This window comes from Carassius gibelio, chromosome B16 (assembly GCF_023724105.1).
Source record: "Carassius gibelio isolate Cgi1373 ecotype wild population from Czech Republic chromosome B16, carGib1.2-hapl.c, whole genome shotgun sequence".
In the NCBI taxonomy this organism is placed as follows: Eukaryota; Metazoa; Chordata; class Actinopteri; order Cypriniformes; family Cyprinidae; genus Carassius; species Carassius gibelio.
Genome location: NC_068411.1, coordinates 3525826 through 3665525, shown reverse-complemented (window position 1 = coordinate 3665525; position 139700 = coordinate 3525826). Strand labels below are relative to the sequence as shown.

Below are 139700 nucleotides of genomic sequence, written 5' to 3'. Positions count from 1 at the left end.
TGTAATAAACCAATTAACTATGTACGTTTCAAAGACAAAACAGTACAGATCAAAGACCCCCCATTATGGGACTCGCAGCTAAAAGTGCTCTACCTAACTAATAATTGTATGTTTCCTACTTCAGTGTGTTACACACATCATTTTGGTGTCTTTGGAAAGAAGACCCTTTGGGCAACCAGATTTGATAATGCTCAGAAATATTAAAAGTTATAGACACTGAAGTGCCTTGATTTTTTTTTTTTTTTTTTTACCACACTTAAATATTTTTTATTTGATATAAAAATACATGAAATCAGTCCTGGAGCAATCTAGAAAAGTAATGGGTTGAAAGTCACGTCTCATGAGTTTCTATTTCAAATCTGAATAAGATATCATGAAAAATGAGACTCCTGCAAATATTTTTAGGAGACTATGTCTACACCCCCCACCCCCCAAATAAAATGTAAATATTTTTAATATTAAATAAAATATTTACCAACTGTATTGAAGGCTTCTACAAACTATTTATTCAGTAAACGTAACACTGCATCGTTTTTTTTATTTTTTATAAAACACTGGACAGAAACTTAGACATCATATAAGTGATTTATTTGAGCACTAGAAAAATACAATAAAACAAAAAGTAAAAAAAAAAAATAACTTTGCATATTACAGAAAATCCTGAGATTGCTAGAAATGCAGCATTTACAATGAATTTACGATACAAATAAGTGCTGATGTGCTGATGGCCACTTATACAGATGGTAATAACACAAATGCGCTATAAAATAAATAATCCACTCTCTCTATTCATATAGACACGTTCACTTTGATAGCCGTGATCATGCAGTAATAGCGAGCTGATTTGGGCTGATTTGCACTCAAACAGATGGTAATCATGCAGATGCATTCACATTCAACATAAAATACACTCTCACATAAATAAAAACTGTTGAAAAAGAAAAAAGAAAAAGGCGATCGCTATAAGTTCCGCCTCCATCAGCTGACAGGTGCGTCAGAGTGCACCGCGTGTCTTCACAAGAGAGCGCCAGAATTCAAATATACTATCTTTCGTCTATCTTTCATTCATTCTTTTTTACAGTTGATTGTCTCATTCTGTTTGTGACACTGTACACTGCAAAACCTTCTCAAAAGCAGGAAGTGAAAACAAAGAGTAAACCAGAGGAGTGCTTCCATGGCCTATAGGTTGGGGTAGAGATCGACCGATATGGGTTTTTCTATAGCCGATGCCGAAGTTTATAGGTCAGGGTCAGCCGATATGTGCTACCGATTTTTAGGGCTGCTATATTTAAGTTTTCCCCTTCATTTGCATGCTAAAATGTCACACTAATAATAAGTGGATGCAATAACATGGGGCTGCCCGCTGATATGCCTGACTTTAAATCAGTGCTACTAAAGAAGGATATCGGCCGATGCCGATATATTAAAATATGACAAATATCGGCCTGATATATCAGCCGACCGATATATCGGTCGACCTCTAGGTTGGGGCCTGCCTTTTTTCTCCCAATGATGATGCTGTGAGTTGAAGAGACACTCAAGGAGTGTCAAGGAGAAGGATAAAGCTTTCCTCCCTGATGCACCACTGTTACCCTCTGGCCTCTTTGGTGATACTATTAGATTGGTTGTGGAGAGTTTTCAGGAGGCAAAACATCAATCAGCAGTGTTTTAGAGGCACTTGCCTATCCAGGTCTCATGGGGCTGCTGGTCTACAGCCTACGGTTTAGCAGGCCTTCCATCCTCCACCACAAGTATCTGCTGAATATGAGAGGACACATTTAATGTGACCTAGAGGCCTATGTACAAAGGTTCTCAATGGAGGAAGATGGACCAGCTATTATCTATCAGTTATTTGTCTTGAGGCAAACGATCTGGAGTCTTCCTTCAGGAAGTTTGCAATGTTGCAGTCCCACTTGCACCCCACACACATTTTTTTTCTGGTTTTAAAACCTGGCCCTTTCGTCCTGAGGTGTGCCTGGACAAGCATCACACCAGAAAAGGCACTAGTAAGCGTGGCTTACCTTCGTAGCTCCCATGTATGCCATCACATGTTAGGTCACTATGCAACACCAATCAAGATTGTACTAGTTCTAAACATGCTCCAGATTCTGTCATGCTCAAGGCATTTCAAAAAGTGTCTTCAACAATGTACCATTCTGTCTGTTCCCCTCTCTGGGAACAAGGTTACCTATATAACCAGAAACGTTTATGTGCACTGTTTCCTTCGATTTATACTACCTCAAATACTACCTCATAAAATGTTTATAAAAGGTACACAATTTTTCTTGGCTTGGTCCTGTATGTTGCATGATGTATGAACAAGATTCATGGAGCCTCCTTTTATAGTGCCATGAGTGCATTGCGCCCCATTACATGACAATTTACTTTGACTGGGTTAAAGTTCAAAGTCATTATGTGATTTATTTTCTTCCTTGAAGTCTTTAAATATATTTAATCTACACTTAAAAGGGGCTCTTAATCTGTGTGTGTACCACACCCTTAAACTTTGACCTTTAATCCACAATGGGGCAGCAAAATGTATGATTTCACTCCTCTGGCATGTTAAAGTTTTAATGTAGAGGAGAGGAGAGAAGGGACAGAAGGAGTGCTTAATAATTACAGACTATGAAGGCAAGGGTCTAGCCACACTCACACTGGGTTGCTGGGTTAAGTTTCACAGCAGGCAGGCTGGTCATTCATCTTTCTGCTCCCTCCCTAACACTGAGTGCTGCTTCAACTTTCCCCTACATAGTGCTCAGAGCAGAAAATACAATGTGCTCCAGGTCGTTGTAATGTACATATGCACATGCAATCACACGTTCAGGAAAAAAAAAAGAGGCTTCGACATGTGTCATAATGGAATGTAGGCTGAGGTGGGTAGTAACAGAGTACATTTACTCCGTTACATTTACTTGAGTATATATTTTGAAAAATGTTACTTTTAGGAGTAGATTTAAAGATGGCTACTTTTAATTTAACCTGAGTACACTGTTAGGGAAAAAAAAAGTACCTTTACTTCGCCACAGTGGGCGGCGTTCCTCTTGTTACTTTTTTTATTTTTTTATTTGTATGCTATACATGTTAAGACACACATAGTTTATTCCAAGCACGCAGTCTCTTTTATTTGGGGCATGAATGATGCCCCATTTGCAAATTAATCCCTCTTCTGAGTCAACTTGAACAAACAAATCTGGAAAACGGTCTGAATTGGTTCTCAAATCACTTTGAAAGATTTGTTTATTCCATGCACTCACTGAATCGTCTGAGGCGGTTTCTCTTTCATTTTGGGTCATTTGAGAACATGGAGAAGATATGCTGGTTGCTGGTTGACCATGTGTGCCAGATAAGGAAGACAAACAAAGCTTGCAGAGCAGGGGGTCCCTAAGTATGTTTTGAAGAAAGGCTGTTGGTTTGAGCTAAGTTGGTTGTGAGTTTAAGTTGGTCCTTAGCTGGTCATGTACTGGTCTTATCCTGGTCCTAAGCAACTAGCTCCTACTCAGGACCAGCTTAGGGCCAGCACATGACCAGCACTTGACCATCCTAAGCCAACTCATGACCAGCTAAGGACCAGCTTAAACAGCTTGAACCAGATCAATCTACAGGTGCATCTCAAAACGTATGGATATCATGGAAAAAATCTTTATTTTTTTGTAATTTAAAGGGGGGGGGGTGAAATGCTCGTTTTCACTCAATATCCTGTTAATCTTGAGTACCTATAGAGTAGTACTGCATCCTTCATAACTCCAAAAAGTCTTTAGTTTTATTATATTCATAAGAGAAAGATAGTCTGTACCGATTTTTCCCGGAAAAACACGAACGGCTGGAGGCGTGACGTGTGGGTGGAGCTAAAGAATCACGAGTGCCAGTAGGCTTTTGCGTTGAGGAAGCTGTGACATTACCGTGAGGGAAAAACCATCATCCAAAACAAACCGTGGCTTACAGTCAGATTCAGCCATTTATTTATGATCCAGAATCAGATCCTGAGGCTGAAACTGAACGAGAGCAGCAGCAGCAACGACTCGCTCCGAGCGGGGCTCGAACCCGGGTCTCCAGCATGGGAGGGGACTCACTAACAAGGAGGCAGAAATATTTTAAGCAGTTTTACTCACCGCCTGCGGTTCCAACACACAATCGTGACCCTTTTTCGTTGGGATTGCATGATCCTTAAGAAATAAATGATACGCAAATCCGTCGTCAAACTGGGCCTTGTTTGTAAAACAAGCATCTTCGAAATGCAGGGAACAAACAAAAACACTTGCAAAACTCTGTTGATGGTCTGTAAAAATAAACTCCATCCACTGGTCCCTTAATTCTGTTTTTTTTTTTTTTTTTTGGTAATCTGTGCAGGGTTGTCTTGCCCTGTCAACCAAAAACACACTTCTTTTGTGACTTTTTCGCGACGCTCTCGCTCTGATCAGTGACTCGCTCTGATCAGTGAAATTTCTGTGCTCAGCCTCGCTGTACGGGAGCGCCCGCTCTTCCGGCAGAAGTGCCCTTAGGACCCATATAAGGAAATTCCGTTCTATCTAACGTCACACAGAGCCATACTCAAAAAAAAAACTTTCCGAAACTTGTGACAAACCGGAAGGAGTATTTTGGGAACAAAAATACTCCTTCAAACGTACAACTTAATTTTTTGAACTTTGTCCCCCCTTAATAATAATAATAATAATAATAAAATTCTTATATTCTAGATTCATTGTACACAAACTGAAATATTTTAATAGTTTTTTTCTTTCTTTTCTTTTTTGATGGTTACGACTTACAGCTTAGAAAATTACAAATTCAGTATCTCAAAAAAATTGAATATTCCATTTTGAGCTTGATTAGTTTTATTCATTTTAAGTATAAATATTGGGTACCTCTTAGGCTAGTTTAGAACATGCAAACACAATTATGGGAAAGACTACTGACTGACAGTTATCCAAAAGACAATAATCAACACCCTTCTTGTGAAGAGGAAGATAAATAGCATCTGACAAACAATACAGAAGAACTGAAGGCTTCTATCAAAGCAACCTGGGCTTCAATAACGCCTCAGCAGTGCCACAGGCTGATTACCTCCATGCCACACAGCATTGATGCAGTAATTCATGCAAAAGGAGCCCCAACTAAGTATTGAGTGCATAATTAAACATGCTTTGGAGATTTTCTAATATTCCATTTTTTTTTTTGAGAAACTGAATTGTTTATTTTCCTAATGCTGGGTACACACCGAAAGATAATAGGGTTGATTTTGGGCAGATTTCCCCCATTCCAACAATCCTAGCTATGTCCCAATTATCTTGATGGTTCTACAGATTATCTTATCAGTTATCAGATTTTCCTTTGGTGTGAGGTGTGTTAATAGTTTCCGAACCCAATAGGAAGAATGTCGGAGCCGCCCTTATCATGAATCATAAATATTCAACAGATATTTAGATGATCAAGCATAACACACTGCATTGAGCAACATCATGAATATAGAGTAAGGTTCAAAGGAATACATCATACTGTTATCACACCACAATGTCCTTTATCACAAGATGTGTTCACGTGTACGAGCAGAATCTCACATTTAATATTTACGATCAGAAATCCTGATGTGTGGGGCGAACACAGAGGACAAACGCACGCACGCTCTGTAGATTATCACGTGGAAAGCAACAATATCCAATCAGAAAGTGAATGATCACGCTCTTAAGATATAAGATCTGATAACAATTATTTAAGGTTTATTTAATAAGGCAATTTTTTTTATTTGTTCATTAACATATTTTCCGGACTATAAGTCGCACTTTTTGTCATAGTTTGGCTGGTCCTGCGACTTATAGTCAGGTGCAACTTATTTTTAAAAATTAATTTGACATGAACCAAGAGAAATGAACTAAGAGACATGAATCAAGAGAAAACATTACCGTCTACAGCCGCGAGATGGTAATGTTTTCTCTTGGTTTTTGGTTCTAAATAAATGCGACTTATAGTCCAGTGCGACTTATTTATGTTTTTTTCCTCATCATGGCGTATTTCTGGACTGATGCGACTTATACTCAGGTGCGACTTATAGTCCGAAAAATACAGTAATTATTTCTAAAGAAACACGAAAATGTATAAAAGGCTCCATTACCTTGTATCTTACGTTATGGTCCCTTAGAAGCAGTTTTTGTAAAAATAGGCTAACGATTGCGTCATAACCTTCGACTCTGTCGCACAGTAGAGAAATGACCGTATGGACAGGAGGAGAAGCTTGCAGGCAATCTTTTACTGTTTTTGAGGCAATCGGGGGATGTGAAGGCATAAAGTCAAGGGAGATAATTAATCAGAATACTTACCAAAATTTGCTCCTGTTCACGCTCGTTTTTTCTGCAAGATTCGGTGGGTGATTCAGATTTCTCTCGGTACAGCGATTAGAAGACTTACAATTGTCAGACAGGTTGCTTACATGACCTTTACGTCATCAAGCTCAGTTTGAGTCTGTGCAGTACGCTCGACCCCCAGGAAGTACATGCTTCTAATTGACTTCATTTTTCTCCTTTGAATCCAATGGGGTAGCTGTGTCCATTTCTTTTACTGTCTATGTGACCAATCAGCAGTCTGTCGTGTTTTCACGTCACATTTTAGTACCGCCTCAGTTCGCTCAGAACCTCGCCGGACGTGGTATGAAAAAAAGTACCTGGAACAACTTATATACACAGTGGAAAACCAAACAAAGGCGAGTCGAGTTGAGGCGAGATGGTACTGTGTAGTGGAAAAACGCCATTAGTAAGATAGCAGGCTAACCTGTTAGCTTGCTAAGTTAAGGTTACACAGAGAAGAGTTGTTGTTTAATTGGACAGTTTAAAGCCTCTGTGTTACCATGTTTTATGTATACAACCATTCAGATACAACTAGGGTCAGTGAGATCTTTATTATATTTAAAAGAAATCTCTTGCTGCATTTATTTGATGGAATTCACAGTAAAGTAGTAATATTGTTTGTTATTGCGAATCTAAATTTTCAGCAGTAATTACTCCTGTCTTTAAAGTCACATGATATATTTATGATTATTATAATTGAATTTTTTGTGAATATATATATTTTCAGGATCCTTCAATGAACAGGAACTTTAAAATAACAGCATTTATTTGGTTTTATTAGATTACATAATTCCTGAATTTTTAAACAGTGATGTAATTTAAAAGGCATCAACAAATGTATTTATAAGACCTAGATATAATTTAGATCATTACTGAATAGAGCACCGAACAGAACCCCACCAAAATAAAATTGACCCTAACCCATAACCTTATACAGCAAGGTAAATTTACTTTAATTTGGCTTGATTCTAATTTTATTCCAAATATTCCTGAGATGATTTTCCAGACAGTTTCCAGGGTCAAACTGTGGCACCTCACTCTGTTTGTCTTCTGTAATCTCAGTTTTCACCTTTCCACAGCCTCTAAGATGCAGATGTTAATTATTAAGATATATAAGGAGATATATCAAACCCCAGGTCCCTCCCCTCTTAATCCTGAGGAATGCTGAGCCTGTGATGAATTCTGAGAGGTCAATCACTGAACCCTGACCTATTTAATTACTTTGCCCTGTACCCTGGTCATGAACTGGACATTCAATTTAACCTGTCTTTATAGTGGGACAGCACACAGTTGTCCACTTGTTTGTTTGTTTTTAGCATCTGATCCGGTGGCACCGCAAAATGGCAGCCAGGATGATGAGCTCCACAATTCTTCTGATGTTTTTGTTTGTTTGTTCTGTTTTTTGTCATTCTTCTTCTATATTCACAAGAGACAAACCCTTAACATTAAGCAACGTATACCAGACAATGTTTTTCTAGTTTTTAAATATTCTGACATTTTGTTGAACATTCTAGTCAGAGGTACAGATGTGTTGTTTAAACGCGCGTACAGATGCAGAAGAGGGAAACACGCCGGTGCCCTGGTGAAGCTCTGAGTACGTGGCTTTCAGACTGCGCTTCCAAGCACTCATCTCGCAAATGTCTGTTCCCTTTCTAACAAAACGGATTAACTTTTTCTCTTCACCGGCACCAATAAGGACTTTTCAAACTCTGCTGCACTGTGATTCACTGAAACCTTGCTGAGTGAAGCCTAAGTGAAGCCATTCCAGACAACGCGCCTCATCTGCCGGGCTATCAGTTGTTCAGAGCAGATCGCATCGCAGAATTAATGGGGAAAACAAGAGGTGGTGGATTGGTTTCTACATCAACGAAAGTTGGTGTTCAGATGTAACAACACTGAAAAGGGTATGCTGTCTTAACTTAGAGGCACTCATCATAAACTGTAAACCTTTCTACTCGCCGCAGGAGTTTTCCTCTTTCATTCTCGTGAATGTGAACGTGCCTCCGGACACGTGCGTGAACGCCGCGATGCGACAGAAATGGAGCAATGGCACCCAGACTCCTTTTTAATCATTCTTGGAGATTTGAACAAATACAATGTCTCCCGGGAACTGCCAAAATACAAGCAGCACATTATGTGTCCCACCAGAGACAGTAATATATTTGATCACTGTTACACAGCAATAAAAGATACATATCACTCTGTCTAACGGGCAGCTTTGGGGCTCTCCGATCACTGCTCTTATACCGACCTATAGGCAGAAACTGAAATCAGCTAAACCTGTATCAAGGACTGTTAAAAGATGGACTAATGAAGCAGAGAGTGATTTACAAGCTTGCTTTGACCTCACTCACTGGAGTGTTTTTGAAGCTGGAGCCACTGATCTGGACTGTAACTTCATATACAAGTTTCTGTGAGGATATGTGCATCCCCACCAGGACATTCTTATCATTTAATAATGATAAACCGTGGTTTACTAGGAAACTCAAACAGCTTTGTCACGCCAAAGAGGATGTTTACAGAAGTGGGAATAAAATATTGTATAACCAGGCCAGGAACAGAATAACAAAGGAGATCAGAGTGGCTAAAAAAACTACTCAGAAAAGCTTAGAAAGCTGTAAGCTGACAATCTGAAATCAGTATGGACTGGTCTGAGGAACATCACCATGTACATAACACCACCCCCACAGTCTGTGGAGAATCAACAACTGGCTGACGATCTGAATGTGTTTTACTGTAGATTTGGAAGGGATTGTCTACAACCCCCATCTGCTCTGATCTGCATTTCACACATCCACTTTGCACCCCTACAACCCCACTCCCTCCCTCCCTCCCTCCCTCCCTCCCTCACCCCCTCACCATTCAACCTGTGCTTAAGGTCTGTGTAGAAGACGTAAACCGGGTCTTCAGGAAGCAGAAATCTAGAAAAGCTTCAGGACCAGATGGTGTTTCACCTACCTGTTTAAAAGTCTGTGCCGATCAACTAGCCCCCATCTTCATACAGATAGATTTTCAACAGATTATTGGAGCTGTGTGAAGTTCCCTTCTGCTTCAAATGCTCCACCATCATTCCGGTTCCCAAAAACCCCAGAATCACTGGACTTAACGACTACAGACCTGTCGCTCTCATGTCTGTGGTCATGAAATCACTTGAGAGACTGGTCCTGGCCTATCTAAAGGACATCACTGGACCCATGCTGGATCCTCTTCAGTTTGTCTACAGAGCAAATATATTTACGGACTTCAGTTCGGCATTTAATACCATCATGCCTGACCTTCTCTCTGACAAACTCACACAGCTCTCTGTGCCCACTTCCATCTGTCAATGGATCACCAGTTTCCTGACAGACAGGTAGCAGCTAGTGAGGCTGGGCAAACTCACATCCAGGACTATCACCATCAGCACTAGCACCCCCAGGCATGTGTTCTCTCCCTACTGCTCTTCTCTCTCTACACGAATGACTGCACTTCAAAGGACCCCTGTCCAGCTCCTGAAGTTCAACACAGATGACACTACAGTCACCGGCCTCATTAAGGATGGAGACGAGTCTGCTTACAGACAGGAGGTTAAGCAGCTGGCTGTCTGGTGCAGTCTTAGCAACCTGGAGCTCAACACGCTCAAAACTGCGTAGATGATAGTGGACTTCAGCAGAAACCCCCTGCATTCCCCCAACTCACCATCATGATCAGCACTGTGACTGCAGTGGAGTCATTCAGGTTCCTGGGCACCACCATCTCTCAGGACCTGAAGTGGGACACTCACCTCGACTCCATTACAAAAAAGGCCCAGCAGAGGTTGAACTTCCCTCACCAGATGAGGAAATTCAACTTGCCACAGGAGCTGCTGAAACAGTTCTATTCTGCCATCATTGAGTCCTGTTTTCATCCATAACTTTCTGATTTGGTTCAGCTACCAAATCAAACATCAAGAGACAACTACAGACAGTCAGGACTGCTGAAATGATCACTGGTGCCCCTCTCCCAGCCTCCAAGATCTTTATAACTCCAGAGTGAGGAAAAGGGCTAAAAAAATTGCCTTGGACCCCTCACAACTAGCCCAATATCTCTTCCACCTGTTGCCTTCGGGTCAGTGCTACAGAGCACTGCCGACCAAAACACCCTTGCACAAAAACAGTTTTTTCCCGCAGGCTTTATTCAACCTGAACAATTAATCTTACAACATCAATCACAGCTAACATAGTTGTCTGACATATTTATATTAAACTGCACAATTAGTAAAAAAACAACAAAACACATATCTGTGCACTAATAACATGTCTGTACATTTATGTAAACAATTATCTCTTTTTTCCCCCTGTACTTCTATTTCTACATATATAGTACGTTATTTAATTTTTTATTCCTTTTTTATATCAGTGTTCTATTACATCCCTACTGTGTTAATCCTATGTATGTCTGCAATATTTTGTACTTTCTTCTACACTGGAAGCTCCTGTCATCAAGTCAAATCCCTTGTGTGTGTTATCATACTTGGTAATAAAGCTCTTCTGATTCTGATTGTTTTATGCTATAACTACTAAAGACGAAGAAATTATCGGTTTATGTGCCACTTGAAACTAGGCGATCTGTCACAACATATTAAAGAGCCACAAAACAATTGTCAGCTTTCTCTTTGCTCAACAGTGTATTTTTCACTGCGTGAGAACATGATTTGTTGCGTGAGAGTTGCAGGAGGCTCTTTGCAAAGGATCGGTTATAGCTTAATGCATGTTACCTTGCTTTGATTGTAATTCATAATGCATTTTGTCATGTACATCTTAAGTAAAAATATTTTTCTAGAAAGACTCTATATTCTAATAAGTGGATGAATGTATATTGTTATCAGAACAACGTGAACTAGGAGGCACTGGACTATAAGCAGTGGATGAATAGATTTTATAAATTGAATAGAGGCTGAAATGTTCTTTCTCTGTTTCTGAACAGAGTAAATGAAAACAATGACTTTAAAGCAATGTTTAACAACCTTATGTTTGTTCTAATACACTACAAAAGTTACAATCATCTAATTATTACAACACCTAAAACACATTGCTTGTAAAAATTGCTTTCTTCAGCCAGCTGAAAGCCCAGTTCAAGTACATGTGTGCACATGATCAAAACACCTCCACCTCATTTTGAGCCATGAAATACTCTGGATATTAAGCTAACTATTTGTCAGAATTTTAATTAATCAAGGTGTTCATATTATTTTTTACAATACTTACATTTTAATTTTAATATAAATCAACAAAAACATTGTAATTATTTTTGTAATACAAATAAGAAAGGACAAGAAGAGAAGTATTCTTTCATTAAACACGCACTCAATTCTCAAAATAAACCTAAGCAAAGATCCATAAAGAGATTTGCTTCGGCAAAGGAGGTAATTTACACAAAACACAATGTCTCCCTCCTTAAGAACATGGAGCAAAAGTGTTGTGCAGTAAACAGTGTGGTCTTGCGTCAGTACCACTCTTCTTTGTTGTGACCGTTTTATTTTTATCGTCCCCTTCCAGGTCACATTTAGAACTTCACAGTGTTGCCTAATCAGTCATAAATCCAGCCACCTCTGAGAAAAGCCCAGAAAACACATCTAAGAGACCAGCATGTCACTCAACATTGCTGGGGCATGGAGTCAGATCGGTTTGGGAAGGAGGAGGGGTGTGGGAGAAAGAAACCACTTTGTGGCCTTTCTAGTTTTTCCATTGTGTAACAGTTACATACAATAGTCTTTGCAAAAGAGGCCAAAGGTTATGCAAATAGTCAGAAGGTATCGGTGATCAGTGATTGCCATCATCTTTAATATACATTTATAATTTGTATATTTTTTTGTGTTTATTGGATGTAATGATTAACTGCGAGCCGGTTGAAAATCTATTCAAATATGTGATGATTCAAATAGCTTGAAATGTAAAAAAACAAAATACAAAACCTGATTCAACTAGGGGTAGGAGTTTAGATGGTATTTAGAAAAGTTTAGATGGAACTTTATTTTCATTTTGCCTCTGTATAATGCATATTTAAGTTCATAAGTGCAGCGCTGCTCTGTTTACAGCAGAAACCAAGGAAACGTTTTAAGCGCAACCGAGTGAATCTGCATCTCATCTGTTGTTTCATGCAGCTATTTTTTATGTATAGTTTCACAAAACTGAAGTCAATCCATTCTGTTTTTGCTAAATAAATTAGAAATAAAACAATCTAATTTAGATTAAAATCTGCTCATATTCAGGTGGTAGGGTCAGAATATGGTGTAAAGAACATGAAGGCTGTTGGTGGTGCAATGGTGTGGGAGATATTTTCATGGGACACATTGGGCCTCTTAGAGAAGGGAAGTTGTGGCCTAATGGTTAGAGAGTCGGACTCCCAATCGAAAGGTTGTGAGTTCGAGTCCCGGGCCGGCAGGAATTGTGGGTGGGGGGAGTGCATGTACAGTTCTCTCTCCACCTTCAATACCACGACTTAGGTGCTCTTTAGCAAGGCATCGAACCCCCAACTGCTCCCCGGGTGCCGCAGCAGAAATATCTGCCCACTGCTCCGGGTGTGTGTGCTCACAGTGTGTGTGTGTGTGTGTTCACTGCTCTGTGTGTGTGCACTTTAGATGGGTTAAATGCAGAGCACAAATTCTGAGTATGGGTCACCATACTTTCACTTTCAGAGTGTTGTTGCTGACCATATATATATATATCCAAACACAACTTTTGCCTACAGCACAATTGTGACAATGGCGAATTTGCAAAATAAATAAATAAATAAATATTTGTTAAAAATTGAAGTAATTCTGTTATGAAGTAATGAAGTAATACGTCGGCAATTTATTTTGGTTGAATCCTCTGTTGACCTGTTATGATTAAATATACAATACAATACACTCTATTTGAGTTCTACTTGTTGAGTATAAAAATAGAATAGATATGTGATGAGTGGGGCGGGGCCGAGAGCCGTGGGAACGGAGCGAGGCCGGTGGAGTGATTGGGAAATGAGTGACACCTGCTTCACTCGCCGGTCTCGCATCCCTCAGAGCAGGATACAAAAGAGAAGCGACAACAGTAAAGGACGAGAGAGGACCAGGCCTGGACTTTATTTTGTGTTTGGTTTTGGTTTGTGCATGACAGTCGTCCGCGAGGGGCCGTCGCGCTGTTTTGTGTTTATTTTGTTATTAAAGTTTCATTTAAATGTTCGCCGGTTCACGCCTCCTTCTTCCCTATGATTGTGAAGTTTGTATATTGCTACAAGATAAAAATAAGTGTTTTGAGTTAAAATAATTACAATAAAAATCCATGATGCAGTACAATTATTTAACATTACTTCAAATAGTGCTTTTCACAATTCTGCGTGGTTGTAAAGCGGCTTTGCATGCACATGTGACCCTCGACCAAAAAAAATAAATAAAAAATAGTCTTGAGTAGCACTGGTATACTTGCTAGAGCTGAAGATCTTTGCCCGAACCCGACGGGTTCGGTCGGGTTCGGGCTTAATTTCTATCATCTTACGCGGGCTCGGGCCGGGCTCGGGCTTGCGCTCCAGTTTGCGAGGTAAACGAGCGGTCATGTGATGTTTCGATTAGCGCGAGAGGGATGCGAAAATGAATGCTGAGCAGGATTAACGGAGGCTTGCCTCTGGTGATTACGTTTTGGTTGCACCAGCAACTAAAGCAAAGTCTGAGGTGTGGAAAAGTTTTGACCATGCTTATAATGAGAATAATAAGTGAATAATGACGCACCATCAGTGAGTGCAGGAGCGCGCTGAAGACAGCTACAGTGGATTCAATCATTTTCCTCCACAAAAACATGTAGACCTAGCCTAATCTCTGTGAGTAAAGGTTTTTCGAATGATAACTAAATATTCATTGAGTCTTAAATGCATAATGTTGACAGAGTATTTACGCTAATGTTGGCATTATTCTTTTATTAAATAAAGCAAATCTGGCGGAGGCCCGATTACAGCTCTAATACTTGCATTAACCAAAAATACATTGTATGTAAAGATCATGTTCCATGAAGATATTTTGTAAATTTTGTACTGTAAATGTATATATATATATATATATATATATATATATATATATATATATATATACACACACACATACAGGTGCTGGTTATATAATTTGAATATCATCAAAAAGTAGATTTATTTCACAAATTCCATTCAAAAAGTGAAACTTGCATATTATATTCATTCATTGCACACCGAGTAATATATTTCAAATGTTTATTTCTTTTAATTTTGATGATTATAACTGACAACTAAAGAAAATCCCAAATTCAGTATCTCAGAAGATTATTATTTAAGACCAATACAAAGAAAGGATTTTTAGAAAATCTTGGCCAACTGAAAAGTATGAGCATCTACAGCACTCAAAACTTGGTTGTTAGTTTAACTGAATTACTGCAGCAATGCGGTGTGGCATAGAGTCGATCAGTCTGTGGCACTGCTCTGGTGTTATGAGAGCCCAGGTTGCTCTGATATTGGCCTTCAACTCTTATGCATTCTTGGGTCTGGCATATCGCATCTTCCTCTTCACAATACCCCATAGATTTTCTATGGGGCTGAGGTCAGGCGAGTTTGCTGGCCAATTAAGAACAGGGATAGCATGGTCCTTAAACCAGGTACTCGTAGCTTTGGCATTGTGTGCAGGTGCCAAGTCCTGTTGGAAAATGAAATCTGCATCTCTATAAAGTTGGTCAGCAGCAGGAAGCATGAAGTGCTCTAACACGTATATACGGCTGTGTTGACCTTGGACCTCAGAAAACACAGTGGACCAACACCAGCAGATGACATGGCACCCCAAACCATCACTGACTGTGGAAACTTTACACTGGACCTCAAGCAACGTGGATTGTGTGCCACTCCTCTTTTCCTCCAGACTCTAGGACCCTGATTTCCAAAGGAAATATAAAATTTACTTTCATCAGAAAACATAACTCAGCAACAGTCCAGTGCTTTTTGTCTTATCCCATGCGAGACGCTTCTGACGCTGTCTGTTGTTCAAGAGTGGCTTGACACCAGAGATGTATAGTAACGAAGTAGAACTACCTCACTACTGTACTTAAGTACTAAAAGGCGGTATCTGTACTTTACTAGAGTATTATTTTTTTTCTCCTACTTCCACTTTTACTTCAGTACATATTTTCGCTGAGTTTAATACTTTTACTCCGATATTTTTTTTTTATGTGCTGCATCGTTACTCGTTACAATGTTACAAATCATTCCATTACAAACCACTGCCAGAACTGTAGATGGCAGGTTTGATGAAGCTGGCACATCATTGAGCGAATCAAGCGATTAAGAAGACTGCGCATGCTGGCTGAACTGCTGTGAAGAGAGAAATGAACACCGAGCCGAGACAGATAATGACTCGTTCACGAGTCAAGAACCGGTTGCATCGGTTCTCGGATGACCAGTAACGTTAGTTCTTTCTGACAGTTCGATTCAATAAACCAGTTGAAGAAAACAGTTCACAGATTCTTTTGCGCTCGACGCAATGGCGTCATTGGCGTTGACTACACCTGGACTCATAACATTAACACAGAATCAGTTCAGAATCAATCACCAAAAGAATCAGTTCGGTTCAGACGCTCTGTGTATCGGTTTGCTTCACGCTAAATCACACATGCGCAGCATCATCAGCTCCTCGGTTCACGAATCGGACGCGTCTGACAGAAACGGTTCTTGACTCGTGAACGAGTCATTATCTGGCTCGGCTCGGAGTTCATCTTCAGTTCTCCCTTCACAGCAGTTCAGTCAGAGTACTGTTTGAGTCAATGAATTACTCCGGGACATTGGTTTGTTTTAACTCAGAGGGAGTGTCAGACACATTAAACAAGTTAACAGCTTAATTCATCTGTAGATTAATGCATATTGGAGACGCGAACCGTTTAAAACTATTCAGTTCGATTTGGTGAACTGGTTCAAAAAGATCCGGTTACATTCGTTCGCGAACCGGATATCACAAACTGCTTTGTTTTTAACGGTCTTACAACAGCCAGGGAAGAGAAGACCATGCTGAATAAAGTGGTAGTTTTTGCTATTTTTGGACCAAAATGTATTTTCGATGCTTCAAAAAATTCGAAATGACCCTCTGATGTCTCACAGGTTTGAAACAACATGAGGGTAACTTATTAATGACATAATTTTGCAAATTGGGCTAACTAACCCTAGTAACCGTTTTTTGTTACAGTCAAAGGAATTGTAATTGTCCTTTAGGTTAATCATTTGAAATAGTAAAAACATTATGTTCAAACTTTTGACTACTTTCTTTAATAGCTACATAACACAATACTTCTACTTTTACTTTCAGTACTTGAGTAGTAAATTTTAAAATAGACTACTTGCAATACTTAAGTACAAAAAATGTTGAATACTTTAATACTTCTACTTAAGTGTGGTGCTTAAAGAGCACTTCAACTTCTACTCAAGTCACTTTTTTGATAGAGCACTTGTACTTTTACTCAAGTATGGGTCTCTAGTACATCTCTGCTTGACACAAGGATTGCGACAGCTGAATCCCCTGTCTTGCATACATCTGTCCGTAGTAGTTCTTGAAGCACTGACTCCAGCTGCAGTCCACTCTTTGTGAATCTCCCCCACATTTTTAATAGGGTTTGTTTCACAGTCCTCTACAGGGTGCGGTTATCCCTATTGCTTGTACACTTTTTTCTACCACATATTTTCCTTCCCTTTGCCTCTCTATTAATGTGCCTGGACACAGAGCTCTCTGAACAGCCAGCCTCTTTTGCAATGACCTTTTGTGCCTTGCCCTCCTTGTTTAAGGTGTCAATAGTCATCTTTTGGACAACTGTTAAGTCAGCAGTCTTCCTCATGATTGTGTAGCCTACATAACTAGACTGAGAGACCATTTAAAGGCCTTTCCAGGTGTTTTCAGTTAATTAGCTGATAAGAGTGTGGCACCAGGTGTCTTAAATATTGAATCTTTTCACAATATTCACATTTTCTGAGATACTGAATTTGGGACTTTGCTTAGTTGTCAGTTATAATCATCAAAATTAAAAGAAATAAACATTTGAAATATATGAATAAATGTAACATACAAGTTTAACTTTTTGAATGGAATTAGTGAAATAAATATACTAACACCTGTATAAACTTAGTAATTTGTACAACTTTAATTTGGACAACTTTAAAAACTAAATTTTTTTATTTATTTTTTTTGTACCCTCAGATTCCAGATTTTCAAATAGATGTACTTGTTCAAATATTGTCCTATTCTAACAAACCATATGTTGATGGAAAGCTTATTTATTCAGCTTTCAGTTGATAAATAAATCTCAATTTCAAAAACTTGACCTTTATGACTGGTTTTGTGGTCCATGGTCACATATAGAAAGTATGTAAGGTATAAAGGTACATATAGTAAGGTATAAATTTTTTTTAAAAACATTACAACATCCCATTGATATTCTTAAACATATGAAAAAAAAATTCTCACATTCCTACACATTACAGTTTTAGTGAATGTGAAGTGAGTTCTTCTACATAGTTGGTCTCCCTACACTCTAAAACTACTTATTTATACAAATTTGAATGTTTTGCTTACTTGTACTTCATAACTAAAGGTCAGAATGTAGATGCAATCAGTGGCTTAAAATTAGTTATTCCAATGAAATTGTGTGTGAGTATTAGCCAATGATCATAATGGTATGTGTGTGTTTGTGTGTGTGTGTGTGTGTGTGCTCATACCTGTGATGTCAGTGGTAAAGTCTGTGTGGGAGCTGTTGGCGGTGCTGGAGCTCTGCGTTTCTTTAATTCCACTTTTGGGGACATCTTGGAGATGTTCATCACAGACTGAGACTGTCCCAGAGTGCTAGGACGGGTTTCCACACATGGACCGCTTGCCACAGACATACCCTGAGCAAAAAAGAGAGACACTTTAGTAGATATACAGATACAAATTTAAGGACAAGCTCAAAAGGCATATGTGAATGAGTGTGTTTAAATGCACATTTATTAACCAGAAGTGCAAACAACAATATGTATGGCACAGCTCAGTGCAATTGTCAAGGTTTTCAAATATAGAATGTGAATTTTGAATTGTACAAAAAAATTAAATATTGTTGTATACACTTTCATTTTCAGACTGTTAAATAGAATGAAATAGAACAGAATATAACATAACAGAATTAAAGCTATTAATTTTAAATTCAAAAGAATAAAATGTTTATTAGCCTTTCTCAGGAAATGACACCCTTTACTATTCTCAGTATTTGCTATTCTCCATTCACTTCGTAATGCAAAATAACTATATATAAAATTTTTCATTTATTCTTTAAAGCATCCCATTTTTTCATGAATTAATAATTTTTTCAATTTATTATTCAGTTAAATCGTGGGTTATTTAAGGAACAACATTAATGAAACATGAAGAATTGCCACAAATTAATAAATCGTAGGGAATGAATTCACAATTTCTAGCAATGAATAGACTGTCCTGTGTCCCGCAGCCCTGCAATGCACAGTTATGAAATAATTATCTGGTGAAACATCCCCAATTGACATACTATTTTCCTATTAAACACTGTAAAATGATTTGACACTATCTGTATTGTTAAAGCAGTATAAGACTTGCCTTGATAGCATACTTACAAATCCTGTATTTGTGTATAACAGTAACGCTAAGTGTAAAAAGTAGTACTATAGTACTGTAGATTCTGAATACAGCTTCTTAGGGGAAGAAGGTAAGGCAGACAGTGATTTTTAGTTCAATGCCATTTAAAGGGCAGCAGGTATAACAGAGGACAGAAAATCAATAACATTTGGGCTGGAAATGTCATGACCTGCTCCTGGAGAGTGGCTGATTCTGAGGGCTTTACACCCAGCCTTGACCCCACGTTAACACTCCATAAAACATCTGCCCTGAGCAGACGGTTAACAAGGAGGGACTTGAGACAAATACTAAACCACAACAATTTTTCATCTGATATCTTCTGATTCTCCTGCTATGTAAATCTATGAGCTTAAGGATGTCTTAAAGAAATTATTCAAAAGATAGCACAATGTGTAGTTAGACTTTTAGCAAATACTGAGAAGCAGAAGTGAGTATTTAAAAATAAAGAATAGAGATATTAGAACAAAAATTAAGAGGTGTTAATACTTTATTAATTTGTCTACAATATTATTCTTACACCAATGATTAATTTCTGGAAGCAAATACGTATATACACCTGACATTAAAAGTGTAATTTTGTTAGATATTGAAATACATTCTCCTACTTCATTACATAGCGGGACAAAAGCTGTTTGCTTAATCACCAGCAACACTGTTAACTTAATTACACAGATACTATTTGAACTGAATTGAGCTGGAAGATGTCATCACTAGATACTATTTACACTATTTTGCTGTTTAATATTGTAAAGGTGCTTTGACAAAATCTGCATAGCAGAAAGTGCTATATAAAGAAAGGTCACTTGACTTGCTGAACTCAGAATCAATTTAATTTCCAGATGAATTGAACTGAGGTAACAGAATGCAGAACTGTAATTTGAAGTATAACATAATGAATTGAATTTCAAAGAAAGTCATAACCCTGTTGCAAACATGTGTTTTGATGTACTATGATATTTTCAGATTGCCCATTTTACCATTATACTTTTTTTTCTGTAGCTCCGTTATCAAATTTTGATATCATTATTTTTGTTGTTTGATTTTTTAAAAACATCTGAAAACATTGCAGACAACAGAATTAAAAATGTCTGATATTTAGAGAAATATGTGTGATCATTTGAGGTCATCAGGAAATTAATTCAAAATTAAATATAGCTGCAAGCAGCAATTAAAAGCAATAAGAAATTTGCAATTTGGCTGACTATGGCAAAATTGGCCTCAGGTCATGGTCATCATAACAAACACCAAGTTTGGTCTCAATATGGTAAACCATTGCTGAGATATAGGCTTACATCTATTTTTGCATTCTCTATGTTAAATTTGTTTACAAGTTATTCAAGAAAGGTTTGACTAATCAACTTCAATTCCATAACCTTTTGTCGGAATGGTCTGAAGATGATCTGGTTTGTGTAAATCAGAACAACGGCCTGGGAGGAGTTTGAAAAAGTAGGTTTTTGAGAAATTCAAAATGGAAATTCATCTTGAGCCAAGGAATACATTTTTCCCCATAATTTTTAATCCGAAAGTCTTTTCTGGTGAAATAATATACTTCTCTTTAGTGATGTATGCCACACTTTTCCAATTATGCAAGCTTGCATTAATCTGCATCTACAGTATTTGTGAACTCAACGGCAACATTTCAAAATCGAATCTTCAATCGATGGATGCAACCATGTCCCTGTCCCATGTGTTTTTTTTTTCCTTCAATAATCCATTACACTAATCACAATATTACTGCACAATACAGAACAAACGATCTGTTGCTACTTCGGTTTCATTATGACTTTAAATTCTGAATTTCGGGCAACCGTGGCAGAGACAGCTACAAGTATTTATCTACTCCTAACAGAGGTTAACACAATGGATTATTATTATTATTATTATTATTATTATTATTATTATTATTATTATGTTTGTTTGGCAAGACATTGAGGTTTGACTACCCGTTTAGTCAAACAGTTTTAGACAGGAAGGGATGGTAAAAATGTCTGAGAAATTTGTTGGAAAACTAAAATTATATTTGCAATTTAAATTTGTGGCCACAAATGTCACACAAATTACACACTTCACTTTACAAACAAAAGCTGAGAAGTAGGGATATGCATTTACATAACACACAGAGGTGTGGAAAGGACAGAGAGGATATTCCTTTAAGAGACAGCAGAGAGATCTGTCAAACACTGACAGGAACGACACCGGATCTTCCAGAACCTTGCAAGAGTGTTTGAGTGAGAGCTCAGCTGTCGGTTGGAACGAGAGAGAGAGAAAGTATGCAGTCTTGCAGCTTGACTTGAGAAGAAAGCAGAGTAACGAACAGACATATGATCCAAACCAGACATAAAAAACTTAGAGACACAAACACGCACACGCACACCTATACAAACAAACACACTGACACCTGGAAGAGAACTAAGACAAAATAATCACAGCTCTCCTATCATAGCCACTGCTGTGATCGCTTTCATTAGACAACCTTGCTGCTAGAGTTCAACCTTTTTCTCTCACCCCTCTTTGCCCTTAGAACGGAATGTTCAAAGTGGGAATGGCTATTAGCGGGTTACATAATTGGAAATCAGTTACTGAGACATGTTGAAAACGGCTCTTGGCTCGGTTTGTGATGATATTGTAAACAGCGTGTACCTGAACTTGTATATTTACAGGCAGGGACCACGTAGAGCAGGGCCCTGAACAGAGCCCTTCATAAAAAGGCTGTTTGTTAGGCCGATCAGAGACAGGTAGATAAATTACATAAAATAACATCCATAATAAATTATGGACAACCAAGTTGTACAGCACATCTGTCTTCAAGAACAGTGTGTGCTTTGAAAAGAGGAAAATGGACATAGCAACATGGGTATTGAAATAAAGATATCTGAAGGATCAAGTGTGTGTGAATGCAGCTTTTTAACCATATAATGGAGCCAAGTTTGTACCATGAAGTAAGCTAAATTTAATATGGCATGTGTCACATATTACTACACAGCTCTGTGTAAAACATGTTCGAGCACTCCTGAGGACAAGTAATTACTGACACCTAGAGGTGAAACCCGGAAAAAATACATTCAATGGAGTATGGAGTTTTTGTAAAACTTTCATTAGTAGTTTTAAGTAGTTTAGTTTTATACAAACATTAAAAACACACACACAAAAAAAAAACATTATATTCTTTAAAGAAGGACCTTTTTTATTATTATTATTATTATTATTTAAATGTATTATTCTATTAAACGTTAAACATACTAGATTATTTATAGTTTTTTTTTTTTTTATAATTGAGTTCTGGTTCAGAAGTACCGGTTTTCTTTTTTGATATAATTAAAAGAAGAGTTTGCTCATTGACACAATAAATAACAATGAATCACAAAAGAGTATGGAACTATTTGTTACAGATTTTGTGAAAAGTACAAAAAGTAGAAGAATCAACTTGCAGGCAGTATGATTGTGTTAAAGACTGAAAACTGTGACAGATGGAAAGATGCAAGTGTATTAGTAGTTACATGGGTTAGTACTTACATTAATGTTAGTGTCTGCATTGTCAACAACACTATCATCATCAAGACTCTCCATGTCCTCAGAGGACTGATCTTCAGTCTGAAATGGGAATGTAACACTAGCATGGCAGGCAGACTCATAACATCAATGAAACCCATGCAATGTGGGGTTCAAACACTAAAATATCAACAAAATTTTTTTTCATTACGTTATTTTGCAATGTGCATTAGTTTCCCCCAGCATATCCATGTTTTCTAGTGTTTATTGCTCTATGTCTATATATTTTTGGACATGCAGCATTCTAACATTCAGCACTATAAAGGTTTAAACAGACAAAAATACGAATGAACGCTTGTGTGTGTCCAATCATGCACACGTGAGCCTGTGTTCTACCTTTGATTTCCTGCGATTAAACTTGAGGAAACCCAGCAGACCCTTTTTCTCTGATCCACTCAGACTGTTGGAGTGAAGAGATTCAGCTGTAAGAGAAACACATTCGTTCAGCATCTTACACAAACACGGATGAGCAACTATTATAATGCAGAATTGAGTCAAGCAATGTCACTTTAGTTGAAGTGATTCATTTTGAGGTCATCTCATCCAATGAGAACAATGGATTATAGATGATATAAGATTAGCATATGCAGAATAAAGCTTGCATGCCAGCAAACCAGTAGTGTCAAAGTTTTTTTGTGAGTTTAGGACATAGGCTTGGTCTCAAAAAATGTTTTTACATAAAAATTTCTATGTTTTGATTATCTATTAATCAAAAAACCTTGAAAAAAGTATCATGTTCAACAAAACATATAAAAAAGCTCAAATAAATTAGGCTACATTCAAATATATATATTTTTTAATTGTAATAATATTTCACATCAATGTTGTTTTACTGTTATTTTGATTGATAAATGTGGCTTTGTTAAGCATAAGACAGTTTAACATAAAAAAAAGTTACAAACATCATATTTTTGAATGTAAGTATAAGCCAAAAAATAAATAGCACACAATGCACAACAAGCAATACAAGATTCTGGCAATAGATGGCGCTCTAAGTCAACAAAATGAGATGAAAAACACTAAAGCCACTACAAAACCTGAATAATCACCAAGAAGAGTGACAGGTTTCTCTGAAGACATGTATTGAGAATGAAAGCATCACAGTAACAATAAGCATGAAAGATGAATACATAAATATAGGCACTGCACATCTTGTTTAATTTCTATTGACCAGGCCATCTCAATTCAAAAAAGCTCCAGCATATACTATGACAGGAAGCAGACTCTCAGCACATTCAAGACAGTTTAACTACACATACTGTAAAGCCTATACATACTGTAAAAACTATTCAGCCAAAGTCATGCACATGGCATCAGTACCTGAGTAGTTCAGGGCAGGTGTTGAAGCCATTTTAGGCTGGAGAACTGGAAACAATCAAACCAGTGTAAAATTTGAAGGCAAATAAAAGTGAAAAGAAATCTTATCACATTTGGCTAGACAGTGAAGGACAGTGAAATGTCACAGGCTTAGTGCATGCTGTGTTTGAGTATGTTACGTAATAATAGCACTAGCTAAACAAAGATACTATAAATGGATAAATCTAAGAGTGTGTCTGAACAGGAAGTACTGGACCTGCCAATGAAATCTCTAAAATCAAACTTAATCTAAACCTGTGTTTTTTTTTAGCTGGTCTTTACATCAAAGGTTTCCACTTGACATATAATTGCTTCACAGCACGCCACCAAAAGTGTTTATTATGACAAATCTCTCCGTATTTTGAACTTTCTATGCATCAAAGATTATTGGGGAAGGAACAACGGTATCACAGTTTCCACAACTACCCTCACTTTTTATCCCATACCTAGTGTTTGATCCAGGACATAGAGTTCCCTGATACCCAGCTCGCTCAGGCACTTATCCAAGTCCAGCTGTTGGTGGCTGATATTGTCTTTGAACAGCAAGACATGAGCCGGGTCAAACTCGCACTTCTGACAGATCACAGGCACCAGGGTATGCAGTGGGACTGATGGATTTACTCGAACAACGGCCTTCTGACTGCGGTGATAGTTCACCACCAAACGTACCGTTTTCTGTGAGAGGAAAGAAAGAGAAACAGATGTGTTTACAACTTTACAACTTTCATTTTGGTGAAACATCATTTTTAAGAGATTATATTATAAAAAGAACAATAAGATAAAGGCTTGCTTTGAAATGAATATTAAAGGAGTTAAATACAACTTTAGCTTTATGGTGTCAACTTCCTTTAGTATTTAAACTAAATTGTTATGTATCTCTATTTTTTTAAAGGAAATAGAAACTGATTCTTAAAAAAAAAAAAAAAGCCCAGGGGGCAGTGATGTTCACAACAGCTGTATTTAATCTGGATTTTTTTTAATGGAGAAAATAATAAAATCAAGAGTAAACCGACCGGATTGTACCTAACATTCAAATGATCTCTTCCTGTATATGACAGCAGTACAGCAAACTCTATACTTTGTGGCCATTATCATCTGCATGATCAAGATAAGATAAGATGCAACCCCGATCTCTAAAGTTTCATATGAGAAGTGGGCAATGTTTGACTTTATATGCATGTTTGCAGTGTCTTGTAAAGGAAGTATCACACCAACCACAACACACTGCTTAGAGAAAAGCTTCTCTAGAACAGAAATTACTGTAAGTTTCCATTGAACACCAATAAATCACATTACCGAATGCAGTTACTCATATGCAAATACTAATATTGCTTATGAAACATTCAAAAAAAATCTTTACTTAGGCAGCTAAATGTCATACTAGCTACATAATAGCAAATAACCTACTGTCAAAGTAGACATTTCCTGTATATTACTATGCAGAGACAAACAAAAACACACGAGAAAAAACTGAGGCGTCACAAAATTGTACACAACACTTCTTCAGCTTTGTTCCACATTTTAGTTCAAGTGTAATCCAACTTGAAGAAAAACTGTTACTCTACTGTCACACATTCTCATACTTATATGGATATGAAACTACAGACACTGCACACTCAGAAGAAACTGAAAAAGAAAAAAAAAAGTGCTAATCGAAATTAAATACTATCTTTGTATCAGTTTAGTAGGAGGAAAGGCAGATTAAACAGGTATTGCAGGTTTTATCATTATTGGATATATGAATATAGAGATTAAAGTTCTCAGAAAGAGGATAAGCATGCTGAGCAAGTATAACAGTTCTAACAGCCTGCTCACTTTGTCAGCTAACCAAAGGGTTGACCATCCTGATCCCGATCTCTACTCTAGTCAAACATTTCTGAGCTCACATGTGGTCTATGTCTAATATCCTAACAAACATTGACAAGAAATTATGTTACCCCATTTCTTTATATATCTATACTCATTTACTGTGCTTTCAACTGCGACAGTGTGACAGATTTTACTGTTGTTGTAGCAGAATCCGAGGTCATTTCTTCACTTCTTCAGCACTTCTTTAGCTTTGTTCCACATTTTAGTTCAAATGTAATCCAACTTGAAGAAAAACTGTTACTCCACTCTCACACTTTCTCAGACTTATATGGATATGAAACTAAAGACACTGCACACTCAGAAGAAACTTTAAAAAATGTACTAATTGAAAAGGAATAGTCAAACATTTCTGAGCTCAAATGTGGTCTGTGTCTAATATCCTCACAAACATTGACAAGAAACTGTTTTTCTTTATGTATCTATACTTATGTCCTGTGTGCTTTCAACTGCCCAGTGTCAGGGGTGAGAGCCTCTAACTCTGCCCAGAGGTCAGACATGTGGGGGAGGAGCAAGAGAGGGGCCAGCCAGCCAGGCTGAGAAAGAAATAATGCATGGTAACTAAAGGTAAGACTCTCATCAAATATTCACACATGAGGGGGAGGAGAAAAGGATACTCGAGAAAGAGAGAGCACACACTCAGAGCAGAGCCCATGAAAGACTCACTGTACCTTTGCTCGAACCCTTTTTATGATCATTCGACCCTCCTGATGAACAAGATGTCATCATTTAAGAACATTATTACACAACAGTAAGATCAATATTAACTTTTGTACAAAAGCTATTTTAAAAACACAAACAATACGTGAATATGAGTAGCTTATAAATAGCATGGACATCATTTACATTTTCACCTATTTTTAATAATTTTCAGCTTGTTATCAGTTCACTAACAGAATGATTTTTTTTTAAAGTACAAATATATAAAGTATTTGCCCATTTAAAAGGAGGTAATAAAAATGCATGCATAATGCAGTGATTACACATTAATTATTAAAGTTTAAAACTGATTTAGATTAAATACATCATGTGTCACTACTGTAGGTCCCTCCTGTCTAGCACTTGGGGTCTTAACTGCAATGAAGATTTTTCATATAATATGACTGACGCAGTTAAACAAGAAGTAGACTGTAGTGTGATGTTAGCAAAGCAAATGATTTACAATACAATGTTGGTATACATTAGCGAAGTCTTGCCAATAGCAGTGTAGCCTGCCCAGAATTTAAAGATACCACAAAGAGGCACTAGGTCAAAAACTTTCATAACACTGTGTTTCGGAAACTGACCTCTGGCACTTTGGGTGGAGGTTTCCGGATCACCTTGTCCTCCAGCACTCGTTCTTTGATCAGGGCACAGGAGACGTCCAGGGCACCCAGCAGGGCATTTGGCTTAAAGATGACGGGCTGAGCATCAGGTGACAACAGCTCCAGAGTATGATATGCTGGATTCAGATGATACTGACTGCAGAGATCCACCAACAAATCCATCAGAGCTTTTCTGAAGAGACAAGAGGAGACATAAGGACAGAGAAAGATAGAGTTACTTGATGGTTTAGACTTGTAATTACATCATGTGATGCAGACAGGACTGTGACAGAGCGATAGAGAGAGAGAGAGAGAGAGAGAGAGAGAGTCGGTTTAAATTACAGGTGTTACGTAAAGCAGCAAATTGCTACATGAATGCTGATCCTAAATGTTTAGCTTCATTGACCGAAAAATTGATTTGTAGACACTACAGCGTTTTCAAACACTGCTGATAGATATTTGTATAAAACTGTTTGTTTAAATTCCACGTCATGAGTACTATCTAGTCTCAGAAAATAATAAATAAATCAAGAGTTAAATTTGATACTTAATTTTCAGGTCAAATGTCATTCATTGAAGAAATCAATGTTATTTCAGTCCTTCTCGATTCAAGCTGTACGTGCATGGCTAAAAAACTGTTGAATCGACTGACTTTACGTCAGTAAACCGCTTTTATGCATGTGAATGTCCAAATTTGCGCAGTCCATTTAAATACAAAGTCCAATGTGTTTGAATATATTCATTATGTCGCTAACGTGCAGAACAATTTATCTGAATATAAATATCTATTCTTCTGACACTTCCTCATTACCATGGAAAAGTTTTATCACGTGGTAAACACTGAATCATCCATTCTCCAAGCATTATTTTCTTTAGTCTTATAGTTTCATATAAAAGGCTTATGGTGTCCTGAACTCATACAAATGCCTATAAATGTCAATACTTTCCTTTTAAATGTTGATCAAAATTCAGTAGCAGCTAAACAAGTAATAACTAAAATTGTACTTTCATATAAAATAACATTTATATTTCCATATTCGCAATGTATTTCAATCTTAAACTATTATTTATAATGTAAACTAGGCTTGTACTTTACACACATTTGCACATAGACGGAAAAAATTATGCTCTTCATATGAGCAAAAACATCCTTGGCATAACAGCAGAGTGAATATACTATGGCAAATTTAAACTGACTAGTATAACCTTTTAAATGTTTAGTTGACTATTTTATTTTGATAATGAACAGAGTGCGATGTAAGTTTGAATTACTGGAATACAGGCACGCCGGCATGATCGAAACAAAAAAAAATTTAAACCTTTTCTGGAAAAGTGTTTACTTTCATTTATTCACACACAATAAAAACAGAAGATTTGTGCTCTTGTAAAATAAAGCAAACAAACATAATGTGCATTGTCATCCTTTTCTTTCTTTGAAATTGTGGAGAGCTGCCACACTTCTGTTTTAAATCCATTAACCCAATTAAGTCAGATATATTTAGCATATTTAAAAAATATGAAAACAAATTGTTATTTTTATGTTAGGAATATTACTTATATAGGCTATATATTTTCCTTAAAGCATCCCGTTTTGTCCCAGGGCTTGAGAACCTGTGTCCTAGTTTGGTACATGTAGAAACTTGTGAACTATGAAACAATTTTCCCCCCTCTGAAATTCTTGGGGGTATTAAATTAAAGCATAAAACATTCATTTAATTTATCTTTTAATAATTGAAAATTAAGCTAACTTTATTTTTTGGTAAACAAAGGGGATTTACTATTAAAAATAAAACATGGAAGAAATGTTGTGTGATTATTCCTTAAAAAATTATGTTCGTTTCATTTTAATAGTAGCAGTAGGCTATGTACATTCTGCTGAACAATAGTAATATATTATTCAATACTACAGTCTATGATGTGATATATGACGCTAGTTTTAATCAAATAAAACAGTCAGATGCTCATGAAGTGACTCTAAGTGCAGTTCTGGAAATGTTCCTCAAGTGTTCACGTCTTTATTTAGTGAGAGGAAAGACGCTGAAATCAGCGTCACATGTGCTTCTGTGTGTTTAATGAATGAAGCCGCGCTTTGCGCCATTCATTAACACAGACACACAGAACATGCAGGATTCATATTTAAATAGACTTTTCCGGATTAATATTAACAGATATTAGTCCATATCACGATTTGATGTGAGTGCAATGACCTACTTTTGATTAATTCATTCAAAATTTGACAAATCCTGTGACATTCCGCATTAAAACTGTAAATTCCATTTTTATGTCTGGATTCCGCGATTCTGTCCGCCTTTTCTGCATTGCGGAAATCATTGGGCCCTACAGTAGACATCTGCCTGGTGTTCGCCCGACGCCTTAAAACCTACTTTTAAACTAAACAAGTGCTACTGAAAACAAATATTCTGTGATAAAGTAATCCATATGAAAACAAATCCATGTCCAGTCTTTCACGTCTCTCTTCATTATCTCTAATGCGAACATGACCTCATGCTGAACGCCCTATTGAGATTATATTGTTTCACTGAAGCGCACGGCTTGAATACGCCCAAACAGAAAACAAAGCAGAGAGACTGTTCAAGTTTTATTTTTTTATTTTACTGTTTGCTTCGAGAGGAATGAGACATAATACACCCCAAGAAGATCAGGATTTGACTTGGATTTCCTCAAAAAAAAAAGAATGAAGACCTTAAGCCAATAGAGATCTTTTTATTTATTTATATACTTGTATTCGGTTTCACATAATGTGTAAACATTTAAGTAGTTAGATTTTTTCCAAACTATAATTCCTGACTAAATGTATAATCAAGTTAAACATTATGAAGTTTCAATAACAACATATACTATACAATTCAAAACCTTGATGCAAATAATATAAATGTAACAAATAAATGTAAATGTAACAAATGTAACAAACAAAGCTGTTATCTGCTGTTTCAATTTATAAAATAAAAAAATATATATATATTTTCCACATTAATAATAATAATAATAATAATAATAATATATATATATATATATATATATATATATATATATATATATATATATATATATATATATATATATATATTTGTATAAAAACAGTGTGACTGGAGCAATGATGCAAAATATCAAAGACTATTTATAAGAGACATGACACTTCCTCAATCCTCAATACAACTATATAAGGAAAACCCGTAATGGCAAAGGTGGCGGTTGTATGCACATGTCCCGCCCCTCCCGTTGGAAAGCCAATCATCTGCTTTTAACAGTCAAGCCGGGAAACATTTAAGCCTATCATCTGGTTCCACTGACATATGCCCACAGTTGAGGAACCCTTGCGCATGCGTAGTAAAAGTATAACCTTTGGGAAAAAAGGCATTTTAAACCTTATTTTGGTGCAAAGTCATCAAAATTTTTCAGCGATTTTTAATTTTTTTTTTACTGCTGTTACTTTCCATGCAGTTTTTATGTCCCGGTGACCAGTGAAAGTGCAGTTCTGACTCTGTGCCCATTCATTTAGATAGGAGCCTGGTCTTGTTAGTCTCAAATGCTGCCCGGAGGCGTTGCCAAGATGGTGGCCGAGTGGCACGACTTGCCTAAAAGGACTTTGTAAAAATTCAGCCTTGAAAGTCAGCTTTGATTGTTCCTAATAAACTGTTTAACTGCACTCAAAGGTAAATATTACATTATTTTGTGGGATAGTTAAATATATTCTAAATGAACTACAAACATAAAAATATATACATTTATTTTGTCCTCACATACTTTCTTGTAACTCTTCCCTCTCAGTCACACAGCTGACTGAAAGGCTCATTATGCAGGCCTTTGTCTTCTCAGGTGTAAATCACTATGATATTCATGACAGTTTATGTCTGTTCGCATATGACTTTTACAAACAAAAATTGTTTTAGAAAATTTAAATCAATATATTGTTTTCTGTGAGTGAGTATGTTTCTTTCTGAATTATGAAAATCATCTTGTTTACTCAAGTGATTTACTATTTTTAGTTTTTCACTACTACGCATGAATACTGTTTTCTCAAAAACACAATCATGTACATACATGTTGCTCATATAATATTATAGCCCAGTTTGTGCTGATTACAGTGATATTACACTTTAGCCATTTAGATGTTTATAAGCAACTGAAAAAAGCACGAATGTTAGGGCATGACAAAACTTCTCCAGGGCCCAAAAATACCCTTAGACCTCAGAGGGTTAAAATAATCCCACACTTGCTCATCTTTCGCGTGGTCACATTTCACTCAGCTCACCACAACTGACATGAAGAAAACTCATGCAAGGTCTGAGGTTAAAATTTAGCTTATGCCCTGATACACTTTTAAAAATAATGTTGTTTTTTTTCACATATTTTATTTTAACTTATTTAAATTGTTTTACACGTAATTATGTTAATTTAATGGTAAAATAAAATTATGGTAATTTAAGTGATAATTATATTTTTTCTGTTGCTTAATCGACCATCGTTTTCAGCGTTGACCTGTACCATTTAGATAGACCCTCTGTTTGGATATTTTTGAAGGTCACTGTGTACAATTTCTGTGACCATTTCCTGTCCCAGATCTATTTAGTCAAAGTTAAGCTATCTATTTAGTCCAACTGCAACTCGTGAGACATATTCACATCAAATGTCAGTTCAGTGGTAGAACTACACTTCCAAGACACTGAACGTATTTGTTTCATGTAATGTACGAAAGTACATTATTTGCGTGTGCTTTAATGCCTTGCCAGTGAAACGTTTTGCTCGTGCTATTTTAAAATGTGCTTATTCAGAGCACGTCCAACTGAAGTGTCCAAACACTTAAATGCTGGTCAGACATCACCTGATTGGTTAGTTATATTAGTTATCATCTGATTATGCTAAAACTGTCAAAAACACAATGTTTACATATAAACACAGTTAATTATGCACAAAGTGAGAAATGGGTCCGTGCATCTCTTAAAGGGACAATACTAAACATACTGCAGCTTGACATTAAAGGGATAGTTCACCCAAAAATTTTAATTCTGTCATTATCTATTCAGTAATGTTGTACCAAACATGTATCTATTTGTATTTATTCTTGTGCTGAACACAAAATAATATATTTTGAAGAATGTGGGTAAGCTAACAGATGCTGGTCCCCAATGACTTTGATAGTAGGGACTTTCAACAGATGTTCAACAGAAGAAGAAACTCATTCAGGTTTAAAACAACTTGAGAGTGCAGTATAGCATCGATAAAATGATCAAATGATACTCATCCCTAGCTTTGAGGAGAATGAGTGTCAGTCAGTCACCACACCAGTATGGACATTCACTGTACTTCAGAATCACAGATTCTAGATTACATCTTGGAATATATGACCAAAATAAGAATTTGCACCGTATATTGTCATCTGAACAAGGAAGTAACTTGTAACTGAGGAAAAAAGCAGTTATAATTATTATATACAATAAATTTGTGATACCAATGGTGATTTAATCTAAATAAGCTCATATCCAATCAAACCAAAAAACTAAATTATTATTATTGTTATACTTTATAATCAAATTGTTAATGTTAACAATGTCAGCATTACATGACTAGGCAAATATAGTGTGTATAAGCGAGAAGATTTCAATTTCTGTACAGTCTAATCTATAATTGTAATACCAATCGAATTTCATATTAAGAAATTCTTTAAACTCAAAAAGAAAATTATGTTCCCTTTGAACTGGTTGTCTTTAACCTATTAGCCAACACCCCCCATTATGGGAATCACAGCTGAAAGTGCCCTACCTAACTTAAAATTGTAACAGTTCCTTACTTCAATGTGTTACAAACATAATTTTGGTGTCTTTGGAAAGAAGACCCTTTGGGCTTAACTCCAGAGTTGATAATGCTCAAAAAGATTAAAAGTTATAGACACTGAAGTGCCTTGAAAGAAATATACCACACTGTTTTTTTTTTTTATTTGATATAAAAATACATGAAATCAGTACTTGAGCAATCTAGAAAAGTAATGGGTTGAAAGTCATGTCTCATGAGTTTCTATTTCAAATCTGAAGACGATACCATAACAAATGAGCTTCCTGCAACTTTTTCTGATACTATGTCTAGTCCCCACCCACCCAAATAATTTACCAACTGTATTGAAGGGTTCTATAAACTATTTTAGTCATTAAATATACCAATTCATAGTTTTTAAATTATAAAACAATAGACAGAATCTTAAACATAGAAGGCTATAAACGATCTGCCACCTGCAGGATACTCACAGGCAATCGCCTATAAGCAGGAAAAACTTGCTTATGTTTACAGACATGATGTAATGATGAGGCGTCATGCTCAAATTTCCAGTGAAAACCCATACCACTCAAATTAGAAAACATTATTATAAGCTAACCGTTGTGAATCAGCCAAATGTAAGGAGATGTTTATGAACACCGGCTGATTATGTACTTGCTCAAATATTGATTTCATGTATTTTTTTTTACAAAAGAAAATAATAATTACAGACTGTAGCTTTAAGTTAATGTCAGTGCAATGAGCATATTCACCTGCCATCCACATTGATGGTGGTCTGGTACCCTGAAGGCAGACTGATATGGAGATCCACAGAGGGTCGAAGCATGTTTTCCTTGCTGTCTCCCCCTGAAGATCCTCCACCATCAGGAACAGCATTACGGAAGATCCTGCGGGGGGCAGGCTGAGGGGGTTGAGGTGGAGGGGGGGCCTTGGCCTTCATTCTCCTCCTGTCGAATAAAATCAGACGAGCAATAAGGAAGGATTAGGTTCAATGTTTATGTGGTGTATAAAATATGGCAATGAAGTTATACATAAAAGGGTTGTCAGACAATCTGTGCCAATGATTACACAGTATGTATGTATGAGAAAGTCCATACTTGGCCTGTGGGCATGCTGTTTCATGCTGATACTAGAACAAACCTAATATCATAACTGAAAGACCGATTGCTTATAAATTCATGGTCACCCTTCAGGCACTATCATACATTGTTATAGTACCTGATAGGGCTGCGTATCACCAGCAAAGTCAAGATAAGTATTACGACACAGGACTGCACTGAATTTCACCTCAGAAGTATTTAGTAAAACAGCTTTTTATGAAACACTGAATACTATAGTTCCATTTTGAACTATTGGCAGAGCAGGCAATTGACTGCTCTATAACTGTACCACAGTTAGTACAACATAGATATGCATATGTCGCATGTTTACATCATTCTTACACTCCCCACCAGGTTTTATATTATATAGAGTTCGAAACTTATGTGCTGTCTTCACTGTATCTCTCATAAATGAACACTTGATGAAATACACCTTTCTGAGAATAGAATATTGAAGTGGAGATCGCTAAACTGCAAGCTAGATGGTGTTTTCAGAAAGCAAGCTTGTTTATCCACAATGTAGAGACAGCATGTGCACATGGTTGCCAGGTTGACAAAGATAAGTAACACTTAGCAGATATTTCTGTATTGCACATTAGCAACCCTCTACATTGCGAGTAACTATTCATTCAATATATAATACGTTAAAATTGAAAGTTGTAACTGTGTCATTTAATGAGTTAACATGAACCAAGAGTATTTTTTTTTTCTGCAGGCAAATGTAACTATATCTCATTGTGAATTTTAGTACATTGACTAAGGTTAACTAAGGAGATCTTATTGTAAAGAGATACTTATTGGTCTTTATAGTTGTTTTGCACTTTAATTTGTGTAAGACTTTTCAATTTATATATTTTTCTATATTGCTTTATAGCATAGTTATTTTTGTTTTAAGAAAAAAGTTATTAAACCTGTATTATGAGTATCAATATAGGGATAATACCATGATAAAAGCATGTGCAATTAATCGCAACATGAAAATTTGAAACCAACTGTCTGAATTCTGTGTGACTGGCGCTTAGCACTATATGATCTTTCACATAGTGTCACACACGAGCGGTTAATCACGTGCGCCAACATGTGTTAGATCATTCATTTCTCCTTACTATTATCACTGGCATATTATCAAAGTGTCTAATTTTAACATTTGGTAATAATGCTATTAAAAAAATCATGATTCCTGGATTAATAATAATCGTAGCAAAACAAACACAGCAATAGTACCTGATGAACAGAATAATGTGATGCCCTGAAATTCTTCCAATGATATAATACTCTATTGTTTACTGAAAATAAACAAATTTATGCTTATCAACGAGTATTTTCTCATTCTTAAAGCGTCAAGTGCTGGTGCATGTCACACAAAGGAGCCATTACTGTATGTTGTCTAATCTAAAACCCACTGAGAGAATGTGATGATGTTATTCCTTTGCCTCAAGCTAATGCCAAATTGAACTGAAAAGAGATGAAACCATCACAAAACAGTTGTTTATATTATTCAATCAGACTTAGAACAAATTTGAGTATTGTGTATTGTATTTTGAAAACCTTGGCTGCAACTTAACAAATTAACCCCACCTAAAAGAAAATAATGTCAATGGAAACTGTATGCAGTTTTATGAAAAATACATATAAAAACATATAAGCAGGAGAATGTTTTCCAATGTAATTATATAATAGTCAATATGAGCAATTGGTATAGTGATGGAATAAGCCCTGCTGTGTGTCATTACAACAACACTAGTGGGTTGCTTTGGCATCAACAGGGTGGTGTGCAGGACTCCTCCATAGCCGCAATATTTGACGCCTTATAAGTGAGAATGTGTTGTATCACAATACTAGTTCTGGCATTAATATGACTGCATTTTTGGTTAAGCAGCATATCAATTATCAAAACATAAAAGAATCAATCAATAGCCAAAACAATCCTATGGCAGACAGGACAAGTAGTAAATAAACTGTAAAAATGGTGCAGAATGTATTGAAAAAGCTAAGAAACCATATTATCTCAGAAACTGAGTTTGCATTGTTGACTTAATATAACCATATAAATGGTTGACAACTACAGTAGCATAACTATATTGCACTTGTTCAATGTTTCAAATGGTTGGGCCATAAAAACAAGACTACAGAACCTTTAAGATGACAATCTACTCTAGGCTCATCATGATGTCATAAACAAGCAAATGTACATTTAAGGAACTATAATCAGTGTTTTCATTAAAGCTGCAATGGTCAATCTGATAATATGTTATGTCACACTGCAGTAATAAAACAAAGGCATATCTTTTTCAAGCCTGAGTCAAGATAGCACTGGTAGATTAGACTGAACTCCTCCTTTCGGACCATAAAAACACAACATAACTCTATCAGCTGACATTACATAATAAAGTAGAAGAGGGGACAAGCAATCTAAAAAACAATACTAGAATACCTTCAGATAATCAACAACCACGTACACAGAAATCTAGCAATGTCTGCATGTCCACATTTCCAAATTACAATCCATAGCCAGTCAAAAAATAACCGATATTAATTCATTAATCAATACATTTGGAGAGAGAAAAAAAAGTGTAAACTGAACAGAAAATCTTTCAAATCATAAACCTTAAAAATACTACTCTATAAAGAAATCTTGCAAGTTTTTATTCAAATTATCACACTTTTAGACAGGGTTCCTACACATTTTCTATTTCAAAATTCTATACTTTTTCCAGACTAAAATTTTCTAATCTCTTAGTAGATTTTCTATTATCAAGAAACTAAATGGGGCAAATTCTAATATTTTTCCATACTCTGTTATCTTTTTTCCATACTTGTCCACACCTGGAAATTATTTCAATCAAATTCCATACTTTTCCAAGCTGTGTAGGTAACTCTGTTTTGACTAACTAAAAGCTTTCAAGACTTTTTGGGTGGTGGGTGAAGTGAAGCATTTTTATTTTTACTTCCTGTATAAACAGGTCAACAGCATTCTCCGTACTGTATAAACTTGTTGAAATATGAGAAATGTAATGTATTGAAGCAAACTAACCAACAATTATTTGTGCTATGACATAGCTAAGCAACTAAGTTGTTTTCTCCAAGTTGTTATGAACCATAATGTAAGCATAGACAGTAACATATAACTATATATCTTGTTTTACAACAATCTCTGTCATGACATTGAAGGGGGAGACTGGTAAACCATTTACCTCCTTTAAAGTTAAAACATTTCATATTTCAACCGTATTTCATAAACTAGGCCCCAAACATCATACCACACAAAGCCTCTTTTACTTTCAATGCCACACCAAAAACCATATATACTGAGAACTGATAAGCGCTCTTTTCATTTCAAAAGACCAGTTAAGCAAATTCTCCTTCAGCAGTGCAAATATTAGCAGTAGATAAAACCATCCTACTACTGTCAAAGCAGCCGTGAGAGTCTGTCTGTAATCAATGTCCAGGAACCACGCAGAAGACGAACTACTGGAACATGGAGCGACTATGATCCTCAAAGACACTGAGAGGTGTAGAGCCTGTGAGAATGCCAAAATGCTTGGACCTCGAGCATACCCAGTTAATGATTAATAAAGACTTGTGCCAAAATGCCTTTTATCAACACAGTGTTGTGTCATTCTACTGATTATGCAACCAAGACTGCCCTCTGCCCCGGGACTGTCAATGGAATGACCAGCTACTCCAAAACAGAATTAATTAATTTTAAAACACAATGATTTCAATGAGACAGAATACAATGAAGTGGCTGAAATGGCAAAAGATTGGATGTCTTTGCTTCAAGGTTAAAAAAGCAAATTAAAAAAGTTTTCTTTAACAAGTAAATAAATCATCATCTTTTGCCCACCCTTATGCCAATCCAAGTCATTCCACTCACATCAAATATCAAAATGAGTAACAGTATTATTAATATATGCTATCTTCACTCACAAGAACCAATCAGGTTTGTTCTTGTGTGTCAACCATGCACAGTTGAATATAAGTCCAAAATAAATCTGTTCATTACATACAACATTCATGTCTCTTTACAGTTGGACAAAACCATTGGATTATTTTTATAATGTCTATGAATTTATTGCCACTTGAAATTTTGGGTTGAGTCAACATTCAATGTATGGACAAGAATTATGAGAGAATGTTTGTCATTTGTTACAACAACATTGTTTTAACAACATGAGGGAGAGTAAATGATTATAAAATGTTAATATTTGGGTGAACTGTACCTTTAAGGCATTATAATACATTGATAATGTTTTATACTGTACCATGAAACACGCCTATTCTTTTAAATATATTCCATGATTTATTAAATATCTATGATACACCATAAGATGAATTAATTCATAATATGAATTAATAACATTTACAAATACTTGATTATTTATGAAAATGTAATATTCAGGTTAAAGATTTATCAAGATTTACCAACAGTTCATCGAAATATAAGTCATTTTTAGTAGTTATGCCCAAGAAAGGCATGTTTGTAGGAAAACTCTGGCACCTGCTGTGATAGTGCTCTTATGTGTTGTACTAAGTGTGGAAGAACACACCTCCGGTGCTGACAGGAACAGGACATTTTGAAAGTGTGGTTTTGTACCGAGCTCAGTGGCTGCTCAGATCGCACACCTTGTCCAACAAAGAGCCCTTTAGGCATGAGCCAGCTTCCCTGGGAGAGCAGGAAACTCTCAGCTTCTCAGCTGGCAGCTCCAAACACAGCCTTCATTGCGACTGGGTTACTAATGGATCGACTTTGTCCTCCTTTTGAGATGACTTAGCTTTCACTGCATTGATAGGTTTTCACTCTGTAATTTGCTCCTCCAACTATTTTTACAGTATATTCATGTGTGCACAGTATGCAAATATTCTGTATATATGGGGTATTCAGATGACATTTGCCACAAACAGTGAACACAATAAACCAAATATGCTCAGAAATAAGAAATTTATAAAATAAGATAGCATTCTATGTATATATATATATATATTTTTTTTTTTTTTGTGAAAAGAACAGGAATCAAACACATCATAGGTGAATAAGGTGTCAACATATTTTTAGATTTAATTTAAAAACTATTTTTTTAAACATTTCCTTGAAAAGGACATGTCATAAATAGTGCTTTAAGTTTTATTGTTAACTCTAGAAGCAGCTAAATATATAGCTGAAGGCAAAAGTTTACATACACCTTGCAGAATCTGCAAATTTTTTAATTATTTTACCAAAATAAAAGGGACCATTTAAACTGCATGTTATTGTTTATTTTTAGTACTGACCTAAATAAGATATTCTGCAAGGTATTTGTAAACTTTTGATTACACCCGTATTCAGCCAACACAAACTTGTTGCTGCTGTAGATGTATAATTCTGAATTTGCTCTAATATGTAGTATTGTTGTATAGACGCTGTGTGTTACACTGTGATAGCGTAACTACTTTGTTTGGCCTTGATATGATATCTGCTTCGTCATTCCTGGAGCTGATCTGTGCTGGTCACTGAGGAAATATATCAGCTTTGCACTGTGGATCACCAGATCAGCTTTCACCAAGGACAAAAGCAGCGTCCAGCCCAGGGTCATCACATGTTGTTGCTGCAAGACCAAGGATATGCTCCTTCGTAGAATCTGCCTACCCAACTGTTCTCAAGCCTCCTGCCTCTGCTCACTCAAGCTTGCTGTGGTTCACTCTAGGCCTCTGGGCTCTGCTCACTCAAGCCGGCCGCGGCTCACTCTAGGCCTCCGGCATCTGCTCACTCAAGGTCACAGTGTGTGACGCTGTTTAGTTGAGAAAGCAAACTACTTAGTTTTTGCCTTCCAAAAGAAAACACGTTTATATAACGTTTATAAGGGGTTTGATGTTTTTGTCTCGCCGCTCGGGCCGGACAAGGCTTCACAATATGTTAAGAGGTGTAACATTTCCATTCCAAGCTTGAGGCATTCGGCCAATCACAACACGCTGGATAGCTGGCCAATCACAGTACACCTCAGAGATGAGCCTTGTGAAAATACTTGTTTCAGTTGTATTTTTTAACAAAGATTAATAACTTCTGTAGCAAATGTAGCTATTGTGAATGTTAATGCATTAACTAAGGTTAAATAATGAGGTCTTATTGTAAAGTTATACCTATTGGTCTTTATAGTTCTTTTGCACTTTAATCTGTGTAAAACGTTTTTTATGTATTTTTCTGTATTGCTTTATTGTATTTAAATGTTTAGTTATTTTTGTTATTAAGGTTGTTAAACCTGTTATATTGTTTTATGACCAATGTTTTGAAAGTAAATGTAAATACAGTGATAATACCATATACCATGATAAAAGCATCAGCAATTAACGCAACATGAAAATTGGATACCAGCATATCCCTAGTTGCATGGAACGAAAAAGTTGCAACTTGCACAAAACAAAAATGAAAAACTTAAAATCCTGTGCTTATCAGAGACACAGGAGGCTGCTACACACACTACGGTCAAATTTAATTTTATTAATAAAAGTCATGGAGCAGGGTTCATGACCAGTTTATGTCCTCCTGAACGTTTATATGTGTGAACAGTGCGATCTCTGATGTCACAAACCAAAATAATAGACATTATTTTCTCAGGCCACATGTAAAATCATATTAATTATTATTACAATTATTAAAATTAATATGAATGGTTGATAGTTGATTACAATAACAAACAGTTCAGCTTATTCCCCTCATTATTAATAGCTTCACCTGTGGTATAAATAAAGGTAATAGTCTTATATTAAGAAATACTTAATTAACATTGTCATTAATTATCCCTTTTACAGTATTATTCATTAGTCAAAAATCAACAAGATTTTTATTAATTTTTTCACCATGTTTCCAGTTCTCCGCCTCAGGTCCAAAAGAATTGTTAAGAATGTACAAACTGAAAACACTAAATATTTTTGTAATCTCTTTTCATTAGTTATTTCCAAAAGGGAAATGCTGACATGGATGTTTTTGTTTGACTTTATTATAATTATTTTGTGCTGTATTATTGGTTACTGTGCTATTTCTGCTTCAAAAGGCAGCAATAAATAATACGTTAATATCTAAAGAGTTTCCATGTGACTTTATAAATTAATAATTTTGTGAAATTAATAAAAACATAATAATCTTCATAATCGTAAAATCGTAAGTATTTCTCAAATAATAATCATACCAACAAAACACTGATACAATAGTCTTTAACCTGACTTTTATTTTGATGAGTTGACGTACCTTTACAGGTCTGTGTATGTGATATGACGCTAGTTTTACTCAAATCAAACGGTCAAATGCTCATGAAGTGATTGTCAGAGCAGCTCTGGAGATGTTGTTCATGTGTTAACGTCTTATTTAGAGAGACGACATATGCTGAAATCACCGGGAGCATCACGCGTGCTTCAGTGTCTGTAATAAAGGAAGACGTGCTTCTGCCCCATTCATTAACACAGACACACAGAACATGCAGGATTCATATTTAAATAGACTGTTCCGGCTTAATATTTACAGATATTAGTCCATGTCGCGATTTGATGTAAGTGCAATGACCTATTTTGGATAAATTCATTCAAAAATTGGCAAATTCCATGCCATTCCGCGTTAAACTGTAAATCCCGTTTTTATGATTGGATTCTGCGATTCCCTCCACGTTTTCTGCATCGCGGAAATCATAGGGCCCTAGTTGTGGTATGGCAGCTCTATCTTGCAATAGAGCATCACAGTCCCGCCCACAGCCGAGAGAGCTTTGGTGCCGGAAGTAAATTTCCCATTTATTTCTCCCATTAACTTCGGAGTTTTAGAGCATGTGTGAGGATAACCAGCTACAGCTGAACTCATAAGCATGTCATGATTGCACTGATAAGTCTACCGTGCAAAAACGCAACACAGGTTTTTTTTTATTTATTTTTTTATTAATGATCTTCAGTCTTCACGGACCTTCGTGGGGTTTAACCAGATGGTTACACGAGCTCCACCAATCAGATGCATCACTGTGGGATTGTGGGATTGTGGGATTGTTCAGGATTGAGGGTAATGAAGTACTTAGCCAAGACATCGCGAATAAAAGGCATCTATCTCAAAACAAGGTTAGTGCCCCTTGAACCTTTGGCGTTTAAATGAGCATATACTATCGTTTAGTACAGCCGTAGCTGGTTTTAAGTCTACCATGTATGGTTAAGTATTTATGGCTTATACCCCAACTGTCAATGCAGAAATTGTATTGAATTTTTACTTCAGGCACCGGATGTGGGCGGGACTGTGGTGCTCTATGGACAAACGCCACGACGTTCTCTTTACTTTTGCCCGCGCTCTCAAATCAAAACACTGCTGACTCCTTGCATAATGCGATTTCAGACTCGGCGCTTGTGTCTCCTTCCGCTTTGTGGGTGACGCAAACGTGTCAACTTTCATTACGAAAGAACCTGGCGTGAGATTTAAAATAAATTAAAAGAGGCTTAAATAAATTTAACCGAGTTACTCAAATTATTTGCAGAATCGTTTCAGCCCTATTGTAAACGGTCACTGGGTCTGTCAGACATGAGAAATCTTTTGCAGTAATGGGACCGAAAATATTTAAGACCCATCAAGTCTGAATTTAAGACATTTTAAGACTTTAAAAGGGGATTTTATTACACTGAAAAAAGTTTAAAATGGTTTAATTCATCCAATTGAAAAAAAAATTGAGTAATGATTCACATCTACAGCTTGAGCTAGGGCAAGTTATTTATTTTTCATTGGCTCAAATTAAAAAAAAATATAGATTTAAATCATGACCCTATTTTATTTGTATTTATTTTTTAATTGGATGAATGATTTATTTATTTTTTTCAATGTAGTAAAACTTTATTTAAACTTTTGAATGACCCGCGGCAACCCTGTTTATAAACCAACTTTAAATTAAAGAACTTTACACTTTCCACTTGCAGCAGAATGCAAACAATAGTCAGAGAGCACAGACTAAAATTAACTTTAGTTATCTACTGAGATTACACAATGAAGTTTATAACACATTTAGAAATTACAGACAAATTGCTGCAGTTAAGATCATGCTTAATTATTTGCGAGCATGTTTCTTTGTCTTTACTTATCCTTTTTCAACACAATATTGGAGCACCAGCCTGATTACCAGGATAGTTATAGTGAGCGTCTACATGAGTCCCACCTCACCGCCCTACCTGTACACTTCACTCTCTGCTCCAGGTAACATACTCATCTGCAGGAAAAACAACATACAGCTTTCACTAGCAATTTAATCTAATGAAACTTTGCAAAAAAAAAATAAAAAAAATAGTCAAAAAAAAAAGTAAATGAATGAATAAATGAATGAATAAGGTTGCAACTAATTCTCTTGTTTATCGATTAAACTTGGATTTTTTATTATTTATCTATCTATCTATATATATATATATATATATATATATATATATATATATATATATATATATATATATATATAAAATTCCAATATGTTAAATTATAAACAAATGTAAAGAAATATATGTATTTAATTTCTACACCAATGTATTGCACAACTTGCTTTGTGCACTTTTTTTTCACTGTGGTTCATTCTGTAACATCCCTTTTTTCCAAATCTGTTTTTTTTTTCTTCCCCAAAGATTTCATTGTTCAGTCAATGCAGCCTTAACTAAAACATAATAGTGCTTTCAGGGGTCTCAAACAATTTGGTTGGCTAAATAAATAATTCAACATATCGTCTCAGTATAGCCGCGTTTCCATCGCAGGAACTTTACCCAGGAACTAGGGACTTTGGGCTGGTACTCAGTGTGTTTCCACCGCAGAACCAGGAACTAAATAAAGTTCTGGGTAAAGAAATGTCCCTCAGAAAGTCCTTGCTGCCAAAGTAGTACTTTTTCAAAGTTCCAGAGCTTTCGGGGGTGGGACTTGGGCGCTAAACATGCTGATTGGTTGAGTTCACACAGCATAGTGATTTCAGCCACCATTTAGTCGGATCATTTTCAAAATATTACTGTTATTGTGTCATGAAATGCAATTTTACAAGTATTTCAGGCAAGAAAGTAGTTGATTAAAACTCAAATCTGTGGTTTATTTATAAAGACAGTGCGTGCCTAATTAAAAATGTGTTTCGCCGATTTCGGAGACGTGAGCTCCACGGGATCAGCTGGAGCTCAGAGCTCATGTATCCACCGAGAGCAGCCTCACCCCGCTAGACCTTCTGTGTGCCGCTGGTTCTGATGTCTCTTTAGTGGTTAAACATAAAATGTCATTCATTTTGGGTAAATCTAACAGGTAATCTTTGGTCTGTATTCAATTTATCTATATGTTAAAATGAAAATAAAAAAGGCAATTGATATAATATCTTGTTTCATTGTAATGGCTGTATATATACGCATTTCACTGAACTAAGTACATTTCTGCAGCTGTTATTTATGTTCAAATGAAAAGGAAAGGAGGCAGTGGTATCTGATATCCTATTTCGTTTCATTGCAAATATACAGTGAGGAAAATTGCAGTAGCCAAGACAAGCTGACTGATGTTATCAAGTACGCTGCTGTTTACAGATTTATCGGTCTGGGGGTTTGCGTCGTCGCAGACATCACACTCCCGAGTCGAATGCGCAAAGTCCGAACTACCGAGATGCAAGTGCAAAATCAGCATACTTTTTTTTGTTGAGAAACGCACGTAGACCTACGTCACCAGTCTATTTGCCTAATCTTCCTGGTACTTTAGACTGCGGTGGAAACACAAAAAGCAACAGGTCTGGGGGGAAAAGTTCCTGGGAAAAAAAGTTTCTGGTACAAATGTTCCGGGTAATTTCGGTGGAAACGTGGCATATGTAACCCTTGTTTCTTGAAGGAGGGAACAGAGATTTCATGTCGGTGATGGCCGACGAATTGGGATATCGCCAGACATACCAATCTACTTTGAGTGTAAACTAAATGAGCCCATGCATATTGGCATGCCATTATTGGATCCACCTGCCGCTGATCACAGTGTGAGTGTAAAAGGGAGCAGGTGCACCGCATTCATTCAAGCTTTCCCTGAGGAGCCGAGTCAGTGACCCGGCAGCTCAGTGGTGGTACAGCAACTGTGGCGACAGGACGTGGGACAACCAATATAAGTAAACCAACCGGGTTACTTATATCAGCACTAGTCCATAATTTGATAATACCTAGAATAACAAAATCAACTGTGGGCAGCAGATCCCTTTCCTATTTAGTTCCCAAACTCTGGAATAACCTACTTAACATTGTTCAGGAGGCAGACACACTCTGTCAGTTTAAATCTAGAATAAAGACCCATCTCTTTAACCTGGCTTACACATAAAACACGAATACATGTCTAATATTCAAATCCTTTAACCTGTTAACCCCATTTTGGGACTCACAGCTGAAAATGACCTACCTAACTTAAAATTGCAACAGTTCCTGAGTTCAGTGTGCTACACAGACAATTTCGGTGTCTTTGAAAAGAAGACCTTTTGGGCTTTACTGTCCATCATCCAGAGTTGATAATGCTCAAAATGATAAAAAGTTATAGAGACTGAATTGCATTGAAAAAAAAATTGTACCATATTTATTTCATATAAAAACACGTGAAATCAGCTCGCAACCCACAGCCCTACAAATTTCTGCTAGCGAGGTAACACAAGTCAATGCTCAGGATGATGCAACAGTGAGCATGCAGTCTGCGCAGGCAGGGCACACCTTGTGCTTCGTAGGCTAAGGTGATGGCATCAACTATCAAGTGGGCCACCCTCTGCTTGGAGACAACTTTCCCCTTCTGCTGTCCACCGTAACAGGCAAAGAGCTGTTTTGAGTTCCTAAAGCTCTGAGTTCTAGCCACACACTGTCTCTGTGTGCATACAGCACTGAGCAAAACAAGGGCTGGGTCTGCCTCATCCAGTGGCAGTGCTTGCAGGTTCACCGCCTGGTCCCTGAAGGGAGTTCTAGGAATCTTGGGCAGGTAGCGGGACCGGGGGCTCAGTGCTGCAGTGGAACGGAGGCAGAGGAAGATTCCATACGAACCTGACATTCTTGACAGCCCAAGAAAGCATAGCCATCATCTCTGGGTCTGGCTGGAATAATGCAGCTGGGTCGTCATCCCCGGAGAGAGTGAACTCACACTCTTATGCAGCGATTGACATCTGGTCTCGAGGGGGCAAACTGATGGAAAAGGCCAGCTCCCTCCACATTGTAGAGGGGCCAGCATGGATGTGGAGTGCTTGAGGGGTGAGGAACTCCCTTTGGGGAAGCCCTCATCATGATACTAAAAGCACCCAGCACCGGATGCAGTGCAGCCCCAGTGGAACGCGACACAGGCTGAGGGACTCTGCCAAGTTTGACATAGCGGAGTCTTTTATGCAACTACAAGATGGTCATGTCTCCACAAGAAGAACATGGACCATCCACAAAAAGTTCCTTAGTGTGCTTAAGGCCTAGAAATGTGAGACAGTGATTGTGACCATCCTGAGGCATCAGGTAATGACTGCACCCAGAAACGCACAGGTAATAAGACATCTTTAAAAAGATCCCCCTTGTTGCTCTTTTAGAGAAATGCTTTTTTTGTGCTGAAGAATGCAGGTGAGCTGGCCACCACACACTCCTGGTGTGGCTGTCTGCACGAAGATGATTGTGTTCTTGCCATGCCGTAACACCTGCACTCGCTGGCTCTTTGCTTTGCAACACTGCAGTAGAGAGCAGTAGTGATGCACTACTGTTTCGACTCCTCAACAAAATGATGAATGAATGCGGTGCACCTGCTGCCTCTTATACTCCCAATAGTATATAATAGGATGCTATATTCACTTGCTAAGGTGCACTGGCTCATTTAGTTCACACTTGAAGTGGATTGGTCTCTCTGGTGAGATCCCAATTCGTCAGTCATCACCGACTTGACGTCAAGAGTGACCTACTGAAAGGGAACAAATGTTACACAAGAAAGAAGGAAGTGTTCTGATGCTGTTTCTGTCCACTCAGAGCTGACATTTTATGAAAACAGAAGTATATAAATAATATTGTTCGGTTTCCTAAGTATCTCTAGAAGCTCTAAAAGTGAAATGGGTAAAACAAAGGCTGTTTTTGTCTATAGTAGGGGGCATTATGTTGAGTAGACTGTAGTCTGCTGAAGGTTAAATGAGTTTCAGCACAGGTCGTTGCATATGGATCCAATCCAGAAAGGAAACACTCATCAAATGATAAAATACAGTACCATGGTCTGTTTGTAAATATTTACAGTGAATTTTGAGCTTTTTAAATTGTTTTAGCCTACAGCTAAAGTATATATATATGTTAGCACTATAAAACTGTTATTGTTGTAATTACTGCCCACAGAAATGTTTAGTGTGAACAGGATGGGTTCATTTTTAACAGATTTTTAACAGAGTTATGACAATTTTAAGAAGGGTGTAATTTTGTGTTAAATGTGTGTTAAAATGTTTGTATTTGCTATTTAGAAGTTTTTTAAATGTCTTTTGCGTTCATTTGTGGACAGTCAAGGGGCATTTTTTATTATATTATACGTGCAGTAGACTAAAAAAGCTTATTGCCATGTATTTTGCAAAAAGACATTAACATCCTTTCTGACACTTAAGATTTCTTTGGCTTTCTAGCTAACATTAGCTTGCTCTTTTCATTACTTGGCAGTACAAAAAAACAATGTGCCTTTATTTCCACTCTTGCAGCTTAGAATGGAAGTTGAATGGCACTTATTAATGTGACAAGGCAGATAAACGAGAGAGGTTTTCACGTCATTCAATTAAAAACTTTTCTTTCAATTAAATTCAATTTACCATTATTTTTATTTATTTTTTATTATTTTTTTTGCTAAAAATATTGATAAATATAAATATTTTTTTAATTAAGAGCTAGACATTTGTTTTGATTAATGTAAAATAACAAGGTTAGATTAACCCATATTATTAAGTTTATGTCCTGACCACTCCCCACGCTGGTGCTCAGAGTGTGTTAACAACAGCTGGTGCTCCGAGTGCGTTAACAACACCATTTTGTTACCGTGATTGTGTGTAAATTCAACGAGCAGTGGACAAGAAAGTGGAAACATTGTTAGTTCTGTAGTAGTAGTCACAAAAATATTAAAAAGTTATAGACACTGAAGTGCCTTGATTTTTTTTTACCACACTTAAATATTTTTTTTATTTGATATAAAAATACATGAAATGAGTCCTGGAGCAATCTAGAAAAGTAATGGGTTGAAAGCCACATGTCTCATGAGTTTCTATTTTAAATCTGAATAAGATATCATGAAAAATGAGACTCCTGCAAATATTTTTCTGAGACTATGTCTAGACCCCCCACCCCCCAAATATAAGAAAATATATTTCCCAATAGTATTGAAGGCTTCTACAAACTATTTAGTCAGTAAACATACCACTGCATATTTATTTTTTTCAATTATAAATGACTAGACAGAAACTTAGACATCATATAAATGATTTATTTGAGCACTATAAAAATAAGAAAAATAAGAATAATAAGAAAAATGAAAAAAGATTTAACTTTGCCAATTACAGAAAATCCTGAGATTGCTAGAAATGCAGCATTTACAATGAATTACAATGCAAATAAGTGCTGATGGGCTGATGGCCACTTATACAGATTGCAATAACACAAAATAAATAATCCACTCTCTCTATTCATATAGACTCGTTCACTTTGATAGCTGTGATCATACAGTAATAGCGAGCTGATTTGGGCTGATTTGCACTCAAACAGATAGTAATCATGCAGACACATTCTATAAAATAAAACAAACAAAGACAAAGGCGATCGCTATAAGTTCCGCCTCCATCAGCTGACATGTGCGTCAGAGCGCATCACGAGGGAGTGCCAAAATTCAAATATACTATATTTTTCCAATCTTTCATTCATTATTTTTCCGGTGGATCGTCTCATTCTGTTTTTGACACTGTACGCTGCAAAACCATGCAGTTTTTTTACTACCAAGATGCAGTTTCTGAGCGTGAGTTATTCCATAACGGACGCAAACAGTCCTGTCGCTGAAGAACCGAAACATAAACAAAGGAATTATGATCCATTTTACAACGTTATTGCTTCGTTGGACTAAACGTGCTTCATGAGATGTCGTTCAGTGGACCCTTACCTTTCTAACTAAACCGGGATTTACAGCTGTGGATGTGTTTATGGCTCGTTATTATGACAGATCTGGTATGTACAGCGTTTCTAATGTTCATGTTTTTATGTGTACTGCTTACACAAATGTAGCAAATACAGTCTTTATACGCTTTCCATTGAAAAACAGCGATCTGTTGTCGATGCTTGAGGCTTAGATCTTTATAATGATACATAGTTTGTCAAGATTGAATTTGTCCCGTTTCATTTATTCTATTCATAAACACTGACACGTGCAAGTTGAGTGGCTTTCAGGACGAGGGCATCGGGGTGCTGGCTAAGAGCTTAAACTTTTTTCTTTTCTTTTTTTTTATAAATAAATGGGATTTGCTATTAAAATGTAAAGATGGAAGAAATATTGTGTGATTAATTTCTTTAAAAAAATAAAGTTGTATAAATGTTTTAAAATGTAGTAGCAGTATCACATACATTCTACAGATACTGGTCCATACAGATATTTGATTTGATTAATTTATGCTAACTTTGACAAATTCCTTGACTGTCCATATTAAAATGTAAGTTTCGTTTTCATGACTGAATTTTTAGATTCCGTCTGCATTTTCAGCTTCACGGAAATCATACCACTGTAGAACCGGGTTGACCGGATATTCGATTTTTTTTGTACCGACTTGGTACCGAAGTACCGGGTCTTTTGACAACACTTATATATATATACACACACACACACACACACACACACACACACACACACACACACACACCTTGCTAGTACCAGGTTGGACCCCCTTTTGCATTCAGAACTGCCTTAATTCTTCATGTCATAGATTCAACAAGGTGTTGGAAACATTCCTTAAAGATTTTGGTTCATATTGACATGATAGCATCACGCAGTTGCTGCAGATTTGTTTATTTAATAAATGGACCAAACTTTAAGGGATGATACTCATCTTTATGGAGAAGCGATCGGCACAAAATAATCATGGAGTCAAAATTGACAGTGCTCATTTCCCACGGTTACAAGCAATGTCGTTAAGAAGGATGCTTTTGGGAAACACACAGGGCTCGCAAAATTTCAAAATCCCTGGTAGCCTTTCGGGCAGGCATTTTTCAGGTTTGGGAAGCCCGAAATGAATTTAATTAGCCAGAAAAAAAAAAAGACTTCAGTTGAACTTTACTGTGGACAAATCAGCATGACCAGCAAAAACTAGTAGCATATGTTTATTTAACATAACGATTCAATAAACTTATGTTGCAATAAAATTCACAATACAGATTACACCATTACAATTTATTTATATATTTTTTTTTTACAAAATAAGATTGAAGACAAATTGTAAGTAAATGTGTGTCCTTTTATTATTTCTTAATTAAATGTCATTTTTATTATTGATTAATCAAATAAAAACTTATACAACTAAAATAAATCTCTTTTAACAAAAAGCTCTGTCTGTGCTCTATTTTAAATCAGAGGAAACCATTTGAATTGCTATCCAAAAAAGATGCTACATACATGAGTGTGCGATGCAGATCTTGCACGCCAACATTCATTGGCTTGTTCTTTAGCGAGATCCCAATTCGTCAGTCACCGACGTAACGTCTCTGTTACATAGGTAAACAAGATGTTTTTCTAAACACAACTATGAGCATGAGATTTTTTCAACATCAGCTTTTTTTTCGTAATTGTCATAACAACAATATCCTAAACAAGACCACACTAAAACTTTAAAATGAGTGAACTATGAAAACCATGTTCCTGGGGGGAAAAAAAGCTTAATTGTTAGAAAATGTAATTAAACATTTACGCAAACAAAACTGCCGTTCTGCCTCAAATGACAGTTCCCTGTGTGTTAATCTTGACATTGAACACTAAACAAATACACCACAAAGCAGTATTATTCTGGATTTAAAAATAAATAAATAATCAGAAAATAAATAAATACAAAATAAAAAGTACAAGGAAGTTCGATAAGATTATATTAAAGAATTAGATTAGTGATTTAGCAAAAATTTTCTGACAAATATTCGATGGATGAATGAGTGTTAAATAAGTGGATGTATGTGTAAGTGGGACATGAGATCTGACCTGAGCTCATGCTCTAGTGAACTGAACAGTACAGCAAACAATAGCACCTTTATCAGTCCAAATTAATCCTTCTGTTGTTTGGGCTATTCTGTTTTAGCCCAAAGCAAACAGTGGGATTCAACCTGAAGGATCCAGAGTGTTTGCTGTTCTCTTTTACAACAGGCCTTTGAGTGTAGATCTATTTCAGTCATTATTTCCGGAGATGATCTGTGACTAAAGAGGTGACTATTAGCTTTCAAAAGGAATGGAAAGCAAAAGCAATGGCATTCGTATAGCGTGAGGCTTCATACTTAACACAAATGGTTGCTTATGAATTAAGTTTCAGTTTGCTTGAAATACATTTCAATTTATGTCTGTCAGTATGACAGCTTTACAAATGATTGAAAGTTATGTTAGATTTAAATCTCTCAGTCATGGCCCATATATTTATACTTTATCTCACCATCTGCCCCTGGAGTTTTGTTGTGCATTGCTCCATTGAGGAAACGAGTTCCCTCACCCTCAGTAGATCAGCAGGGCGTAACAACAGGCACATGCCTCTGGGGAGTCATGGTGTTCACATAGCAACCTATTTTTATACCCAAGAAGAGAGAGCAAAGAGCCCATAGCCAAGCAGCTGCAAATGTATGATTGAAGCTTCACGCAAAGAGTGTATGACCAAGACGATTGGTTAATCTAGAGGGACATTCAACTCCTTACCAGCATTTGTTTGCCGTTGCTAAGCATGAAGTCTGCTGGCACTGCATCTGCCCTTGATCTCTGGTTACAGGGCCATTAAACTGGCAGAAAGCCCCACCCTTATACTGCTGAGGGTGAAGCTTCCCTGTCTTTTGAGGAGCTATAAACAGCTCACAGAAATGCTACCATTCTGACGACACTAACACTTGCAAAATCTGTCCTGTTGAGATAGTAGGTGCTACCACATAGACATTTAAGTTGACATGGAATGAAAATTTACTCTATTTTCTGAATTCGTGTTCATTCAAATTTGTAAAAAAAAAAAAAAAAAAAATCACTAAACTTTTCAACATATCAACATCACAAAACTTTTCACTTTTTTTGAATCAAAATGTCCAGAAAAATAAATAAATCTGTCAACGACTTGCTGAAAACCAGTTATGTATTGGACCCAGAAATAATCTTTCTCTCTCTCTCTACTGTATATAAAGTAAATATTATATATTATTATGTAAAGTATAATATTATACACTGTAATATAATATAATATTGTATTGTATTGTAATTATTATAATCCAAACTGTCTGAAATGCAGCATTAGGTTAAAGGGGCGGTTCAGAGTTGTTCACAGTCTTAAAGAGATGGATTCTCATGCTAAACATGGCCAAAGTTTATATAATTAATAATTTAGAAGAATAACTGAGAATAACGATTGTGGATCTAATGACGCAGACAAGAGTGGAACTCCTTATATGAGCATTTCTCTCAGAAAAGCGTGCCTGCGCACACGTTGACCAAAGAAGGGTGAGACCGCACACATCAATGCACTTTAAAATCATCGGCAGCACTGCATAGGATTTGTTCAACAATGCCTCCAAATAAGTGTGTTGTTTTGGATGTGAGGGAAAGTTTACCGTTTTCAGCGTTACATGAAAAGTGGATGCAGTTTGTTTTTCAGGGCAGCGATGGAGTGTAGCAAGTGCGTTTGTGTGTTCTGGTCATTTGAGTGATGAATATTTTAGAAACAAGCTCCAAGTCGACGCTGGATTTGCACATCGTTTGCTATTAAAACATGGATTATATACATTAAGTACATTAAACATTAAATACACAATGATGGTAATCAACAGAACAAGGGAAGTATGAAACTAATAAGAAACTATGGCAACAAAAACTACAAACTCAGGCAAAGACTGGCAAGAAAAAATAAATAAATAGGATGGTAATAGTTTCTCAGGGGGATGTAAGTGATTTTCACCATTTATAGGGGGTAGTCGGTGATTTAATTGCCATGTTAATTTAACAGAATGTTTTTCTCTCACCACCCCCTTAAAAATCCCCTGCTATAATACCTACAGTTTTTTGACAAACACCAAGGTCATGTGGTAATTTAATTGCTATTCGAAACCACATGTATGAGTTCACAAGAAGAAATCGATTCAAAATTCAGTGCTTAACCTTTTTGAAACCCTTGAAACCTTTTTGAAAACTCCTGAACACTGTAAGGTACATTAACTGTTGTACTTTGGTGTAATTTGCATACATATACTGGAAAGTATTTAAAAGAACAATACTTCATAACTGCTCATAGCAACTGGGAGCATAAAGAGAAGAAAAGCACAGAAAACATTCAAAATGGGTCTTTATTATGGCAGCAGCAGGTAAGCAATGCAGTTTTGTGATATACAGTTTTACATAACTATGTCACGTATACTTATATACAATTATGACGTGTCTTTTTAAACAGGAGATTTAAATAATCAAGTAATAAATAGGATTATATATGATAAAATATGCTTGGAATAATAAGAATACATTTTATATAATAATAAGTATTTTTAATGCATTTTACACAATAATAAGAATAGAATAATAAGAAATAATTTTGTAAATAAAATTAATATTTCCAGCAGACAATTATGTGACAATTACGTTCCCAGGTTCGTAAGATCACAGAACTCACTTCTCCTCTGTGAATAGATCGCCATCTGAAACCCATGAGTTTAATCACTGAGATGATATATAAATTTATTTTTACAGACGCCTCAGTTAAAGCAGTTATGCAGATTGTGGGTGAATCATCTCTTCCTCTTTTCTACTAGTTGTAGTACAAAATAAACATGAATGAATATAAGAAGGTATGTTAAAGAAACAATACAACTTACTAAAATGTGTCATGACTCATGTAATCAACCAATTACCATTTCAATGCAAATAAAAAATATGAGAATAGCTTGTAACCAATGACATGGAAAGCCATTCATTTCAGTTAATTCAAAGCAATAACTCTAGAGAGGAATGTTTTGCTAAATACATGTAATATTACATATGTGATGTCTTATTTAGGGCTGAAACGAGTCCTCGAATAACTCAAGTAACTTGATTACAAAAAAAGATTGAGGCAAATTCCTCTGCCACGAAGCCTCTTTTAAATTATTTTAAATCTCACGTTAGGTTCTTTCGCAATGATTTTTTTAATGTGACACAAAGCGTTTACGTCTCCCACAAAGCAGAAGGAGACACAAGCGCTGCGTCCAAAATCTCATACTGCAAAGAGCAACTGCAAAGAGAACGTCGTGGCGTGTGTCCATTGCAAGATAGAGCTGGCATACCACAACTAGGACCCTATGATTTCCGTGATGCAGAAAATGCGGAATCCAGTCATAAAAACGGAATTTACAGTTTGCAGAATGGCACGGGATTTGCCAAATTTTTAATGAATTAATCAAAAATAGGTCATTGCACTTACATCAAATCATGATATGGACTAATATCTGTAAAAATTAAGCAGGAACAGTCTATTTAAACATGAATCCTGCATCTTCTGCGTGTCTCTGTTAATGAATGGTGCAGAAGCGCGTCTTCCTTTATCACACACACTGAAGCGCGTGTGACGCTCGCAGTGATTTCAGCGTCTGCTGTCTCATTAAATAAGGATGTGAACACATGAACAACATCTCCAGAACTGCTCTGACGGTCACTTCATGAGTATTTGACCGTTTGATTTGAGTAAAGCTAGCGTCATATCACATACACAGAACTGTAAAGGTACGTCAACCCGTCAAAATAAAAGTCCTGTATTTGCCAGAGAAGTATTACTATTGTTCAGTAGAATTTACATAGCCTAGTACTAGGGGTGTGACGGTTAGTATAGAACCGTGAGACCGGCGGTTATAGTTGAACACCGTCATTAGAACTTTATAAACGCCAAAACCGTGTCACTAAAATATTTTTTACAAACATTTTTTATCAAAAATTATTTTCATTTTTTAGATAGGATCATCAGACGCGCAATATATCGGGAGACATGGTTTTTACCACTTAATTAAGTTTTGTAAATCGTCAGACATGATATTTACCACTTCATTAAATTTTGCTTTGTAGAAAACCTTTCTTAAAAACGAATTTCGTTTTGAACAAATTTTATCTTAATTTTAATAGATGTTTCATCAACCAATTGCATGTATTTTAATAAATAAAAAGCAAATATAGCAGACAATGATAACCGTGACATGGAAGCACCAGCGTGCCGCGTTCACTTGCACTGCACTGTGAACTAGAGCGCATCTCATTGTAAATGAAACTCAGAGTAGGCCTACGCCTCATACTCTAGCATTAAATATTTTTGCTGCATCCTTTCCAGAACAGACAATGGCTTTTTTTTTTTTATTGCGGCTCGCATCAGCAAAGCATAGACCGCGATGGCGGGCGGGTGTGGCTTTGAAATTTGTTAACAAAAAACTTTGGCGCGGATGATGAGTTTTGTGACAGATCTCCTTTATAAACGGAGGTCTGAAATCTCTGCCCCTTTACCGATCAGAGCGCGCGCTGAAACGGAGTTAACCCGCTATCTCCAAGATCAACCAATTGACTCTACGGCAGATCCACTAGCATGGTGGCGAGACAATATGAAACAAAATGAAACACGCTATCCGACGGTTATGTTATGAACCGTCACATTTGACTCACGTCATAACCGTCATCACCAATTCTGAAACCGGCACACCCCTACCTAGTACTAAAAATACTTTTTATGGTTTAATCACACAACATTTGTCCATGTTTTATTTCTAATAGTAAATCACCTTTGTTTACCAAAAAGTTAAGTTTGATTAATTTTCAATAATTAAAAGATAAAATACATTAATGTTTTATGTGTTTAATGTTTAATGTGCATCTCAGAAAATGCTTTATTTAAAACCCCAACTGAATGGCACTTAAATGCACTTAATTCATCTGTCAACTTTATTGTCATTGTTCACAGTACAAGTACAGACAGAGAAACAATGGGTAATAATTAAATGTTTATTTTTGATGTATGCATTGAATTCTATGCATTTAAAAAATTAAAATTAAAAAATTCTAAAAAAGGAAACTTAGTTGTTCATGTTAAGAGTCTTATTTTCTCTTGCATAATTAATATTGCACTTTAATTAAGCAAAAACAAATTTTATCCGATTAATCGATGGAATTGTTGGTAGAATACTTGATTACTTAAATATTTGATAGCTACAGCCCTTGTCTTATTTATTGTATTTTTGAATAGATCCATCTATATTTTACATTTCAAGTAAATAAAAATAATAATAAAAAACTAAACAAAAATGCATAAAAAACACTGGATTTGGACTATGTTGCTAATGTTAACATTTAATATAGAAATGATAGGGTTCCTTGTATAGTTTACACAATTTTTTGCCCCTATAATAAAATAGTATTTGGCCATTTTAATTTTGCTTTGTTTGATGTTTGTTTCAAAGCGGATTCCCTCTTGTTTCATACTCTGGAGTAACCTTAAGCATTTACGTATATCTACGTATGATCTATTTAAGTCCACATCACATGTTGAAAGTTATTAAAATAAATTTGTTTATTTAAAATTAGCTAAAATAAATTGATTGCAACCACTTACCTTAAAAAAAAAACGTGTATTTGCGAATGTTCAATTGAATGTGGTATGAGAAACACTGAACTGTGACAGAACTTGCACCATAGATGGCAAACAATGCTTTTGAGAAAAAAAAACAACAACAATTTACATTTTTGAGTTCACTGCCCCTTTAACCTAGCCAATTTAGCACAGCCACACTGCTTAATGCTTATTCAGGCAACATGAGTCTGTTCCTCCCTTTTCTTCTTGCCATATCTCTCACAATCTCTGAAATAACAGTAGCATTTAAAAATGTATTTCTTGAAAATATCAGGCTATTTCACTGGGAAAAAATACATACATAAAAAAAATGCTGAGGTAACAGGGTATTTCACAACATAACAAAAAACTCTTCACTCCCTCAGTCTACTCCACAATGCAATTCTTTCTCGCTCCAAACACCCACAGACGGAAAGAGAGAGCAGGCAGTCTTTAAGTTCCATGGCTGCTGAAACAAACACAGTCTGTTCTCCAGGGAGACAGAAATCCCTGGTCCTCTGGTACAAACACACACTGGGATTCTGGGACCAATTACTCACTTTCTCCAGAGAGAAGAAAACGTTGATGGAAATAAAGAGAGTGAGAGAGAATATGGTGCTAATCTGTCTCCAAAATGGCAAAAATAAGAACAAGCATTTGCATTTAACATTTCTATAACATGATTAGATAGCATTTCACCTGACTCTGTTAAACAGTTAATAGTGAAGTTTAAATATAATGGAAGAAGTCACATCTTCTAGCATGTGATGACTCAAAGTCAATTCCATCTGTATACCCAGATACAAACTTTTTTTTTTTTTTCTATGGCACTTATTTACAGCACACTGACAATACAAATTAGTACTTATTTATCTGGCACAAACACAATCAACTAGAATATCTATTTACAGAATAATGTATACAATTTGCTAAAACATAATAAAACTAAATCACCCTATTTATATAACAATCAAGTACATACTGCTAAACAGCAGTATGGAGAAAAATATATAAAAATACTTAAGTACAAGGATACTTTTGAAGATAGTGCTTGTTGAGTGTACCATAAAAAAGCACATGGCAGTTTGCTTGTGGGACTGAAATGCTACCCTGTAATGTGACAAAAAAAGTAATGCAATATTTTGTCACCAATATTGATTTTAACTGTTGCAAATCAGCAACGCCTGCCTTGAGAGGGTTAACACACAAATGCATCAGCACACGCATGTGTCATTTACAAGAAGCAAGCACATGAGTCGTGATATTCTCCACAATGGAGGCGTCCCCAGGAGGAGGAGAAGAAATGTTTTAAAAAAAGTTAATTTTGTTTTCTTTGGTTGAACCCCTGATGTCACATGGACTATTTTATGGATGTCCTTGCTACTTTTCTGGACACGGGAACATTTAAAGGGATAGTTCACTTTCAAATTAATTTTTTATGTTTTAGCTTACCTCAAGGACATCCAAGATGTAGGTGTCTTTGTTTCCTCAGTAGTTTCCATTTTGATATTTTTAGGTCAAACCGTTCTTGTCTGTGACTCATATAATGGAGGTCTATGGTCACCACCTCAAAGAGCATGCACAGAGGAGTCCAAATTAAACAATTACCCATCGTAAGTACACATTGATGGCCTAAGACACGAAACGAGCGGTTTGTGTAAGAAAACGAACAGTATTTATATAGTTTTTACCTCTTGTACACAACCACGTCCAACTGATCTGATAGCGCGTGTGCAAGACATTTTACTCTGTTTGGTCAAAAAATGGGTTGGAACACTTAACTTTAAACTCTCAAAAAAACACAACATTAATGCATTTAACTTTAAAATGTACTAAAGTTTATTTCAGGGGGCATGCCACCAGACCCCCTTAAAGGGACCAAGATCCACGCCACATAATCTCACAAAATTATGTGAGAAAAAAAGAAACTGATTAGATTAGGGTCTTGTAAGCAGATGGTCTTGTTCCAAATGAATGAGTCAGTTCCCGAGCTGTCTTTTCTTTCTTTGTCTTAAACCATCTTCTAATCCAATGCCTTCATGGATTTAGCCAGAGCTTTATTCACTCTCTCACTTGTCTGCTATGCGTCACAGGATGATCCGTCCACCTATGCTCTAATTAGAGTCTGAGAATTAGAGGAGTATGTAGTTGGCTCACAATGTCTTCAGCATCACTAAGAATAATGTACTCTGTCTATCAAAGGCATAGTGTGAGTAGCTCGTAATTGCACCTCAGAGAAGCTGAGTTTTAGCTTCTGACTTAAGATGCTTCTTGGTCCTTATCTTTATCTCCTTATGCTGTCAAATAAAGGCAAACTAGGAAAATACACATGGAAAATACCTATATAAACATATATGTTTCAATATAGGTTTTGATATAGGTTTTTAATATATGTGACATACATAAAATTGACATATATTTACACATATATGTACACATATGTGCATACATATACCTATATAGGTACATATATGCACGTATATATGCACCTATATATTTACCTATAATAGTAAAATTAAAATCCATACCTGCTAGGCAACATAAATAAAAGTCCAAAATATAGAAATGTACGTTATGTATTTAAAAGAACAATCAAATAGTACAAGAACAATAATAAGACAAAAAAAAAAAAAAAAAAAAATCTTTCTTATTCTTTGAAGGTCTGTCATGAAGCGCCTCATCATCCTCCTCCTCCGCCGCCTCCTCCTCCTTATCATTCCTGCACTATCCAATGACGTTTTATAGGGTGTCCGAGATTTTTATTTTTTTCCTCTTTTTTTTTCGGCACACAAATTTTTTAGCGGATAGGCGTTTTCGTCCACACGGATCTGGCGTTTTGGAAGAGTGAAACAGATGTTTTGAAACCGGGTCCCAGAGTGGATATATTTGAAAACGCCGCCTTTGCGTTTCATCTCGACGGCGAATCCGTACATTTTCTGAAAATATGGCGTCATCAGCCCATGTCTCGCCCCTAGTCAAACACCACTACATCAGGTAACAGCAACAAAAACATGAACAATCACTGAACGCTAACATTAAAGGGGGGGTGAAATGCTATTTCATGCATACTGAGTTTTTTACACTGTTAAAGAGTTGGATTCCCATGCTAAACATGGACAAAGTTTAAAAAATTAAGTTGTACGTTTGAAGGAGTATTTTTGTTTCAAAAATACCTCTTCCGGTTTGTCACAAGTTTCGGAAAGTTTTATTTTGAGTATGGCTCTGTGTGACGTTAGATGGAACGGAATTTCCTTATATGGGTCCTAAGGGCACTTCTGCCGGAAGAGCGCGCGCTCCCGTAGAGTAGAGCAGAGACATTCACTGATCAAAGCGAGAGACCGAAATATCACAAAAGAAGTGTGTTTTTGGTTGCCAGGGCAAGACAACCCTGCACAGATTACCAAAAAAAAACAGCATTAAGGGACCAGTGGATGGAGTTTATTTTTACAGAGCATCAACGGAGTTGTGCAAGTGTTTTGTTCCCTGCATTTCGAAGATGCTTGTTTTACAAACAAGGCCCAGTTTGAAGTCGGATTTGCACATTGTTTATTTCTTAAGGATAATGCAGTCCCAACGAAAAAGGGTCACGATCGTGTGTTGGAACAGCAGGCGGTGTGTAAAACTGCTTAAAATATCTCTGTGTTGTTAACTTAGCTATCGGCGCGTAAGCACATCATGTAAACAACATGCGATGTTGTCATCAAACTGCACTTTCCACACGTACAGCTTAAAAAAATAAAATAAAATAAAAAGACGACATTAAGCAAATATATACAATTTCAGTACATACCACATAGAGACGTCGTTGCTGATGCTGCTCTTGTTAAATTTCAGCCTCTGGATCTGATTCTGGATCATAAATATACGCTGAATCTGACTGTTAGCCATGGTTTGTTTTGGATGATGTTTTTTTCCTCACGGTAATGTCACAGCTTCCAAACGCTCTCAACGCAAAAGCCTACTCGCGCTCGTGATTCTTTAGCTCCGCCCACATGTCACGCCTCCAGCCACTCGTGTTTTTCCGGGAAAAATTGGTACAGACTGTCTTTCTCTTATGAATATAATAAAACTAAAGACTTTTTGGAGTTATGAAGGATGCAATACTACTCTATAGGTACTCAAGATTAACAGGATATTGAGTGAAAACGAGCATTTCACCCCCCCTTTACCACGGATTAATAAATGTATTGTTCCATGTTCGCTTGTGTACCACGCGCAGCAAATCCATGTCTTCTTCTCCGTTTTAAGCGTATCTCTGTGGCAGAATTACAGCGCCACATGCTGGTCTGGCATGTATACTACATCGGTTTCGTGTGCAAGCGGATATTTCTTGAGACGAGGGAAAAAAAGATCGGGGTTCTGTCTCCGTTTGGACGGGGCAGAAGAAGTAACGGGTACTTACAGTTATGGATAGAAATGCAGCGGAGTAAAGAGTACAATATTTGCCTCTCAAATGTAGTTGAGTAAAGTCATGAGTACTCCCCAAAAATGATACTCGAGTAAAGTACAGATCCCTCAAAATTGTACTTAAGTACTGTACTCAAGTAAATGTACTCCGTTACTGTCCGGCTCTGTATATCATGTTAATATATTGCCATAGTTAAATTCCATAACATGCCAATTACATGTGATACCAAATATGCAGCATATATATTATCATATATGTGCATATATGCAGCATATATGTGCATATACACTGCATATAAGTTTCATATATGCCCATATATCCACATATAGGTCCTTTCCATGTGGGAAATGCCGGAAAACATAACATCAGAAAATAAATATTTCACTCTGTCAACTATATGGGGTCCCTTTACATGCTGCTTGGCATCCTGTTCAAGTATGAAGGTCTCGGAGTTTAATATAATTTCCACTAATATTGGTGAGTTTTAAGGAGTGGGCTACACAATAATTACTTCACGTTCCTGTCCAAAAAAAATGCAAATTATGCACATGTTAATTAAAATTTTTGTCTTCTGTTTCGTCTGTCACACAGGTAATGATTCTCCTCTTGTCTCTGCTGGTAAAGCACATAAATAAATATCTAGTTTTATATATAAATTTTTTTTTTATCTCATGTAAGTGATATGACATACAATCAAGTATTGTGACCCATACTCAGAATTCATACTCTGAATTTAACCCATCCAGCAGTGGGCAGCCATTTATGCTGTGGCGCCCAGGGAGCAGCTCGGGGTTCAGTGCCTTGCTCAAGGGCACCTAAATTGCGGTATTGCCGGCCCAAGACTCAAACCCACAACCTTAGGGTTAGGAGTCATACTCTTTAACCACTAGGCCACAACGATGTAAGTGTATGGTATTAAGATTCAAATTTAATTAACAAACATACAAAACAAGAAGTGAGAAATTCAGAAATTTGTGGCCACCAAAATGTGGTCTGATCATGTTTTTGTTTTTTTGTGCAAATGAATGGAATGCATGTAAATATAGTAAAATGTGTTAAGAAGAGCTTTATTTATTTTTTTTTATTTTTTTTTATTTTTTATTATTAGCTGAAATGAATCAAACTAGACTAAATACTTAAAGGGGTTATTGGATGCCCATTTTCCACAAGTTGATATAATTATTTTGGGTCTTAAAGAAAAGTCTTTTACATAGTTTGGTTAAAATCTCTAAATTTCTCAAATTTCTTTACCCTGTTAAAAAACAGCTCTGTCTACAGCATGCTGTTTTATTGCATTCCGCTTTATATTTGCATTAACTTCAACAGCTCAGATGTCAGGAGTGGTGTTGCACGGTGCACAGTTACTTCAAAAGTATCGCGATTCTTGGAAATTAAAAACGTCACGATTTGTAAATTTATTAGTATCGATACTTCAAAGAATGATTGCGTTCCAGATTTGTAAGAGACGTATTTCATGTTGGTGTGTGCAACGCACGCTTCCAGTGCCTCCCTATATGGACGTCTGTGTTTTTTCTCCTCACGCAAGCAGCAAAAAAGCACTACAACGGCATGGCTGCATTAGTGGCTTTACTAAACTGATTTGGCTTTACTAAAATGTGTGCATAATTGCATTAAATAGTTTAAATAAGTTGTTCAGATGAACAAACCATGAGGTTTTCTTGCATAATTAACATTTTAATTTTTTGGTCAGACAGTTATATCACATTATTCGGGACTAAACGTGGAGTTATGTTCAGTATGCTAAATATGAAAACGAGCATATCTGAACAGCACCTATAACTGTGCTTTTTATCTGCTGATTGCTGATTGAGATTTACATGCTTGGCTCACTGACCCTGTATACTAATCATTTAGTTCATAAACGAGATGTACTGTATCAGCTCATTCAACTCATTCATGAATGAGAAGATCTCTCGATCTCGTTCAGAGAAGGGCGTATGGGTTCACTACATTCAACAAATCACATGCTCCATCACATCTTGAGTAACTCTTTGACAGGATGAAACAGTTCACAGAGCTGTTCACGAGCTGTGCATGTGCTGCTGCTAATAGCGCCGTGTTCGCGCACTGCTGTGGAGGGAGGAACTTCAGTGAACTAGAAATATGAGTCAGTGGATTACATGAACGAGAACGATTCGTTCACTTAAAAGATTTATTCACGGACAAACCATCACTAGTGCAATTTCATATAGCCTATATTAAATATTTGGAATATATATTTTGTTATTTTATTAGGTTTTTTATAAGGTTAGAATACGAAGGTCTAAGTAGCAATGTACCTTCCATGATGGCCCCCATGCGCAACAGGAACATTGTTTAATATAATCGCCGTTCATATTTTTATTCAAAGTTCAGAATCAAGATAAATGTATTACTCTTTTGTTTCTTATGATAACTGAGATAATGCTTCTAAATTTATTCTTCCTTTACCTTGAATGTCATTGCTCTAATTAATTTTTTATATTTTGATTATTTCAAATTTTGATCAAATTTTTTATATATCTGCTGTATGTTCATTTATTAGTGTGTTATATGATTAGAATGTTGTCCCGGTTTTAAAATAAAGCACAGCAATGATATTCAATTCTTGACTAGGTATCGGTATCGAAACAATAATTTTGGTACCGTGACGACACTAGTCAGGAGTAAATGACGACTGCTATGTTCATTATTACATCCAACAACAGATCACCTCAATCGCTTAGAAGACACATTCTTGTCTACATCTGCTCTGGTGGTTAAATAATAGTGGACTGATGACAGCTCACTCAGTGAGGGTCTAAGGTAAGACTCTAATCCAGTCTGTGCTGAAACGCCACTGTCAATCAAACTATCATGGGAGGGGCCTGTCTTTGTGATGTTACAAAGACAAGCATCTGAGAGCAGCTTGATTTATAGAAAGGGGAAATCATTTAATGAGATTTTATCATTATACGGTGGTTGTGTACACACACTGCTAACACACATTTCAGTTCAAACAACTTGTAAAAGTGCATGTCATATGCGATGACCCCTTTAATTAATATTTGTTTACAACAAGCAGGAGATGTGTAAACCTTTGTGAATGAAACACGTTCCAATTCAGCAGAAATTGTCATTGTTTTCAGCCTAGATCTACTGTACATGCACAGGTTCCATTTGGGCCTGTTTACAGGTTATACAAGAGTAGATGTTTGACGTATATTGTATGTATGAATATATATTATCCAGAGGCAGCTTTGAAAATAGATTTTTTTTAATGTAATTCTTTTAAACAGCAGTCTTCAAGCCTCATCACACTCTCAGCTGATATTACTCATCCTGCCCAACAAAAACAGGAGTACTCCTACATCTGAAGCAGAAGAGAGCTGCAAGTATTAGGGAAAGCAGGTGTCTGTGAAAACTGCAGAAAAACAGCATTTTTGCTGAGTCTGGGAGAGAAATAGCTCCAATGGGATTAGAGGATGGGTGGTAAGTAGACATGTGCCGGTATTCAGTAATGCGATGTATCACAGTAATGAATATGCACAATATTGTTATCATGGGCACTTCTAAATACAGCAAATAATTATACATTACAAATTAATTCAGAATTTGGGATGTATTTTAAGAATACTTTTCCCATCAACTGGTCAAAATGCACAACACCGCTGTATGCTGCTTGAAAGAGTGTGTGCTCTGATGTAAACAAATACCCATGAGAAGCACACGGGGGAACACGTGAGAGACGCGCTGAATGAAAGCACATTCACTCTCTGACAGCAGATGGCGCTTAACTGCAGAAAATACAGCCGTTACCCTTTAAACCCCATAAACAAAGCAGCTGCACTACTTTCTAAAATTTATTTAAATAAATTTAAATAGCCATTCAGGTTTGTGGATTTGCCATGGTGTTCATCACGGTGCCAAATACTTAAATATTTAGACTTAATAGGCTATTTATTTTAAAACTTTTTTGTCATTTTAATTTGGACTACAACATGTCCTAGATATTGTTTGAAAGTGTTTTGATTGTTTATTGTCCATTCACACTTAGCATTAGGGCTTCATTAGTTAACATTAGTTAATTCATTAGTTAACATAAACTACTAATGAAACATTCTTCTGAACATTCATCAGTCTAAGGCATTCCAATATTTAATAACATGTACAAATTGTAACTTATTTAATGAGCTAACATAAACTAAGACTGGTATTTTTTAACAAAGATTAATAACTTCTGTAACAAATTTAGCTATTGCTCATTGTGAATAATAATGCATTAACTAAGGTTAACTAATGAGGTCTTATTGTAAAGCGATTCCTTTTGGTCTTTATAGTTCTTTTGCACTTTAATCTGTGTAAAACATGTAACTTTTTATATTTTTTTCTGTATTGCTTTATTGTATTTATAAATTCATTTATTTGTGTTATAATAAAAATGTTATTAAACCTGTTATACTGTATTATGGCTTTTTTAAACCTAAATTTCAATATCGTGATAATACCATATATGCCTGGATTAAACTTCCGAAGGCAGTGCTACAAAGTAAAAAAGTTGATTTTGAAATGTTAAAATTAAAAAATATATATATTTTTATAATAATAATAATAATAAAATAAAACACGTTTATTCTGTGGCACCTAAAAATAATAATTTGCCGCCTACAGTACACGTGTCTTTTTCTTATAGTAGCCAATTGGTCTGGAGCCCTGATACAGTGTTTTGAATCAGCTTTTTTGGGCAATAAGATAACTCTGAGACAAACTCTCTGGTCGACGTGTAGTTTCCGCTATAAAGGCTGTTGAATTGTATGTTGAATAAATCTCTTAAAACACCTCCTGACAGCAGACTCCAAAAATAGCTGTGGGATTGCAAACTATTACATAAGAACAATGCAGTCCGAAGAAGACAGACACTCCTATATCCCATTCTCATCAGGGTTAAACTCTTCAGTGAGTTTTCCCTTGCAACATCCCATTTTAAAAATACACTGATCTTCCAGTGTGACTTGACGGTCTTCGATCTACTGTAAAAGCGAAGGATTTAGCCTCAGTGAAGGATTAGTTCACATGAACAAATATGAAGTTGGTCATACTCTTCACATTTGGAAATACACTTACGGACCACATAGACATGCTTGTGCCAAGAACGTTGTTATATTTGTTGAGCTGATATTAAGAGGGAGACCATGTGCTGGTACCAGATATGCAAAGCTTGTCTCTCATCTTTCAACATATGAGACATGATAATTTGTGAGCTTTGTGAAGCATTTTTACCTAGTATATTCAAAAGAATACGTATAAGAATACATGAAAAGAGTGTTAAAGGCAATATAATTCTAAACAAAAACTGACACATTACTTTTTCCAAAAATTAGACACTGGAGTTTTGGTTTATGTGCAGGGTGTGTCTGCGGGCTCCAGTGAGGATTGTGGTGGGTATGAACAGGGAGAAGGGTGTAGAAATGCAGTGGTTAGTCCAGCTGATGGACAGAATTTACTGTTGTAGTCTCTATTTTAAGCACCGTGTACAGGGAGGTTGACATTCGAAATCAGAAATATGAGCTGCAGTGCACTGAAGCAAACAAATGGGGTTCATGCCCGTGGAGTCAATGGAAGTACTCTGGACTATGGTTCAACAATGAGTGTTCAGATTAGTGGTCGACCGATATATCACCAAGGTCGATATATCGGCCGATATTTGGCCTTTTTATAAATATCAGCATCGGCCGATTTTCTGTTTGGCTTTGATTTTGATGGCGCTGAGAGCGGCAACACCTGAGCACGCACAGTGCTCACACTCTCTCTCTCTCGTTCGTCATCGTCATTAACAGTTCTGTCTAAGATGGATAGAAGTCTGTCTAATAATCAGATAGAATGGTTAAACAAAGGAATTGATAAATAAATAATTTTATATTATGCCTATTAGTAATAGAAAGGTAAAAATAATAATACTTTCTCGTTTGCCATCAGCATTAAGCAAAAACGCATTTATATAATTTAAACAAATCTTTGAATGACTAATGAACATTTAATTTCACAAACCTTGCGAACTTAGTCAAATTCAGCTGTGAGATCTTGTGAAGTGTGCATTTTTATCCAGCATGATCATGTGGGATGGTCAGTCCATGTGAACTGAATGCTTTAAACTTAAACTTTAAACTCATTTTTACTGTCACTGTCATATTCGTGTAATTTTCACTGTATGCTGGTTTGTAAAATGAGGGTTACTGGTGATGTAAAGATTCACTCAACTCACCATTCGATTGAAGTCATGATTTTGATTTCACAATTTGATTCGATATTAAAACAAAATGCGATTTAAGATAAATTATAAATTAAATGTGTCCTTTTATTATTGCTTTGACAAAATGCTGCACATTTCTTTGTGAAATTGAAATATAACTATAATAATATACTGATATAGAACTTCATTTATATGTATATAATGCAAAATAAGGCTTTGTCTGTGTTCTTTTCATTTAAAATTAGAGGCATCCACTGCATTTCAATCATGACCCAAACAAAAATGCTGCATACATGTAACATGAGCAGTTTTTAATCTAAATTAGATTGAATAATTTCGAAATCCTGAAGCAAAAATAGAATGGTCTGACTTGAGTTTTGTGAAACTATACATAAAAATATCTGCATGAAACGGCAGACGAGCTGAATGAGACGCAGATTCACTTTCTGCCAGCAGGTGGCGCTTAAAGCCTTTCCTTGGTTTCTGCTGTAAACCAAACAGCGGGGCCCTTTTTTGAATTTCAAATTTCTTACGGTTAATAATAATAAAAAAAAATATCTGCTTTATATCGGTTATTGGCCCCCCTGCTTTCCAAGATATCGGTATCGGCTGTCAAAAAACACATATCAGTCGACCACAAGTTCAGAGCTCATGGAATTTAATCTTGTATAGCCAGACTTTTCAGTACTGGCATAAGGTTGTTGGAACGAAGCATATTATTCTGGCCAAGAAAGAGACTTACCAACATGCAAAGCAACCAACCACAATTCATTTTATTTTTACATCATTTAGTGTGGAGCTAATCTGACATTGATGACAAAAATTACAGTCTCCTCATGGTTGTACACAGATTTTAAAATGGTTTAGAAGCACTTGTGCTATATATACTGTGTGTGTGTGTGTGTGTGTTCCAAATGTTCCAATTAAAACAATTTAGGGTAAGCTATTTATTTTTCATTGGCTCAAAAGAGAGAAAGCCACAAATATTACATATATAGCCACAAGCCTCATGAGGGTCCAAGCACAAAAAGCACAAAAGGCTTGTGTAGACAATACTAAATACACAGTTATGTCTCTTTTTAAAGTGTCTCTGTATTAAAACTATATTCACTGAATGTAATAATAAAAAAAAATCGAGAATGTAATTGAGAGCTTGCGAATCGAATCATGGTATCTGAATTGATACCAAGCCCTATATTATACTACTATATATTCCAAACTATAGCCAAACTATATATCTTCTCTAAAATGTTTTATTTTAACAATAAATTCAATTAGAATAATAATTGGCTTGTTACCAATCAAATTAAATTAGTATCAACAAAAGTCATTATTGCACTGCAGGGGTGGCACAGCGATTCATTCAGGCATTCATTCAAAATAGTTAATTCATTCAGGAAATCTGCTGTGTTCTGCTCTGTGAGGCACAACAGTTCTGCTTTGGCTTTGTATAGGTAACTATTTTTGTTGCTGAAATAGATCAAAAACTGACAATATTGTGTCTAAAATGTAAGCCACCTAATATAAACAACTTCTTCTTTATTGAACCATTGTATAAAATCTGCAGCAAAGAAACAACAATATAATGTATGCCTCCCACTAGATTGCAGTACACATAACTATTAACACAGAACCATCATTGGTAAATTCTACTAATGACTTCCATTTCAACATTTTAAGACAGATTTAGAAACAAGTTTTTGTCCTTCGATTTATTGTTTCAATAATGTTTGACCTTCATGGCTGAATATACGAAACTCCAAACAGAGATAAGTGCAAGGACTGCCTGAATGGAATTTAGAAGTCCCTAACTAAATGTGCCTAGGCTTCAAATTGTGTGTTTTGTTGTACTGTGTGCACATTGTATTCTGATGCATTGTGTATATTCGTGGAAAACAATTAATTGTGGTGTGAGATCCAGCAGGAGTAAGAATTCCTAATAGAGCAAGAAAACAATTAGTGGCTAATTACGAGTCACCCACATGCAAAAGGAAAATGTATGCATGGGGGAAAATACTGAGACATGTTCAGAGCTTCACCTATGACTATAAAGGAAATTTAAAGGGTTAGTTAACCCCAAAATTTTAATTATGTCATTAATTACTCACCCTCATGTCATTCCAAACCCTTAAGACCTTTGTTCATCTTTGGAAAACAAATTAAGATTTTTTGATGAACTCCGAGAACTTTCTATTCTGACCCATTGACAACAACACACAACTACCACGTTCCCAGAAAGGTAGTAAGGACACTGTTTAATTAGCCATGGGTGTTGGCACCAATAGTCTTGTGGACAGTACGGCAACATAATGTCATTACAATTTGGCAGTCCTGAGTTTGAATCCCGGCTCATGAACATTTCCCAATCCCACCCTCTCTCTCACTCCCACTTTATTGTCCGTCAAATAAACTCTCCTATCTAAATAAAGGCAAAAACAGCAAAAACTAATCTTAAAAGAAAAAATAGTCTGTGCGAAATCAGTGGTTCAACTTAAAAGGGATACTCCAGTCTATGGGACAGTCACAAGCCTCCCGGTATCATCCAGAATATCATAAATTGTGAATTATTTTTTCTTTGCACCAAAAAAGTATTCTCGTAGCTCCATAAAATTAAAAGGGTTATGAACTGCCTCTTTTTTTTTTTTTTTTTTTTTGGACTGTTCTCTGAGGTCCACTTACAATGTTATCAAGATTTCAACATCAAAAAACTAATTTAGAAGTAATAGGCTATTTTCTGTCCTGTTTTTGAACATGCTCATCTTAACGCTCTGTTTGAATAGGTGTGGCAGATTGTAGACTCCGAAGTAAACACCCACTGCAATGATTGGTTAACACTTGTGTATGTTCAACAGCCCTTCATGTCCTTCACAGATGGATGCTACTGTGCTTTAGATTAAAACTGCATAAATAACCAAATTTAAACTGAAACACTCCCTATCACCTATATAGTGCACAAGGTGTCATTCATCACCATACAGAAAATACTAACTCTGTGAACATGTGACCGATTACAGCAGCAGCTTCAGCATTTATTTACATATAATGTAGGGGCAAAGTGCTTCAGATTCAAGAGACCATTTGATTGGACATAAAGTGACTTCTTATGCTGTGTTCACACCAAATGTGAATAGAGCATCTGGCGCGAATGATTTCTATGTAAAGACGTGTTTACGCACGTCTGGAGGTCTTGCGGCGCGGTAGATGCGAATTCGCCTCATTCGCGCATCTAGTTACAGGAGATTCTGAGTTATGAAAAGGACCATTGCAAGCTGACAGCGATCGGCTTTTGTGCTGGAAAATTGGCAGTAATACCCCAACCTTGCGCAGCTGTACCTGAGTGTCCCTGGGACATCAGTGCGGTCGGAGCGCGTCTTCTCAACAGCTGAACATATAGTGAATACGTCCCAAAACCATTCAAGCTGGCGGTTATCAAGCCTCTTATTAAGAAACCAAAACTAGATCCTAGTGTACTGGCAAATTATAGGCCTATTTCAAATCTTCCATTTATGTCTAAAATTTTAGAAAAAGTTGTGTCTGCTCAATTGAGCACCTTCCTGCATAAAAATGATCTGTATGAAGAATTTCAGTCAGGTTTTAGGCCCCACCATAGCACAGAAACTGCACTTGTTAAAATTACAAATGACCTGCTCCTTGCGTCAGACCAAGGCTGCATCTCATTTCTAGTCTTACTTGATCTTAGTGCTGCGTTCGACACCATAGATCATGACATACTCATAGATCGATTACAAAACTATACAGGTATCGCTACCATTTTGTTTACTTAAATGGGGAGTCATCTCATTTATCATCAGTAAAATATGGAGTGCCACAAGGATCCGTCCTAGGTCCCCTTCTATTTTCAATATACATGTTGCCCCTTGGTAATATTATTAGAAAATACGGAATTAGCTTCCACTGTTATGCTGATGATACTCAGCTATATATATCAACGAGACCAGATGAAACTTCCCAATTATCTAAGCTAACAGAGTGTGTTAAAAATGTAAAAGATTGGATGACAAAGAATTTTCTCCAATTAAATTCGGATAAGACGGAGATATTAATTATTGGACCAAAAAACACTACACAGAATCTTGTAGATTACAATCTGCAACTAGACGGATGTACTGTTACTTCCTCTACAGTCAGAAATCTGGGTGTTATATTAGACAGCAATTTGTCTTTTGAAAATCATATTTCCAATGTTACAAAAATTGCATTCTTCCATCTTAGAAACATTGCCAAGCTACGAAACATGTTATCTGTTTCTGATGCAGAAAAGCTAGTTCATGCATTCATGACCTCTAGACTGGACTATTGTAATGCACTTCTAGGTGGTTGTCCTGCTTCTTCAATAAACAAGCTACAGGTCGTCCAAAATGCAGCAGCTAGAGTCCTTACGAGGTCAAGAAAATATGATCATATTACCCCAATTTTACAGTCTCTGCACTGGCTACCTATTAAGTTCCGCATCAGTTACAAATTATCATTACTTACCTATAAGGCCCTAAATGGTTTAGCTCCAGCGTACCTAACTAGCCTTCTACCACGTTACAACCCATCACGCACCCTAAGGTCACAAAACGCTGGACTTTTGGTAGTTCCTAGGATAGCAAAATCCACTAAAGGAGGTAGAGCCTTCTCACATTTGGCTCCCAAACTCTGGAATAGCCTTCCTGATAATGTTCGGGGTTCAGACACACTCTCTTTATTTAAATCTAGATTAAAAACACATCTCTTTCGCCAAGCATTCGAATAATGTATCTTTTTAATTGTGAGTGTAGTTGCATCTGATCAAAGGTGCATTTTTATTCATTAGCTTGGGTTAAATAAATGTTACTTTGTTGGATCAGCAGCTATGCTAATGATGTCTGTATTTTGTTTCTATGTTTTGCAACTAGGATTTACACAAGCTCCAGTCTGGATCCAGAACACCTGAGAAGAGATGATGCTGACCCTCAGAGGACCCCAGATGATGCTAACCCTGAATGAACAAACAGAACTAACAATTATTCCTAAATGTGTGACTTAATCATATAATAACTTAATTAATAATATTGATAGTTCATCGTCTAGCTGACTACGTCTTGTATTATTATTATTTTTTAGTTTTTCTAAAATCCTGTCAAATGTGCACAAACTACTAGCTACTACTAAATATTGTAGAAACATAATTTTCTGTAAAGTTGCTTTGTAACGATTTGTTTTGTAAAAAGCGCTATACAAATAAACTTGAATTGAATTGAATTGAATTGAATAAAAAACGCTCTGTTCTGGACCCCGAAAATGTTGATCGACTTGTTTTCCTGTTCAATAAATTTGTAATGGCCCTAGCCTTTTTGCGCATTTCCTTATGCCTTCCTAGTGCCGCCTAGACTAAGTGTCGGTTACGTTCAATAAAAAACACACATGGCATGTTCTCAAGTCCATTTAAAGTTTTCATTTTTTTAACAGTTATTTGAAATGGATTGAATCATTATTTAAAATAATCTTGGAGATTTTTGAATTTCCTAAATCATAAATGCAGCCAGGTTGAAGCCTGCAGTGATGTTTTTATTTTGTTATGGCAGCCGTCCCCTAATTTTTATGAGAATGTAGCACTCCTGATGGTGTTTGTTATTCTGCACGAAACTTCATGCCAATAAATAAGAAATATTGCTGACTTGTGTGTTTCCAGCGCTCTCTTTACGTCCGTCTGTTATTTGACGTTGAAAAAGGAAACTTCTTTTTTTTTTAGACATGGAAAATTGATTTTACAATCGATTCAATGAACACTTATGTCTTAAAAATCGAAAAAGACTTTTTCACAAAAGTGACAGCCCGAATATCTTATGAATGTGAATTTTGTTATTGTTTTGGAGCACACTAGTTTATAGATAGCCTTAAAGGATTAGTTAACTTCTGAATTAGAATTTCCTCATAGTTTTCTCACACCCATGTCATCCAAGATGTTCATGTCTTTCTTTCTTCAGTCGAAAAGAAATTAAGGTTTTTGAGAAAAACATTCCAGGGTTTTTCTCCATATAGACTTCAGTGTGATTCACTGGGTGGAAGGTCCAAACTGCAGCTTCATAGGGCTCTACACAATCCCAGAGGAGGAAGAAAGGTCTTTATTAGCAAACGATCTGTCATTTAAAAACATTTTTTTTTTTAAATTATGTACTTTTTAACCTCAAACGCTTTTCTTGTCTAGCTGTGTATTCCGGTTCATGACAGTTAGGGTATGTAAAAAAACTCTAATCTCATTTTCTCCTCCAACTTCAAAATCATTCAAAATCGTTCTACATTGCTGTTTTAACATTTTTTGTAAAGGACACTTTTGCATGTTGACTTTGTAAACACTGGGTCTGTACTTTTGCAGCAATGTAATACGATTTTGAAGTTGGAGGAGAAAATGAGATGGGAGTTTTTCGACCTGCCCTAACGGTTTCTAACACAACTGCACAGAGTACGCATGCACATTGCAGAGCTATACAAGACGAACGTTTGAGATCAGATAAAAAAAAGACTTTCATTCTTTTTTTAGGAAATGATTGTTTCACCAGATAAGACCCTTCTTCCTCAGGTGGGATCGTGTAGAATGCTTTGAAGCTCCAATTTGGACCTTCCACCCAGTGAACCCCACTGGAGTCCACTAAATAGAGAAAAACCCTGGAATGTTTTCCTTAAAAACCTTATTTCTTTTCGACATGAAATTATGAGGGAATTTTCATTGTGAACTAATCCTTTAAGGTGATATTCACACGAAAAGCCAAAAAACTTTGATTTTAATTTTTCATCTATTAACAAAGTGTTCCAATACAAGGATCTTGTGTGTGTGAGCTAAAACTTAAACTCACTTCATAAACAGATCAGGACTCCTATCCCTTTTTGTAGACAAAATTCTGATATTAGAATAGAACTACATGTTGTCTACGTAGCAAAATATCTATGGTAATACCTAAACTCTAAAATGACCATATAAACTATGATTTTAACAGCTTTACAGTTCAAATATAACAACTTTTGACAAACACAACAAGTCTTATAAAATGATAAACATCATATTTCTGCTTAATATGATTATGTATAATTGGTCTGTGTTTTCATTCAGTCGGTCTGCTTTTTTTGTTCAAATTCATTGCATAATATCAAAACTGAGACCAAGAATCTCATTGGATACTCATAAACATTTTGAGAAGATAGCGATGGGAATGCTCAACAACTGTTCAAGCTTTAAATAACTACAATCATCCACTGCTTTAGCTATGTAATGGGGTCTGATTACATAAAAGGAAAGGGGGGCTATGGGTAAGATCCACAAAGCAGACTGTTGTGTTGTCATAGAGGGGACACTGGCTAACATTTAAATGGATTGCTGAGATACACAGTATTACCATTGCCAGAAGTTTCTGTTTCTGTGAGAATGCAATTCCAGTGGAGAGGAATTTGTTGCACCTGTGTTTACTTCTCATGAGGACAGAATTGAAAACCAAATACACAAAGTCGATTTAAGGTACTTAACTTAGAGGTAGAAAAGCTCAGCAAAAATGTCATTCAATAAAATGGAATAATGAGCCATTGAGTCAAGAGCCTAGGTGACAAAAGATGTGAGAGGTGGAATACAAAAGCATCACAGGCAGATGAACAGACAGTTATTTGTTTGCATTTCCTAGTTACTCTTCTCTCATGTAGCTGCTAGAACAGAGCTTTTATCCAAACAAGTCACATGTCATGTCAGCTTCTTTTGTTACAGACTATTAGATCTGTTATTGCAAATAAAACCAAATTACAGAATTTGGTATGTTAATCTATGCAAGTCATTTAATTGTGTATTATTCAGATTTTCTCATTCCACTACAGAATATCCTGAAGTTCCAGTTACCTCCACTAACTTAAGTTCAACAAGTGATTGGTGTGTGTCTTAATTACACATGGTGATCAAGATACCTTGAAAAAATACATTGTTATAATTTTATGAAATATGCACACTAGAAAGCACCATAATCTCTTGATAGATAGATAGAACACTAGAAAGCACCATAATCTCTCGATAGATAGATAGATAGATAGATAGATAGATAGATAGATAGATAGATAGATAGATAGATAGATAGATAGATAGATAGATAGATAGATAGATAGATAGACAGCAACATATTGTCGGCCCAGATCCGGCCCACATCTGCATGCGGGCCAGATGTGGGCGAATCTGGACCGAAACTGCTTGCTGTCAGGGTAGATAGATAGATTAGTAGCAGTTATAACACACAAATCCATAAAACATGAACATTTAGTAAGTGCTCTGTAACAAGTTACACTCACCCTACAGGAGGTCTGATCGTAGCGTCTCCCAAATTCATCTGTCATAAACTAAATCCGCTTTGTATCAACGCAGTTAACTCGTACTTCCAGGAGGGGACATTGGAAATTGGATTCACACTTATTCATACAAGTGTCACCTTTAAAGAAGGATCATGAAAATATACTTCAGCAGAACAAGGTAAAGAAGAACTTCCCTATACAAAACTCAGTTGACCAGCACCAAGGTGTCATGGTCAAGTATTCAGAACGACTTCACCATTTACCGCGCATCTAGATGTTGACAAGTGTTTGATGTACGCAGTTCGGTTCTTATATATGGGTAAACAAATAAAAGCATTCAAACGTTTCACTTGTCACATAAGAGACTACGAACATATGCAGTATATTCAACGCAACTATTACCATTAAAAAGGTTCAGAGTCAAAGTAAAACTAATATCGTCAAGGAAATAGCACCAAAATATAAGGCAATTAAATACTTACGTGGATTCGGCTTCACAAGACAGACAACAGCAGCGGCACAAGAGTTCACAACTCTATTCTAATCCTTCCAGCAGGCAGCGCCGTTCCCGCGGCTTCTCGAGCGCGCGCTCAACGGCAACCTGAGCCAGGAATTCTGTTCGCGAGAACGCGCATGAGAGAACGAGCCGCTGGAAGTGCGTGAGCTTTACAGTAAACAGCACTGATAAAGCGAGACTGTCAATAAATGACTCTCACCACCTAAAGGCATTTATCTAAAGGATCAGTTAACATTAGCGTAACCGTCAAGTCGCAATTTTTACGTTATTATCAAGATAACTGTCATATTATCAATATGAAACAGCTATGATAACACAAGCTTTTACCATGGAAACCGTGAGACTGCAACAAAAAGTACGTCCCTTAACATTCAAATAGACTCCCAGCGTCTCTAGCGTGTATTATTCTTTTGCGGTCTGCATGATTGGCTAGCCTGCCGTTAATATGCCCCGCCCCTGTCCATTTAAGCAGGATCCTCGGATCCGTTGGTCAAAGAGTCTTTGTCAGCGCATGAATAAAATAGCCTACTGTTGCACGACAGAAGTGTCAATCTATATGATTTTCTAATTCATTACAGTTTTCTAATTAATTACTCATAAAGAACTTTGACAAATATTATATAACAAATTTAACAAGTGGACCTTGCTTGTCTGTTGGAACAAAAACTACTGAACAATGTGAACAATCATATACCCAACCACTGTAAAAAAAAAAAAAAAAAAAAAAAACTGTCATCCCAGAATGACAGCTGGGTAAATTCTGCTGCACTGTATAACCCTAAGAGGGCCGTAAACATTTGTAAAAGTTAAATGACATCTGAAGTACTAGAAATGTGTATTTTAACATAGAAAATAAGCTACATAAAAGCTTATTTAAGATGAAATTTACATTTACAAATTGTTCCCTGGTAATATTTATTTGATTATTGATTATTTGTTTAATTGTATTAAAATGTGTAAATCTGTATGTGTGTATGCATATGCATGCTTTGTAATTACAGTATAGGCCTATGCCCCTTTATCTAATTTCTCAGTTTAAAAAGGCTAATGTGAATTCCAAATGAACTGATTTAATGATACAGACATAAGTTTGAACCATTTTAATGGCATTAGAGTGAGTTTAGGCCCCGCCTCTGGGAGGTTCAGGAAATAGCACCTCCTGTGTTTGTAAAGCTTTTTAACTGACAGGATCAAAAAAATTCACAGATTCAGCAGTCATAACCAAGAGAGATGACAGAGGGAAATACTGAGACTGGTAGGTCACTAAACAGCCTATTCAATGTAATTATGCTACATTTAAAAAGTCGTTCCTACTTAATAATATACTTATATGACATTAGAATTTGTTTTATTTTATTTTTTGTCACAACAATTATTAACATTTTAAATAATAATTTGATTCAAAAAAATTTTTTTAAATAAATAAATCGAAAAATTGCATTATTACAATTTTATTTTATTATGAAAGTTTACCCAAAAGTGAAATGTCAATTCTGTCATTTACTTACCCTCAAATTGTTCCAAACCTGATTTAGTTTCTTTCTTCTGTTCTGCTCAAAAGAAGATATTCTGAAGAATTACAACCATCTACTCTTTGGTTTCCAACATTCTTCAGAATATCTTATTTTGTTTTAATAATTTAATAATAATAAAGCTCAGACAGGTTAGGAACATTTTGATGGTGAGTAAATTATAAAAAAAATTCTTTATTTATGTGTTGTGTGTGTGTGTGTGTGTGTGTGTGTGTGTGTGTGTGTACTATCTTTTTAAACATGAAAGTCATATTGGTGAGCATTTTACCATCTAGAAGTCGTCAGTTTACAGACCATGCCTAGTCTTACCAGTAGATGTCAGGAGAGCACAAACTTAAATTCAAGTTCCTACTTGGGGTCTTATTTTGTCTACTTTCAAACCTAAAGAAACCAACGTTTTTACAATTTCATAATACACTACAAACATATTATAAATCATATATTATATATATTATAAATAGACCTATTATATATTATATAACCTAACATTGTGTTATTTTTCAGCCCTCCAAACTACAACAACAGACTACGGTGATTACTACAACTTCAATTCCCAAGATACTGCCTTACCATGCAACAATGGCAACACAAAGGCCTTCAGCGAGGTTTTCCTTCCCACCCTGTATAGCATCGTTTTCATTCTCGGTTTCATCGGAAATGGTCTGGTAGTGTGGGTCCTGATCAGATACCGTCAAAAATCCAACATGACAGATGTGTGCCTCTTCAACCTAGCCCTATCTGACCTACTCTTTCTTGTGTCACTCCCTTTTTGGGCTCACAGTACCATGAACGAGTGGATTTTTGGCAAATTCATGTGTCATACCATAACAGGTCTCTTCATGTTGGGTCTGTACGGAGGCATCTTCTTCATGGTCCTTATGACACTGGATCGCTATGTTGTCATCGTCCATGCCCATAGTATCTTTTCCAGAAATCGGACTGTAAAAATGGGTGTGGTTCTGGCCTCATTTGTATGGATTCTCAGTCTGTTTGCATCCCTCCCTAATATTATTTTTGCTAAAGAGGATACGGAAGGCAACAAAATGTCATGCGGAACTCATTTTCCTAATGGGACAGCCTGGATGTCATTTACTTATCTTAATATGAACTTTCTGAGCTTGATTTTCCCTCTGATTATTATGGGCTTTTGCTATTCCCGGATCATCCCTATTCTAATCAGCATCAAATCACAAAAAAGGCACAAAGTCATTAGACTCATCCTGGCTGTGGTGGCAGTTTATTTCCTCTTCTGGACTCCATACAACATTGTCATGTTTCTTACGTTCCTGCAGAAGCAAGGTTTCATGCTTACTTGTGAGATGCATACTAGTTTAAGCCTTGCCATGCAGTGGGTGGAAACAATCGCCTTAAGCCACTGTTGCCTTAACCCTATCATCTATGCCTTTGCTGGACAGAAGTTCAGGAGAGCAGTTCTTAAAGTCCTAAAAGATCAGTTTCCATTGTGCTTCAGCCAGTGCACCACTTTGTCTCGACAGTTATCTGAACGCAGAAGTTCAGTCTTCAGCAAATCTACTGAATATTCCTCCACGCAGATTGCATAGAGAGAACATATTCCCTCAGTTCTTTTCATTCTGAGTAGCTTACTTATATATATATATATATATATATATATATATATATATATATATATATATATATATATATAGATAGATAGATAGATAGATAGATATAGATATGTAGATATATTTTTTTATTATTTTTTTACTATCCCTAAGTTCGCCCTTTTTAATGAATGTATATTGCGTTCTTAAAAGTTGTCTTTGTTCTGTTTCTTTTTTCTTTTCTTTTTTTTACAATTTTGTTAACAATGATATATGTTAAGTAGGAGAATGCAGAAGTTTAAGCTGTTTCAAATGTGCTCCTCTTTGTGCATGTATATTGCTCATATATATTATATATATTAGAATGATACAGATCATTTAGAAATGAATGATTTCATCAGGAATTTTAAATAAACTCACTTTTAGTTTTGCATCACTGTTAGTCAATAATAAGTTTTTGCATTTGGGTTAAAAATGTTTTCAGCTGTGACTTTTTGACATCTTTCTTAAATAAATGCATATAGCCTATATTTTGAATGTTGCTTTTAAGATTTTTAATAAAATATTTGATGGATTAAAATTAATTGTCCTGGTGGTATGCATTTTAAACTTATATACAGGAAACACATTTAATCTTACATGACCTCTACTCTGAGGTGTTATAGCAAGTGGGTTTATGCCAAGCGGTGATGGGAGGGAGGTAGCTGCCTAACTGGTAGGCTGTCACAAAGAGGAAGAAGTCTGACGCATAGCCGTAAACCACATCTGCGTAAGTACTTATCTATCTGTGATAAGCCAATGTCTCAAGCATGTTAAATTAATGGCCATTTCTTTAATAATACTATTTTGAGAGACTTTGCTTTATAAAGTTACTTTTTGTGTTGTTTTTTTCCTCAACAAAACTTCCATTTTAATATGTTTCATCAAAAGAAAGTTTTTGATGTTAATTACTCATTTTAGACAATGGAAATTGAGTTGCACAGTCATTCTTTTTCATGTTAACAAGGGAAAAATATTGTGGGCAACCACTTTGAGGGGACTAGATTATTGTGGCAAGGTGCATTATAGGCTTTGTCTTCTATCCTGATAGTTGATGCTTTATTGTACAGAATCAGATGAGAGGCTTCTTCTGCTGCTGGATGAGTGTAGTTTGAAGGATAAATAGCAAGCTGATGTTACAACACTCTCTATCTATCACAGCATGTGCTTTACCTCCAAGAAAATGCAGTGAAGTACAATAAGACTACTCAAAATGTAATTTAAAAAAAAGAGTCTTAATATGGTACTCAAATACATATATATCTTCTTTGCACATTGGAGGGTTTTAGGGCATGAATGGCTTGTTTAAGGTCATGCCACAGGTAGGCAGCACCAGACCATCACATTAAAACCACTATGTTTGACTGTTGGTATGATGATCTTTTTATTAAATGCTGTGTCTGTTTTACGCCAAATGTAAGGGGACACACACCTTCCAAAAAGTTAAGCTTTTCTGCATCAGTCCACAGAATCTTTGTATATGTCCTGTCAGTAAATTTTGAACCACTCTTTACCTAACCCACTATGAATACCCCAGTAGTCAAGGACGTTAGGAAACGAGAGATTGAACAATAGCCACTAATGAAAAAATCTCTAGAGAGGATCTGGACGTGGCTATAGCTAATAATATGAAGCTAGTGCTCATACAGCAACAAAGTACATTCAATTCGGTTGTGGCTTCGACCGTAAGAAAAGCAATAGACTCTGTACTGACCCCAGCACTCCGTGATCTACATTTGGATATACAAACAACCAACTATTCTGTGAAAGAGCTAAAAGAAGAAGTTGAAAAGCTAGCCAATGCAGCAATGCAGACAAGGGGCCTGATTGATTCCATTCAAACATCTTCGCATGAGGATAGGAGAACAGTCAAAAATGTAAGAAATCAGTTGGAACAACTGGACAATGAATATAGGAGTATGAGAAATAACGTTCGACTGGTGGGGTTGCCAGAAGGGGCCGCGGCTCTGATGCAGCTTGCTTTCTCAGAGCTGATCTTTCCAAGTGAAGCCATTCACTGAAAAGCAATGACATCGAGGTTGACCAGGCACATTGCAATTGGAAAAACTGAGATCAGTCATGTAATCTCATCTTCCGTGTACTATTATGGCATGACATCTCGACGATCCTGAAAGGTGCTCAGCAGGCATATCTGGTAAAATATATGCCGGACAATATCATGCTTCTGTTTTTCCCTGACTTTAGTCCAGCTACAACTACCAATAGAAAGAGCTTTAATCCAGTCTTGTAAAAAATGACAGCACTCGGTCTCCAGCCCTTCCTCACCTATCTGGCGGTAATTAAACTACGACACAAAGATGAGCAGATGATGTTCGACTCTCCTCAAAAGGTGGAGGATTTTGATACTTCACCATTGCAGAAGATGTTTTCAGCAGTGCTACAAAGCAGATCTTGATATGTCAATAACTGGATTAATTATGGAATTTGAACACTTCAGTAGTCTGTCGGAGTACAAGATAAACTGGACCAAATCTGCTTTAATGCCAATTAACAATGTTAAAGTTAACTCTCCTATCCAAAATTATATAGCAAAACAGTTCGCTTTCATCTTCCATCCCCCTGAACACATCTGAGCAATGGAATATCCAGAAGGTCATGTCCTACAGGTGCATCGAGTACATGAATGTTTTACCAATTTAATAGCAGACCCATATACAATAAAGAGCAAATTTTCTCTTCACACACTCGCACAAATGCTAGTTCCCTGCCTTCTCTCGGTGAGCTCTCATTTGTAGAAATATACCCTCTAGTCTCCCGTTTCACAGCTTGTGCAGCTATTCCAAGAGTGTAGAGTTCGGTTTTAAAAATAATTCAGCGAGGTTACTCGCTTCAGTTAGCTCACAGGCCACCTCGCTTCAGAGGTGTTATTCAAACTTCTGTTCTGGACAACGAAGAACTCTTTCTCCAACAAGAAGTGCACACATTACTTGCAAAAGGCACTATGGAAATGGTACCCTCAGCAAACAGCGAGTCGGGCTTTATCAGTCTCTACTTCCTCGTTCGAAATGGAGATGGCAGGCTGAGATCCATTCTAGATCTTTGATGTATTTAAAACGCTCGCATATGCTATCAAACAGATAACGTAAACAGATCCTCACATTTGACCTAAAAACGGTTTTTTGAAAGTGGATCTGAAAGATGCATACTTTCACATCCACATAGTGCCCCATCACAGACCGTTCTTGAGATTCACATTTGAGGTAGTGGCTGATAAATATACAGTACTTCCGTTTGGACTGTCTCTGGTCCCGCGCACTTTCACGAAGTGCATAGATGTGGCTCTTTCCCCTCTAAGACAGAAGAGAATGCATATTTTGAACTACCTTGATGACTGCCTGGTTCTAGCTAGGTCAGAACGGCAGTTGACTGCTCACAGAGAGCTCTGGGCTGTTACTCAGTTGATCATCGACCCCCACAACAGTCAGCTGTTGTCCAGAAAGCAAACTGTCTTTTTGGGAACAATTTGATACTCCATCAAAGCCCACGTTCCACCCCATGCCTGCACCTGGGGTGGCTTTCATTCAGGGTAGAACACAGCTATATCATGTCTGTGGCTCTCAGGATGATCTCTTGCCTGTTTCAAACAGGAACGAGGTTAGGCCTGACCACCAGAAGGAAGGTAGTCACAACGGAGGCATCCAACTTGGGTTTGGCTGCCCTGTTGGAGGGCAATCTGGCATTCAGCTCCTGGTCAGCCCTGGACCTCCTCTTGTTAAGGGCGGTTCTTGTGTTGGGCAGATTAAACCTTGGTGCAGACTTGCTATCCAGAGGCAAGATAGCCCCGGGCTAATGGGCGCTATACCCTTCAAATGGTTCAAGAGATCTCGTCAGTATTTGGGTTGGCAGAGGTCAACCTCTTTGCATCAAAAGTGAACTCTCAGTGCCCATCATATTTCTTGATACAGCGAAATTCACTGGCCCACAACTAGCCCAATGCTTGCTTATACGTGTTTCCTCAATCGCCCTGATTCCTCAGGTCTTCAGACAGGTCAGGGAGACCAAGTGCTCTCTCCTCCTAGTGGCCCCACTCTGGAGGAACTAAGCCTGGTTCCCAGAGCTACTGCAACTCTCAGCAGCAGCCTGTGGCCCATTCCGCTGAAGAGAAGTTCTGCACAAAGGTTGGACCCGATATCATGTCATCGTCCCATGTGATAACCCCATGTGATAACCCATTAGCAAAAGCTTCAGAGTAAGGGGCACACTCCCTCTTCAGGATGGGCTCCTTCTGCGCGTGGTCCAGCAGATAACTTAGACTAAGTTTTTTCAGTTTAATGTACGACTCTTCCCCCTTGGGCGAAGCTGGTTATATTTGTACTTCTCAGCCACTAGCTTGAGGCACAATGTGCTCATTTTCTCAGGGATCAGTGTTAGTGCTCTGAGACTGGGCTCGCAAAACAGGATATCCTGTATCTGCTTTTAGCACCACCGATTGGGTTCGTTCCACTTAGTGTCTCACACAACTTGAGAGACCGTTCGAAAGAGACTGCTCTTATCTCGGATAAGGGGACCAGCATTGCGTCACTTGCTGTGCTATAAGCTGCATGTGAATCAATGACTCGATGGCTCTGAGCCGTCTTATAAAAGGGTTGGTTCTGCCCTTTCTGCCGAGAAACACAAGTACAGTACAGAGTAAAAAAAGGCATTTTCCCCTTAGCGTCTCACGCAATCCTTGTTCCCCTATCTCAGGGAATCGAGGTTACATCAGTAATCAGAAAGTTATTTCATGATTTAACAGGAGGAGGCAATTCATTTTTCAAGTAGGGCAAAGTAGGTTTGTACAGTTTTTTTTCCATTAATAAATAAAATCATGATTTTGTATATACTTGCATTATATTTGTGTAATATTTAAATTAGTTTAATGATCTGAATCTTTTAAGTGTGACAAATATGCAAAAAACAAACAAACAAACAACAACAACAACAACAAAAAAGGAAGGCGACTATATACAGGTCCTTCTAAAAAAATTAGCATATTTTGATAAAGTTCATTATTTTCCATAAAGTAATGATAAAAATTAAACTTTCATATATTTTAGATTCATTGCACACCAACTGAAATATTTCAGGTCTTTTATTGTTTTAATACTGATGATTTTGGCATACAGCTCATGAAAACCCAAAATTCTCAAAAAATTAGCATATTTCATCCGGCCAATAAAAGAAAAGTGTTTTTAATACAAAAAAGTCAACTTTCAAATAATTGTGGTCAGTTATGCACTCAATACTTGGTCGGGAATCCTTTTGCAGAAATGACTGCTTCAATGCGGCGTGGCATGGAGGAAATCAGCCTGTGGCACTGCTGAGGTGTTATGGAGGCCCAGGATGCTTCAATAGCGGCCTTAAGCTCATCCAGAGTGTTGGGTCTTGCGTCTCTCAACTTTCTCTTCACAGTATCCCATAGATTCTCTATGGAGTTCAGATCAGGAGATTTGGCAGGCCAATTGAGCACAGTAATACCATGCTCAGTAAACCATTTACCAGTGGTTTTGGCACTGTGAGCAGGTGCCAGGTCATGCTGAAAAATGAAATCTTCATCTCCATAAAGCTTTTCAGCAGATGGAAGCATGAAGTGCTCCAAAATCTCCTGATAACTAGCTGCATTGACCCTGCCATTGATAAAACACAGTGGACCAACACCAGCAGCTGACATGGCACCCCAAACCATCACTGACTGTGAGTACTTGACACTGGACTTCAGGCATTTTGGCATTTCCTTCTCCCCAGTCTTCCTGTAGACTCTGGCACCTTGATTTCGGAATTTCATGCAAAATTTGCTTTCATCCGAAAAAAGTACTTTGGACCACTTAGCAACAGTCCAGTGCTGCTTCTCTGTAGCCCATTTCCTGCACACACCTGTGCACGGTGGCTCTGGATGTTTCTACTCCAGACTCAGTCCACTGCTTACGCAGGTCCCCCAAGGTCTGGAATCGGTTCTTCTCCACAATCTTCCTCAGGGTCCGGTCACCTCTTCTCGTTGTGCAGCATTTTTTGCCACACTTTTTCCTTCCCACAGACGTCATACTGAGGTGCCTTGATACAGCACTCTGGGAACAGCCTATTCGTTCAGAAATTTCTTTCTGTGTCTTACCCTCTCGCTTGAGGGTGTCAATGATGGCCTTCTGGACAGCAGTCAGGTCGGCAGTCTTACCCATGATTGCAGTTTTGAGTAATGAACCAGGCTGGGAGTTTTTAAAAGCCTCAGGAATCTTTTGCAGGTGTTAATTAGTTGATTCAGATGATTAGGTTAATAGCTCATTTAGAGAACCTTTTCATGATATGCTAATTTTTTGAGATAGGAATGTTGGGTTTTCATGAGCTGTATGCCAATATCATCAGTATTAAAACAATAAAAGACCTGAAATATTTCAGTTGGTGTGCAATGAATCTAAAATATATGAAAGTTAAATTTTTATCATTACATTATGGAAAATAATTAACTTTATCACAATATGCTAATTTTTTGAGAAGGACCTGTACGAGTGTGTGTGTGTGTGTGTGTGTGTGTGTGTGTTAGTGCTGTCAAACTATTTATTATAATCAAATCAATAATCAAAATAAAACACTCTGTATATTTTTTTATGTATAAATAAATACAAACAGATACAGTATATATTTAGAAAATATTTACAAGCATATATTTATATTCATATAATGTATATTATATGAATTTAGATAAATTAATTTAATACATAAACAACATTTTTTTTCGTAAATATATACATGCACCTGCATTGATGGGGAAAGTTATTTTTTTAAAGTAATGCATTACAATATTGTGTAACTCCCTAAAAAAGTAACTAATTGAACTAGTAACTAAAGAAAATAATGCATTATGTTTTAAATATAAGCAGGACTTAATTGTTTTTAACATAAGTTCTATTTATAGCCAATGTAAAAGCACTTTAACAACAAAAAGTGTAATGAATAAACCTCAGGCTGAAGGAAAAGTAAAAAGAAGGTTCAACACTTATCAGCAATAAGAAAAACAATGAAGCACAATTGTTAGTTTATCTAAAGTCATTTTTGCTTATTAGTATGGTTGAACTGGATTATCAAAGGTCAGCAACAAAGACACTACACTACTGTAAGGGAAACAGTTCAATTTAGCTCAAAGGGAATCTCTTTTCAATGTGAATAAGGCTTTACTAGATAAATCTAAGACATATAAACTAATCTAACAAATAAACGCACGCACTCACTCATTCACACAAGTTGCAGGAAGATCGAAAGTTAGGGAAAGATGAGTTTAAGAGAATGGAAATGTGAAATCCCAAGTTAACAGCAATACGTTAAACTGCATAGACATGAGCAACCATCAATCACTTAATTAGCCCTCTCATTGAGTTCCTTAATGAGGTTAAAATTAAATTAGATACACCAGTAATGGTCAGAGTCTGAAGGTAAAGTTACTTGCGTCTCCTGTGTAAAGGGAGTCCCCTTTGTTGTCATTGAAAGGGGGTTTCCCGATGTCGCTGATTGGCTCGAAGTTCAGTAGTTGCTGAAGTGACGTCTTGGGATGCCCGTGGTTGGGCGCTGGCTGACGATACAGAGTTGTGTGGCTGGTTGAAGTTGAAAGGGCAGTCGAGGTCAGACTCGGAGACCGGCATTACAAAACTTAACTCAGAACAAGAAACTCTCAAACGGAAAAGAAAAGAAGTAAAGTTTGGCGAGACTAGGTGGTGTTTCTTCTCATCGTGGCTAAGTAGCAGCAGGCAGGCCAAAGCACGCTGGAACCGCGCTCAAAGAACAGTGATGACTAAAAGCATGGCTAAAAGCTAAAGCTAAGAAGCAAACTAAAAGCAAACTACAAGCAGGCATGACTAATAGCAGAAGCTAAACGCAAGCTAAAAGCTAAACGCATACTTAAAAGCTGGCATGACTGATAGCAAATGCAAAGCTAAAACTAAAAGCAAAATTTAATGGTGTCCTAAGTATTTAAACTGGCCTGTTGGCCACACCTCAAGTGTTGTCTTGACCAATCAGATATTGTCTTGGTTCAGGGGTATTACAAATCCTATGTTATCTTATCAAGAACGTGGTCCGAATTTTCCCGCTCTTGCAGGGTATAATTTTGGACTTGATTCCTATAACAAGAATATGATACATTTGACAAATAACTGATGGTCAGAACTGTTTCAAGCTAACAGAATCGAATACATACATACTAGACACGAATATGTATCCTTAAGCTATCCAATAGTTATTAAAAGACATACACAATAAGTGATTATGACATGATAGTCAAATGTGTGGGTTACATATAAATGAATAAGGAGTGAAGCGATGGACTGATATTCATTTATAAGTCTTTTTGAGTTCATTTTGGTCCATATATATCTAGAAAAGACAGTTTCTGTGCCATTCTTTTGACAAAGATTTCTGTGGAGACCAGAGGTTAAAAGGCCCCCCTTAGGAATTTCAGTCTGGTTCTGCTAGGTGGGGGAAGTGTTTAAGGATATGGTGTATAACTCTCATTGGTTTACATGTGATGTCCGGCGTTGGATCTCAATTACTTGCCCCAAATTTGACAATCTCTTCTCCGAATTGAAATTGTCAGTAATTGTTCTAGTGGTGTTAATGTTGAAAGCTGTTCTGTGAAAGAGTTGGTTGGTTTGTTATCTTGCTTGGGACTTGTGGCACAGAATGTTTTATGACTTCCTGTTGCCTTTTTGAGGAATTCGGCTCGTGTTTCAACCACAGTCCTAATCGACTCTTTAATTTGTCTGATTCAGGTCAGATCCGCTACACTACAATACATTTGTTTTATTTAACATATTTAATTATTTCAGGTATTGCCCAAACCTGGGTCATATTCTGAGTTTGCATTTCACTGTTTTAATTCATTTTGATGAATAATAATCAGTTTTTTTTTATGAATTAATGCACATTCTCATTTAGTCTAGAACTACATCATCATATTCACACAGAGCACACTATGGGTACAGGAGACTTGTCAGTCAATAAATGGGAAAACAAAGTAACTGCTTTACTTTTTTGAAAAAAAGTAACTTTTTTTATTTTAAAATAAAAAGTAATGCATTACTTTAATAATTACTTGAAAAAGTAATCCGATTATGCAGCATTATACAGTCGTGGGGCAGCAATGAAAACAAGTTCCTGCTTGCACACCGACCACCGATCTCCGACCACTCTCTGTGTGTCTGTGTGCAAGAATTATGTGTGTTTGTGTTCATCAATTAAATCAGTGCATTAAAATAGAACGCTGATTAACAGTGGCTTTGAAGCACCTTTGCAATAAACGGTTTTATTGCCTACCTGCTAGCCATTAAGAATCCAGTATTCCGACAGACCATGGTATAACAATTTAATTTATTTTTTACATTTAAGCTGTTTGATACTGAAAGGTATGTATATAAGTCAACTAGCCTATAAATAACGTGACTAGCTGGAAAAAGGGACAAAATCTTGGAACCTATAATTAATTTTCCCAGAATAATCATTAGTTTCACTTGTTCTTTTTTTTTTTCAATTCCTGAAAACTGACTCACTGTTAAAGAAGAAAAGAGCACAAAAACAGTTTTTTCAGCATTACAGGCTTATCATTATGATTGGTGTGGGATGGCATTTGTTTTGAACATAAGGCTATCTATATAAAATGTCCTTTTCAAGACATTCACTGTGGGTGGGGGGACTTATTAGCGTTCATTCAGTAGCTGTCACAGCCTCAAATGACTCAGATTTATTGTTTTATCTCCTCCACGGGAATTTCTTTTGTGCATCCAAACCTGCTAACCTCAGTGCGGTGACAGGAAATGTGTTCATTTTACCTTCGCGTCGCAAGATAATATTTTGCAAAAAAGCACTCTCGCACACACACATGCCTCATTTTACAGGAAATTTGCTGAAGGCAAATGTACAGAAAGAGAGTGAAATGTACTAGACTCACTTCCATGAACATCTGAACATCATTTCAGCAACAAGAGTGACAGCTATTTCTCATCATGACTGAAGCATATACAGACAGGTAAAGATAATTTTTATTTATTAAATTTTTATCATGTTGTGTTTTAAACCATCATTAAGACATTTTAATAAATACATTTTGAAGATTGGCTCAATATTGTATCCTTGTTCCCTAAGAACAGCCCAATATATTACAGTCAATATATATATATTTTTTTATCCAGTTATTATATCAAATATTGTACAAGTGATTGTATGTCTGATCTATTCAGCATAAGGAGTATTTTAGGACATCTTGACTGTACTGTGCCAGTACTGTTATTCACAAAAGTAGTACATGATATCACATTGATGTATGATAGTGGGATTGCGGTGGGATGCTTGAGAAACCTGTGGTTAATCAACTTGCTGCGACCTTCTTCTGTTTGTATGTATTTCATATTTGAAAACAGTGTGGTCTGCATGTGGCAGCTTTGAGGTTTGACTTTAAATTGTTGTCCCTGTCAAATTTTGTATAAAAAATTCTAAAAGCATTTATTAAATGCTTTCCTTTTGAATGTATGTATTATTAGATACACTTTTAACACCTTTGAGCCTTGAAGTGTTACTGTACTATCAGTGTATCACTGCCTGCCCTACATAACGCAAATAAACCATTATACAACTTTGTCTTCTGTACAGCCACTAACCATTAGGCAATGAAATATTACTCTCTACAAATTATAAAGGTTAATTTATGTAAGCAAACTGGCATGCCTTCTGACTCACAATTTCCAGAATTATACAGTGAAATCCCCATGATTTGATAATGAATAGTGAAATTTACTGACATGATCTTTCACACTAATGATGACATTATTGCACGTCAGTGTGGCTTGAAAAAAAGTTTGAAGAATCATTATATGATGAGTCAAACGCGTGGTTACGGTCCATATAAGTGGCATGTTACTAGTTTTATTAATTGTGTTTAAACTATCTTTTTTTTTTTTTTTAGCAAATATTGATATAAGCAATTAATTAATCAGCCTGTCACTAAATCACATTTACTGTTTGTTACAGCATGAATACAACAGCATATGATAACTACGAAACAGAAAACGTATGCACGATTGAGGGTTCACACCTGAATTCACATCTCAAGGCTGCCATTTTCTACATGGTTTTTGCACTTGGCCTCATTGGTAACATCACCGTCTTATGGGTCCTCTTGAAAATCATGCATGTGAAAAATATGACAAATCTCTGCCTGCTGAATCTGGCTCTATCAGACCTACTGATGGTCCTCTCACTGCCCTCTTGGGCTCTCTATGCTCAGGGCCACTACTTTAAAGCCAATGGGATGTGTAAGGCAATGGCGGGTACATACCAAGTTGGATTTTACAGCGGGATCTTATTCGTGACTCTAATGAGCGTGGATCGCTATTTGGTCATTGTACATGCCGTTGCGGTGCTGGGATCGAAGATGTTGCGATATGGAATTATTGTGAGTCTCATTATATGGATGGTTTCCATCTGTGCTGCCCTTCCAGAGGCCATCTTTGCAGCAATGGTCACAGAGGACAACATTACCAGCTGTCAGAGAGTTTATCCTGCTGGGTCAGCCCAAAAGTGGAAGCTTTTCCGTAACTTTGGTGAAAATGCAGTAGGACTATTCATCTCTTTGCCCATTTTAGCCTACTGCTACATCAGGGTCCTAATGGTTGTGAAGAAGACAAAAAACTCAAAAAAGGAACGGGCCATAAAGCTCATTTTAGGCATTGTCATCGTGTTTGTGGTCTTCTGGGTGCCTTACAATGTGATGGTGTTTCTGAAAACCTTGGAGGAGTTTGGCTTTCTAAGTGGCTGCGAGGCTTATCGTGGTATCAACATGGCCATGAACGTGACAGAGACGATCGCACTCACTCACTGCTGTGTAAATCCGATCATTTATGCCTTTGTTGGAGAAAAGTTTAGAAAATCCCTAATAAGTATGTTTTCAAGATATCTTGGATGTGTGAAGACTTACCAATCGTCATCTACACAATCCAAAGTTTCAGAGAATGAAACTTCCAACACGGCAATTTTTTTTACATCTCCCATCAAAAGTACACAAGTGTAGGTTATAATTTTTAAAGGTTTTATAATTTTTTTCTTTGTAAATATTGTGCTTATCATTCAAAATGTCTTCATTCATGTGTTACAACATATAATACATTTGTTGATTTTATGATTGTAATATCATATCAATTAGACTACCTCAATTAATAAAACCAAATGTCAATTATAAAAATTAACCATCATACAAGAACATGAAAATTCTGCGTCAGCTTGGTGGGGCAAGAGATGCTTTCTGTCTTCTGGTGTTTGTGAATAAACTAGTGTTTTACACACTGGCTTAAAATGAACTTATGCATTAAATTTAATGAATTTACAAATGATTTAATGTTACTAATATATCTGTTCCTCAATATCTCTAAGGTCACATTACGTGACCTGTTAAAAAGTTCATTACTCTTTCCGTATAATAGTTATTAACCACAGAAAAAAAAAAAAAAAAAAAAAAAAAATCATCTTTAACCACACACACTTCGAAGGCAAAACCAATCACAAAAAGTTTTTCCCCTCACATGGGCTAAAAGAGGATGTGTGAGTGCAGTATCGATATAGAGGAACTGTTCTTTGAATGTATTACTGAATTACTAAATCGATATCTGTGAATTGTGTATTCCTAATGTCTGTTACATTTTATGCTTAAACTACCTATTTCAAATGCACTGATACACATATCAAGATGTATATCAATATGTAAATAAACAAACAAATAAAACGATCAAACTGTTTCAAAAGTATTTTGTAATGCTACTGCTTACCACAAGAGCCCTCCCTATAACACATATGGTACTGCCGTCACATACATGCCTATTTTATTATAGTTTTAAATCTTTGACAAACAGTGTCTCTGTAGCCTAACAGTATACTGAATTATGCTATTTTAAACATGTGGATCCAGAAATGAACCTTTTACTAAAGTGGCATATTTATGCATATTATCATGCAATAATATATCAAATATGGCATAATATTTGGACCATGGAATTTTAGATTTGATTTTAGATACTTTAATTTTAATTTTATTTTTTTACATTCATGGGGTTTTGTTTACACACTATGTTTCATCTACGCTGTCAGCCAAAATTAGGGGTACAACAGCTTGTCACTGAGGTAGTCAAGTCAAGTCACCTTTATTTATATAGCACCTTAAACAAAAGACATTACGTCAAAGCAACTGAACAACATTCATTAGGAAAACAGTGTGTCAATAATGCAAAATGATAGTTAAAGGCAGTTCATCATTGAATTTAGTGATGTCATCTCTGTTCAGTTTAAATAGTGTCTGTGCATTTATTTGCAATCAAGTCAACGATATCCCTGTAGATGAAGTGACTTGATTGTAGTGTAGAGATAGTGCCCTCAAAGGGTGCATATTAGCACCTTAGAGTAGTAATTTGTATCCTTAAGGTAGCAAAATGTACTCTTATGGTACTATTATAAACACTAGGGGAAAAAGAAGGTACAGAGTTCTCCCTTTGAGGATACTTCCCAGTGACAGGCTGTTATACCCCTTGAAGGTACTTTTTTGTTGTTGTCAGCGTGTCCTGTATATAAACAGTCTGTTGTTTATGTTTGTAGTGTGATTCAAATGCTTGTATGATGAATTAACTAATAATAATAATAATAATAATAATAATAATAATAATAATAATAATAATAATAATAATAATAATAATAATAATGGTTGTTACCTATATAATCAATACAAAATACAAAGCCAACTCAATAATAAATACTGTAGCATAGTTCCTTGAATATAATTTGCATATATTATTATTTATTTATTTGGCCATATTGGTTGTCATGTGTAAAACATCAGGAAGGTTCGGAAATAGCTTCTTGTAAAAGTGTGAATAACGTATGTGAAGCTTCAAGGAAGTAACTTCACACTAACCATTGTCTTTACCTTTTAAGCTAGAGCAGAAAGCCACAGTTTTCTGAAGAGACATGCACTGCAGAGTGAAACGGATTTCCTGTGTTCTTTGGCTCTGATGCAAACAGTACATTAAGACTGCTGACATGACTATTGTTTCAAAAAGCACAAAACAGATTAGGAAAATAAATCCAGAAAGTATTTTTATATAAAATGCACCCCTGAACTATACAGTAATGTGATATTAATAAAATAATTTATGCTTATAATGCCCTAATCAAAATAATAATTTAAAACAATGTGTCAAAAACCTTGCAAAAATTTTCTATAGGGTCTAAAACAACATTCTTTTTTTTATAGCGCTTTTTACGATACAAATCATTGCAAAGCAACTTTACAGAAAGTTAAATTTCTATAATATTTAGCAGTAGCTTATCAGTGGTAATTTTCAGTTTATGTGCATATGGTAGAAATGTTCTGAAAAATTAATAAACTACATTCAAACAGACAATGAACACTATCAACATCAATTATTATATGATGTAATCACACTAGTGGCAATACCCCTCCTCTGAGGGGTTAGCGTAGCTGCTGTTCCAACCAAGTAAAATTTATTAGTTTAACCCAAGCTAAAGAATTATAATGAGCATTTGATCAGATAAAACTGCAGTCTGAACCCCGAAAATTATCAGGAAGGCTATTCCAGAGTTTGGGAGCCAAATGCGAAAAAGCTCTCCCTCTTTAATGGACTTTGTTATCCTAGGTACTATCAAAAGTCCAGCATTTTATAACCTTAGGGAACATGATGGATTGTAGCATGGTAGAAGGCTAGTTAGGTGTGCTGGAGCTAAACCATTTAGGGCCTTATACGTAAGTAATAACATTTTGTAACTGATACAGAACTTAATAGGTAGCCAGTGCAAAGACTGTAAATTTGGTGTAATCATCATATTTTCTTGACCTGGCAAGAACTCTAGCCGCTGCATTTTAGCCTACCTGTAGCTTGTTTATTGAAGATACAGGACAACCACCTAGAAGTGCATTACAATAGTCCAGTCTAGAGGTCATGAATGCATGAACTAGCTTTTCTGCATCAGAAAAACATGTTTGTATCTTAGCAATGTTTCTAAGATGGAAGAATGTGTTTTTTGTAATATGGGAAATAAATGTTGTTTTCAAAAGACAAGTTACTGTCTAATATAACACCCAGATTTTGGACTTAGAGGAAGTAACAGTACATCCATCTAGTTGCAAACAGTAATCTACGAGACTGTCTGTATTGTGTTTTGGTCCAATAAGTAATATCTCTGTCTTATCCAAATTTAAAAGGAGAAAATTATTGGAAAATTATTTTAACACACTCTTTTAGCTAAGATAATTTTGAAGTTTCATCTGGTCTCATTGAGATATATAGTTGAGCATCATCAGCATAATATTGGAAACTAATCCCGTATTTTCTAATAATATTACCAAGGAGCAACATGTATATTGAAATTAGCAGAGAACCTAGGACAGTTCCGTGTGGCATTCCATATTTTACTGGTGAAAAATTAGATGATTCATGTTGTTACAGGTAACAACTCTTTCAGTAAGTTAGTGGGTACAGGATGTAATAAACATGTTGTTAGGTTTAGATGCAGTGATAAGTTTATTTAGCTCTTCCTGTCCTATAGTTGTAGAGCACTGCAGTATATATTTGGGTGCGATGGATGAAACTGAAATATTAGACGCTGTAGAATTAACATTTTGTTATTGAATTTCTCATGTTATCTATATTATCAGTGAAGAAATCAATAAAGTCATTACTATTAAATGTTGATGGAATATATAAATCAGCTGGTTATTTGTTAATCTATCCACTGTGCTTTTTTATTTCTTTTCAATGAGTTTGGGGATATGACCTGGCAGTTTCTAGAGTCTGTCTATAGCTGGACATACAGTTTTTCCACGCAATTCTTAAGTTAGTTTTTCTCCAGTCTTTTTGTGCTCAAGACTACGAGTTTCTTTCTTGAGAGAGTGGGTATTACTGTTATACCATGGCACAAGTATGTTTTTCTCTAAACTTCTAATGTATTAGAGAGCATAGTGCCCATATGCCCAAGTTGCCAGATCAGTATTTATCCAAATCTATCAACAGGATATTTTTGATCAAGTATCTGGTGCATGGCATGATGCAAGTTCATTCATTGATGTTTTTGATTGGACTATGGAGATCACACACAACCACTTCCACGTTATGAGTTAGATGTGATTTTATCTGCATGCAAATATTATAGGTAAGACCACATTCTGGGACAATCAACACGCACGCATGCACTCGCGCATGCACGCACGCATGCACGCACACGCACACACACACACACACACACACACACACACACACACACACACACACACACACTGTTTAACCACAGACTAGAACTATGCAGTTAAAAGAAAATGTTCAAAATAAACATTTTGTATTCACCAATACAATATACACCAAAAGTCTGCTCCTATTTTTGACTGGTGTTTCCAGTCAAAAATGACCAGCCTTTTAAAAATTGCTAATACATTTCTTGTTACACTATATTATTAACAAATATTGCATTCAATATTTTTGTTTTCTTTCAGTTAACACAGGTTTAGTAATTTATATTAAAACTGATTGTTCACAGGCCTTACAGATCTTAGCCTGACTGATCAGAAGATAAAATTAATCTCTGTGTAAAGGAAAGCCTGTAATACTAAAAAAAACATGTGCTTGTGCATGTGTGTGTGTGTGTGTGTGTGTGTGTGTGCATGTGTTAGTGTATGCATGTATTCATGCATGCAAACGTAGGCATCAGACCTGTGCAAGCATAAATGCACATACCGTATTTTCCGCACTATAAGGCGCACCGGATTATAAGGCGCACCTTCAATGAATGGCCTATTTTAGAACTGTTTTCATATATAGGGCGAACCGAATTATAAGGCGCATAGAATAGAAGATACTGCAGTCAAATGTTTGACTGGGTTTGTGTTATGCATCCAATAGATGGGGCAGTGCTAAAGTGAATGTTAACCTTTTGACAGAGTGCCTTGATCCATATATAAAGCGCTCCAGATTATAAGGCGCACTGTCGTTTTTTGAGAAAATTATAGGCTTTTAAGTGAAAATACGGTATGTAAACATAAACATGATGAAAATGCTCCTGAAAACTAAATGTTTCTCTTATTTTCATTATTAATATAATGCATATTATTGTCATGATTCTGCCCTCGTGTCCTTGATTTTTCCTAGTCTTGAGGCAGGATCATGACAGACCCATGTTTTGTGTACAAGCGCATGGCCTTGTCTTTGGGCCATGTGCTTGTGTTGTCTCGTTCCCTTGCCCCGCCCCCCTTGTTAACCTAGTCGTGTCTTGATTGTCCTATCTGTAACACCTGTCGCGTCTTGATTAGTACCCCTATTTAGATCTCCTAGTGTGCTCTGTCTTGCGTCGGTTCATTGTCATTGTGATTGTACCTGTGATTGTTCCACTCTGTGATTGTTCCTTAAGAAGTGTTTGTATTACCGTGAGTGTTTGTTTATAGTTAGTATTTAGAGTCCTTGTTTATCTTGTCAGTCCAGTCCTGTTTTAGTTATTTAGTCTTTACCTTGCTCCGTGTTTTCCCCCTCGTGGGTTTTTGTTTCCCCTTTTTGTAATAAACCCTTTGTTTGAGAATCCCTGTCTGCACCTGAGTTCCTCCCTTGCAAACCCTGACAGAATGAACCGACCACCAAGGAACTCAGCAGACAGGAGGCAATTCTGGTTATCATCAGCCAGCAAGCGGGATGGTTATGAGGGCTCTCGCTTAGTGGTGTTCCGGGGGACCAGGGGAGGTCGCTCCGGAGCAAGTGGTCGAGAGGAGGAGCCACAGAGGTCCCCCCCACCTACCCAGCTGCCAGCAATCCCAGAGGGTCGGGTCCTGGCCGTGGCAACCCTGGGGGATCAGTTAGGTCCCTCCCAAGATCCTGAGGCACCTCCCACTACCTTAAGTCTCCCCAACAAGCGAGGGAGACGGTTTTCATGGGAGTCAGCTTCAGAGTCTTCGGCGTCTGAGGCTGCCCTGCCCGAGACCAAACTCCCCCAACCCGCCTCTGACCCAGCTGTAGCCTCTGCACCGCGCCCGAGGAGGAAGAGGAGGAAGAAGGGGCCTGCCGGTCCTGTGACCCTGTCTCCTCCCGTGCCAGCAGCGGTGAGCGCTGGCGTGCCCGTGCCAGCAGCGGAGAGAGCTGGCGTGCCCGAGCCAGCAGCGGTGAGCGTGCCCGAGCCAGCAGCGGAGAGCGCTGGCGTGCCCGAGCCAGCAGCGGTGGGCGTGCCCGAGCCAGCGGCGGTGAACGTGCCCGAGCCAGCAGCGGTGAGCGCTGGCGTGCCCGAGGCGGCAAAGAAGGCCGTATTCAAGTCGGCAGTCGTGAGAGCGGAGGAGAGAGCCGCGGCCGACTCTGCAGCAAAGACTCTTGTACAGTCTGTCTCATCTCGTAAGGAGATGCCAATTGTCCTGGCTGCTAAAGCCTTTTCTGATTATTTGTCCCGTCTTGTCCAAATTTTAGAAATCCCCGTCAGTCCTGTCTTGTCCCCTGACCCTGTCCCCAGAAGTCCCAAGTGTCCAGCCGTTGTCTCCCCGTGTCCTGTTGATGTGGCCCCGTGTCCTGTTGATGTGGCCCCGTGTCCTGTTGATGTGGCCCCGTGTCCTGTGGTCCCCCCCGTGTCCTGTGGTCCCCCCGTGTCCAGTAGATGTTGTCCCCCCGTGTCCAGTAGATGTCATCTCCCCGTGTCCCGTAAGTGTTGTCCCGCGTCCCTTGTCTGGTCCTGTCATGTCCCCTGTCAGTTGTCCCGAGACCCCTCCCCGCCCCTCACCACCCAGACCTGCCCGTACCCCCCGCCGTCAGCCTTCGTCCTGTCCTCCTAGGATTCCTACCCCTCCCACCCGCCCTGGTCTGTCCCCCATGAACCTTGTGGTCCCGCCCCCTCCCCTTCCCTGTTTGTTTTTTTTTATTTGTCACCCTAACCCTGCCGTCGTGTATTCATGTCTGCCTTTGTTATTATTTGTCATGTCCTGTTGGTTTGTGTCTGTGTCCCAGTCTGTCATGTCAGTCGTGTCCCGTGTTTGATGTTCCCTTGAGGAGCGTCTGGAAGCCGCTCCTTAAGGGAGGGGTTCTGTCATGATTCTGCCCTCGTGTCCTTGATTTTTCCTAGTCTTGAGGCAGGATCATGACAGACCCATGTTTTGTGTACAAGCGCATGGCCTTGTCTTTGGGCCATGTGCTTGTGTTGTCTCGTTCCCTTGCCCCGCCCCCCTTGTTAACCTAGTCGTGTCTTGATTGTCCTATCTGTAACACCTGTCGCGTCTTGATTAGTACCCCTATTTAGATCTCCTAGTGTGCTCTGTCTTGCGTCGGTTCATTGTCATTGTGATTGTACCTGTGATTGTGATTGTTCCACTCTGTGATTGTTCCTTAAGAAGTGTTTGTATTACCGTGAGTGTTTGTTTATAGTTAGTATTTAGAGTCCTTGTTTATCTTGTCAGTCCAGTCCTGTTTTAGTTATTTAGTCTTTACCTTGCTCCGTGTTTTCCCCCTCGTGGGTTTTTGTTTCCCCTTTTTGTAATAAACCCTTTGTTTGAGAATCCCTGTCTGCACCTGAGTTCCTCCCTTGCAAACCCTGACATATTATAGTCCAAGGGTGGCTAACTTCAGGCCTTGATAGCCGCAGCCATGCAGAGTTACAGCTACAAACCCTAACTAAAACTCACCTGCCTTTAGCTTCCAAGTAACAGGTCAGACTTTAATAAGCTTGTTCAGGTGTGATAGATTAAGGTGGAAGCAAAACTTTGCAGGGGTGCCAACGTTTGTCACCCTTTGTTATAGACTTATGCTGTGTTCACACCAAATGCGAATAGAGTATGTGGTGCGAATGATTTCAATGTTAAGTCAATGTAAAGATGCGTTTACGTTTAGGTCTCGTGGCGCGAATGAGGCGTTTAGCGCGGCGCGGTAGACTGGTGATGGGGCCTTTGATGTGACTTTGTGTCTGATGCCTGAGTTGAAAAATTTTAACTAATTCATGCCGCGTTAACCAATCAGGAGCCCGCTCAGGAGTCACTCATTCAACATGGAGGAACGACTGATGTTGTCAGTGAGCAGTCAACCGTAGCTATATGACACAAGCACATATAATTCATCCAAGAAGTTACCTTGTGGTCCTGGGTGTCGATAAACAACTATAAAATGGATTTTAAAAGTATGGTTAATAGTGACTGAATGTAATTCAAAGGAGCTATCAGTGTCCAGAGAAAGTAAATGAATAAATTTGATATTACACAGGCAATGTGCGCAGGTTGTTAAGATATATTTTTTAATGCATTTAGCAGATGCTTTTATCCAAAGCGACGTACATTGCTTTCAGGCTAACATATTTCTACTATCAAGTGTTCCCTGGGATTCAAACCCCCAACCTTGCACTGGCTAATGCAATGCGTCACCAGTTGAGCTACAGGAACACTAAGGATATAGTGTGTGATGTGTGGTTTGCAAGTGAGAGTAATAGTATGGATATGGAAATACATAGTAAGAGTTGAAATTGAGTTCAGAAACTGAAACAGAACTAAAGCAAGGTGTAGAAAAGAGAATGAATCAAAAGTGAATCTTGCGTCCTTTGCCAGTGTCCCTGCATGGTGGAGTCTCACAGTAGAGTCAATGGACTTTACACTCTTCGGTCTTTACATGAGGGCTGCTGTGACCGCTGCTGTGGTATACTTACCTTTTTTGTACCCATTTGACAAAATGGAAATTGAATTCAGCTGACCACACTTTACTTTTATCACAACAAAGGTCTAAGCAAGCACACGACACTGACAAGTTATGCGATACAGGGCGAGACCAAAAGCGACTTCAGCACGTCTCAACACAGTAAACAAAAAAATTGCTTCCAAGCTATGACAATGCGCTTAACACTAATGATGCGTCACAATTCACATACTATCCATCCTAAATATTTTCTGAAAATAGAATTCGTTTTTTCCAAATCATAGAATGTTGAAAGAAGTATGCCAACGATTCCCAGATGGTCTACTACTTGAGATTGAAATTCAAAGTCCAAATCGATGCACACTCTAACGGCTAATATTGCCCACAACACATTGCACGGTGGACGAGGATTTGATTATATCTACAAACATGCATAAAAAGTGTTTAAAAACTACTAACATGGTGGATATGCTAAACCGATGGACAGGCAGAGAAAGGGTTTTGAGTGATAAATAATCAATGTCTAAACCGATTAAAAATATTTGTTTAATATTATGCACATTATATTTCATCTGCAGTAACATTGTGAACTTTTATAATGAAATGTTTGGTCATTAACTTTTTAATGCATCATTATGCATACACAAAGAGAGTTCTCGGCATGATAGACCCACGACTGGTAAATCAACATTCCTCTTTTCTCTCCAATATGATAGAAAACTTAATTATGTTAACTGTTGATTACAGTGCAATTTAAACAGTAATAGATTGCACATAACTAAGCAACAGATTGTCCGTTAAAGACACAGTATGTCCCAAAGCTTGCCTACTATTCTGCTCAGGCAAACTGAATAATCAATTGCCCTTATCATGACTTTTTCATACTAGAAAGCTGCAAAAGCAGAGGTATTTCATGCAGACATGGATAAGTGCTAAGTGTGGGATGGTGTGATGGCTCTTGTTATCTGCAAAAACCCATTTGATTGCATGGAGTTGTCCCAGGATTTTTACAGCCATGGCAGAGGTTGATCCCCAATGAGTTGCATTATCCTACAATGATAATAATATTTAAATAATTAATTTATAATGAATAATTAATTAACAACAACAATAATAATATTTTTTTTTTTCTTTTTTTTTCTTTTTTCTATTGGATGCTAGGTTATATTAGGAAATTTCTAGAGAAAATTTTAACGAATAAAATAAGATTTGTTTAATGATAATTGAGTGTTTGAGACAGCAAGGAAATACACACTGCTTTGGATGGGTTTGGTTATACAAAAGTGTATCCCCGCTTTTTTAAAGATAAAATAATCTTGTAACATACTGACATAAAAATACAAATACAAAATATATTCCATTCATCATTATTAAGAACATTAAACATTTGTTTCAAGGTCTCCCAAACTTGGGTTTGTGTAATAACTATAGGATGTTTGTAAATTTCTTTAGGCATAGAAAATAATTTTTAAATAACATTAAAAATAAAACACTTACAGAAAAAAATTATGAACATGAATATTATCCAGTGTCAGAGAACCATGAACATGCAAGTAGTTTAAAATTTCAGGGTATACTACAAGTAAATACAGTATACTAGGTGAAAGACATTCTACTGTCAAAAAAGTTGGGAATCCCTGTATTATATGTAAATAAGAAATAATGTGTAATTTGTGCATTTTAATGTGTATGAAGGACAAAAGCCTTCTAATGACTTTTGGTGCTAATTTGTGACGGGCTGTTACTTTGTATCTATCACTCACATTTGTTTCTATTTTGAGTTTATAGTCTGTGTGTGTGTGGTGAGGATCCTCCAGAATGGTCGCACGTCCTGATATTGCTGAGTTAGATGTGTTCCTAGGTCAACATATTTTGTTGACCCTGGAACAACATTTTACTCAAAATATGTAGTCTTGACCATATCCCTACGCCTAAACCTAACCTTAACCATGAGTGATCCTTAAAATCAGAGGAAATGATAGATGAATGACACTGATGTACAAGCACCTAACAGTGATTGTAAGCATAAACTTCACAAAATCTATGAACTTGTTCTTTAAATCTGATTGTTAATCATAATGTTGTTCCAGGGTCAACAAAGATGTTGTCCCAGGAACATGTCTCACTTGGTTGAATCAGGTTCTGCGGCATGGTCTGCTGCAGCTGCATCCTGGTGTGATGATCGAGCAGGAGCAGGAGCAGAGAATTTAGGCAGTAATGGTTCTGCCTGGATATACCATTCGTTGAGGTTGCCCTGGGGATGAGGAAAAGTTGATGTCTTTTTGATTAGTTGATTTTGTTGTTTGTACATTTTGTGGTTGATTTATATTCTTGTTTTTCTTTATCTTGATTTAATGTTTCTATTTGATTTGGTTTTGATTCATTTAATGTTATGTGTTGAATGTTATGTTTCATTGGTTTCCCTCTTAATTTGTAAAGGGCCCATCTTTTCCTTTATAAACTGTTGCTTTGTTCATTTGAATGGTTAGGTTTTTTTTGTTGTTGTTGTTGATTTGTTTTCTGTCTGAAAGTTTAACTTTACTTTCTTTTAGTTTTTTGTTTAGTTTTGTGTGTGTGTGTGTGTGTGTGTGTTTGTGTGTGAGTTTTTGTTTTAGATTTGAGTTTGTAAAGATGTTTTATTGGGTGGGTAAAAATAAAAGTCCCATCTTTCAGTGGACAGCTGGTGTTCCTTGTTCTTGACTTCTCGGTCCCTCACAGACTGTAAGCTATAAACAGTAAGTGGTAGGGTTATTGTTATTGTGTGCATAATATATAATCATGTAATCAAACAAGTAACTGTAGACTGATTGCAATTATATTATAATGTAATATAATCTAATTATAATAAAGTTTAATGTTACGTTGATACTGAAGTATGGGGTCTCACTTGGCACCATACAGAATGTCAGAATTGGCATAATGTGTTACATAAATAACATATTTTTTTCAAGTCCTTTTTTGTTTATTTGTTTTTCTTTTTAATGTGGTGGGGAGATCAAGGCTAACCAGAATTAAAAAAAAATGTAAAAAATTAATAAAGCTAAATTTAATATATAACTATAAATAGAAGGCCGACGAGAGCCCCAGAGCTGTCGTGCTTCACGCTGGGGTTAACGACACCACGCTGCGGCAGACGGAGACGCTGAAGAGGGACTTCAGCAGCCTGATCGAGACGGTTCGCAGCACGACGCCCGTGGCAATGATCATCGTGTCAGGACCACTGCCCATGTTTCGACGAGGACACGAAAGGTTCAGTAGACTTTTTGCTTTAAATGAATGGTTGTTGTCATGGTGTAAAGAACAGAAACTGCTGTTTGTTAATAACTGGAATCTTTTCTGGGAGCGTCCTAGGCTGTTTCGCGCTGATGGATTGCACCCCAGCAGAGACAGAGCGGAGCTGCTCTCTGACAGCATCTCCAGGACACTTCGCTCCATGTGACTAGTAAGTCAATTCTCAAATAACCATTATGATGAGCTTTGTTCCACCCGCTTAAATGATAAAAGTACTTGCACTGTAAAAACTATTAAGACTGTGTCTGTTCCCCGTATAGTGAGGTCAAAAAAAAAATCTTATCGCAATTAAACCAGAAAAATGTAAAGTAAATGAACAAAAACAATTTTTTAAGTTTGGGCTCATAAATATTAGATCACTCACACCCAAAGCAGTTATTGTAAACGAAATGATCACAGATAATAGTTTTGATGTACTCTGCTTGACTGAAACCTGGCTAAAACCAAATTATTATTTTGGTCTAAATGAGCCTTCTCCACCAAACTACTGCTATAAGCATGAGCCCCGTTAGACTGGTCGTGGCGGAGGTGTTGCAACAATATATAGTGATATTCTCAATGTTACCCATAAAACAGGATACAGGTTTAACTCTTTTGAAATACTTCTGCTAAATTTACACTGTCAGACATGCAAAAGAAATCTAATGTATCTCTTGCTCTGGCTACTTTGTATAGACCAACAGGGCCATATACAGAATTCCTAAAAGAATTTGCAGATTTCCTCTCAGACCTTCTAGCTACAGTTGATAAGGCGCTAATCATGGGAGATTTTAATATTCACGTTGATAATGCAAATGATACATTAGGACTTGCGTTTACTGACCTAATAAACTCTTTTGGAGTCAAAATGTCACAGTTCACGTTTTAATCATACACTAGATTTAATTATATCTCATGGAATCGATCTTACTGCTATAGATATTGTATCTCAAAGTGATGATATTACAGACCATTTCCTTGTATCGTGCATGCTGCGTATAACTGATATTAACTATATGTCTCAGCGTTACCGTCTGGGCAGAACTATTGTTCCAGCCACCAAAGAAAGATTCGCAAATTACCTGCCTGATCTATCTCATCTGCTATTTGTACCCAAAAATACACATGAATAAGACGAAATGACTAACAACATGGACACTATTTTCTCTAATACATTAGAAACTGTTGCCCCCATCAAATTGAAAAAGGTTAGAGAAAAACTTACTGTAAAACTGTAAAATCGTAGACTTGAACGCAAATGGAGAAAAACTAACTTGGAAGTTTTTAGAATTGCATGGAAAAACAGTATGTCCAGCTATAGACAGGCTCTAAAAACTGCTAGGGCAGAGCATATACACAAACTCATAGAAAATAACCAAAACAATCTAAGGTTTTTATTTAGCACAGTGGCTAAATTAACAAATTACCAGACGCCACCTGATTCAAACATTCCACCAACGTTAAATAGTAATGACTTTATGAATTTCTTCACTGATAAAATAGATAACATTAGAAATACAATAGCGAATGTAGATTCTACAGCATCTAACACTTCAGTTTCATCAATCGCACCCAGAGATAAACTGCAGTGCTTCACAACCATAGGACAGGAAGAGCTAAATAAACTTATCACTGTATCTAAACCAACAACATGTTTATTAGATCCTGTACCCACTAAATTACTGAAAGAGTTGTTACCTGTAGCCGAAGAACCACTTCTCGATATCATTAACTCGTCGTTATCCTTAGGTCACGTCCCAAAACCATTCAAGCTGGCGGTTATCAAGCCTCTTATTAAGAAACCAAAACTAGATCCTAGTGTACTGGCAAATTATAGGCCTATTTCAAATCTTCCATTTATGTAAAAATTTTTAGAAAAAGTTGTGTCTGCTCCAGAACTGGGCCACATTGGAACGCCAGTCTGTCAATGATGGTGATAAAACATAATAAAAGTTAGTTTTTGTAGTTTTTTGTAGTTTTTGTAGTTTTTTATTTCTTACACTGCAGGGGAAGGAAAGAGGTATATAAAATTAAAATGAAAGTTTCTAAGCAGTTGCACAAATCTAAATGCTTTTTGGCATTCAGAATATGCCCAGATAAATTTCAGCCTAATAGGGATACCTGCACTGAATCTTCAATTTCACATGTATTGTCAATAAAAAATACTGTATTTGTATTTAAATAAATTTTTCCACACAGTATTTTGTATTTGTATTTTAAATACATTTCCATGTATTTATGCCCATCTCTGGCAGCTATGCTAATGTTGTCTCTATTTTGTTTCTATGTTTTGCCATGGGATTTACATCCCGTGTTAACTAGGATTTACACAAGCTCCAGTCTGGATCCAGAACACTTGAGAAGAGATGATGCTGACCCTCAGAGGACCTCAGATGATGCTAACCCTGAATCAACAAACAGAACTAACAAATATTGCTACAAGTGTGACTGCATCATATAACAATTATTAATTAATAATATTAAAAATGTTCATCGTCTGGCTGACTACGTCTTGTATTAATTTTTTCTAAAAATCCTGTCAAATGTGCACAAAACTGTCACCACCATAAGCTACTACTAAATATTGTAGAAACATAATTTTCTGTAAAGTTGCTTTGTAACGATTCGTATTGTGAAAAGCGCAATACAAATAAACTTGAATTGAATTGAATTAATATGATTTTATTACAATTTTACTAAATATTATAATTAATTATATTTATAACATAAATATACAATATAATTATACATATTATAATTAAATAAGATATTTTTTCTTACTACTAATTATATTAGTAATACAATTATTATGAAATGAAAAAGTTACAATTTAATTTAATTTATATATATATATATATATATATATATATATATATATATATATATATATATATATATATATATATAACAAGCCACTTTTTTCAGCAAATACTGATATAAGCACCCAATTAATCAGCCTGTCACTAAATCACATTTACTGTTTGTTACAGCATGAATGCAGCAGCATATGATATGAAACAGAAACCGTGTGCACGACTGAGGGTTCACACCTGAATCCACATCTCAAGGCTGCCATTTTCTACATGGTTTTTGCACTTGGCCTCATTGGTAACATCACCGTCTTATGGGTCCTCTTGAAAATCATGCATGTGAAAAATATGTGAATTTATGTGTCTTAAGCTGTAGATAAAAGTCACATACAGCTTGGATGGCCCGAGGAAAGTAAATTGACAGCAAATTTTCATTTTTGGATGAACTATCCATTTAAACCTCTTTACGACAGTCATTTTATGTCTACAGCACAGTCATCTGCAGCTGATATTCCTCTTAATAAATCTCTTTCTTTAGCAAGGCACATATAATTCATTTAACAAGAGTCAAGAGTTAAGTGCAACTATTGTAACCATATTACCATATAGTGACTTCATTTTTCTTCAATAAAACATCAAGTCAAAGAGAGATATAATGTGCTCTTTTATTTGTAGCTGATTCTGTTTATGGATGGATCCCTGACTGATATTCTGTATTTAGCTCATTTTGGGGGTTTCTGGATAAAACTGGTGCTGATATAGTTTAAGGCTGATATTCGGCACCACTGTTAAAGCTTATTCTGGCCTAATTCAAGGCTGGTTTGGAGTAATATTTGTGTACAGTCGAATGTGTAGCCTTTCAAAGTATACTTAATTTGATAGCGTGTACTGTATTTACGCAGGTGGTCGACATATGTGCTCTGTAATGTTATATCTTTGTCCAATGCCTTGCATTATTTTTCCCCAGAAATAATGATCAAAAAATATCTTTGAAAACGATTGTCCTCTAAAATCATCTAAAATCTCATAACCTTCTCTCACACAAGTGCTTGTCAATGCAGTTGTCTTACATGGTAACTTGTTTTTGTTTTCATTCTGTCTCTTTAGTTTAATTTTCCACTGTGACACTATGGCCAGGGCTAGTGTTGCCACTTCATGGAACAACCTCATGGTATAAATGATGCATGGTACAGTACATGTATACTATTCTGGATGATAACATGTTATGCACTGTATGTGGAAACTCCCATCCACTTAAAAAACAAGTGTACTTTGGGCTTTATACATGTTACCTTTTGGCAAGTGACTTGTCCACATTTATGCTATAGATGCTATAGATAACCTCAAATGAACTTTGTTGAGAGGAGATGAAGACTTCAGCAACATGTCAACAATTGTATATTTAAGCAAGCTCTATTTAAATATTGAAGCTATACTTCAAATGTGGAAATCTAGTTATATTTTTGTAAAATGTTTTAAATTTGATACTATTAAGTCTAACACATCTGTGTTTTTACACACTGTTTAAGCCTAAATAGTCTGAAGAAATAGAAAACTTTGATTTAAACTTTTCCAAGGCCAAGGCAAAAAAGAAACCCACAAAAGTGCAAAGACAAACCATCCCTGCTATTGGCTTCATGTTTTCTGTTTTAGTGTCTTACTCATTCAGATGGTGCACATCCAAATCATTGTTATTTAATGATAAAACATTTGAAGAAAACCAGAGTCCCTCTTACTATACAATGTTTCTGGTTATTCAGACGGATATCTTTTTTTAAAGTACAAGTGGTTGGGTGTGTGCAGAGCGTGTAAAACCACATAACACATTGCTTAGCCGTTCTGAGTACACATGCAAAGCTGAGCTTGTTTTTCTTTAAACTGGTTATTTATTGGCACATTTTATTATTGTTATTATTGCACCATTAAAGCACTATGAAGTTCATATTGCAGTATTACAACATTTGCAAATAAAAAGACAGAACATGAAAGTGACGTGATATACAGCCAAGTATGGTGACCCATACTCGGAATTCGTGCTCTGCTTTTAACCCATCCAAAGTGCACACACCTACAATTCCTGCCAGCCCGAGACTCAAGCTCACAACCCTTTGTTTGCGAGTCTGACTCTCTAACCATTAGGCCACGACTTCCCACATAGATGTATAGCAATGTCATTTCCTCTAAACTGTAGTCGAAAAATGGTGGGAGCCAATAGACACATTGCTGTTGCAGGCAACATGAAAGTATATCTGCAATCTGCAGCCCCATACCCCAATTTAACTATTCAGGAAGTACCATAAACCAATAGCCTTAGAAAAAAAAAAAAAAAAAAAAAAAAAAACACCTATAACAGATCATGCTTTTTTGACTGATCTCATATGGTATGATCTCAACTTCACAAGGTCAGGGGGCAAGATCACTTTGAACTCTTGTACTGTAAGTATGGCAAGCACATTTGTTTGACATCTTTTTAAAGTAGCATTTATTTTTTTGCCTTTAACATGCATGGAGAGCATTTTAAATATGAGCCCTAAGCCATACTTTTGCAGCAAACTCCTTTTGTATCAGTTTAAAATGGTTATGGTTTCACACTTTGGTTGGTAAACCAGCTGTTGGAAACATTCAGTGTCACAGAACTAGTCTGAATGTCACAGGTGGTTTCCACCACAGATCGACGTTCATAGTGCTCATAGGTATGTGAAACTTTCTGTAATGCTAATAAATAATTCTTAAGACTTTATTTGTTAAATTTATAAAGTGGTAGGGTGAATTTGGGATGTTCACAGAATGCTAATGAAGTTTTTCGAAAATCTTAATTGCAATTTGTAAATAAAACATCAAATTGCTCAGCACAAGAAGCCATGTCTTTTATGTGGTGGATAAAAGGCTAATACAATTATAAAAATATTAAAAATAAAAATTATTAATTTTCAACCACCTGTGACATATTGTGGCTCAAATGAACAATAATGTATGCTTTTGTGTGTGCATATATCTCTACATTTCTGAGGAAGCATATTTAAGGCATATTGTTTGAAATGGTGCTATGAAACAATACTTTGTGTTTTTAAGTAGAATATATATTTAAGGGCTGTACAAATACACTGCATTTAATAGAGTGTCCCCACTTTGACATTTAATAAAGAAAGATGCCTAATTGTTACTGATTAATTATATATATATATATATATATATATATATATATATATATATATATATATATATATATATATATATATATATATATATATATATATAATGTTTATTTTTCTATTTTTATATCAAAAAGCAGTTGCATATTGTTGCATAAAGTATGTATTGTAATACTATTTGTGTGTGTGTGTGTGTGTGTGTGTGTGTGTTTTTCTTTTTTTTTTTTACTAATGCCTTAAAGATATAGCATTATGCTAAAACTTTCAGTTTCCCTGTTTGTCTTAGTTCACCTCTGGGTTTCTGATTATGAATTCTACAGCTGCGTTGCTGAGGTAAGACCAGACATCATCTCCAAATGTAGTTCAAAGAGCAGATAAAGAACACTGAGAAACTGAGACATGAACACAAATAAGTCTATACATCCACAAGTTATCCCGTTTTCAAGCCTATAGATTTCTTTTTTAAAGGCTGGTCACATCAACCAATCAAGATATAAGATAGATATTTCATTTGTTTCTTTTCAGTGTGGGTCAGCAGACGATGGAAGCCACACCATTTTCCAGGTGAGGTCACATCACACACGTCCTGATATTGCTGAGTTATATGTGTTCCTAGGTCAACATATTTTGTTGACCCTGGAACAACATTTTACTAAAAAACTGTAGTCTTGACCATATCCCTACGCCTAAACCTAAACTTAACCATGAGTGATCCTTAAAATCAGAGGAAATGATAGATGAATGACTCTGATGTACAAGTACCTAACAGTGATTATAAGCATAAACTTCACAAAATCTATAAACTTGTTCTTCAAATCTGATTGGTTAATCACAATATTGTTCCAGGGTCAACAAAGATGTTGTCCCAGGAACATGTCTCACTTGGTAAAATCAGGCTCTGCGTCACATCATTTATTAGTCACAGTTGCAGGAGAACTCTGCTTTGCTTATAGTATAATTTCTTTTTTTGTTCAAGTGAGGATGGATACTCTACAAATGATACAACTGCTGATACAACTACAGGGGACTATTATGGATACTATAAAACTACAGGGGACTATTATGGATACTATAATGATGACATTGTTTCAAATTCCTGTATTTATGGTGATCATGGAGCTAGCATTCTTCCTGTGTTGTACTCTCTGTTTTTTGTGGTGGGCTTTCTGGGTAACATACTGGTGGTCTGGGTGGTTTTGATGGGTGTGAAGCTGAGAAGTATGACTGACATCTGTCTTCTGAACCTGGCTATTGCTGACCTGCTCTTAATCTCCTCCCTCCCCTTCCTGGCACACAGTGCCAGAGACCAGTGGATTTTTGGAGATTTTATGTGCACTATGGTCCTCAGTGTCTACCACATTGGATTCTATAGTGGAATATTCTTCATTGTGCTGATGAGTATTGACCGGTACTTGGCTGTAGTTCATGCTGTGTTTGCCCTGAGAGTCAGAACAAGGACATATGGGATCTTAGCCAGTGTGGTCATATGGATTATTGCCGTTTCTGCATCCTTTCCTGAGCTGATATACCTTAAAACCACAGAACACAACAAAACAAAAATATGCATGTCTTATCAATCAAATGATAAAGATTCTTATAGTACTACAAAGATAATTGGTATCTTTAAAATGAACATCATTGGTTTATTTTTTCCACTTTTAGCGATTGGATTTTGTTACTTGATGATCTTAAAGAGACTCCTGTCAGCTCGCTCCTCCAGGAGGCAGGCCATGCGTCTTGTCATCACAGTGATGGTGGTCTTCTTTTTCTGTTGGGCTCCATACAATATTGCTGCTTTTGTAAAAGCTTTAGAGATGATGGAACATATAACTGCATCTTGTGAAGGCAGTAAGGCAATCCGTCTAAGCCTGCAGTTCACAGAAGCTCTGGCTTACTCACACAGCAGTCTGAATCCCTTTCTTTATGTGTTCGTGGGGGAGAAATTTAGGAAGCAACTTTTTAGACTCCTGAATAAGACACCCCTTAGTAGAGTGCGGTTCATAAAAAGTTACATTGTACAGGCCACAGGATCTGTTTACTCACAGACCACTAGTGTGGATGAGAGATCAAGTACAGCTGTTTGAATAGAATATGTGACCCTGGACCACAAAACCAAAGTGTTAAATTTTCTTAAGTGTCACATTTTTGAGATTCAGATTTATACATAATCTTAAAGCTAAATAAATAAACTTTTTGTTTTGTTTTTGGTTTGTTAGGATCAGACAATATTTGGCCAAGATACAACTGAAAAACTGAAAATCTGGAATCTGAGGGTTCAAAAAAAAGTTAAAATGCTGAGAAAATCATCTTTTAAGTTATCCAAATGAAGTTCTTATCAATGCATATTACTAATCAAAAATTGTTTATATATATTTACAGTAGGAAATTTACTAAATATCTTCACGGAACATGAAAGCCTCGTAGAGTTATTTGTGCATATAAATGTTTGTATTTAATTTTTATTTAATCATTTAATTTGTATTCATACTTTTTGCTTTTGTTATAGCTTTGTATTATGTATATATGCATACATACATATACATATACATGGATATACATGAATTGCACTAATATTGTAACTATATGAATTATATTTTTGTAAGAATACATAGCTTCAGTAAAATGTTAATAAAAATCAATAAAAATAGCTTTACATGTAAGTGTGGCTCACTTTGCAGAGTGATTATTTTACCCCAATGATAACAGCAGGAAGGTTAGATGGTAACACACTTTAACCCATATATAATATATATATGGGCATAATGGCCTAAAGGTTTTTGGTGATTAATATAATTTTAATACATTTTATTTTCTGAACAAATGCTGTTAAAATAGGTTTAAAATAAAGCTACTTTGAGTGTATTCAACCCTGTTTTTATACCAGTTTTTTATACAGAAAAAGTGAACACACACACACAAAACACAGCAGAGGTTTATGGTCACAGGTAAAAAAAGCAAATCCATAATGCTCCCTATTTGCTATCATAATATAAAAAAAAATCACTTTGCGGCATTCATCTTTAGTAGACGCTGCATTTTTAGATTATGGTAAACAGGCAACAGTCACAAGAATGAAAGTGTACGCTTCTCGAGGGGGTTATAAAATATAACGCAATGAGTGATGGTGATGAAATGTCCAACTCTGCCATTTGAAGCAAAATAACACGTACTGCACTCTTCAAAAAACAGGTAAATGATGTAATCTGTTAAAACACATCTCAAAAACAGCCCTAAACTCATGTAAAACTGACGCAATAGAAACTGGTTCACAGTCTTAACCACAGACCCCAGCCACTACTCCTCTCCAGAAGCATGATTCAAATCATGCTCAACTATGTTTCTCCCACGATGAGCTGATATTAAGCTGACATTATGATTCAGTCTAATATCCCCAGTACAGTCTTTCTAATGAAATTATGTGTCGTGTTCCCATATCTGACCAGTCATCGTGATTAAGCCTTCACTAGCCAGTCAAAACATTATGTGTTAAACATCACTAACAGGACAGGATGCACTGACACCTCCTGAGGTACTATCCCCATTACCATAATGAAACTGGTGCTTGCTGTTTCTGCTTTCTACAAGTTTGGAAATTTTTCTCAAAAGAGTCACAGACACTACGGGTAATTTTAAAAACACATATGTTACTCCAATATAATACTCCAACACAATGACTATGGCATTTTCATTGAAAACGGCAAGGAGTATTGTGTTAAAACATATAATGTATGCAAACATCTATCGTTTCTTAAGGACAAAATTGGTTGAGGTTAATCCAGTACAACCCAAACCTAATTTACACAGTTTATGAATACACATTGTACATTACAAAGACAATTTTAACCTGCTCTTATTACACTCCTTTACAAGTTCAATACATGAACATGATTTAAACTTTTTTCTCACATTGCTGCAGCGCCTCTTTTCACCCTCTGCCTTATATACTCTGTTTTACTTCCTCTCTTTCTAAAGCCCTGCCTTTTGAAAAAGCCTTGTCTGCTCTGATTGGTCAACTACTTAGTGCGTGTTGGAAATGTAACACCTCTTACCATAACCAGGTTTCAGCTCCGGAGGCCTTTATGAGCAGTTGTAAACAACATTATCTATGGCATGTGGTAATTGTGGTATAAGTATTGGAAGTCTGGAAGAAGAAAAAAAAAGGTGACTGAAAATTTTAAAAACAGACAAACAAACACATAGATATGTATTATTTTCCTTGATGCTAGATTTTAGCTTACTTTTTCCTCCTTGTTTCACACTATAGCAAACACCAAAATACAATGCTTTGAAAATACACTGTGGTTCTGCAGCGTTTAATCTAGATATAAAATTTACTATATAGATACACATAGATATATTTCACACTTAATTTCAAATTTAAAGGTTGCCATGTACCAGAATTTTTTTTCTAAGCCAAACTCAACACAAACACATCAAAAACAAAGAAAACTAGCTTTTGGATAATTTTAGTTAAAGGCTTGATTAATTGTATTGTTCACATTTTATTACTAGAGTTATTATTATTATTTTATTATTAATATTTTAGTTCTTCACTCGAATAATTTATATTTATTTATTTATTTACACCAGCCAATCCATTTAGCATGCCTTAAAGGGATAGTTCACCCAAAAATGAAAATTAGATAGACACTCTATTTACAATCATTTGAGAGATAGGTGGCGGTAATGCACTCATGAGTCTGTGATCCTCCATAATGCAAGAAGAAGAAGAAGAATGGATCACATGCTTTGCTGCACGCTCAAGCACATTCATAAGAGTTCTGACAGTTTGGACATTGTGTGAATCAGTGGTACAAAAAAAAAAAAAATTTATTTAATATATATATATACTGTTCAGTTTCTTGCACAGACTGATCGTTTTGGTGTCTTTACACATCAGTGTATTATCCAGGCTGCAAGGAATTCGACCGGAAGTTGAAGTCGGCCGCGTGCCGCCATCTTGTAGCAGAACTTCATTTGCGTTAGCATTCCCATTGACTTCCATTCATTTTGGCGTCACTTTTACAGCAAATAACTTTACATCTGAGGCGTTTAAAGACTCCATTTTTCCATTATTTATTTCTAAAGACGCGACATTATGGCCCCGTAGAAACAGTTTTTAAAAAATAGGCTAACGATTGCGTCATAACCACTCGACTCTCTGTTGCACAGTAGAGAAATTACCGTACAGACAGGAGGAGAAGCTCGCAAGCAATTAACTTAAAGGGGGGGTGAAATGCTATTTCATGCGTACTGAGTTTTTTTACACTGTTAAAGAGTTGGATTCCCATGCTAAACATGGACAAAGTTTCAAAAATTAAGTTGTACGTTTGAAGGAGTATTTTTGTTCCAAAAATACCTCTTCTGGTTTATCACAAGTTTGGGAAAGTTTTTTTAGAGTATGGGTGTGACGTTAGATGGAGCGGAATTTCCTTATATGGGTCCTAAGGGCACTTCTGCCGGAAGAGCGCGCGCTCCCGTAGGGCAGAGCACAGCAGAGACATTCAGTGATCAGAGCGAGAGCGAATTGTCACAATAGTGTTTTTGGTTGCCAGGGCAAGACAACCCTGCACAGATTACCAAAAAAAAAAAAAAAAAACAGCATTTGCATATCGTTTATTTCTTAAGGATAATGCAGTCCCAACGAAAAAGGGTCACGATCGTGTGTTGGAACCGCAGGCGGTGAGTAAAACTGCTTCAAATATCTCTGTGTTGTTAACTTAGCAATCGGCGCATAAGAACATCAAGTAAACAACATGCGATGTTGTCATCAAACTGCATGACATAAAGTGGAACTTTTGGTCATTTTCCAAAACCGCTAAGCAAATATATACAGTTTCAATACATACTAGGGCTGTGCAAAAAATCAAATGCGATTTTCATGCACCTCTCATCAGTAAAGACGCTCCTGTAATTAGAAGTATATCTCCAGCATGTGCGTTCAGATCAGGGTTGCCAGGTTTTCACAACAAATCCTGCCCAGTTGCTTCTTAAAACTAGTCCAAAACTAGCCCAATCGCGTTTCCGGGAGGTTCCCCGATAAAAATTGCTTCCCGGGGTTAAAATATAAATTTTGGGGAAGGGTTTCCCTGGTAAAATTAGCATTTTAGGGGCTAAATATCACGTTATTGGTATTGGGATTGCTTCAAACCGCTGACTTGAAAAACAACCGCAGACTTGGCAACACTGGTTCAGGTGGAGTGCCAGTTACTACACAGACAACTAACCGACAACTAACACAAAATCGCTTTCAAAATCGATAAAGAATCGCCTGCGATTTTAACATCGATTTTGTGTAGATTGTCAATGAATTATGGCTCTGTGTAGTAAATGCCAACCAGTGTTGCCAAGTCTGTGGTGGTTGTTTTTCATGTCCACGGGTCACAGCGACCCCAATACAAATAACGTGATATTTAGCCCCTAAAATGCGAATTTTACCAAGGCAACCCTTCTAAAAAAACGTATATTTTAACCCCGGGAAGCAATGTTTTACCTCCCGGAAACATGATTGAGCTACTTTTGAGAAGCAACTGGGCAGGATTTGTTGTGAAAACCTGGCAACCCTGATCTGAACACACGTGCTGGAGATATACTTCTGATTACAGGAGCGTCTTTACTGATGAGATGTACATGAAAATCGCATTCGATTTTTTGCACAGCCCTAACATAGAGACGTCGTTGCTGATGCTGCTCTTGTTAAATTTCAGCCTCTGGATCTGATTCTGGATCATAAATATACGCTGAATCTGACTGTTAGCCATGGTTTGTTTTGGATGATGTATTTTTCCTCACGGTAATGTCACAGCTTCCAAACGCTCTCAACGCAAAAGCCTACTTGCGCTCCTGATTCTTTAGCACCGCCCAAAAGTCACGCCTCCAGGCGCTCGTGTTTTTCCGGGAAAAATCGGTACAGACTATCTTTCTCTTATAAATATAATAAAACTAAAGACTTTTTGGAATTATGAAGGATGCAGTACTACTCTAAGTAGTACTAAGATTAACAGGATATTGAGTGAAAACGAGCATTTCACCCCCCCTTTAATATGGCGCACTGGCGTTACATTTTAAAATACTATACAAAATATTTAATCAGAATACTTACTCCTGCTCTCTCACGCCAAAGAACTCCCCGCTCAAGCTCGCCGTCTCTGCAAGATTAACGATGGCGGTTTGCACGCACAGCTACTAGAAGATTTACGTCTGTCAGACAGGTTGCTGACATCATCAAGCTTAGTTTGAGTCTGCGCCTCAGAAACGGAAGAGCTAAAAAAAAAACGCTAAAAATGGGCTTCACTTGTCTCAATTGAGTTCCAATGGGGTCGCTGTGTCCATTTCTTTTACTGTCTATGGTATTATCACAAGCTGTACAGTTTAATCTGTGCATGTTTTTCTCTCTCTCATATATTCTGTTACCATTTGCCATGCATTATACAATTAAGAGACTGCAACGAAGCTAAAAATAATAATTTGTGTTCTATTGAAGAAAGTCACCTACATCTTGGATGCCCTGGGGGTAAGCAGATAAACATAATTTTTTTTTGGGTGAACTATCCCTTTAAAATTCCTGATATGCAATTCATGCAATGTCTAGCTGGTGAGACCCCCAATGGGTTTAACCTGACCTGCTTTTTTAGTGGTCTGTGGGTTGAAGGGTTATTATACAGATATTAAAATTAAAACAAAATCATAAAAAAGAGATTACTTATAATGTAAATAATTTTATTTTTATTTAACCCTTATTTAACCAGGAGAGTCCCATTGAGATTAAAAACTCTTTTGCAAGGGTGACCTGGCCGAGACAGGCAGCAGCATATAAAACATAATACAAAAACATAGACAAATAACACAGAAAACAAAAAATAACACTTCAAATCATTTGCAATCATTTTTACAATCTAAAAAAAAAAACATTTACTTAATTAAGGTATCTGCTTTTACATCTTTCTATTTAGATTTAAATGCATTTAGCGAAGCTAAATATATTGACTGATTTCAATATATTATTGTTTGTTTTTAAGATTTTAAATGGGTTAGCACATGCTTATTTATCAGTAATTTTAAATGTCCACACTCCTGTTAGAGCACAGAGGTCAGTCAATCAGGTGCTCCTCGATGTTTCAAGAGCCAGGTTAAAAAAAAGGTGGCCGAGCTTTTTCAGTGGTGGCACCTAATTTGTGCAATAGTTTACCCGTACACATAAGAACTGCTCAGACTAATGGAATTTTAAGTCGTTACTTAAGACACAATGTATTCCTTGGCTTTTATTTCGAATTGAGCTGAGACTTTTGATGTTTTCACTGTATTTGTTTTGTTTCTTTGTTGTTGTTTTTTTTCTCTGACGTTGTTAGGCACTTTGGTCAACCATAGTTGCTTTTAAATGTGCTATATAAATAGAAGCTTTTAGTGGCTGTGGTACATTTAAGGGTTATATGGAAAATTACAGACAGAGGAAGCCCGAAAAGCTTAAGCAGGAAACATAGAAGCATCCTATGCAAATGTTTTAGTTTTTTTTTCAACAATGTCATGGTCTAGAGCAACAAGAAGACTAGAAATGTGTACATTTGCAAATTGTTTTATTAAATAATAATAAAAAATAAATAAAACATTACTCTGGAACATGGGAAATCAGGTAAATAGGGATACATCAAACAAAATCTTATATCAATTAAAAAAGAGGGATAATTAAAGTTCAAGAACTAAGAAAAATAAAAAAAGAAAAAAGTAAGAGTGACATGACATACAGCCAGGTATGGTGACCCATACTCAGAATTCATGCTCTGCATTTAACCCATCCAATGTGCACACACACAGCAGTGAACACACACACCCAGAGCAGTGGGCAGCCATTTATGCTGTGGCACCCAGGAAGCAGTTGGGCCTTGCTCAAAGGCACCTAAGTCATGGTATTGCCGGCCCAAGACTCAAACCCACAACCCTAGGGTTAGGAGTCAAACTCTCTAACCACTAGGCCACGACTTCCCCTAAAAGAAAGAAAGAAAGACAAACATACACTATTTGTCTTAGACATATTTCCAGCTACTTCCTCTATTTTAGCTTTCGCAACTTAACTAATTCCAAGTAATCAATGAATAGAACCATGTTTCAGGCATAAGGACACAGTCACTAGATGAGTTGCATTTGGAAATTGTGAACTGTAAGAGTACAGAACTGTATTTGATGTAGAACTTTGTGTCTTAAAAGTATGTTTAGACAATAAAAAATGTTTGGACTGTCTTTTAATGACCGATTGGGTGATGAGTAAACATGTTGTTTCTAACAAAAGCATTTTTTGAGATCTCCTATCACAGCTATAGGAAGTTCTTCTGATATCAAGGATGGTTTACTCCAATAATCTGGACTGTCCTATTGATACCGAGATGTTGTCTAACGTCATCGAAAGGAGGAACATCCTGAGTTTACACCATGCATGCATATAACCCTGGCAGGGGCAGAAGTTTCCCCCTAGTGGGACCAGCGAGGAGAATGAGCAAACTCAACTCAAACTCAAGCAAACAAACTCAAACTCAAGCAAACAAAACCTCTACTACTATGCTCTCTATTCCAGTTGGTCTCTGGAACTCAACCTCATGGCACTGACAGAGACTTGGATCAAACCTGAAGATACTGCCACCCCTGCAGCCCTCTCTACTAATTTCACTTGTTCCCACACTCCTCGTACCACTGGGAGGGGTGGAGGTACGGGTCTCCTTATATCCAAAGAATGGAAATTTGAACTTCAGCCATCACCTACAGGTACTGGTTCATTTGAATCACATGCCATTACTGTAACCCACCCTGTTAAAATTCACTTTGTGGTCATTTATCGTCCTCCAGGTCAACTGGGAAACTTCTTGGAGGAGTTGGATGTGCTGCTATCAAACTTTCCTGAAGATGGTATTCCTCTGGTACTGCTTGGTGACTTCAACATCCACTTAGATAAACCCCAGGCTGCTGACTTCAAAACTCTGCTCACCTCATTTGATCTCAAGCTAGTGTCCACTACAGCGATTCACAAATCGGGCAACTAACTTGACCTCATCTACACGCGCTGTTGCTCTGTGGACACCTCTTCAGTTGCTCCACTGCACACCTCTGATCACTTCCTCATTACTGCTAACCTAGCACTTACTCCTGAAGTGGCACACACTCCAACGCAGGTCACCTTTCGACGGAACCTACGCTCACTCTCTCCATCTCGCCTATCTGCTGTGGTTTCATCCTCTCTTCCACCATTCTCTCAGTTTTCTGCTCTGGACACGAACAGTGCTACGGACACTCTTTGCTCCACTTTAACATCTTGCTTGGACAACTTTTGCCCACTGTTGTCTAGACCAGCACACACTGCCCCATCTGCCCCCTGGCTGTCCGAGGTTCTCCGTGAACATCGCTCTAAACTCAGGGCTGCAGAGAAGAAATGGCAGAAATCAAAAAACTCTACGGACCTCAGTGTGTATCAATCTCTCCTCTCTTCCTTCTCTGCAAATGTCTTCACCGCTAAAACATCCTACTACCACAACAAAATTAACAGCTGCTGTGATGCTCGGACACTATTCAAGACTTTCTCTTCTCTTCTTAATCCGCCGCCTCCACCTCCTCCATCGACTCTTACAGCGGACGACTTTGCAGCTTTCTTCACAAATAAGACAAGATCCATCAGTGAACAATTCTCTACACCGCAGACTGAGGAAAACTTCACAATGACAGATGCACACTCTTTATCCTCCTTCTCCCCACTCTCAGAGATGGACGTCTCCAAAATTCTCCTGTCCAATCATCCTACTACTTGTCCACTTGATCCTATCCCCACTCACCTCCTTCAAGCAATCTCTTCTTCAGTCATACCTTCACTTACTCACATTATCAACTCCTCTCTTCAATCTGGAACATTTCCCTTACCATTCAAGCAGGCTCGGGTAAGCCCACTGCTCAAGAAACCATCTCTAAATCCAGCGCTTCTGGAAAACTACAGACCGGTATCCCTTTTTCCATTCATTGCAAAGACACTTGAGCGGGCTGTGTTCAACCAGCTTTCTATGTTCCTTGGACAGAACAACCTCCTGGACAGCAACCAATCTGGCTTCAAAAGTGGCCACTCAACTGAGACTGCTCTGCTCTCGGTTACTGAAGCCCTGCGATTAGCAAGAGCAGCTTCAAAATCCTCGGTACTCATCTTACTGGACCTGTCTGCTGCTTTTGACACTTTTAATCACCAGATTCTCCTGTCCACCCTCAGAAAGATGGGAATCTCTGGAACTGCTCTCCTGTGGGTTAAGTCCTACCTCTCTGACAGATCCTTCAGTGTGTCTTGGAGGGGTGATGTTTCAAAGTCACACCAGCTTGCTACTGGGGTTCCTCAAGGCTCAGTACTTGGACCACTTCTTTTCTCCATCTACATGACATCTTTAGGATCTGTCATTCAGAAGCATGGCTTTTCTTATCACTGCTATGCTGATGACACCCAACTCTACTTCTCATTCCAGCCTGATGACCCGACGGTAGCTGCTCGCATTTCAGCCTGTCTGACTGTGTGACATTTCTAGCTGGATGAATGAACATCACCTTCAGCTTAACCTTACAAAGACTGAACTACTGGTAATTCCAGCTAACCCATTGATTCTTCACAACTTCTCTATACAGCTGGGCTCGTCAACCATAACTCCTTCGAAGACAGCCAGAAACCTAGGAGTTGTGATGGATCATCAATTAAGCTTCACTGACCACATTGCTACAACGACCCGGTCCTGCAGGTTTGCCTTATACAACATTAGGAAGGTTAGACCCTTCCTGTCAGAGCAAGCAACCCAACTTCTTGTCCAAGCTCTTGTTCTCTCCAGACTGGACTATTGTAATGCTCTCCTGGCGGGCCTTCCTGCATGTACTGTCAAGCCTCTGCAAATGATCCAGAATGCAGCAGCGAGGGTTGTCTTCAATGAGCCAAAAAAAGCTCATGTTACTCCTCTCCTCATCAGGTTACACTGGCTACCAGTAGCTGCTCGCATCAAATTCAAGGTACTGATGCTTGCCTACAAGACGACCACTGGCACGGCACCAACTTACCTAAACTCACTGGTTAAATCCTATGTGCCCTCCAGAAGTTGGGCTCTGCAAGTGAACAACGCCTTGTGGTGCCATCCCAAAGAAATTCAAAATCACTCTCACGGACCTTTTCCTGGACTGTGCCCAGCTGGTGGAATGACCTCCCAATCTCAATTCGTATCAGCTATCACAGTATCATTTTCAAGAAACATCTAAAGACTCATCTTTTTCGCCTGCACTTAACCTACTAACACCAGTACTTTTCCTTTTCTTGTCTTTTTCATTTAATAAAAAAAAACAAAAAACATTTTATATATACCTGGCTATGCGTTCTATACTAGACTAACTGAGACTTGTCATGGCACTTGTATTCTGTTGTTGTTCTCTTGTTGACCTGACTGCTTCTATTGTTCTCATTTGTAAGTCGCTTTGGATAAAAGCGTCTGCTAAATGATTAAATGTAAATGTAAATGTAAATGTCAACTGGTGGCTTAAAAGCCCGCTGTTTGCTCCAACTGATTAAGATCCTGCCAGCAACAAAGAAGGATTGAGGAGCAACTCTTAGCAGGAAAAAGAGACTGATTAATGACCTCATTCTGATACAGCATGGAATGAAGAGATTATGATGTGGTTTAGATTTCTCAGAAGATTTTTTTTTTGTATTTGTTTGACATTACTGATAATTTTGTTGTTCTAGTTGACTCGAGTTACTGCATAGGTCTATAGCATTGATGTATATACTTTAAAAGTTAATTTGTAAGATTAACTTGATTTTTACACTAGAATTATTGATTAAAAAAAAACGCTTAAAAGTGTAGCACAAATGAGATGAGTTGAAAATTGGACCAACTCTAGAAGTCCACCTAGCATTAAATGACGTTTTTATTAACAAGATTCGGGAGGAGCGTGTCAGTGCCTAAGTGCCTTGATGAATAGAACTGTTGAATGTGCTGATCTTAAGTGGCAAGAAAAAAATGCTAGTTGATGTTAAGAGAAGGGGAATTTGGTAGAGATCCTTTATGCGGTTTATTATATAAACAAATGGGGGAACTGTTAGATTATATCACAATCTCTATCAGATATTTCTGTGAGTTAGCCTTTTATGCAATTCCCCCTCCCTTCTTTCTCACTGCCTTCTGATCGCTGTGATTTTGCCAAGTACGACATGTTGCTGGATCAACATCTTTTGATGATCCTGGATCAACGTTATTGTCCAAAAATGTAGACTTAACCCCAATCCCTACCCCTAAACCTAACTCTACCCATAATTTATTACTAAAATCAGAGGGAAATGATAGCTGATTAACAAAGCTGAAGAAGCGCCTAACCCTGATTTTAAGCCTAAAAGAGATATTTCCTTAAAATTTATATATCTCAATTCTGATTAATTTGGATGTTGTTCCAGAATCAACAAGGATGTTGATCCGAGAACATGTTGTACTTGGTGAAATCACGCTCACCCTCCCTTCCACAGATGTTCCCTATTATTGTTTGAATGTGAGAATTTTTATTTTCTCTCTTACTCCTGTCCTCCCTTTCTTTCCCCATGTTTTCCTCCCTCCTCCCATCTGCGTTCTCTCTCTCTCTATTCTTCAGTTTTTTATCTCTTTACCTCAATGTATACCTGCATGCACATATGATACATAGAGTTGAATCGGTGAAGAATGGTGGGGGACCATTGTGGGCCCAGGTTGCTGGGTTTAGTTTGTCCTTTACTGAACGATTAAGTGTTCAGTGCCAATATTATTCCTTATATGTCCAGTATTTGTTGACTATATGCTTACCTCAGCTAATTTGTTGTTTTATCTCAAACTCAACACATATGCAATCCGTATCTCATTTGATAAAGTAGAACACCACCCCTTTGCAATGCAACTATATAATGTGTTAATGCAATAATAAACTTAATAATGAAGACGTTTGTGAGCAGAATAAAAGGCTTAATGTTCATACGTCTTTCCATGGGGCCATGCAAGGACTGAGAAAGGTCAGACGGCATCAAAGATAAAGACAGTGAAATGTGTTCATTTAACAGAAAATGAATAGATTGATAATTTTATTAGAAATTGCTTAAACATTTACTATACCGAAGAAGAAAAAAAAAAATCATAAACAAACAGTTCGGTTTGCAAACAGTAGAAAAGCATGGTGCCAGAAACATGAAACTGTAAACATTTTTTCATTAGCAAGACTTTGCAGTTCTTTGCAGCTGAAGTATAGTAAGCACTTTTCAACCAAAAGCTTCAGCACAGGCAATTGTTTATGTAGGTGTCGCCTCCTTCAGGTCTTCTGTACTATAGCAGATAAAAAAAAAAAAAAAAAAAAAAAAAAAAAAGATGAAACCAGCTCTAAAGTCAGAATAAAGTCTTTCTTTTATTCCACAATTTCCATATAATCTATGTTAGCAAATCTACATGGAACATTGAATACATAAATATTGAGTACATCAGTCTTTTCACTATTACTCAAAGGATGCATTTATATTCTCAATCTACTGGATGCAAAAAATATTTAAGTCAGTAGACTGTTTTGCAATTTTTATTAAAAGCAGACCGCATAAAAGAAATCATATCACCGTATTTCTTTGTTATATAATTTGGCACTGATTAGTTAGTTATAAATATATAGTTCTGCTTATGTTAAATGTTTGTAATTTTAAGTGAATGATGTAAAAAATACTATCAAATTAGAACATTTAAAATATTACATTAGTATGCCAGATATTTAAAGTGTTCTAATAACAACGGGCAAAAATGTTCTTTAAGTAATTACTATGCAATTATTTTGTATGAACACACTTTTGCAAATCTTGCCTCTTTTTTTTTTTTTTTTTTGTGCAAGAAAAATAAGGAAGTTTGCTTGAGTGATTTGACATTTATTTAAATAACTCCATCCAGCCTGAGATATTTTCACTCATAAACATGTTAGTTTGAAACTTCACTTAGTTCAAATGTTGCAAAAACATTTAATTGTGTTTAATTTGCAGGCGGCGTGACTATGTAATAGCTAATGACTATGTTGCAAACAACAAGGCTTAAAATATACTTTTGTTATAGAAAAAGTTGTTTTCTAACTACATTGTAATTGTTTCAATATTTTGCACAGTAATATAATTCATTAAGACCACAAGAAACACTCTTACCTTTTAAGCATTGATGAATCTAAAGTATTCTTTGCGTCAAGATAAACTAAGACCGTTTTGTTTCTATGCTGCATCAGACAACTGAGAACTTTGTATGGTATCTTAGGCAATATAAACAATCAGTATATCTGATCAAATCATGACAACATTTAGAAACCACAAATATAGCATTCTGATAAGTTTCTCATGCACTTACTTGCAGAATTATTAGTCCTCTTGAATTATTAAACTTCTTAATCTAATTAAAGTGTGCCTCCTGGTGGTAAAGCTACAAGCTTTTTTTAACTGCTAAGAGTCACTGTTGTCTAAATACCCCATTATAAAGACCGTGTCAACAGACAACTTATTTCAAACCAAAAACTTGCAAAATACATAGATGAGTCATGGAAACTGTTTTGACAGTTTCTTAGAAAGCAACTTGAGGGGGGAATTTTGATTTATACTTATGTAAGATTGAATTTAAAGTTTTCTTTTCAGTATGAAAGGTTTATAGAGATCATTTAGTTTTACTCGGTTGGTTATTTTACACCACAAAGTCTGGGCTGGGCCACTAAATGGAATTATTTCAACGTCAAAGTCTGAGGCACACTGCGTTTCTCAAGAGGAACAAACTGTATGTGTGGGTGATTGCAGAACCACATTAGCAACAGTTCAAACTCGACACCAAACTTCTCACTCGTCATAAAAAAAAAAAAAAAAATATGACACAAAGCTGTTATATTCACACTATCAGACAAACAACCAAAGATGCTGCAAGTGCAAAAAACAGTCACAAACCTTTCTGTAAAGGCATACAAAAACCAGGTATGCCTACATGGTCACAAGAAAACACGCACACAGATACCTTAGCTGTGTACTTCTCAATTAACTGCAATTTTGTAATTAATAGGAAACCGGAAACCAGCATGCATAATAATAATAATAATAATAATAATAAAATAATAAAATATATATATGACCGTGCAAGCGCATTAGGGTAGATTGCCTGATTGGTTAAAAAAATGAAATCAATGTGCACATATAAATTCTTAATATTATTTTTGTTCTGCAAAACAATTCACTGAAATGAATTCACCGCTGCCATAAGATCAGGGTGATCTGAAATAGTCATTTATTTGTTTTGGGATCTTACCAAGATCACCCGAAAGCACCCACTGATGCAGTTCTCACACGTTCTGGGTGAGGCCTCGAGACACAGACAGGAAATATGTAAAAATACTTATGCTCAAATCAGATAAACCTGCTGTACCATAACATTCTTCCGATACCAGACACACTTCACAGACAAAGACACTGGAGACTAGCTGTACGAATAAAATGTTTCAGATGTTTAATCTCAAAAATAACTGAGGGTAAAGTAACTTATGTACAGCACGGAATGTGCAAACATGTATGGTTTCTGTACAAAGAAATATACATGCAAGATTAATATTGAGTCAAAAACATTCAAAATGACATTATGTAAAAAAGCAGGGTGTCGCTACGTCCATTTTTTTATGGTGTCTGTACATCTATACATTATGATAAACTCACTTAAATAAAACATGAAAAATATACTAACATTACTGACTGAGCATGTTATTAACCTCCTTTATATTCAGCAATAATTGCAACTAGGTTTTAGTGACAAGCTGCTATTTTTGGAATATTAGAGAACTGCAACTTGCCTCTTAAACTTCAACCCACAATTCGGAGGCAATTCACTCTACACTTTCTCCCTGTACAGCAAAAACAGTACATGGGGAACGATTCATCTCATTGTATTTAAAACAATGTGAACTTAAAACAAAGAATAACTCTTGTCATTTAGTCATGCAAACTTACATTAACAGACTACTGCTACAATGAGCAGATATGGACATTAAAATTCCTAATAATCTGACAACATGAAGCGCTACTTCAATTCAATTCGATTAACAAAAACCGATCAAGACACAATAAATAAAACAACAATCAATATGAGTAAACTCCAGACTCCAGACAGGAGTCAGAACTGCATTCATAACTTATTGTTAAAAATTATAACCACCAAACAGGGAGAAGAAGAAGGTACATGAGGAGTAACTTTGGTATAACGATAAAAATAACGACATTCATGATGGAAGTGTGAAAAAAGACATTATTTTTTTACCAATGAGGCTTAAGCTTACAAAATAATACTGAACACAGAAATTTCAGCAAAAGAGCAATGGACACACATCTCAACTCACATGTACATAACAATGTTGATTTACACAAATCATTATAAATAGCTGCAAAATGTTAAAGCCCTGACATCGCACATTTCAACAGAGAGTACACATTTGCTGTGGTTGCAGACACTTCCTGCCTTCGCCGGCTTTCCAGCTTGTATTCTATCTGGTCAGTTGAAAGTCATGAGCAGCCAATGACAAAGCATTTATAACACTGCAAACGGACACGAACAAAGGCAGATCCAGTTTATTTACAACATAGGGCTGCTAGTCAGATGCAAGTTGAAATCAAGAGCTTACAGTATCATTTACTTCTTGTCTGAAAGAGCTGTTAAAAAGTTGTTTCATATGTTTTAATTCATTCCAATATGACTGTATGTTTATCAAACATGGAACTTGAGATGAATGCCATAGCGTAACCGATTTTTTTTTTAAGATTTTTTTTTTCTCCAAAACGTTCAGGATAAAGATGCCATCTTTACTGTGCTTCTTTACATGGTTTGTACAAAATGTAATCTTTCCTGAATGTAGCTATTCAGATAACAGTACTCCACTGAAACAACCTGGTTAAAATACTGTTTGAACACGAGGCTAAACCTTTCTGGGTCAGGGGAAAAAAAACAACTTATAAATAAACTTTTTTTTTTTTCCTTTTTAAAAAAAATACTGTTCGAACATGAAGTTAAACCTTTCTGGGTCAGGGAAAAAAAAAAAACTTCTTCACTTTTTTTTCCTTGTAAGTTTCGCCCATTCAAATGGAGAACATGTGCATGTATCAGAAATGATTTTTGAAGGGTAAGGGGACTTCAGAGATTTGTCAGCAGCAGTTACAGTAACAGAGACCCAGAACCATTTCAGAATGACTCAAAAAGCAGGATGAGATTTCAGCATATATCAGCAACCTATACTTTCCTTAATATCCTACAAGATTTGCACTCTACATTTCTCTCAGCTCTGGCTTAGCAGGCGACTACGCAGGAATGCTCGGAAACTGGCCACGGGTCGCAGGTCATTCTGATGTTTCCTCCGCTCTATAAAAGAGATGAGTCTGGAAGTGTCGAGGCGAGCTGCTCCAGAGGCTGCATTGGGCTGCAGCCATGGCTGCTCACGCAAGCAAACCTGTGCAGAGGGACGTCTGCCTGGCTCGACTTGAAGAAGGACGCATACCAAATCCCGGGCCGCCAGACTCACGCCGCGGAAGTAGTCCTCCGGGAAACTGAAGTCGAGGCGGCAGATGTTGAGGCAGGTCTCCTCGACACTCTCATCAAGGAAAGGGGATGCCCCGCTGAGCATCACGTAGGCCAGCACACCTAGACTCCAGAGGTCAGACGCCAGAGCCGCGGGCTCACCCAACACCAGCTCAGGGGCGGAGAACTCAGGGCTGCCCAGCAGAGGGTGGATGAACGGGGTGTTGGAGAGATGTGCCGCATCACCAAAGTCCGTCAGTTTGACTAGAGGCTGGGTTGACGTTTGCTCAATTAATACATTCTCTGGCTGAAAGACAGATTACGGAAATGAGTATGGGATAGCAGACAGGTTTGACAGGTTCAAAATGTAGAATATGAGATATATTTGAAATATGATACATTGTAAACACATTTACAGAATGCTGTTCTAACATCCCATAGAGGCATCTCAGCATACTGTATTCATGTCAGCATATATCAGCTATCAATAATAATAATACAGAAAAAAATATATTATATAGAAAAAAACTGGCCTGTTTTTTTTAAAGTCAAGCTAGTATTCTAGTATATGTTATTGATATATTAGTTATATTTAGAATTTTTATGTGTTGTATTGATGCATCATATTGTTAGTCGTTTGATCTGTGCATTGATTTATATTAAATTGTTGCATTCCTTTTTGCTTAATATCATGTTTCTTTTGTTTATAATAATAGTTTCTATTGAAAAGGATATATTTGTGTTACTGTTTATATTTAAAATGATAGCTGTCACCAGGATACATTTTTTTTTTTTAATTAAATTTTTTTTTAAGAAAAAAAAAAAAAGATTATTACTATTATTTATTTTTTCACTTTTGCTGTCCTGCATTAGTTTCAGTTTGAGTCATGGGCGTTTCTCTTTGTTTGAGTTACATGAGAACTTTACTGCATCCTGCTTACTCTTAGAAAACAACCCTTGAATCCTTCCCTGTTCTAGCCTTTGCTATTCTGGACAACTCTGCATTGTTAGCACTTCTCATCTTCTTTAGATTAATTATTTGCATTGCTCATTTGGATGAAAGGGTCTGCTAAATGTATAAATGTAAATGTCAAATAAATACAAGTTTTTAAAATGTAAATAACTAAATTCAAGAACTGAAATGAAAAAATCAGGAAATTAATTTTCTTTGAGATTAACACTTTTTGACTAATTTTGAACTGTATTTCCAATCGTACACAGTCTTTTAATTCACGAATAGCAATTTCTAAAAAACTGATACCTGAAACATAAATAAATACATCTTTTATCATAAAAAATGTCCATGATTTCCCCAACATTCTTCAAAGTCTTTTAAAACATTCAAGTTTCTTAAATAAATCTGACAGTTAGTGAGTGAATGCATTAAAATAAGACAAATGCCCTCAGTTTTAGGTTTATTCGTTTACACTGTATAAAACATTTTATGTTGTAAATACGAGACAACACTACTTCAGTCATTATATTTAAAACTTCATGTTATTTCTGAGCAATTTTCGAGTTTAAATTGGTAAATTACATTTTTCAGTGTATTTTATAGCTTGTTTTGTCTTAAATATGACCATTTTAAGCCATTTTGTGCCTTTTTTGGAAATGTGATGAGGCTGACTAGTAGGTCTTACTTCCACAAATGATCTACTAATTTATTAAGAATAATTCTATGAAAAAAGCTCACCTTCAAGTCAAGATGAGCAATCCTACACGTGTGAAGGTAGTGTAAAGCTTCTAGAATATCCCGTAGGTAAAGAGACACCTTTTCTTCTGTCAGGTTCCCCCAGCTAACAATATAATCCAGGAGACGACCTTGATCCGCGCTGATGTGCAAAAAAAGAGAAACAAAATGTGTTAACTAAAACATCTTAAATGAACTGATGGTATTATGATTAGCGTTGCCTTTATGTGTGAGAAGATAAAGTAGAGAAGTCCACGTACATCTCCAGGATGAGAACATAACTGGCTGGGGTCTCGTAGGTGTCCAGCAGGCCCACTAGGTGAGGATGCTGAAGACACTGAAGGACACCCAGCTCTTGAACCACCTGCTCTCGACGCATTAGCTTCTTATTTACTAGCTTAGCGGCCACTGATCGCCTGCTTCCTCTTTGCTCACACCACTTAGTGACGGCAAACCTGCCTCTACAGACAGACAGTAAACAAACATAAGCTGGTTTAGAATGTTAGTTGTTGTTTTAGAGATAGATGGATTATTTGTTTAATAGTATGTCAAAACATTTAATTTGCGCAATACCTCCCCAGTTCCATGACTTCAGTGTAGTGGGACTCAAAGTTTTCCTTCCAGAGGATCCCGTCACAGGAAGTGCCTACAACAACAACAACATCGGCGAATCAACTTCCATTCAAACTTTTTGTTTTAAGCAGTGTTAGCTGAAAATCAACTGACCGAGCACCCTGAGGTAGGCTGATGATGTCACTGAGCCCACATCATTAGAGGCGATGCAGGTATAGGTGCCGCTGTCGTCCAGAGAGGCAGGTGAGATGCGAAGGGTCACTTCCCCTGTCTCACTGAACAAAACATTAAACAATTAGGTGGCAAAATGTATAAATTGTAATGCATAAAATCAAAAATGCACAACATAGTCTATTAAAAACATGTTCTTTTAGTCTAGAATATTCTCAACTGCTCTATTCAGAGGACAAATATTGCTGTATAATGTCTGTTGTTACAAGCCAATTTGATCTCAGAAGCAAATTAAATGTTGTTTTTACAAAATAAATTAATTGAATTAATTAAAATGAAATTTTAAGTTACATCAATATTCAATGTGCATGTATTAATTTATTTGGTAATCATGTAATGTAAAATCAGCTAGTCATTACCAGAAAATAAACCCCTTGTGGAAAATACGACGTGCTTGTGGAAATAACTAGCTCACATAAATGGATTCTGTAAATGCATGTTTTACTTTATTTTTGCTAAATATTTTTATCATCTATTTTTTTATTTTTACTTCATACATTTGTACAATTTTTATTTACACTATGCTATATGTAGTATTTTTTTAACCAATTTTTATTTGCACTATGCTATATATATATATATATATATATATATATATATATATTTTTTTTTTTTTTTTTGTACAAACCAAATATATATATATATCTAACCAATAAGTATTTTCATTAAATAATTATTTTAGACTTTTTTTCTTCTTCAATTTTGACAGCATTTACATTTTCAGCAGAAATTTAACAAAGTATGCATATCCAACAGGTGAAAAAAAAGTGCGATAAGGGTGCTCAACCACAAAACTCAAACATGCTTACAAGTTATTTGAAGGTGCCCTTGTTACAGTGAAGTTATACATCTAAGTACTGTGTAATATTAATGAACCACACGTGGTAACGGTTTGGTTTAGTGTTACTTGCATGTAATTATGCATAATTTATTGTTATTATAATAGTAAGTACATGTAACAAGGTCACTAAAATAAAATGTTAACTAAAAAATGTATACTTTCTCACTAAAGGTAAAGTTTTAAAGCAATTTGGATCTTTATTAATAGCCACGTTAAAAACAGTACTTCTGGTGAGAAAATGGCATAAATATTTTTTATGATGTGCCATTTTTTTCTTCTTCCTTGTTTAGACATTTATTTTTACAATTCTAAAACATAATTAGATAATTGTAAATCAGATATTGTCCAAAAATTTGATATTAAGTTTATAGCCATGACAAATGGTAAAACTTAATGAATTTGTTTGTTCATATAGTCATATTTGAACAACATGGAGACAATTTCACAGAAATATTTAGCATGGAAAATGTTTCTTTTAGTAAACAGGTATGAAACTAGCAAAATGACTGTACATCTTTCACAATAGACTGGATCGAAAACCATAAAGCAAAAGTGCCCCCTGCAGTCTGTATAGGTTCATGACATATAAAATGATGTCTGTGTAGTGGTTTTACCTGTGTGTGAGTGTGTATCTTCCACCATTGCTGAGAGTGCTCTGGTCAGGCCCTCTCCAACAGACCGAGGCTTTGGGCTGCCCACAGATCTTACAGCGGAGGGTTACACTGTCGCCCCTGTCACACACGACCTCAATCAGGGGGACCACAAACTCTGGGGGAACTGCTGCCAGCAAATCAGAAACTTAAAGTCATTTGTCTGTTTCATTATGACACATGAACAATTTAATATATGCAGAGTTTTCCAAGAACGAAAGAGCAATATTCTAACTTACCATCATAAATGTAGTTGGGATTCAAAAGCTGCAAAAATTACATAAGCAATAATGTAATGTTGAAAGTACATAAAGTAAGTAGAAATTATCATAGCTATGAAATTGCAGCAATGATTACAAAATGAATCATTCAACTTTTAAGGTAGTACCTTTACAGAAACCTTATTGGCTGATCCATCTCGAGACTTGCGATAGCCATTCTCTGATTTGCTTTCTTTTCTGCCCTCTTTGTCTCTCTTTTCAGATTTTCGTCTGATGCGTAGAGCTGTGTGCCATGATGAGGACTTCCTGAAAGATAAATAAAGCACTGTTTTAAGAGAGAATTCACAGCTAGACTATTAATGTTAGACAGCAAACAGAATTAACTTGCATACATACTTGAAACACCTTCAAATCTAATTTTGACAAATCAATTCCCGTATGGAACCGTAAACAGTGAAGCTAAAATATGAAATCTATTTTTGAAATAGAAAATATATTAAGTTTCAACACTCATATACTAAAATATATACCAAAATGTATTTTAGGGTCAAAAATGTCGTAAATGAACCTACATTTAGGGTAAATGCAAATCTGTATGCAATGGATCAAATTTCATTAATAATTAATAATAATTCTATACTACCTATTTTATAAGACTATTTACCGTATTTTTCGGACTATAAGTCGTACCTAAGTATAAGTCGCATCAGTCCAAAAATACGTCATGACGAGGAAAAAAACATATATAAGTCGCATTTAATTAGAACCAAGAGAAAACATTACCGTCTACATCAGCGAGAGGGCACTTTATGTTTTCAGTGTAGACTACAGGAGCACTGAGCAGCATAGAGCGCCCTCTGGCGGCTGTAGGCGGTAATGTTTTCTCTTGGTTCATGTTTGAAAAACTATGAAAAAAGTGCGACTTATAGTCCGGAAAAAAAGGCATATTATTTTTCATTTATATAGTTATATTATAAGCTTATTTAATAATTGCATTTTATTAAAATGTGTTATATGTTCATATGTGTTATATGCTACAAATAAAGTTTTTCTTCACATGTGATATGCACGTATTTTCTTGGATTGAACTATATAAAACAAAATGTACTTTTCTCAGTTTTTTTCTTAAAAATGTATGTGTAAATATGTGTGTAAATATACACTTCAGGGAGCGGTCCTCTGGACAACTCTGCTACATATGTGGAGTGGGTGCTGGGGCCTAATGGACTATGGACTCTGTCTGTCCCACAGGTGAGGACATTTACAGCCGCACTCCCAAACCAGAGACCAGCCAGATGTCATCCTGCTTCATGGAGCTTTTGCCAGGGTCTAACGCAGACAGAGAGCCTTAATCTCCTGTGTCTCCGCTGGTTCTGCCCATCCCTGAATCTCCTGTGTCTGTGCTGGTTCCGCCCATCCCTGAATCTCCTGTGTCTGTGCTGGTTCTGCCCATCCCTGAATCTCCTGTGTCTGTGCTGGTTCCGCCCATCCCTCAATCTCCTGTGTCTGTGCTGGTTCCGCCCATCCCTGAATCTCTTGTGTCTGTGCTGGTTCCACCCAGCCCTGAATCTCCTGCGTCTCCGCTCCTGTCCTCCAGTGTAACCCTCCCAGCCTCCCTCTCCCGCCTCCTCTTAGACCAGCCAGTTCCTCAGCCTCATCTCTGCTGGTGCCTGTCGGCCCCTCAGCTCACCCTTAGCACGCCATGTCCAGTGGGTCGGTTGTGCTATGGGACTTCATGTCACCAGCTACCTCAGGTTTGGAGGATTCACTGTCTCCACCTCCAGTCTTCGAGACCCGGACTCCACCTCGACCATCCGACCCATCTGCTTCACCTTGGCTCCTAGTTCCCTTGTTTCCACCATGGCCCGTCATCCCACCAGCTCCATTGGGCTCCCTCATCCCTCCAGCTCTGCCTTGGCCAATCATTGACCATCCGATGCCTCGGGACTCCACTCCTCTGGCTTCGCCTCGTCACTACATCCCTCTGACTCTGTCAGGCTCTGCCTCGGTCCTCAGTTGCTTTGGCTCCACCGCGGTCTTCTGGAGCCCTCGCCTGAGCATTCAGCTCTGCCTTGACCCTCTGGAACCTCAGTGTCACTCTGGGTCTCCGTCTGCTTGGCTCCATCCTGGGTTCAGTCTCAGTCAGTTGTCTCCAGGGTGTCATCTAGACCAACTCCTCCCTCCCTTGACTCCACCCTGGGGCTTCCTCCTGGCTGGTCTCTTGACAAAGATCTGGCTTCTCCTGTTCCTGGCTTCCCATTGGCTCCTCCCACCCTACACCCTCCACCCTCCCATGGAAATTCTTTTTGGACTCTTTTTGTTTCAGGCACTCCTCCTGAGCCCCCACCCTCCCTCCTCAGTTGGAATATGTTACAGCATGGGGACGTGCTTTTGCAGGAGGGGGTGAACTGTCACATGACTGTTAGTCTGTTTCCTTGTGACCTAGTTTTACTTTGACTCCTTAACTGTCATTTCGTTCACCTGTGTTTGATTAATTAACTCATTAGTTCTTTTGTTTGCTCCCCTACAAATACTCTGTTTTACCTTAGTCTGTGTCAATTCTCATTTATGATATATTGGTTTTCTTGCCTGTCTGCGGGATTTTCTGATTAAAAATACCTTTTTGTTTATCTCTGTCATCCTCCTGTGTATGTAACTCACCCACCCATAACAATAATATAATATATAAAAATAATTAAAATAATTAGCTTCTTACTCTTGAAGTAACTAAACAGTCAGTCTATAATCAATAACCATTAATAACCTATCCTCACTTGAGGGTTCCATCAGCGTAGTCGGGAATGAAGGTGGAGGTGTGACCTAGAACGTAGCCGGGGATCCAGCCCTCGGCTGCTGGGCCTTGTTCTGTGGCGGCACGGAAAACTAGAAACATGTTTTGCTGGTTAGAGGCCAATATCTGCACAACCTCTCCTTGATACACGCTGATCTCATCTTCTTTTAGAGCCACGTAGTCCTGGGTCACCAACATGGTTGACACACTGCTGCTGCTGCTGCTTTCACTCTAGAAGCAGAAACACAGCAAAACATCAGAGTAGCAACTTTTATATTATTTATATTTTTATATTTTTTTTTATTTGATTAAGAATGTTTGCATATGAAGAATGTTGAAGACATTTAGTCAGCTGGTCAGAGAGCAAGAATAAAGCAAACAATGGCAGTTGCAGGAAAAGATTTACAATAGAAAGTTTACAAGATCCTCTTCCGAGTTACACTAAAGAGTCATGCATACTGACAGTACCAAGTTAAATTGCTGATGGTTGTCCAGACACTGTACTGTTGGTTAAGTATACCATGAGGTGGATGAGCTCAAATGTCTATGTTCCCACTGACAGTCACCAAAACATGCTGAACTTTGTCACATCATCAACAGTCTCTGTCACTCATGTTGCTTGTAACCACTTACTATAATTAAAAATAAATGACTTCTGGCCTCTTTGTTGCTGCAAATAGCTTTAATTGTGAGTACCCCTCAAGACTGTTGGTTAAAAGAGGAAATCTAACACCCTTAAAGACCCCATGATACCATCTATATGCTAGTGGACTGCTGAAAGTTGACAGGAAACAGACAAAATATACTGATGCACTCATGTGTGCACCCGTGTACCCAAATGTTTCGTCCAATTAAATGCTCTCTAGAATGAGAATATACTTTCCCCTAATACCCCGACTTTCTTCTGATGCAAATAAAGTATATTTGCTATGTTAAAAAAAGGATTTTAGCACAGGATTTTATGGGGCCTTTAACACCCCACAATATATTTATACATTTTTTAAATATGTAAGCTGGTTAAAAAGAAAAAGAGTTAGTAATTGTTAGTTGGCTGTGGTTTATGTGCTTCCAATGCTTGCATATTAGGTCTTCTCAGGCGGTTAGAGAAAGAACATCCTGCCAGTTTAGGGCAGATAGAGTCAGCAGAAAGTCAACGGATGTACAGAGTTTCTGAGAAACTCTCAAGGTGATATTCTGGTTAACAGTGTACATTGTTAGTTGCTCAGCAGCACAGTCAGACCAGGCCAGTTAATATCCACACAAGCCGGTGAGAATCCTCTTCAAAGGTCAATGCACATATACCCCAGTGGGTTAGTATGAAGCCGCAGGTGGAGGTGAAGCAGGATCAGGCTTCACTGAAGCCAGGAGCTAGATTTTGTCTCTTACCCCATTGCTGTGAGTGGAATGCAGGGACTGCTCACTGGTGGAGGAGCAAGTACTGATGTGGTCCAATTCCTTAAAGTGGGTGGAGTGTCTGCGAGTCTGACACTGGTTGCGACTCAGTGTGTCGCTCTGCTCTGTGTAAGAGCCAGGCCTGCCAGTAGGTGAGACTGGCATTGAGGCCCAAAACGGGGAGCCCTTCTGGACTGTAAAGTTCTGAGGGTTCAAGGGGGAGAGAATGGGCGACGGGACTCTGAGACGGGGCTTTGTTTGGGTGAGAGACATGGGTGCGACTGTGGCTCTTGGAATGGGTGTCCCTGATTGGGCTTCCTCGCGCAGCTCCTTCAAGGGGCTCTCCAGGACCCGCATCCTAGGGACCTGACCATTTAGGTCCTGGTCAGGAAGAGGACACATACCTGAAGTGCGGTCATCTGGGGCGGGGGCGTGGTGGTGGTGCTGCACAGGCTGGGGGAGACGAGAAGAAGGTTGAGGGATTCGGGATGTTCGGGACCGAGAGCCACAGCTGGGAACCATGGCAGAGCTGCTGCTACCCCCCGGAAGTCCACTGCTGCTAGGTCCACCCAGACCACTCGCCCCCACATGATTCCGTTGGTATTCAATGGGTGATGTCAGTGCTGAGAAGACAACAAGAGGAAAGTTATATTATATAATATAACCCAGTCACAAAATACATAATTTTTTTAGGTGTATGCATTTTTTTAAAGTGAAAGAGTAAAGCTTTGAACAATAAATTTTGAAAAATATGTTTTAAAAGTCACTGGGACTTAATGACTAGATGGTCTTAAAAGCTGTGTTACCAAGTCTGCAGTTTTAAATTAGGGGTGTCCTATCCTTCACCAGGGGGCCCACTATTCTGCTATTTAGCTCCAATCTTTATTAAACACATTTAAACCAGCTAATCAATGTCTTTAGTGTTACAAGAACCGTCCAGGCAACTGTGTTTGGACAGGTTGGTGCTAAACCTTTGGCCCACTAAAAACAGGATTGGACACTCCTGATGTAATGCAACATAAAGTACACACATTATGTGGAAAATCCCACTGGAGAAGCAATGAGGTTAAGCAAATTACTTGGTTGTTGTATATAGTTTGTGGGGCTTTACACCTATTACATTTTGGTTTGTAGATATTTAACCAGTAACCTACCATTTTATAACTTTTTTAAAGAAATCCTACAATTGTGTTACCATTGAGGAAGTTTCTCTGGTTCTCCAGGATGCTGCTGATCTGTTGAATCCATGCCAGGCAAACCGCCCGGTTGGAGGAATGGAGGACATAGTGCTCTGTACTGCCAGCGGATGACCTTGAGGTCAAAACAAACTTGCAGGGGTCATTATCAGGACTCTCTTCTAGACCCAACCAACTGACCTGCAGAGCAGAGATAAATAAATGTTTTTACTTGCTATACTGTACCTTGAGCACTGTGTTTTCTACAGCAGTGGTTGTCTACATACTTTTATGCTGTTCTTAAACAGATAGCCCGGCATAGAGAATCCCTTCTTTTTATCCAGAGGTTCACTGAAGATAACTATCTGCTCGAAGAGAAAGACACGCCTCTCTTTCATGCGGGAAAGGAGACCACCATCCTGGTCGGAGACCATGAAGGTGTCCTGTAGAAGCAGTCTTCCCTGGGCTACAATTTTACCCTAAAAGCAATAACAAAACAAACAATGCTTAGTCCTCAGAACAGTTAAAATTCCCTTGCATGTGGAAACAAAACTGCATTAAAAAAGAACATTCACAACAAGTACAGGTTGGTTTGGAATATTGTAAAGTGAGGTTCCCACATTATTTAATTGGAGGAAAGGTCACGGTTTTATTTGCTTGGATTGTGAATAATTTTGTCAGACATCTAAACTTCCGTGTATTTGGTTTTATTAGTTGTGAAGTGAAGAAAAAAAAAAAGTTGTGAACAGCTTGATGACTTCCTGCTGATTTTGTACATACAGTAAAACTGTTAATGGCTGTGTTTTTAGCTTTCCACCTACACACTCACAAACTTTTGCAAATAATTTAAGAGAAATGTGTCTTACATCAAATCCTTGGAGGCGTCCAACATTCATCATGTCATTGCAGCGTTTTGGAACAACACACATCACCTCTACTGCTTTCTGTGAGAGAGAACATGTAGTTTAGAACTAGATTTTTACATTTTATGAAGAAAATGTGACTGCTGCTTGCCTGTGTAAAATTTGTCACCATAATACAAAGGTGTTGTGGGTGGTTACTATGGTGTTGTTACTTTATGTGCTTTACTATAGCCCAAGTCAAAGATTCCCACCTGATTTTCTGGGATCTAGATATGAATCTTGTCAGTTGTCATATTATTAATGTTTTATCATCTCCTAGTCATAAATTGATTGAAAGTCAGACTTACTGTTTAGAAATGTCAGATAACAACATTTTTCTTTAACAAGCTGCATGATTTGAGGTACAGTATTATTTATATTCGTAGCATAAATGTTGTTGCTGGATGAGTTATGTGTCAAAGTTAAACAATTAACCTTACCTCTATTTCTACAGTGTCCAAACCAGCCTTTTTGGAGAACTTGAGGAAATCCTAAAATAAAGCAACCAGTACAATGATGAGTTACATTAATTAATGTTGAAAGGCTGATCTTTTCTCAACATCTATTCTTTACATAAAGATGGGTGAGTAGAACTGGAAGGAATGACTACATTGCTACAGCAATTTCACTGCCTGACCTTCAGCAGAAGCTGGTATTTCATGATCCGCTGCACTGGTTTAATCAGTAGATCTGTGATCTGTAGCCTGTGGCCCAACCTCTGTTTTAAATCCTGATGACGATATAAAGAAAAGATGAGACAATGTGGTTCAAAGTCTGTCTTACTTTTTATGACTCATGTTTAAATGTCAGGGAGGATGTAGGCAGTGACTTTAGTCTTACCTCAAAATACGTATCAATGTATTCTGAAACAATGTGCTCTGATTTGGGCTTGTTTTGGCAGTACACAATGTACATGTGCAGTCTTCGTTCCTGTAGCCAAAACAGAATTTCAGACAAAGAAGGTCAAAAATTACTCATCAAGTAAGATTTGAATAAAAAAAGGATAGATCCTGTCCTTCATTCTGATTGTTCTATGCTGCTTGCCTGTTATGCTGAAATATATAATGTACTAACTATGAATCAGTTATTGCATATTCACCACATTCTGACCATTTTCTACTACATGCATGGCATGGCAGGAAAAGTTCCTCCAAAAATGAAAATTCTGGCATTATGTTTTACCCTCAAGACATTCTAAACATGCATGCCTATTTTTCTTCTGTTAGGTATCTCAGCTAAACATACAGAAAAAAATAACCATATGCAATTCATAAGTTGAAAGGGTAGACATTGTAGCTTTATGTTGTGAACAAAACATTGCTCTATTTGTTTGAACATCCCAACCAGACTGACATAGCAACATGATCTAAGTTTGAGGCGAGAATATCCATTTAATTTAATGATATTTGTTGAAACCCCACAATGAATCATTTCATACCTGTCTTATAAACAGGGGTGCGAGCCTATCTGGGTCTTCCAAGCACTTCTCTAGTTCACCAAGAAACAAGCTACGAAGATGAG

The 139700-nt window shown here is 37.0% G+C and overlaps 5 protein-coding genes across 17 annotated transcripts in view; 3 read left to right on the top strand and 2 right to left on the bottom strand.

Moving 5' to 3' along the window:
• Nucleotides 1-18009: 18009 nt before the first annotated feature.
• On the bottom strand, nucleotides 18010-76482 carry LOC127974547 (protein cordon-bleu-like). 5 transcript variants are annotated; one of them, XM_052577902.1, is made up of 9 exons: nucleotides 76094-76481; nucleotides 75612-75748; nucleotides 33578-33772; nucleotides 27018-27228; nucleotides 24312-24540; nucleotides 23830-23874; nucleotides 22846-22931; nucleotides 22474-22551; nucleotides 18010-18203 (listed from the first exon to the last, which is right to left on the bottom strand). In XM_052577902.1, the coding sequence occupies exons 2-9, from the start codon at nucleotides 75647-75649 to the stop codon at nucleotides 18030-18032; spliced, it is 1056 nt and encodes a 351-aa protein (XP_052433862.1). In that variant the 5' UTR covers nucleotides 75650-75748; nucleotides 76094-76481; the 3' UTR covers nucleotides 18010-18029. The 5 variants fall into 5 exon arrangements, with proteins under 5 accessions (XP_052433862.1, XP_052433864.1, XP_052433863.1 ...); XM_052577904.1 differs by lacking the exon at nucleotides 23830-23874 and having other exon boundaries at nucleotides 76094-76482; XM_052577903.1 differs by lacking the exons at nucleotides 75612-75748; nucleotides 76094-76481 and adding an exon at nucleotides 37330-37486.
• An 801-nt stretch (nucleotides 76483-77283) lies between these two features.
• On the top strand, nucleotides 77284-79802 carry LOC127974544 (C-C chemokine receptor type 2). Its single transcript, XM_052577900.1, has 2 exons — nucleotides 77284-77383; nucleotides 78165-79802. Exons 1-2 carry the CDS (start codon nucleotides 77359-77361, stop codon nucleotides 79220-79222), a joined length of 1083 nt encoding a protein of 360 aa, XP_052433860.1. The 5' UTR covers nucleotides 77284-77358; the 3' UTR covers nucleotides 79223-79802.
• An 8652-nt stretch (nucleotides 79803-88454) lies between these two features.
• Nucleotides 88455-96859, top strand: LOC127974545 (C-C chemokine receptor type 4). Its single transcript, XM_052577901.1, has 2 exons — nucleotides 88455-89267; nucleotides 90266-96859. Exons 1-2 carry the CDS (start codon nucleotides 89245-89247, stop codon nucleotides 91302-91304), a joined length of 1062 nt encoding a protein of 353 aa, XP_052433861.1. The 5' UTR covers nucleotides 88455-89244; the 3' UTR covers nucleotides 91305-96859.
• Nucleotides 96860-106112: 9253 nt separating this feature from the next.
• Nucleotides 106113-119783, top strand: LOC127974539 (C-C chemokine receptor type 5). 4 transcript variants are annotated; one of them, XM_052577891.1, is made up of 5 exons: nucleotides 106113-108440; nucleotides 109443-109489; nucleotides 109682-109720; nucleotides 118722-118909; nucleotides 118991-119783. In XM_052577891.1, exons 2-5 carry the CDS (start codon nucleotides 109464-109466, stop codon nucleotides 119182-119184), a joined length of 447 nt encoding a protein of 148 aa, XP_052433851.1. In that variant the 5' UTR covers nucleotides 106113-108440; nucleotides 109443-109463; the 3' UTR covers nucleotides 119185-119783. The 4 variants fall into 4 exon arrangements, with proteins under 4 accessions (XP_052433851.1, XP_052433848.1, XP_052433850.1 ...); XM_052577888.1 differs by lacking the exons at nucleotides 118722-118909; nucleotides 118991-119783 and adding an exon at nucleotides 110133-111579 and having other exon boundaries at nucleotides 106131-108440; XM_052577890.1 differs by lacking the exon at nucleotides 106113-108440 and adding an exon at nucleotides 108457-108697 and having other exon boundaries at nucleotides 118722-119783.
• Nucleotides 119784-125641: 5858 nt separating this feature from the next.
• Nucleotides 125642-139700, bottom strand: part of triob (trio Rho guanine nucleotide exchange factor b) — a 265495-nt gene continuing 251436 nt past the window's right edge. For 3 of the 6 annotated variants that reach the window (XM_052577862.1, XM_052577864.1, XM_052577866.1), the window contains 17 exons: nucleotides 139618-139687; nucleotides 139020-139109; nucleotides 138817-138909; nucleotides 138620-138670; nucleotides 138144-138221; nucleotides 137565-137756; nucleotides 137298-137478; nucleotides 136097-136725; nucleotides 134694-134941; nucleotides 132087-132225; nucleotides 131938-131965; nucleotides 131663-131828; nucleotides 130130-130251; nucleotides 129977-130049; nucleotides 129664-129864; nucleotides 129407-129545; nucleotides 125642-128020 (listed from right to left, as the gene is read on the bottom strand). In XM_052577862.1, the coding sequence (XP_052433822.1) occupies nucleotides 127475-128020; nucleotides 129407-129545; nucleotides 129664-129864; nucleotides 129977-130049; nucleotides 130130-130251; nucleotides 131663-131828; nucleotides 131938-131965; nucleotides 132087-132225; nucleotides 134694-134941; nucleotides 136097-136725; nucleotides 137298-137478; nucleotides 137565-137756; nucleotides 138144-138221; nucleotides 138620-138670; nucleotides 138817-138909; nucleotides 139020-139109; nucleotides 139618-139687 (3046 nt within the window). In that variant the 3' untranslated portion in view covers nucleotides 125642-127474. Of the gene's footprint in view, nucleotides 128021-129406; nucleotides 129546-129663; nucleotides 129865-129976; nucleotides 130050-130129; nucleotides 130252-131662; nucleotides 131829-131937; nucleotides 131966-132086; nucleotides 132226-134693; nucleotides 134942-136096; nucleotides 136726-137297; nucleotides 137479-137564; nucleotides 137757-138143; nucleotides 138222-138619; nucleotides 138671-138816; nucleotides 138910-139019; nucleotides 139110-139617; nucleotides 139688-139700 lie in introns of those variants that run through there. The other 3 variants (XM_052577865.1, XM_052577867.1, XM_052577868.1) reach the window with 2 other exon arrangements.

Excerpts from the sequence above, each read along its gene's own strand:
- LOC127974547 (XM_052577902.1), bottom strand. The coding sequence starts at position 75,649 with ATGAATTTGGGAGACGCTACGATCAGACCTCCTGTAGG. Across the intron at positions 24,541-27,017 it reads CTCCACCCAAAGTGCCAGAG|AAAACGGTACGTTTGGTGGT; the intron begins GTCAGTTTCCGA and ends TTCCTCTCACAG. Across the intron at positions 22,932-23,829 it reads ACCTGCCCTGAACTACTCAG|CTGAATCTCTTCACTCCAAC; the intron begins GTACTGATGCCA and ends TTTCTCTTACAG.
- LOC127974544 (XM_052577900.1), top strand. The coding sequence starts at position 77,359 with ATGACAGAGGGAAATACTGAGACTG. Across the intron at positions 77,384-78,164 it reads AGAGGGAAATACTGAGACTG|CCCTCCAAACTACAACAACA; the intron begins GTAGGTCACTAA and ends GTTATTTTTCAG.
- LOC127974545 (XM_052577901.1), top strand. The coding sequence starts at position 89,245 with ATGACTGAAGCATATACAGACAG. Across the intron at positions 89,268-90,265 it reads ACTGAAGCATATACAGACAG|CATGAATACAACAGCATATG; the intron begins GTAAAGATAATT and ends TGTTTGTTACAG.
- LOC127974539 (XM_052577888.1), top strand. The coding sequence starts at position 109,464 with ATGAATTCTACAGCTGCGTTGCTGAG. Across the intron at positions 109,490-109,681 it reads TCTACAGCTGCGTTGCTGAG|TGTGGGTCAGCAGACGATGG; the intron begins GTAAGACCAGAC and ends GTTTCTTTTCAG. Across the intron at positions 109,721-110,132 it reads GAAGCCACACCATTTTCCAG|TGAGGATGGATACTCTACAA; the intron begins GTGAGGTCACAT and ends TTTTTGTTCAAG.